Source organism: Microtus oregoni, unplaced genomic scaffold (genome assembly GCF_018167655.1).
Source record: "Microtus oregoni isolate MIOR12 unplaced genomic scaffold, Mior012 000023F_ref0000262, whole genome shotgun sequence".
NCBI classification, from domain to species: Eukaryota; Metazoa; Chordata; class Mammalia; order Rodentia; family Cricetidae; genus Microtus; species Microtus oregoni.
Genome location: NW_024543082.1, coordinates 29,128,920 through 29,273,098, shown reverse-complemented (window position 1 = coordinate 29,273,098; position 144,179 = coordinate 29,128,920). Strand labels below are relative to the sequence as shown.

The window sequence follows — 144,179 nt, the reverse complement described above, 5'->3', positions numbered from 1 at the left end:
AGTGAACTCATAGCTTTGTATATGCTAGGCAGGCACTCTGGAGCATATTCATTGAAACTAGGTCAAATGACTGTTTCCTATATTAATGAACAGTTTCTACTTCTCCCCTCCTTCTGGGATGTGACTCAGTCAATCTGGCATCAGGTCTCATGTCTCTGATATGTCTGAAATAACTTCTAAAAATAGGTGAAAGCCCCTTTCCCACTTAGCTCCTGAGACAGGCTAATAGGCACGAATGTCCCTGCACTTTGGAAATTGTTAGGAAGAAATTCCTGGCAAACGGAAACCACAGTGACATCATCTGTGGTTCTGCAAAGTCTGTGTGTTGAATTCATTTGACACACTCTTGGCTAGAAGAAGTCTAGAATATCCTAATATTACAAGAAATATTCTCAAGATTTTTTCCCCATACAAAAATCAGCTAGGGTTTTACAGTGAGATGATGTAAGCACGTGCCAAAGCTGCAGAAGGATCAAGACTTGGCCTCTTGACAAAACCTGCTTTCCTGTCAATGCTCAATTCTCCCCTCACCATCAGTGGACAAGAGTGATCACTTGATTCCATCATAATGGTCAAGCTGCAGGAAAAACTAACATGAATTGGTTTTCTTACCCCATTTTTACCCAATGACATGATTCTTGCCACAGTTATTGGGGCAAAGGATGTCTATCTCCCTAAAATACTCATAGAAGCTAAACTGTGGCAGTATTATGGGGGCATTCAGGGTCAGAGCCTGGATCCTGACTGCCCTAACAAGCTTGGTCACCTGTTTTCAAAATCCAATTAAAGAGGCAAGTGTAGAAAGGAAATTTATTCAGTGTCACTGTTCTGGGAGGAGGAACAAAGGTACAGCAAACACACACACACGCACACTCCTTTAGAGTCTGGACAGGCTTAGGTTTAAGTAAAAGAAGGTATGCAGGGCAGGAGAGATGGCTCAGAGGTTAAGAGCACTGACTGCTCTTCCAGATGTCCTGAGTTCAATTCCCAGTAACAACATGGTGGCTCACAGCCATCTGAAATGAGATCTGATGCCCTCTTCTGGCCAGCAAGCATATATACAGACAGAACACTATATACATAATAAATATGTTTACATGCTCATAAAAAATACGAGCAGACCTAGTCAAGGTGTAATCCTGCCTCATTTTCCCATCATTGCCTCACCCCCATTGTCTTCTGCAAGGGGGTCCGACAAGTTGTCAGAACTCTGTGAAGTCTGTTCCTTCTCTGTCTGGCCTCTGGCTTTTCCTTCTTCAGCAGGAGACTCCTGAGGAAATTCCAGTTTCTTGTGGACACCCAAAGGGTGGGACACACATCTCTTTAGAACACCAACATTTCTTCCATGATGGTTAGAGTACTAAGTACCGTCTGTAATTCTCTACTTTGAACACTATCTACCTGGGACTAGCACACGATTCCTGAGTTTAAGGGCTCTGACCCCCAAACTGTCCACCACTTTCAACCAATTACAAACTCCAGGTTCCAACCCATTCTTCTAATGGCAGGTTAGAATAGTATATTGGAGTTCCACATCCCTGTCCTAAGGTGTTACTGGTGGAATGGTTCATAAAACCCTGAGGAAGACTTATTTACATTTGCAGTTTATAGCATAGCTAAAGAGTTTTAAATACAGATGAGAGCCCAGCATCCAGTTCCCTCTGTAGGCACTTTTATATTATAGGATAAACAATAGTAACAAAGCTGGATAGGGTTTACCTTGTAGCTGATCTTAAGGCCACATTATTTTAATCCCTTTTGCTGCTGGCTGATTTTCCTTCTCCCCATTACAGAGCTGGGGCTAGTGTGCTGACTGAGGACAGAGAGTCTTAGAGGACACTTGATAGAAACATGGTTGTGTTTAAATAGGGGGAGAGGGAGCCCAACTTCCAAATTCAGCTTCTCATTGAGTTCAAACAGTATCCGACGATTACCAATATAATGTTCCTTACAAAAGGACACAGAAGAAGAGAGGGATGCGGGTGACGCATAGGGGAGGGGAGACACTTATCTAGACAATCCCCTGAGATCCCACCTTCTATGAACCTCTATTAAGTTCTCGTCTTTTGAGTTGGTATGAAGGCTTCTCACAAAGGATTGACTTACTCCAGAAGGCTTTATTGTAGATATGAGGGAAAGCACAGAGGCATTTGGAAGAGTACAGAGTGAACATGGCAAGCAGAATAGATGGGTCGTGAGGAGAGGGTAGGGGAGAAAAAGAGAGGAAGAGGAAAAAGAAGAACCAAGAGGCCAAGAGAAGGAGTAAGGACCAAGAGAATACATAGGCAAAATGGCTGCGTTATCTAGGAGAAAAGAAGCTGGAGGAAGGGAAAGCAAGCTCATGGGTTGGGGAGGTTTAGGGTAGGGGTGGGAGTGAGAAGTTCTGAGAGGAGGCAGGACTCAGGTAATGGTATCCAGCATTTGCTTTGGTATGTTAATAGGCACCTCAGTTAGCCATTTGTCCAAGGTTGGTCTTAAGCTTCAGTCCATCAGCTCCACCTGGACATTGATGCTGAAATTCCATACCCTCTGGTCCTTTCTTGGTCTTCCTGTGACCTGTCTCAACCCTCAAGCCACTTAAAGGCTGCTAGCCAGCATTCTGCTCACAGTAAACAGAAAGATGACCCTTACCACCTTGAAGAGTCTAAGAATTTAAGGAGCTATATGCCAGGAAACAGGAATAAAGACGGAAGATACATTTGAATATTAAAATCTCTTTGGCATTAAGCAATATGTGTTGTGTTATATATTTATATGTATGAATTTGTGTGCTAGATGCCAGAGTTCAACCACTTTCCATCCCCCCCCTTTAAGACAGGGCCTCACTGTGTAGATCAGGCTGGTCTTGACCTCATAGAGATCACCTGCCTCTGCTCCCCAAGTGCTGAGATCAAATATGTACATACACCACCACATTCTTCTATCTTATTTTTGAGGCAGGCCCTCTCTGGACCTAGAGCTTACTGATTCAAACTAGACTGTCTGACAAGCATGTTTTTCCTGTCTCCACCACCCCACATCTAGGTACTATGTGGGTGTTGGTACCTAAACCAGGTTGTCATGCTTTCACAGCAAGCATTTTATTGAGCCACCTTCTGGCCCTGCCATAATCTCCTAAAAGTAAACCCTACATTTTCTCTTCTGGGTTTGAAGTTAGCTCATCATAATTCAGTATTAAAATGAAGGAGGGGACACTGCAGCTTTAAGTATCTGTTGGTCAGTTCAGGGGCCTACCATCAAGTGACAAAAGAGTCCCAAGCAGCTCTAAAACAACTGCTACAATAAAGTGTCTAGGGTTTGATTGTGAACTGTTTGAGCATGTAATTCCCAGACAGTGACAGTTTTGAAAGACTGTGGAACTTTCAGGAGGCAGAGTCTTATAAGAGGTAGTTGATCATTGAGGGTGAGCCTTGATGGTTTAAATCTGGGTCTCACTTCCTATGTACTCTTTGCTTCCTGTTCTGCCAAGATGGGAGGAGATTAGGTGTCTCAGCTGGAAACTCCTGTCACCATGGAGTGTCACTGTGCCTTTTCACCACACTGGACTGTGTCCCTTCAAAATGACTAAATACACGCTCCCTTAATTCACTGCTTGTCAGGAATTTGACCACAGCAATGAAAAAGATAACTATTGAGAACACCAGTTGCTTGCTTGTTTAGTGGTGGGGACCAAATCCAGGATGCATACAGACTAAACATAAATGCATGCCCAGCCTTGGTTTTCCTAGCAGGTGAAAAGTGATGATCAGAACAGGCCAAAGCGTGGAGAACACAGACAAAACATACATGAGTATTGCATCAAGTATATAAACAAATTGTCAGAGAACAAAGATGTGTGACAATGAAGAGTGCTTATGGAACTGGAAAGGCCTCCAGGTCTAAGGACTGATACTCACTGTCCTGTAAGGAAGCTTCATTCAAAGACAGAAATTAAGGAAGAAGAACAATGAAATTAGCTTTGTTAGGCACAAGTACTGTGCCTGAGATACAGACACACAAATGTATAGTTTACATCAAAAGGCAGAATACACCATGTTGGTGTTGGGTTAGTAGCCTCAAATGCCAGCTCTTCAGCATAGCAACTGGGTGACCCTGGAAAGTGTGAGAACCTACACGGTGTCATCATCAGTGAGAGGGGAAATTGGCAGTCTGCCTCTTAGCTTGTGAATGAGGAGTGAGTGAGACGACAAGGGCCAAGTGCCTAGTACAGAGCAAGCACTGAACCGGAGGCAGTGCTAAGCCATCACAACCTCTACCTTAGAGTGTGACTTGATACGGAAAGACAGTTTAAAAAGTGGTCAGATCTGAAATAAGTTACCATCAAGGTGGATATGATTGTGGTGCACATGGTAAGAGTGGCAGGGTGTGTGTGAGTGTGTGTGTGTGTTGGGGGAGATGAATCTGTACAAGCTCATTCCAGGGAGATGATTCTGATATTTGATTAGAAAATGGTGACTACATTAATTAACTCATGACTGTGTGAAATCACTTGTGAGGAGATAACGCTGTAAGGAGATAAAACATGTTCACTTTCAGGAATGTAGTGCTTACAGAAAAATTCAAAGAAATTCCATACTAACATATAATATTTTAAAGTTGGATGCTAGAAAAGTGTGATGGTTGTTTTCACTGTTAAGTTGATGAGGTTTAGAATTATTGAGGAAATATCCTGCCGTGTCTGCGTTTCTAAAAATGGGTTAACTGAGGTGGGAAGACCACCTGGAATATGAGTGCCATCATCCCATGGACAGGGGCCTGATGGAATGGGATGGAGAAAGTGAGATGAGCACCAGCATTTGTCTCTCTGCTTTCTGACTACAGGACAGCATGACCAGCTACCTCAGGTATCCTGCTGCCATCCCTTTCCTGCCACGATGGACTGTGAACTAAAGCAAACCCCTTCCAAGTTCTCCCATCAGGTGTTTTGTCACAGCACGAGAAAAGTAAGTGATATAGTAGGGATGATAAATTGGAATAAAATTTGGTCAGGTTGAATAGTTTCTTAACAATTACAAGAGGCCATTGTCTTAGACTGGGCTCCTGCTCTGGACCTCAGCAAATTGGCTAAAAAAATCAAAATAGAGTCACTCATGCTATAATTCCAGGTCACTGAGCTGAAACTGGCAGTTAGCATTAGTTAGAGAGATAACATTCTTCCCCAAAGAGGCCTCTTCAGGGGTATGATAATAAAGTTCCCTCTTCCTTAGCCCTTACACCCAAAGTAACTCAGTGTCAATTTGGTCTCCTTCTACTGCTCTTTTCCCTGTTGCTGCCAGACATGGAAATGAGTTTGAAATGAGACATGCACCTTTTGTTTTGTGTTTTTGCTGTTTTCTACCCTTCTCTGTTGGCTCAGTGGGATGCTCCATGTCTCCTATGGGATGAGGATTAGCCTCATTGTAGGATTGGAGTCAGTTAAGATCTGTAAGACAAATTGCTGTGGTTTTCACTTTTGACAGAATTCCCAAATTGACTAGATGTTTGTGATAAAGGAAATAACAGAGAGATTATCAGAGATGCTCAGTTTCCTCTCCTAGGGCTATCCAAGAACTATCCTTCTGTAGTTTACATTAACTAGAACTGGCTTTTCCTTTCTCCCTTGGGGTACATGATCTGTATGTGGAATGTTGTCCTGTTCAGAACAGGAGAGCTGGAAACCTTTGTTCTCCTCCAGAGTGTTGAAGAGGCAGATGTGCTGTGTGACAGGCTTCACTGGCCTCCCTGCCAGAGCAACATCTCCAGGACTTCCAACACGCAGATCAGATACAAAGAGGTCCGAGAACAAGGCAGTGACACTTGTTTGTCTGCAGCTTTTCTTCTTGAGTGAGTTGTGTTGATGCTGCTGCTGCCGCCATGGCCATCATCCTCCATTAACATCAGATTCCAGCTTCTTCAGTCTTCCCACATGGACTGAACACCAGGGACTCTCCAGAGAGTTTGCAGGTTTTCAGAATGGACCAAGCTGTTGAAATAAGAGCGGCAGGCTGCGTCCCCGGCACCCGGCCGCCCCCACAGCTAACTTTACCCGAAATAATTACACGGAAACTGTATTCTTTTAAACACCGCTTGGCCCATTTCTATCTAGCCTCTTCTAGGCTAGCTCTCGCACCTGGACTAGCCCATTTCTAATAATCTGCTGTAGCCCACGAGCTGGCTTACCAGGAATGATCTTAACCTGCGTCTGTCTGGAGTGAGAGAATCATGGCGACTCACTGACTCAGCTTCTTTCTCCCAGCCTTCTGTTCTGTTTACTCTTCCCACCTATGTTTTAACCTATGAGGGCCAAGCAGTTTCTTTATTGCTTAACCAATGAAATCAACAGATTGATATGACACTCCTACATCACCAAGCCCTCAGTAGTGGATGGAGACTGCTGATGTATTTGTCTTCATGAACTGGGTTTCTCAGCCTCTCTGGCATGAATGGCTATTGATGGGCTAGCCAGTTTCTATAGCATATATGTACTCATTGGTTCTGTTTCTTTAAAGAACCTTGCCTAAAACAATGTCCAATGGAAGAGAACACCAATACCAAATGGATGGCCCTGAAAACATACATACAAGTAAAATTATACAGCCTGACCAGGTTGTATTTAGAAAAGAATATATATATATATATATATATATATATATATATATATATATATACACATATACATGGAGGGGTATATGAGACTATTTGGATGAAGGAAAGAAAGAGGAAATGATGTAATTATAATATAAAATAAATAATAACAAAAAGGAAAATAATAGAGATGCAGAAAAGTAGGAATGAGATTTATGATAGGGTCTCAATTTGTAGCCCAGGCTGCCCTCAAACTCACATTAACACTACTGCCTCAGCCTAGTGACTACTGAGATTACAATCATGAGCCACCATACCCAGCAAAAGATTATCTTTTGAACAGAATAAAAAGTACCTGTGGTAGAGATCACCAGTGCCCACTTGGTTTTATTTGGGATGGCAATGTGCTTCACTAAAGAACTGTTCTTTCTAACCTCTTGGCTTCTATTTGATGTTTTGTCTAAGAGATGGCCACAGAAACATGCTGCAGGAAATTGTGGGATGCCCTGCCCTATTTATCTTAGACCCGTTTGGTGTAGGAGGTCCTTCTTTCTATGTGTTGCTTGTATTGGTTAATGAATAAAGAAACTGCCTTGGCCTAAAAGGGCAGAACTTAGGTAGGCAGGGAAGACAGAACTGAATTCTGGGAGGAAGAAAGCAGAGTCAGAGGACCGCCATGGAGCTGTCCAAGGCAGACATGCTGAATCTTTCCTGGTAAGCCACTGCCATGTGGCGATATATAATATATAATAGAAATGTGTTGAATCAAGATGTGAGAGTTAGCCAATTAGAGGATAGAACTAATGGGCCAAGCAGTGATTTAATTAATACAATTTCTGTGTGGTTATTTCTGAGCTAAGCTAGCTGGGCAGCTGGCATGAACAAGTGGGCCCTCCTTCAACACTGGTTGCCTTCAGATAGTTTTCCTACATTCAGTGATAGTTCAATCCCCGTATTCCCCTGAACTGATTCCTAACATGTACCATGATTTAAGGTGGAATGAAGACATCTTAGTCCATAGGAGTTATTTTAAAAGTATATGAACACACCCAGTGCCCAGATATATTTCTATTCTCTATGTGTGTTTCATTCATTATATTAATCACAACACCTAACATTTGTTAGGGAGGGGTCTGGTTAGGTTTTTCTCAACTGAGGAGATGCCTCCATCAGATTGGCCTGTGGGCAAGTCAGTCAGATAATTTTTTTATTGATGTGGGAGGGCCCAGGACACTATGAGCAGTGCTACCTATGGTCACATGGTTCTGGATTGTGTAGGATGCAATCTGGGAAAGTCAGTAAACAATATTCCTTTATGGCCTCAGCTTCAGTTCCCTCCTCTAGGTTCTTGCCTTTGCTTCCTGTTCTGACAGGCTTGAACAATGAACTACAAGGTGTAAATCAAGTAAATCCTTTCCTTTCCAGGTTACTGTTAGGGTCTGAGAGAAGCCCCCAAAGAAGACCAACAGCCATGCAATAGCAAAAGCACTTTATTAATTCCATCATTGGAGTGGCACTTGGTGACTCCCAAAGAAGGTCACAAGCTCCTTCTAAGCGAAGTTAGGGGAATTCCAGAGAGGAGGGATTAATCTGAGGCTGATTGGTGGAGGGAAGATTAGTATGGGGACTGATTGGTGGAAGGTGCTCTGGTTAGTTATTAGGAGACTGGGAGGTGCCTGCTGAGCCAGCAAAGAGGCTTTGAGGGTCTGATGAGCCAGCAGAAGGGGCTCTGGGGTGGCTGCTGAGCTAGCAGAAGGCTGTGGTTTTTCTGAGGACTGTCTGTTTAACTCTGTCCCATTTTAGTGAACCAAAACTAAGGCTTAGATTTCTGTCTGGCTACTAGGAGAGCCTGGTCTGCCCCTTCCCAGTTCACTCAGTTACATTTGGTCATTGTGTTAATAGTTTTATGTCAACGTGACAGAAACAACTGTCATCTGAGAGGAGGCAAGCACAATTTTAAAAATGCCACCAGGCGCTGGAGAGATGTCTTGGCTGTTAAGAGCACTGGCTGCTCTTCTAGAAGACCTGATTTCAACTCCCAGCACCCACATTTCCCATCACAACTGTATGTAACTCCAGTTCCAGGGACTCTGACACCTTGACACTGATGCACTTAAAATAAATTTAAATACATTATTTTAAAAAATAAAGCACCTCTGAAAGATCAGGCCGTGGGCAAGTCTGGAGGCCATGTTCTTAATTAGTGACTGGTGGGGGAAGCCAGGCCCACATGGGTGGTGCCATCCCTGAGCCAAAGCCCTTGGGTTCTATAAGAAAACTGACTGAGCAAACCACTAAGTATCACTCTTCCATGACTTCTGTGTCAGTTCCTGCCTCCAGTTTCTGCCCTGTTTGAGTTCCTGTTCTGACTTCCTTCATTGATGGACTATGATGTGGAGATGACTTCCCTCAGTGATGGGTTGTTACCTGGAAGTGTAAGTGAGATAAACCCCTTTCTCCCCAGGTTACTTTTGATCATGGTGTTTTGTCACAGCAGTAGTAACACCAACTAGGGCAGAAGTTAGTAACAGGATGGGGTAGACCACTATCTGACCATGTCATTTTGGGGAGGATTGTGAAAGTTCTTTGGAACTTTGGACTAGAGAACTGTTCTGTAGGAGCTTGGAAGATAAGAATGTTGAGAACAGTACAGATGATGGAGGTTGGGCTTGTGAAGTTTCAGAGGGAAGCAAAGACTCTACTGGGACTTTTTTTGGGAAGAATCTGTGGTGTCTGCTCATCGGTAGCAGAAGAATCAGCCATGATTAACATCAGACCAGAAACATTAAAATAAAACCTTTGCTTTGTTAGAATAATGAATGCTGGTTAGCTGGGGATGAAGAATTAGCTGTAATTAAAAAGAGACAGCATCACTGAAGTCTTCTGTGAAGTGTTTTCTTAGTGTCAGCACACAGAAGATGTGTTCCAGAAGTGACCATAATTGTATCTTGTCCTGGAGCTGAACTTGTTAATATGAGTATCACAGGTGATACTGGTTTTGAAAGCATGAAGGGATCATAGAAGCTTGGCTATGTGAGGGGTCATTGGTGATGGTGGAGTTAGCAGTGGAAGCCCTAGAATTGTAGTAATAAGAGCGGCGGGCTGCATCCCCAGCACCCGGCCGGCCTCATGGCTAGCTCTAGCTTATGCCCCGAAATAATTACATGGAAACTGTATTCTTTTAAACACTGCTTGGCCCATTTCTATCTAGCCTCTTCTAGGCTAGCTCTCGCACCTGGACTAGCCCATTTCTAATAATCTGCTGTAGCCCACGAGCTGGCTTACCAGGAATGATCTTAACCTGCGTTTGTCTGGAGTGGGAGAATCATGGCGACTCACTGACTCAGCTTCTTTCTCCCAGCCTTCTGTTCTGTTTACTCCTCACACCTATGTTTTAACCTATGAGGGCCAAGCAGTTTCTTTATTGCTTAACCAATGAAATCAACAGATTGATATATGACACTCCCACATCACTAGAATTATTGAAAGGGGCATGGAAAAAAGCTGAGGCTTTGAACTAGAACCAGAACACAGAACCAGAAACAGTATTGGTGCAACTACTTGTGGAAGTGCAATCCAGCTGCCACAGAAGACCCGGGCATTTTGGAGAAGCCAATATCATGAGATGTCTGCCAAGAATAGCAGCAGCCATAGAGTGGAACCTGCCTATGTCTAGAAGACAAGCTTTGTGTATTGCAGAGGGTGGGGCCTGCGAAGTGCCCAGGCCCTTTGGAGGTACCCAGAAGATCTGAGTGAATCCCTGATTTTAAAAATTGAATGCTACACACTGTTTGGTTTTGTTTTGATGTGATTGTGATTATGCCCTGTTTCTTCCCTCTTCAAATGAGAAAGTATTTAACTTTTTTTTTATATTATTGAAACCCAAAATTGATATTTTGATTCTAATAGGGACTTTGGATTAACAACCATGCATTTTGAAAAAAGTGGGACTTAACAAAATTTGTAAAACATTTATATGTAATGTTTCTATTCATGTGTGATTTGGGGGATGGTTGTGGCATTACAGTGATGTTTATGTGTCAAGTTGACAAGGGGTCAATTGTGCTGAGCAGTTTTATGTCAACTTGACACAATAAAGGGATCCTCAGTAAAAAAAAATGCCTCCATAATATCAGGCTGTAGGCAAGCCTGAAGGTCATTTTCTTAATTAGTGATTGATTGGGGAGGGCCACACCTATTGTGAGTGGTGGCATTCCTGAGCTGGATGCCCTAGGCTCTATAAGAAAGCAGATAAAAAAGCTGGCTAAGCAAGTGACTAAGCAGCACTGTTCATGGCTTCTGCATGAGCTCCTGCCTCCAGGTTTCTGCCCTGTTTGAGTTCCTGTCCTTGACTTCCTTCATTAATCACTATGATGTATAAATTAAACAACCCCCCTTTTCCCTCCCACAACTTGCTTTTGATCATGTGTTTCATCACAGCAATAGTAAGCCTAACTAGGACAGTCATGGAACTTTATAGCAGCAATAGAAAGTCATTTTCTAGAGCAAGAGAATCCTCAGTCAAGTTCCTGTGAAAAATAAGAAACTGCAAACACATCTCAGTAGAATTTGTTTCAAGTAAAGACAGCATAAGCAAGAATGCACATTTCCCTGCAGTGGAAGGACTGGTCCTTAATATTTTGAGTAGTCTTGTATGGGAAGTTCTCCAGGTCATGCACACCTTCATGTTTGGTTGATGGTTATGAAAGCTGATGTTCGTATCAGAAACACCAACTCTATGTGGTGTTGAGTATGGAACCTAAGATTTAACCTTATTCTTTAGTTGTTGTTGAGCACTGGCCACATGGATGAGGCGGAGTTGGTGGCTAGTGGGGAGAGGCTTGATACAGGAAGAGTAGGTTGGGTTTCCCTATTTTCCAGCCTAGCAGACCTGATCCAGTCAGGTGCCCAGACCAAGAGTGCTGAGCAGCTGGTGTGCTCTCAGCTACTTTCCTCCTAACACTGAGTGGGTGTACAAGGACCCAGACCTGAAATGGGTGGCAGGCCATGCGTGTTAGCCCCATATTGGGTGCCAATTTGTAGGATGAAACTGCTTGTTCATTCTTGGCCACCCAGACCAACACAGAAACTGTATTAATCACAACATGTCTTGGCCTATTAGCTTATGCATATTTCTAGCTAGCTCTTATATCTTAAATTAACCCATCTCTATTAATCTGTGCATCACCATGAGGTTGTGTCCTACTGACAAAGTTCTGGCAGGTATCTTTCTCCTTTGACAGCCATGTGGTGTCTCCTTGATCCTGCTTTCTTTCTCCAAGCATTTAGCTTAGTTTTTCTGCCTAGCTCTGTTCTGCCCTTCTGTAGGACAAAGCAGTTTTATTCATTAACCAATAAAAGCAACACATATACAGAAGAATTTCCCACACCACTGGGTATGGTTTTAAGAATCACATAATGGAAGCCCACATACAGAAGCATCTAGCAGTTTACTTGGATTGTGACAGGTACCTAGGGGAAAGGATAGATTACTATATAGGGGGAAAACAGGGCACAGGAAGCTGTATGCAGCTCTGTGCTTTAGGCAGCAGCTAGATATTGCAGGCTTTATTCTTCTGTTAGTCACCTCTAAACCCCTGTCTACTGGCCATGGTCTCCTATCTTCTGTGCATACTACTTCATCACTCTTCCTGACAGAAACTCATTATGTGATGGAGGAAGGTCATTGGCTAATAAAGGAACTGCCCTGGCCCATTTTATTGGTTAGAGGATAGGTGGGAGGAGTAAACAGAACAGAACGCTGGGAGGAAGAGGAAGTGAGCAAAAAGACTCGACAGCTCTGCTCTGGAGCAGACTCCTGATAGAGACGCCATGCCCCGCTCCCAGCATGAAGCTCCGACCCAGGATGGACATAGGCTAGAATCTCCCCAGTAAGCGCACCTTGGGGTGCTACACACAGATGATTAGAAATGGGCTAAATTAATATGTGAGAATTAGCCTAGAAGAGAATGGGCCAAGCAGTGATTAAATGAATACAGTTTCCGTGTAATTATTTCGGGCATAAGCTAGCCGAGCAGACAGCTGGGGTGTTGGGGACGCAGCCCCGCCGCCCTTATTACTACAATTATGTAGCCCTGGATGGTCTCAAACTCATAGATATCCTTCTGCGTCTGCTCCTAAGCACTGGTATCAGAGCTGTGTGTCATAACATACTGCCATTTCCATCACTCTCACCATCCGTCAGGTTGACATTTGCAGGCCCTGCTTTCTCTCCCTTTTCTTGTGTTTCTTGTCCCAAAGGCTTTCCCAGTAATGCATCTATGGGCAAAGAATCTTGGAAGGCCTGAGCACTACTCAGCAGGGGGCACAGGGAGCATGGTGTCCTATTCTTTTCTACACCTGGCCTCCTCTGGGGGTCCTCATGTGGATGTTAGCCTTTGGACACTTTCAAGTGTCACAACTGTGACTGCTGTTGCTACCCTCTTACAAAACTCCCTTTCCACTTTGGATATATTCTTGTTTCCCTCTGGGGCCTTCTAATTTTGAATGCTTCAGCAGCTGAGAAGTTTGTTGCTCCATGATACTATTGCTGCTCAGCTGTACCTATGAGAATGTTTTCCTGATTTGAAGATGGAATGAGACAGGAAGAATAAAAAAGTGAATTAAGACAAAGACCTTGAACAGGGGTAAGAGGAGCAGGAGAAACTCCCCCCAACACAGTGGAGTAGAATTTCTCTGGCAAACTGCTCATTAGAAAGCATTCCATTGGCCAAGTGTACAACCCCAAATATTTCTGCAGCAGGTAGTCAATGCAGGTCTCTGGTACTTGGGCCATTCTGTGTGATGAATGCTGGATGGGGTCAAGCAGGCTAGTGGGAAAGGCCTCTGCTCTCCTTCCTTGAGTTGCTGAAGTATCTGTCTGGCAAGGGGTGTCATTTTTAAGGTTTATAAGGCAAGAGGGCAAAGCCACAGTCATTCTTTGCAGAAACATCTGGAGACACAAGACCCACAGCTGGACTCACAGTTAAAGGCAGTTTGAGTTCTGAAGTGGAATGGATGTGCAAAAAGATAGTTTGACCTCCATATATCTTCCCTAATTCTCTACTCCTTAATCTTGTTTTCCATCCCATCTTTCCTTTCTTCCCCTTCTCCTTTCTGTTCTAGGAAGTGCACTGCATTACCATCAGATAAATTGGATCCTTATGAGTGATTTTATTTCCACCTCATAACATTAACAAAATGGAAGAACTCAAATCAATTCATATCTTGTGTTGCTAGGTTTCTACTCTGGAAGGCCCTTAGACCACAAACTTGACTCCTCCCTTGGCTGAGTAGACTGAAGGTCACCATGGTTACATGATTACAACACTGGTGCTTGTTCCTCAAGGCAGACCTGGTTGACCACTTAGGTCATGCCTCCCAATCTGGCAGTTTTTTCTTTTTTTTTTTTTTTTTGGTTTTTCGAGACAGGGTTTCTCTGTGATTTTGGAGCCTGTCCTGGAACTAGCTCTGTAGACCAGGCTGGTCTCGAACTCACAGAGATCCGCCTGCCTCTGCCTCCCGAGTGCTGGGATTAAAGGCGTGCGCCACCATCGCCCGGCGTTCCTGGCAGTTTTTTCTTGAATGGAGTTCGTACTGGCTGACAGATTCAAGAAGTGAGGCTGAAGGGGGATGAAGCTTGGAAGTAAGGGTGGGGATGCAGAGGCCTGAGCGGTGTTCATACCCGTTCAAGTGTGACTAGCAGATTGTTTCTCATCTAATTTTTCTCATAACATCTAGCAGATTTTTGTTTATTTTTTGAGATAGTGTCTCTTGCTCAGGCCAGCATGGAACTCAGCTCTTCTGCCTCAGAGTAGGAGTAGCATGCTAGGATTGCAGGCATACACCATCATGCTTAGCTTAAGCAAGACCTTTGAACTATTTGTGCCAGTGCTGGTGTCCTTTTCTATGGACAGGTGGATCTTGATCATATGTAAGTAAGATCCCCCTTGTGCTTGGTGGCCCCCAGTATTCATTAGTCTCTTCTGTGTCTCCCTGCTTGCTGCTAGCATTCCTTTACTCCAGGCTAAGTAACATACTTTGCTCCTGTTTGTCCTTTCTTGTGTCTTATCTCCAATGCAGATCAACTTCATCCACTTCCTTGTCTTAGTCACCTCTGCTAAGACTCTTTCCAAATAGGAAAATTGCAGCCTGAGATCTTGAGTGGTTGTGAATTTTGAAGGGACACTGTTTAAATAGTCCAACTACAGTCCTTGTTTGACAGCTCTTCCTTCTTAGAATGCTCCCTCTTCCCTTCTATTCAAACACTTTGTGGAAATTCCTGCTGAGGACAGATCTGAGTCTGCACTTATTCCTAGTTGGCAAGCCTAACAGGTCATACTATAAGCTGGGGTATAGATATTTTTATGCTGATATATAGATATTTCTCTCACTGATATGACAAAAGACCTAACAAAAACAATGTATGGAAGGAAAAGCTCATCCTTTAAGGGTGTTGTCCACGATGGAGGGGAAGGTGTGGCTGTAGGAACGTAAGACAGATGGTTGCACTGTAGCTACAATTAGGAAGCACTGAGAGATGCATATTGATACTCACCTCACTTTCTCCTTTTTATCCAGAAGTCCAGCCTATGAAATGGTACCACCCACATTCAAGATGGGTCTCCCACCACAGTTAATCCTTACTGAAGTCCCTTCCACCTACTGCTCAGAGGCATATCTAGGTAATTCTAACTGTGTCAGACTGACAAGACTAACCTCAGCTGGTTGACTTTTTGTCTTTGGTGATGAAAAAAGTGAAATGAGCCTAACCAGCACAGAATACACCAAGTTATCAGCACAAAGGAGATTTATTTAGCCTAGAGGAAGAAAGGGCAGGGAATAAGGGACAAAGACAGGAGACAGAGGATGAGGTAGAAGGGATATTTGCCCTGTAAGGACAAAAGATTGCCTCTGACAGGGAGGAGACAGATTTGGCATGTAAGCAAATGGCAGTTTATAAAGGAAAAGGCAGAAACCCTGTGCTAGGGTGACATCTTAGCTAGGGCTTTGTTGTGAAGAGATACCATGACCTCAGCAATGTTTATAAAGAAAAATTCTTATTTGGATCTGCCTTACAGTTTCAGAGGTTTAGTTCATTATTGTCACTGTGGGAAATACTATGGGACAATGGTCTTGTACCCTGTAAAAGATTTGTTGCTTGTATTGGTTTAATAAAACACTGATTCGTCAGTAGCCAGGCAGGAAGTATAGGCAGGGCAACCAGACTAGGAGAATTCTGGGAAGAGAAAAGGCTCAGTCTGTAGTCATCACCCAGACCCAGGGGAAGCAAGATGGTAAAAGGTACCAATGCTAACACAGACAGACAAGAATTACGGTTTAATTTAAGATGTAAGAGTTAGTTATAAAAAAGCCTGAGATAATAAGCTAACCAGTTTATAACTAATGTAAGCCTCTGTGTGTTTCTTTGGGACTGAATGGCTGCAGGACATGATGGGACAGAAACCTCTGTCTACAGGGAACCATACTGTCCAGGCAGACATGGTGCTGGAGAAGGAGCTGAAATTTCATCTAAATTTGCAGACAGCAGGAACAGGCTGTCACACTGGGCATGGCTTGAACATCTGAGACCTCAAAGCTTGCCCTCTAGTCACTTCATTTACAAAGTTACACCTGCTCCAACAAGGCTACATCTCCTAATGGTGCTGCTCCCTAGGAACCTATGAGGGCCATTTTATCTCAAACCACCACAGAGGAGTTGGCTAATTTTGATTGGGCATGTTAGTTAGGGTAGCCAAAAGGGAACTTTTGATACTTTGAAATCTCGGCCTTGGTGGTCAGCCCCAGGAGAAGAAATGGCCAAATAGAGGAATATGCCTTGGTGGTTTTAGGAATGTAATCTAATAGTTTTAACAAGGGAAATGCTTGCTATGCTCAGGCTTGCTAGAGTCCTTCAATAGGGTTCTTTGTGACTCCATGCATCACTGAGATGTCTTGGATTAGTCTGTATTTGGGCTTTCTTGTCTATCTTTCTTGTTTATACAAGTTCCAAACCACTGAACCCTCTTGGTTAACAACTGATTGCAGCCTCAATGCCCCATGCTGTTGCCTCTTCCTCAGCAGAGCTTTAAGGACTCAACTCACATACTTTATAGTTTAGATAAATGGTCTGTTTGCCATAAAAATTATAACAATATACTTAAGTGTAAATATATTTCTTAACAAAAACCTCCAAGATTTTGGGAAATAGAAGGAAATTCTTAATTTTAAAAACCTGTGACTAGGCCTGTCAGTGTGAGTGTCTCCCCTATGGCTGAGCAACTATGATGCGGGAGGTATACACTTATTTCCATTCTGGTCCAGGGGCTTTCCATGGGATCTTCTTTCCTTTCAGAAAGGACCTGTGAGTCAGCCCAGCTCTGCATCCAGCTTCTTTTGTTGCTGCATTTTCCCACTGCCTGGAAATTCACAGGGGGATGAGCAAGAGGGCCACTCCAGCTCTCCAGTGAGTCACCATTTGGCTTCCTGACACAATGACTAGTGTCTTCCTCTGCTAGTGATTTTTAAAGTAGCCAGCTCTAGAGGGAAGGGGCACTGTTGGGCGTCTATTTCTAGCTGGGAATAACAACCGCTCTCACTGGATTTTCTTGTCAGAAAGTAGGAGAAGAAAGCTTCAGAGAGTTACTTTCTCTGTGAACTCTTTAGGAAAGGTCATACTGGGTGAGCCTTAGGGCTAGAGTTAGGGTTAAGGGGGTTAGGCTTAGGGATTAGGGTTTTCCTCCTCCCTGTCTTCCCTCCTGCCTCTCCATGGTGCACTCTCTAGTATCCCTTCTATTTCTTCCCTCACTCTCAAGTTGATAGCTTCTTTTTTATCATTATTGTTGCATACATATATGCATATATGAATCTATTATGCACTTACAGAAATATATTGAAATACAAATTGCTGAATGAATCCATTTTTGATTTTGGTGTGTATATGGTTTGAAGGCTGATATTCTGCATTGAACAATCAGTAAAAGTGTTTAGTGTGCCAGAACAGGATGTGAGGAAAGACCCTCCTTACAGCAAATGGAGACCTTCAAAGAAAACCACAACCGTCCAACCGTGTAGGCAGACTTTTCTTTCCCACCTGCCAGTTACCAAATACCCAACACAGGGACTTAATATTAATTGTAAATGCTTAGCGAATATCTCAGGCTGGTTACTAGCTAGTGCTTACATTTTAATTAACTCATGTTTTTATCTACCCTCTGCCACATGGCTGTACTTTTTTTAAATACAGAATGTTCTTCTTGCTTCTCTATGTATCTCTCATGACTCTCTGATTATGCCTTTTTTCTTCCCAGAATTCTCTGTTTTACTCTCCCCCTAACCTTATCCTGTCCAGCTATTGTCCAGTCAGCTTCTTTATTAAACTAAGCACAGTGACATATATTCACACAGTGTAAAGGAATATTCCACACAACTGGATCCAATTCAGAGATCAACATGGGAATGTTCTCTTTGTCAATATTATTAGTATTGATAATAATCATTCTGCCTGGGGAGAGATGGAATGTTCAAGTTGTTTAAACTGCATGGATCCCACATGGCCTCTGGTGACAGCAGACCATGGACATCAACACCATCATTTGCCCTACACAGATATCACTAAAGTTCCTGGTGGCAGCACAGGCCAAGGACACCACCATGGCCTCAGATGGCAGTGCTGGCCACTCACATCAGTATGGCGTCAGGTGCCAGCACAGACCATGGGCATCCATGAGGCCTTTGGTGGTAACACAGGTCACAGACATCAACATGGCCCCTGGCTACAGCAGGACCATGGGCGCAAACATGGTCCTTGGGGACAACATGGACCACAGACATCAACACGGCCTCAGATGCTGACAAGTCACTCACATCAACATGGTCCCTGACCAGGTGATGATTCTTTACACAATTAACTTTCATCATTAGAGGAACATTCCATGTTTTATGAGCTGAAGCTAAAAAAGTTAGAATTTTGAGACTTTTAGTTCAAACAAATTTCCTTTCTTCTCATTCAACCAATCTTACTTTTCAATTATGTGTCTTTAAATTTAATTGCTAAAGAATTTTCTGTACTTAGCCTGAGTTTCTACAATATTTGCTGTGGCCATCAACATCAGGAATGGTGATATTTTCAGTTGGGTGCTATACATAAGAAATCAGGTTTGGAGTTTCAATATTTTCTAAGTACAGCGGAGAAACATCAGTTTTCATCCTTAATAAGCTATGCTCCAACAAATCTAATATAGTTTAATTGAATCAGAGAATTTACAGTCTTTTAGGTCAGTGGGAACTCATATAAAAGTCTTGAAGATACCAGTATAAATTGTTACACTACAGGAAAGTAGTAGTGACTGATCCAGGTGACTCCCAGCACCAAGTGCTCAGGGATTTTATCCATTCCTTGATTTCTATATTGAACCATAAGTAATCTGCCATCTACTTAAGTAATATCACTGAAAAATAATCAGGCTGCATTTATCATGAATTTTCAACTGTGGATTTCAACGTGGAAACATACCTCCTTATCTTGATTCTTGGTCCTATCATGGGCATAATGTATGAAGGAAACACACACATAAACACACAGACACAAGCACATACACAGGCATAGAATAATTATATAATTATTCTAGTTTGCTTTCTGTTACTTCAATAATCACAGTGACCAAAAGCAACTTTGGAAATGTTTATTTCATCTTACAGGTTATAGCCCATCATCAAGGGAAACTAAGGCAGGATCTCAGGCAGAGCTTGAAATAGAATCAATAGGATCATGGCTCACTGACTTGCTCTTAGTCTCAGGATCAGCTTTTTACTACAGCCCAGGCACAAAAGTTGGAGGACGGCATGGTCCTCAGTGGGCTGGACCCTTCTGCACCAATAGGAACCAAGAAAATGTCCCACAGAAAGGCCCAAACACCTGTCTATTGGAAGCACTTCCTAAGTTGAATTCCTTAGGTGTGTCAAGTTGAAATCCAAAATTAACTATCATATTACATAACTATGCCTTACAGTATCTTAGATGCTTTTAAAATACTCATTAATGCTTCTTTGGATTTCATTCGACTCTTTTAAGATCCTGCCCTTGGGTTTTGTCATGAATTAGATGATGCTGATACACAGTGAAGTTTGAGAATCACTGGGTGATACAAATGAGTGCCCTCTGATTTGTGAGGCTCCTTAATTTAAAAAGATTTGCATATTAATTCTTTGTGAAGGAGAGCTCTGTCTGCATGTAAGCCCTTTTACCAGAAGAGGGCACTAGATCCCATCATGTGGTTGCTGAAAATTCCAGAGGGAAGAGTGCTCTTAAGGGCTGAGTCATCTCTCCAGGCCTGATTTTTCTCCTACATGCATCATTGGTGGAAGAGTGGGCACCTTTATATGTGTGTATGATACTGCAGGCATGCCGTAGGGGTGGGGACAGGTGACATCCAAGCCATGTGTGCATGTGGGTCCAGCAATGCATTCAGGTCCCTTTTATTTTATTTTACTTATTAAAAAAGAAAAGGAGAGAAAGAAAGACTAGCTTTGCAATCAACATCCAAGCTTCTCATGCTACCCAAGGTCCCAACAACCACCAGAACTGCTTTGTTCTGTGTACTGTAGTGTACCCTATTGTAGGCACATACTGCTGTGATCAGAGCCCTAGACTAGCTCAGCTTTGCAACCGAACACCCGAAGCTTCATCACATTCCCAGCCCAGATCCCCTTTGCTTTTATTCATTTATCAATGCCAGGTTAATTATTTAGTTTTAATTGTGTAGGGAGGCCAGTGGCTTTGGATTCTCTGGAGTAGGCAGACATAATAGAGAAAGAAAATATTAAAAAAATAAAGAAGGAAGGGTAAAATAAAATTAACCAGGCAGTGATGATGTACTCTTTTAATAATCCTAGCACTGGGAAGGCAGTGGAAGGTTGATCTCTGTGAGTTGGAGGCCACCCTGGTGTACAGAGCTAGTTCCAGGATAGCCAGGATGACACAGACCCTGTTTCCCAAAAAACAAAACAAAAGAACAACAAAAAGGTAAAATCAAATAAATAGTAATAAACACAAATATAATTAATTTGGAATACAAACAAACAAACAAGGAGCATCAGTGCAGGGGATCTGATTTATGAGGGAAGAGGTCAGCCCTGGGCTCCAGGCAACTCCATGCCATTCACATCTCTTTTTATTTTATTTCATTTGAGATTGTGTTTTCAATGTGTGGAACTTACTGTCTGGAAATTCTTTCTGTATGTCAGGCCAAATTTGAACTCAGAGATCCAGCAGCCTTTACTTCCTGAGTGCTGAGGTTAAAGGCATGCACCAGCACACCTGGCTTCCTTCTATTTCTTTAACTTGAGGAATATTCAAAACAAACATAGTGTAGGCTCTGGGCCTACACACACACACACACACACACACACACACACACACACACACAGAGAGAGAGAGAGAGAGAGACAGAGAGAGAGAGAGAGAGAGAGAGAGAGAGAGAGAGAGAGAGAAAGCAATGTAGAAGTGTTCCCTTTTTCCCACAACCTCTCCAGCATAAGTTGTCATCAGTGTTTTTGATTTTGGCCATTCTTGCAGGTGTAAGATGGAATCTCAGAGTTGTTTTGATTTGCATTCCTCTGATGACTAAGGATGTTGAACATTTCCATATGTGTCTTTCAGCTATTTTAGATTTCTCTGTTGAGAGTTCTCTGTTTAAGTCTGTACTCCATTTTTATTGGATTATTTGTTCTTTTGATGACCAATTTCTTGAGTTGTTTGTATATTTTGGAGATCAGACCTCTGTCTGATGTGGGGTTGGTGAAGATCTTTTCCCATTCTGTAGACTGTTGTTTTGTCTTATTGACTGTATCCTTTACTTTACAGGAGCTTTTCAGTTTCAGGAGGTCCCATTTATTGTTTCTCTCAGTGTCTGTGCTGCTGGGGTTATATTTAGGAAGTGGTCTCCTGTGCTAATGCATTCAAGTGTACTTCCCACTTTCTCTTCTATAAGGTTCAGTGTGGCTGGCTTTATGTTGAGTTCTTTGATCCATTTGGACCTGAGTTTTGTGCATGGTGATAGATACGGGTCTATTTTCATTCTTCTACATGTTTATATCCAGTTATACTAGCATCACTTGTTAAATATGCTTTTTTCCCATTTGATGTTTTTTGCTTCTTTGTCAAAACTTAGGTGTTCAAAGGTGTGTGGATTAATATCCGGGTCTTCTATTCAGATCCATTGGTCCTCCTGTCTGTTCTTATGCCAATACCAGGCTGTTTTCCGTACTGTAGCTCTGTAGTAGAGTTTGAAGTCAGGGATTGTGATGTCTCTAGAAGTTCTTTTATTGTACAGGATTGTTTGGGCTACCCTGGGTTTTTTTGCTTTTCCATATGAAGTTGAGTACTGTTCTTTCAAGGTCTGTGAAGAATTTTGCTGGGATTTTGATGGGCACTGCATTGAATCTGTAGATTGCTTTTGGTAAGATTGCCATTTTTACTATGTTAATTCAGCCTACCCAAGAACATGAGAGATCTTTCCACTTTCTGATATTTTCAATTTCTTTCTTCAAAGATTTAAAATTCTTGTCATACAACTCTTCCACTTATTTGGTTAGAGTTACTCTGAGATATTTTATGCTATTTGTGGCTACTGTGAAGGGTGTTGTTTCTCTGATTTCTTCCCCAGCCCTTTTATCATCTATGCACAGGAGGGCTACTTTTTTTTTGAGTTATCTTGTATCCTGCTACATTACTGAAAGTGTTTATTGTTGAAGGAGCTGCGGGCCGTGTTCCTGCCACCCCAGCTCCTGGCTGCCTGGCTAGCTTATGCCCAGAAATAATTACACGAAAACTGTATTCTTTTAAACACTGCCTGGCCCATTAGTTCCAGCCTCTTATTGGCTAGCTCTTGCATATTGATCTAACCCATTTCTAATATTCTGTGTAGTGCCATGAGCTGGTGGCTTAACCAGGGAGATCTTAACCTGTGTCTGTGTCCGGTGGGAGAATCATGGCGACTGACTGACTCGGCTTCTTTCTCCCAGCATTCTTTTCTGTTTACTCCACCTAATTTTCTGTCCTATCAGGGCCAAGGCAGCCTCTTTATTTAACCAATGAAATTAACACAAAACAGAAGACTCTCCGCCATCAGTTTATGAGTTGTAGAAGTTCCTTGGTAGAATTTGGGATCACTTATGTAAACTATCAAGTCATCAGCAAACAGTGAGAATTTGACTTCTTCTTTTCCTCCTTGTATCCCCTTGATCTCCTTTTGGTGTCTTATTGCTCTAACTAGGACCTCAAGAACAATATTGAACAGATATGGAAAGAGTGGACAACCTTGTCTTGTTCCAGATCAGTGGGATTGCTGTAAGTTTCTCTCCATTTAGATTGATGTTGGCTGTTGACTTGCTGTATATTGCCTTTATTATGTTTATGTAAGTTCCTTGTATCCCTGCTGTCTCAAAGACCTTTATCATAAAGAGCTGTTATATTTTGTTGAAAGCTTTTTTGGCACTTAAAGAGGTGATCATGTGGTTTTGATTTTTCAGTTTGTTTATATGGTAGATTATGTTGACATATTTTTGTATGTTGAACCATCCTTGCATCTCTGGGATGAAGCCTACTTGATCATGTTGGATAGTTCTGATGTGTTTTTGGATTTGATTTGCCAGTATTTTATTTAGTATTTTTGCATCAATGTTCATGACTGAGATTGGTCTGTAATTCTCCTTTTAGTAATGTATTTCTGTGGTTTGGGTATCAGGGTAACTATAGCCTCATAAAAAGAGTTAGTCATTGTTCCTTCTGTTTCAATTGTGTGGAACAATTTGAGGAGTATTGGTATTAGTTCTTAGAAAGTCTTGTAGATTTCTGAGCTGAAACCATCTGGTCCTGAGCTTTTTTTGATTGGGAGACTTTTGATGATTGTTTCTATTTCGTCAGCAGTTATAGGTCTGTTTAATTTGCTTTTCTGGTCTTGATTTAATTTTGGTAAGTGATATTTATTCAGAAAGTTTTTCATTTCCTTTAAGTTTTTCAATTTTGTGGAGTACAGGTTTTCAAAATATGACCTGATGATTCTCTGTATTTCCTCCATGTCTGCTGTTATGGCTCCATTTTCATTTCTGATTTTGTTAATTTGAGTATTTGTTCTCTGCCTTTTGGTTATTTTGTATAAAGGTTTGTCTATTTTGTTGATTTTCTCAAAGAACCAACTCTTTGTCTTATTGATTATTTGTATTGTTTTCTTTGTTTCTATTTTGTTGATTTCAGCTATCAATTTGATTATTTCCTGTCATCTAGTTTTCTTAGGTGAATTTGCTTCTTTTTATTCTATAGCTTTCAAATGTTCTCTTAATTCACTAGTGTGGGAATTTTCCAGCTTCTTAATGTAGGCATTTAGTGCTATAAATTTTCCTCTCAACAGTGTTTTCATTGTGTCCCATAAATTTGAGTATGCTGTGTAGTCATTTTCATTGAATTTTAGGAAGTCTTTAATTTCTCCCTTTATTTCTTCCTTCACCCATTGATCATTCAGGTGAGCATTGTTTAATTTCCATGTGTTTGTGTTTTCTGACGTCTAGTTTTAAACCATGGTTATCTGATAAGATACATTGGGTTATTCCAATTTTTTTTGTATTTGTTGGTTTCTTTTGTTACTGAGTATGTGGTCAATTTTTGAAGAGGTTCCTTGAGGTGCTGAGAAGAAGGTATATTCTTTTCTGTTTGGATGGAATATTCTATAGATGTCTGTTAAGTCCATTTGAGTCATAACATGTTAGTTCTCTTATTTCTCTGTTCATTTTTTGTCTGACTGACCTGTCCAGTGGTGAGAGGAGAGTGTTGAAGTCTCCCACTATTAGTGTGTGGAGTTTGATGTATGATTTAAGCTTTAGAAGTATTTCTTTTACATATGAGAGTGCCCTTGTATTTGGGACATAGATGTTCAGTATCGAGAATTCCTCTTGATGGATTTTTCCAGTGACTAATATGAAATATCCTTCTTTGTTTCTTTTGACTGATTTTAACTTGAAGTCTATTTTGTTAAATATTAGGATAGCCACACCCACTTGTTTCTTAGGTCCATTTGATTGGTATATTTTTTCCAACCCTTTATTCTGAGACAATGTCTGTCTTTGAGGTTGAGATGTGTTTCTTGTATGCAGAAAGATGGAATCTGTTTTTGTATACAGTCTGTTAGCCTGTGCCTTTTTATAGGTGAGTTGAGTCCATTTACATTAATAGATATTAATGACCAGTGATTGCTATCTCCTGTTAATTTAGTTTTCATTGTTGATGTTAATTTATGCATTTTTCCCTTCTTTGGGATTTGCTGCTGTGAGACCATCAATTGTCTGTGTTTTTGTTGGTGTGGCCAACTTCCTTGGGTTGGAGTTTTCCTTTTAGTATTTTGTCTAGGGTTGGGTTTGTGGCTAGGTATTGGTGAAATCACTAGTTTTGTCATGGAATATCTTGTTTTGTCCTTCTATAGTGACTGAAAGTTTTGATGGATATAATAGTCTGGGCTGGCATTCATGGTCTCTTAATATCTGCATAATGCTTGACCATGACCTTCTGGCTTTCATTGTCTCCAATGAGAAATCAGGTGTAATTCTGATAGGTCTATCTTTATATTTTACTTGGTCTTTTTCCTTTGCAGCTCTTAATAATCTTTCTTTACTCTGTATGTTTAGTGTTTTATTAAGTGGTGAGAGAATTTTTTTTTTTTTTTGGATCCAGTCTATTTGATGTTCTGTAAGCTTCTTGTATCTTCATAGGCATATCTTTCTTTAGGTTGGAAAAGTTTTCGTCTATGATTTTGTTAAATATATTTTCTGTTCTTTTGAATTGAATTTCTTCTTTTATACCTATTATTCTAAGATTTGGTCTTTTCATGGTGTCCCATATTTCATGGATGTTTTGGGTTAAGGTTTTGTTAGATTTAATGTTTTCTTTAACTGATGAGTCTATTTTCTCTACTGTATCTTCGGCGCTTAAGATTCACTCTTCCATTTCTTGTATTCTGCTGTTTCATGCTTGTGCTTGTGGTTCCTAACCGTTTTCTCATGATTTCTGTTTCTATAATTCCTTCAGTTTGTGTTTCCTTTATTGTTCCTATTTCAGTTTTCAAGTCTAGAATAGTTTCCTTCGTATGTTTGATTTCTTTTTCTTGGGTTTTCTTTCTTTTTTTTTTTATGGATTTGCTTATGTCTTCCAATTTTTTGTTTGTCTTTTCTTCCATTTCTTTAATGGAATTTCTCATTTTCTCTTTAAGAGTTTCAAAAATTCTCTTGAAGTCATTTTTTAGGTAATTTTTTTCTGCTTCATCTATAGTTGGTTGTTCAGGTCTTGCAGTTGTAGGGTCTTTAAGTTTTACTGGTGTTGTGTTGCTCTTTGTGGTGTTGCATGCATTCTTATTTTTTCTACTCATCTTTTCCTCTAATAGGTATGGTTGGTGCTGTCTGAGATTCTGTTGAGTAATTTTCTAGGTGCCAGTGAATCCAAAGCTCAAATGGTTGTTCTTTGTAGGACAATCAGTGACACAGTTCTAGTTACCCTGTTGGTCACTCTGTGTTCATGGAGATAGCTCAGGGCTCCAGTGCTTTGCTCTGTTCCCTTGGAGTTTGCTGTCTCTGGCCTACTTTGGTCTAGGTTCCTGCTTTGACCTGTTTCTTTAAATCCTGGTCTGGATTCCATCCTGCAGAAGTCCCTGGCTTGGAGTTGGCCCTGCAAAGGTTTCTGGCTCTGGTCTACTGCCTCAGAGTTCTCAGGCTAGATTGCACCCAGAACCACAGAGGACCTGGCTCAGGCTTACTCCCTTAGAGGTCCCAGACTCATGCTCGAACCTGCAGACATTCTAGGTTCCCGCCTATTCCCTTTGTTGTCCCAGACCTACTCTGAGGTCCCAGACTCACCCCTTGCCCCACAGAGATCTCTGGTTCCTGCCTATTCCCTCAGAAGTCCCAGATTCACACCCAGACTAGCAGAGGTCCTGGCTCGGGCCTAGTTCCTGGGAGGTCCTAGACTCATGCCCAGACCCACAGGGGTCCTGGCTTAGGTCTACTCCCTTGAAGGTCCCAGATTCATGTCTGGGCCCTCAGAAGTCTCTGTCTCCAGCTCACTTACTCCAATTTTTTTAATTTTTGAATTTTAATAGGTTTAATTCATAAATAGCTATAAAATTAAATTAATAAATAAGTAGTTTTTCATTAAGTAGCAAGTACCTATCAACTTGATCAAAACAAATAGCAAAATATTTCCATGTATCTAATGGCTCATACTGTTTTATAAAATTTTCACCAGAAATAGCACCCAACCCTTACACGACTAGTTCCCATATTCTTTAGCTTTAGTCAATAGAAAAGATTATTTTCTACAAAAGTATGTAATGTGGTGTTGAAGTATTTGCTAAAAATGTTCCAGATGTGTAGCTATGGTATAAATCAAAAAATTAGGATCTAAAAGTATAGAAATGTAATTGACTGGAAATTCCAGTGTATTCGTCAAGGTTCTCAAGAGTCACAGAATTTATGGAATCTCTCTCTCTCTCTCTCTCTCTCTCTCTCTCTCTCTCTCTCTCTGTGTGTGTGTGTGTGTGTGTGTGTGTGTGTATGTATATATATGTACACACACACATATATGGGAATTTATTGGAATGACTTACAGGCTGCTGTCAAAAACGGCTAGCTGGTGAATGGAAAGTCCAAGAATCTAGTAGTTGCTCAATCCCAGGAGGCTGGGCATCTCAGCTGGGTTTTCGTATGCACTGGAATTCCAAAGAAGTAGGCTTCAATGTCCATGAAAAAATGGATGTGAAGAACTAACACATTACCTTTCTTTTCTATTGTCCTTCCAGCAGAATGTGTAACCCAAATTAAAGGTGTGCCTTTTAGCCTCAAGGTCCGAATTAAAGGTGTGTGTCATCCAGTCTCGGGATCTGTATCAAATGTATGTTGCCTTCGTGCCTTAAGGTGCAGATCACAACTGTGACCTCCATTTCTGAATTATCTGGAATGAACTATAATTCAGAAATGGAGGTCACAGTTGACAAAGAATAGCCATCACAATCCACCCCTTGTCAACTTTGCTTTCAATCACACTGCCCATGATTAACTTCCAAATGAAAAGCAATAACAAGGTAATAATTATACCTTAACATACCATAAATATACCACATAAATCACAAATGCATTATATATTTAGAATAGTGTCAAAATCCTTTGGGGGACATCTTTCTAGTATTTCAAACTTACCTCTGAAAACCACTGATATTCTCTTAATTGATGTTGCAACACATGAAAAGGAAATGGAAAGAACTACAAATATCTGTAAAATACATTATTAACAAAATGCAGTAAGAGCACCTATGTCAGTTTTAATCCTCATTTCTTCAACTGGTCATGTGGCCTTAGAAGGTATTTAGAACTATCTTCTTCTACTACCCAGTCTGTATTTCTTCCATCCTCTGCAAGGATCCCTACGGAAGACACTATCCACTGCTCACTAAACCCATTTAAGCCTGTTCAAAAATCCCAGACCTGCACACAATTCCCCACCCTAACCCTTGGCTCCATATCCTGGCCTATAACTTTGGAAGAACCTCTGCTTTAAATCAGTTTCTCACAGGCCAGGGATGTCACACTGACCAGCCAATGAGCAACCATGACAATGTGTGGTTGTGCAGGTGGGAGGCATGTAGCCTGAGAGACATCATGGAGAGTGACACTGAAATACAGGACCTAAACAATAAACAGTTTCTGAACCTTGAGTGGTTAGGAATGCATGCAGAGAGTCAATTGCTGAGAGAATTATGTCTACTAAAGTTGGTTTGTGCCTGAACTTGATTCAACAAAAAGACACTTGGGAACTTGTCCTTGTGTAATTCATCTCCAAAGGGCAACTAGTTTACTTTGAATTGCTTTTGAGGTCTTAAATCAGGTAATGGTGTAAAAAGTTGTCTTTGTAACTGAGAATATTGCTATTTTCCTATTAGTCTGAGCTATGAAAAATATCCTAGTTGTTATGTCCATTCATCAAAATTATACAGCTTAAGAAGAAATCATCTTTCTAACCATTCACAGATATATGTATGCCCAATAGATGGAATATATTTATGAGATAAACACACAGACATTGGGGAAAATATTCATAACTGTTTTTAGGGAAGAAACGTAATGGCACGACAGAAACAGATTCACTGTCAGTGGCCCATGGTCTTTGCTAAGTGGGGCTACCCATCATAGAGTTATTCATATGGTGGGCTGACTTTTTGAATATTAGTTCTCATCTTCTGTATATTCCCATGGCCTCTGGCAGGGAATGGCATTCATATTATTTCACCATGCCGCTTTGTGCAATGTTATCTGCTGAGATCCTGACACACACAACTACAGCTAAGAGATGGAACCATGACAAGTAGGATTGAACATATCTGAGTTCCCTTGTTAGAAATTCAGTATTCATTGGCTCAAGCTAACTTTCCCAAATTGTACATCCAAAATCTGGCCTGCCTTTATTCACATGACATGGATCTATCTATCTATGCTAGGAAATTACAAAATCACTGATCCTGCCACTATCAGATCCTATTTTATAACAGTGACTTCAGCAGCTGTCTGCCTACCCTGCTTCCCTCTACAGTGTACACAATAAACTATTCCTCCTATTCTGGTTTGAAGGCAGAAGCCATATCCACACACAAATTCTTTTCCTGCTACTGAAATGGACAGTTGACTATATGACTCAAATTTGTAATTTTAAAACTTAGTGGTGGCTGAGGTCTTTAATCTAAGAATTTAGTTGTTTTAATCACAACACGATCCTTATGTGGGAACAAGGCTACCTGATCCTACATAAGAAATATTGTCTTGCTGGGTGGTGGTGGCACATGCCTTTAATTCCAGCACTTAGGAAACAGAGGTAGGCAGATCTAAGTTTGAGACCAGCCTGGTCTATAAGAGCTAGTTCCAGGACTGCTAGGGCTTTTACAGAGAAACTCTGCCTCAAAAAAACAAAAAATCAGAAATAAAAAAGTCTCATAAACATTGTTCTATAAGGCTAGAGGTACTATTGGTGTAGAATTAATGTGCTTTGCCATGGACAAATCATTCCACACATTTAAAAGTTTAATAAGCAAAAATCTCTTTAATAACAGTATGCATCCAGGGGTGTTTAATGCTAAAAGAGGAGGCAGCCTGGCACAGATTTTGCATTCCACATATGCTGTCATTCTTAAGCCTCTTTCAGGTTCAGGCCTGAGGTTATACTTTGAACAATTTAAAAAGGGAGAGGAGAATGCAAATCTAATCACTTAGGCAGATGGAGTGTATTTACAGAGCAAAACTCTCTTTCAGATCATGCATTATGATCTAAATATAAATGTATTGTGTATGATCTAAAAGATAAATAGATCATAATGCATGCTCTCAAAGGTATATTTGAAAGAAGTATCAGTGCTACAACCCTTACACATACAAAGGATATAGAACACAAATACAAAAAAAAAAAATGGAAGAGTCACCTTTCCACACTAAATGACATTTTTAAATGAACAGCTATTCTGCCTATTCTAACTTCAGATTAAGGCTTCTTTTGCTTCTGAGCAAGCAGGCTCAAAGGCCACAGCTGCTTCTAGGAAGGACCAGAAAGGGTTCATTTTAACCAGCCCTGACTGTTGTTTGCTCAAGCTGTGACATTACTGTACAGAATTTCATTTTTAAGCTTTATTTTATGTATATGGGTGTTTGCCTGTACATGTCTGTCTATGTGCAGTACCTGCAGAGGCCAGAAGAGGAAATCATATTCTTGGAACTGGAGTTATAGGAGATGATTAACAACCATGGTCTCTGGTAATATAACCTGAGTCCAGTGCTCTTAATTGCTAACTCTCAAGCCATGCTTTTTATTTAAAACTTATTTTTGTAGATTTTAATTAAAATATATTATATCACTTTCCCCCTTCTTTGTCCTCTCCATCCCTTCCCAAATTTCCTCATCTAATTGTTCTAATTTTAAACCACCCATTGTGTAATCATACAGAGACCTAACTCTCCATTGTAATAGTGTTTCCTAATTTTTAAAGTGGGGGAAAAACTTTTACCTGATTCCTCCCTTTAAGAATTCCCAATTTTCTCACCAAATGTGCCAACAATAACAATTATGACATGAGGCTGAGTGCTGCTGTGTACAACAGTAAAGGCCTGACCAAATTTCAAGGCAGCTACCTAGTTTGGCAGCATCCCAAAAAGGGGTTTCAGGAAAAGCCCAACAGGAGAGAAGAAAGGAAACAGCTGGTAGGGTAGTGACTCCGATTGTATGTGCTTCGACCTATACTGGTGGCTGCAAAGCCACAGGCAAATGGCTGTACCCCAAAAGTTGGGCGCCAGATTTAACACAAATTCTAGTCATTATTAATAAAAACCCAGAGACAGATACTGGGGTAAAGCTGAAGATGACAAAAGCACAGCCGCCGCCACCAGAGAGTTCTCACCTCTACCAATGCTCAGATGGAAGCGGTGATCTTGTCCTGACTGCAACGCACCTCAGACTCCACTGAGCTCCTGTCTCCTCCCACCTTATATTCCTCTCTCTGCCCAATCATATCACTCCTGTCTTCAACTCCCTAGTGTGGAATCCCAAATGCTGAGATTACCTTTGTGTGAGCTTTGTTTTTCTTTTAGACTGGATCAATTTCATGTAGCTCAGGATGGCTTTGAGCCAACAGAGATCCATCTGCCTCTGTCTGGGATTAAACATATAAACCACCACTGCCTGGCCTCTATGGCTAACTAGTGTGGCTAGTTTTGCACCCTGATCTTCAGGCAAGTTTTATTTGTTAGATCATAAACAAAATATTGCTACAGTTACCCATTTAAACTCATAGGGCTTTTGTTCCATGGAGTTGGCAAACAAAATAGAGACAGACATAATAATGCTTGAATAGGTTGGTGACACTGTCAAAATCTCTTTTCCAGAATACTCTTATGTAACTGAATATACATGAGTTGGCTGAAGATCTTACCAAATACTTTATAGCAACAAGATTTTCAGTATTAGTTTTTTTCATATGATTACTGCAATATGCAAAGGCTTTAAGAGATTGATTGCACACAAAACTTTTACTCCTGAATAAAGTGCAAAACTTTACCACATTGACAACATTTATATGGTTTCTCTGCAGTATGATTTTTTCTCATGATTTTGAAGACTACTGATACATGCAAAGGCTTTACCACACTGGTTACATTTATAGGGTTTCTCTCCAGTATGGGTTCTTTTATGCATTTGAAGATGACCGTGCTGTGCGAAGGCTTTACCACACTGATTACATTCATAGGGTTTCTCTCCTGTATGTGTTCTGTCATGCATTTGAAGATGACTGGGACGTGCGAAGGCTTTACCACACTGATTACATTCATAGGGTTTCTCTCCAGTATGTGCTCTTTTATGTATCTGAAGAGTACTGAGATGTGCAAAGGCTTTCCCACACTGAATACATTCATAGGGTTTCTCACCAGTATGTGTTCTTTCATGCCTTTGAAGACTTTTGTGACATGCAAAGGCTTTACCACATTGATTACATTCATAGGGTTTTTCTCCAGAATGTGTCCTTATATGTATTCGGAAATAACTCTGACTTGTAAAAGCTTTACCACACTGATTACATTCATAGGGTTTCTCTCCAGTATGTGTTCTTTCATGCATTTGAAGACTACTAAGATGTGCATAGGATTTACCACATAGATTACATTCATAGGGTTTCTCTCCAGTATGTGTTCTTTTATGCAGTAGAAGTTGACTATGCTGTGCGAAGGCTTTACCACACTGATCACATTCATAGGGTTTCTCTCCAGTATGTGCTCTTTTATGCATTTGAAGAGTATTGAGATGTGCAAAGGCTTTCCCACACTGAATACATTCATAGGGTTTCTCTCCAGTATGTATTCTTTCATGCCGTTGAAGATGACCAAGATGAGCAAAAGCCTTACCACACTGGTTACATTCATAAGGTTTCTCTCCAGTGTGTGTTCTTTCATGCATTTGAAGATTACTGAGTTGTGAAAATGCTTTACCACATTGAATACATCCATAGGGTTTCTCTCCAGTATGTGTTCTTTCATGCCGTTGAAGAGAACTGTGAAATGTAAAGGCTGTACCACATTGAGTACATTCATAGGGTTTCTCTCCAGTATGTATTCTTTCATGCATTAGAAGATGACTGTATCGTGCAAAGGCTTTACCACACTGATCGCATTTATATGGTTTCTCTCCAGTATGTGTTCTTTTATGCATTAGAAGATTACTGTAACGTGCAAAGGCTTTACCACACTGGTCACATGCATAGGGTTTCTCTCCAGTATGTATTCTTTTATGTCTTTGGAGAGTACTGAGATCTACAAAGCCTTTTCCACACTGATTACACTCAGAGGGTTTCTTTCCAGTATATGCTCTTTCATTCCATTGAAAATGACTGTCATAGGCAAAGGCTTTAACATATTTAGTATATATAGAAGGTTTTTCTCCAGTTTGACTTCTTTCAAGCCTGCAAGAATAATTGGCACAGGTAAACACTTTAACACATTTAATACACTGTTCAATAGTTATATCTGTATGATTTAATTTTACAATTTGGTCCAATTGTAAAGAGGAGGCAGATCTTAAAGTTTTATTACTCATGTTGTTCTTCATTAAGGGTTGTTTTGCCTCTTTAAGACACCTGTGATGGTAAGATCCTTTCTTACATAGTTTACAATTATAGCATTTTCTTATATGAGATTTTTCACATATTTGAAGAGAACTGAAAAACTGAGAGCTTTACCACCCTTACTGCATTCACGAATTTTCCTATACTGCGAGTCACACTACATTTGCCAAGTGAACTAGGACATCTGTTGTGTGAGAATTTAATGATCATTAATGCACTTTAAACTGTGCTTATTTACATTGCTGCTTTTGTTTAAAACTTTCAGGATATACAATTTCTTCAGAGACACATTTTGTATCAGCTTGCACATGAAAATTACCTTGAATGTTTTCTTGAACTTTGACAATGTTCTTCATTATTATGGTCTTCCCAACTGTATCCTGAAATACAGTAGCAAAAATGTATGTTATATTATTGTGTAAAATTTATGTTACTATCTTCAGTAAACATTAGAACCATGCCTGATTTATTCACCTCATTCTTCTTTTTTCTCAGTCAGAGCATCAATAACCAAAGAATAGTTGTCCCCTTATTTTAAAACATGAAGAAAAATGCAGACTTACCAATAGTACTGAGGTTTCTGTAGATCTCCAGCATCACGTCTTTGTAGAGATTCTTCTGGGAAGGATCCAGCAAACTCCATTCTTCCCAAGTGAAGTTGACATGCACATCATCATAGGTCACAGCATTCTAAAACATCCCATACATGTTTACAACAGAAAGTATGATACTGACAACATTGTAAATGAATATTCTTTAACAGTATAGTCATATAATTGTGGTGCTCCCAACACTAATTCCATGACATAGATATTATAATGTAATTACCAAGTCACTTTAGAAGTAAACTGGAGGGTCACCTCTGTCATTTCTGTACCCTTAAATGGGATATCACCTTGGAAGAGAAATATCTATTAACAAACACAAAGAGAAAAGTAAACAGATCAACAGTACAGAATACATGTAAAAGAAATTGTATGAAAAACTAACTATACCTTTAATCCCAGCACTCAGAAGGCAGAGGCAAGTATTACCTGCCTCTGAGTTGAATGCCAGCCTGGATTATGCAGTCAGGACCAAGATAGCTAGAAGTACATATTAAGACCCTGTCTCCCATGCAAAAATCAGTCAAACAAAAAAAAAGATAGAAAGAACTCACAGGTGTTTACTGAAGCTTCTAGAAAGAGTTAAGAATATAAATGTTGTCTATAGCTAATCAACACAGGGCAGGAGAAATGGCTCAGTAGTAAAGAACTCTTGTTGGTCTTGCATACAAGTGGCCTCAATTGTCAGTACTTATATGGGGGATCACAACTATCCATTATTTCCAGTTTAGAGTTTCTGAGACCATCTTTTGATCACTATGAGGACAAAGTACCCATGTGATGCATATCCAGACATACAGGTAAAATACTCATATTCACTAAAAATTCAAAACAAACATAACAGGCAGGAAGAAGGTAATACACCTGTAATCCAATGACTCAGAAGGCTCAGCCAGTATTAATGGCATGAATACATACCATCTTGGAAAACAGAATGATACCCTCTACAAATTATAAAATTCAAGATAAGGAGTGAAGCTGAGCACAACAGTATGTGCTTGACATGTACAAAAACCTACATTCCAGGTTCATCACCCAATGACATAAAAACAAAAATTCCAAGAATGTTGCCCCACCTTTAATCCCAGGACTTGGGAGCCAGAGTCAGGGGGAGCTCTGAGTTAGAGACCAGCCTAGTGTACAGGGCTACTTTCAGGATAGCCAGGGCTACACAGACAAACCTAGTCTTCAAAACCAACCAAACAAACCAAGAAATTAAAACAAGTTACCAAAGTGTCCTAGCACTGAACAGCATTGCTTGTCCTGTATCTTATGTGACTGAGAGAGAGTCAATAATGGTGGTAAAGGCATGATAACAAAAGCAGGAAGCTGGCTGATTAGTTTTAACCACAACCTGGTGGAGGTGGGTCTTGTATCTTACCTTTTGCTTTCATTGGTTAACTAATAAAGAAAACTGCTTGGCCTGATAGGACAGAAAATTAGGTAGGTGGAGTAGACAGAACAGAATGCTGGGAGAAAGAAGCCGAGTCAGTGAGTCGCCATGATTCTCCCACTCCAGACAGACGCAGGTTAAGATCTTTCCTGATAAGCCAGCTCGTAGTGCTACACAGAATATTAGAAATGGGTTAGATCAATCTGTAAGAGCTAGCCAATAAGAGGCTGGAATTAATGGGCCAAGCAGTATTTAAAAGAATACAGTTTCCGTGTAATTATTTTGGGGCGGCCGGGTGCCTGGGACGCAGCCCTGCCGCTCTTATCACAACAACAACCCAGTCGACACAAAAAACAGGAAATGGGTTGAGGCTACAGAGACTCCTATCAAACCCCCAATGATGAATTTTATCCAGAAAGGCTCCTCTTACTAAAGGTTTCACAAGCAATCAAAAGAAAGTCACCAAGGAGAGATACATGTTCAAATACATCATCCTATCGGGTAGGTTTTACAATCAATCAATCAGTTACATTCTGACCCAAGTCACGATAGGCTCATGGTCATCCATGAAGAATATGCACTGAGTCATTTCAGTGATCTTCATAGTCTGCAACAGTCTATACACTGTTCAAACATCCAAAGTCTCTTCAGACAGTGATATCTTGTAATTTCAGAAAACAAGTTACATCTTTCCAACCTACAATGGCACGGAATACCATTCATATACCAAGAACAGAAATGGAGACAGTGAGGGACGATTGGATCAAGCAAAGACTGAAGCACAGCAGGACAAACATCAAATCCTGTAGCTCTGTTTCCGATGCATGGGGCTTCAGGTTGAAAGGGCTTAGATGGCCCTATCCCTGCAACTTCTCATACATCTCTCTCTTTGGTTACTTCTACCCCCTATATGTAGCCACCTCTCCATGGAAGATGTCTCATAGCTTAGGTATCTAAATATGGTCTCAAAATGCAACCCAGGCTGCTGTGGAATATTATTATAAGATGTGCTATATTTGTTTACGCTGTGGAACATTTGCTTTACTCTTGCAAAGATGTATTCTCTTCTTCTGTGTTGCATTTGTTTAACTCTGTGAAGCTGTGAAACTTTGCCTGTATAAAATATGTTATTGGTCTAATAAATAGCTGAATGGACAAAACCTTGATGTGAAATGATAGGCAGGTCTGGTAGGCAGAGAGAAGAAATGGGAGGAAAAATCTGGGAGAAAAGAAAAATAAGAAAGGGGAGTAAGAAAAGGAGAGGGCGCCATGGGCTACCCACCCAGCTACACAGCAAACCATGGAAGAAGAAGTAAAGACATTGCCTGGATGGCTAGGAACCAGAACTTGGATGGCTTAGAGAACTAATGTAAAGCCAAATACATCTGACCAAGAAAAAAAAATCAATGAAATGATTCATAATTATATTCTCCTATAATCAGTGACTGGTGCCTGGTCCAGTTGCCATCAGAGTTTTCTTTTTGCAACTGATGGAAGCATATGCAGAGATCCCTACCTAAACATTAGTTGTACTCTAGAAATCCTGCGGAATGAGGGGGTGAGAATTGTAGAATCCAGAGGGGTTTAGAAAACCCAGAGAACAAGGCCCACAAAGTTAACTAAATAGGGTTAACGGGGCTCAGAGAAACTGAGGTCGCAATCATGGAGTGCTGATAACAAAAACTTCATCAGAGGTGCAGCTGATGGTAATTGAAGTTCAGGTGTCAGTCCACCAAAGGATTATCTCTCTGATGGATATGTCTCATTCAAGCAAGGCTTACAAGAATGCAGTTTCCAGAATGTATTTTGCTTCTGCTGTCTCCCTGCATGCCACTGCTACTATGAATATGGTATGGAAATTCCCTCACTGCCTGTGTGTTTATCTCATAAATGTATTCCAACTACTGGGCACATGTATATCTGTGTTATGGTTGGGAAGGCGATGTCTTCTTAAGTTGTATAATTTTTATGAACAGAAATAAAACTTGGAAAATTTTCAAAGCTATGCCTGTTGTTATAAACAAGGCCTGTGAGTCATACCTGAGAGCTGTTTTATATCATAGCTTAAGCTGAAAGAAGAAAATAGTTGCACACCCAAGCTCTAAGACAACTGTATATCATTAGCTGATTTAATACTTCAAAGTAACTTTAAATTAAGACCAGATATCTTGCTAACGAATTTTAAGATATACATTCCCAGAAATAGAAGTCTAGTTCACAAGGGCATACTGAGCTATCTGGATAGGTCATAAATATTAAAAAAAGGGCCAATTATTGCTAGCTGGCAAATGATTTAGTCCTTGCACCCATTCCTGACCTCAATTTATAAAAATATATTCTGACTAGTCAAAGCTATAGAAAATAATTCGACTCTGTAATTCCTAATGAGGGCTGCTGGTATTCTTAGGTAACCAGAAGTTACACAAAGAATAGGAAAATATATTTCAAGATTTAAAAATGTTCTTATCGTCACTGTGCTATTGGAGAATGCCCTAGCGTGCTAATATTAAGAAAATTAAGGCAAACCTAAGTCCCTACCAAAGCATTTATGTCACAACTCTCTTTCTGTAAACACTGCTAGAAAGCCAGCATTTCGGCTAATCACAAAATGTTAGATAACATAATGACTGATTGTTGATGTGCAGCTACACTTTACAACCAATGAAGAAGTTGAGCTTTGCTACTTGTATGTATCAGGGTATCTCTGCCTCTTATCAAATGATGACCTTAAAGTGTAGCTCCTACATCCAGCACTGAACTTCCCTGAATCAAGTCAAGACTGGTATTAGAAATTTTAAAGCATTCTAATCACATATCACTGAAGGATAATTCCCAACACTTCTTTCTAACAGTTTCTAAATTATTTGTAATACTTGTAAGACAAATCTGAAAGTGGAGAGCAATGTTCAGAACTCCAAGAAACCAGGCCTTCAGTTTTCCAATCTATCTTCCTGCCTCCCACTAAACCAATGCATGTGTATACACACTGGACACATACAGCCTTCCATAGCCAGTGAAGCAGTCTTCCCCTCCCTACAGAGTCTACACCCAGGAAGTCTCAGTGAAGAAGGACTACTGCCCAGGTCATCACATGGATCAATGGAACCACAGTCTGGCTCATGGTCTATCCAAGTCACAGAAGCTCTGACAGCTCAGCAGAACTGCTCCTCTTGGTCTGAGTATCAGAGATCCCCACTCTCACTCTATCATGGCTTGTGGTCTCCCTCACAGCAGAACCAGAGGAGAATCTTGGAAAGAACTTGAAACCTACCTCCCTCTGGTGCTCCTAATTGCTAAGCCTTCCCAGGCTCCCACATTAGCTAAGGCCACCCAGCTGGGACTCAGAACAAGAGCAGCGCCCCTAGTGGGTAACCAGAGATCAAACGACACAGACAGCAGAGTCTTCCCAGCTCCGCCCTTCCAACATAAGGGCAGACAGGTTAACCGGGGAAATATGTATTTTAGTAAAAATTCTTCCAGTCTTCTAGAGCACTTTCTGTTCCTCTTCCAAAGCAATACACACTGACTGTGTAGTGCACTCAAATCTTTGCTTCACAGCTGAGAAGGCCTGCAGCCAAACACAGGTTACATTCAAATATTAACTGTTATTACTGTGTAACTATTGTTAAAGAAAAACAGGCCATGGATTAGAAAACAATGGGCAGCTAATGGTAGTGCTCGTAGACAGGAAAGAGATGGTGGGCATGATGCAGTCATAATCTCAAAGTTAAAACAGAATTTATGGTCATGTTTTCCAGAGACTAGCAATTTGTATCAGAGCAAACCAAGGATTACTCACATCTTTTTATCTGAGGCTATTCATCTTAAACAGGAAAATAACAGTCCTGTTAAGCAGGGCCACACAATTTTCCCAGATCTTCTATATTGGTTGAACTAATGTAACTAATTTGGCTTCATGATAAGATCAGTCCATTATCCAGATTGCTGAATGCTCTAGTCTGTGAACCCCAAGAAATGGCCAATCAGGACACTTATAGAACGTCTCAAAATGATTACATGACTCCACATTGCTAATCTTAACTACTGTTGGAGCAGGAAAGTGCAAACGGAGACTACTCATTCACAATCACACAGAAACCATATTAATTACAACACTGTTTGGCCAATAGCTCATACATTCCTAGCTAACCGTTTATTGTTTAGGTCCTGAATTTCAATGTCAATATCCATGATGTCTCTCAGGTTATATGCCTCCCTGCATTGATTACTCACTTCCAGCCACCCAGTGTGACATCCTGAGAGAAACTGTGTGATTTCTCATGTCTCTGTTTTGCTGCTTACTCAAGAAACAGTATGTAATCCTGAAAACGTAATTCATATATTATCCAGGGTTTGTTCTGTGGAGAGATGTAAAAGAGAGGCATGTGGAGAGGCGAGAGCTATCTGTTGAGGAGAGATGTGTGGATAGAAGAGAGAACTCTACAGATGAGATGGATAGGTGTATGGACATTATAGCTGTGTGAAGACAGATTTTCAGAGAGGATTTTTCAAGATGAAGTAAAAGAGAAAGTTATCATCCGAATATGCGTGTTTTTCCTTATCACCCTTCAGACAGAAAAGCCTAGCGTTTCCTGCATTCTTGCATTTTCTTGCATGCCCTGGTGCTTCTGGGAGGCTGGTCCACCAGGGACTTCAAGCAACCAGGAGAGAAAAGCATGAATCAGACCACAAACAAGATGATAGGTCCTTTTCCCACCAGAAGGCCAGATGGCTGGATGATGCTTCATTGCTTTAGGAGTTTTCTCCTGAAATCCATTTCAATCTCACGAAAATTTAACAATAAAAAGTGTAGTCTTCACAATAAGCTGAATACTCAGAGAGAAACGGAGCAAGGACGAATACCTCTGTGAGCACTATTGTTAGCTAGCATATCTTACTCAGTGGGATTTTCCTTAGAAAGTCTGGACATGTTCATGTAGAATTCTCCCTCTTCCTAAGCATATTTAGTTATCAGATACACTTCTGAACATGATCACAATGTAAAAGCAGAGAAGTTTAGGGAAATTATCAACTCAAAGTCTTGCAGGAACATATATAAATTATAAAAGTGATGGAAAGGGGGCTGGAGAGATGGCTCAGACGTTAAGAGCATTGCCTGCTCTTCCAAAGGTCCTGAGTTCAATTCCCAGCAAACACATGGTGGCTCACAACCATCTATAATGGGGTCTGGTGCCCTCTTCTAGCCTGCAGGTATACACACAGACAGAATATTGTATACATAATAAATAAATAAATAAATAAATATTTTTAAAAAAGTGATGGAAAGAACTGCCTCATGGTCTTAGCTAAAAATCAAGGAAATAGCACTGTAAAATTAGATTGCTTTGGAGCCTGCGATACCTGTCAATCATGATGATTCATCTAAAAGGTAGATGTATCAATAAAGGACTGAGAATACAAATTCAGAACACATCAAGGAACAGTCAGACCTATCAGGACTGTCTGTGGTCACTGCTTAGTTGGATGGCTCTGTTGAGTGATTGTGAGCTCAGAACAAGGCTGCTTTTTTCTCTGTGAAGGCTGGCTTGGAAGAAGGCCACAACTCCTTCCATGCAGGACACAGGACAACAGAGAATTTTTTTTTTTTTTTTTTGGTTTTTCGAGACAGGGTTTCTCTGTGGTTTTGGAGCCTGTCCTGGAACTAGCTCTTGTAGACCAGGCTGGTCTCGAACTCACAGAGATCCGCCTGCCTCTGCCTCCCAAGTGCTGGGATTAAAGGCGTGCGCCACCACTGCCCGGCTCAGAAGCTCATTTTTAACTATCCCTGGCTGCTGTCTGTCTCGATCCTGTGATATCACTGTACGGAATTCAATTCATTTATTTTCTTTCTTTTTTTTTAAATCTCTTTTTACTTTCAGTTATGTGTGTGTTTTGCTACATGTATCTGTGCACATACATACTGAGGCCGGAAGAAGGCAGGAGATGCCTGGGATTGGAGTTACAGCAAATGGTTAGTTACCATGTGGATTCTGAGAATGGGGACTGGTTCTTCTATGACAACATCTAGTGCTATTAATTGCTGAGCCATCTCTCTATTCCTACTTTTAATTTAAAATTTATTTCTATATATTTTATTTAAAAGATATTATATCCCTTTCTCCTTTTTTCTCTCAACTCCACTCCATCTCAAATACTTCACTGAAATATATGAAGACAACCTGCTGAGTCTGATTTTTTTTTAGTTTTATGTATAATGGTTGCAGGGCTGAAGACAACCCTTTCCCAGGGGAATAAGGCTAAGGAGGCCTGGCAAGAGAACAGTAAGGAAATTATACATTAGTGACACAGAGGACTCAGGGTTCTCTGTCGAAGATCACTCTTAAAAGTGTGTTTCAGTAGGAGGCCTTGCAGATGTCTATGAGTTGATATCCAGGTTCGTTTCATTTTGAGCAGCAAACAGGGTGGTGGAGTAGTCTCATTTCTCCTAGTCAGATAAAATAACCCGACTCAAAGTATCTTTGGGGGAAAATATTCACTTGACTTAAAATTTTATGATACATCCCTATCAAACAAGACATTTCCTTGTCCATGGTCCCTATAATCTCAGGCTAATCATAGATGTCAGGAATATTCCTAACGTGAGCTCTCTGCCGACACAAAAATCCCAATCAAGCCAAATGACAGGAGCCGAATTAAAGAATATCCAGATTTAATGGGATTTCTGCGCTCTCAGGTGGGCTTGAGGGGAACCAGGAAGTTGTGAATGACACAACAGATGTGAACAAATACCCTCAGTCTCTGTATCCTATGTTATACAGCTCTCATTAGCTAAACCATGTTCCTTTCTAACTCTAAAAGAAGCAGTAAACCTAGTTTTTCCAATCTAACACTATCTTTTAACTATTCAGATGACTGCATGGCATATAACCCCAGCACTCAGAAGCTGGGAGGAAAGTTGCCATGAATAAGTTGCCACCTTGGGCTAGATAACAAAACAACAACAACAAAATTCCATTCAGGATATAAGAGCAGGCCTAAGAATTTCAAGTCACCAACAAATTCTTAAACTTTAGACTGGCAAGAACTGAGTAACAATTTAACTACATCACTCTGGTTCCTGTACAGGAAATAACTTTTACACACTTACACAGCTACTATGGAAATCAAAATGGCAGTTCCTTGGAAAATTGGGAAAAGATCTACCCCAAGATGCTGCTATACCACTCTTGGTCATATACCCAAAGGATGTTCCATCCCATAGTTGTTTTTATTACTCTTTGGTTCTTTTAGCAGCCTACCACCCAGCAGTCAGATAAATCACATGGAACTTATTCTTACCTATGAATGCCCAGCCTTAGCTTGGCTTGTTTCTAGCCAGCTTTTCTTACATTATCCCATCTACTTTTGCCTCTCAGCTTTTACTTTTATTCTATATACCTTTGTTTACTTCTTAGTCTATGGCTGCCCCCATATCCTCCTCTCCTCTTCTAGCTCCTTCTCTCTTTCTTCTGTTTACTGTCTCTGTCTGGCAGCCCTACCTATCTATCTCCTGCCTAGTTACTGACTATTCAGATTTCTATTAAATCAATCAGGTGTTTTAGGCAGGCAAAGTAATACGGCTTCACAGAGTTAAATAAACAAATGCAACATAAAAGAATGCAATACATCTTTGTATCAGTAAACAAACATTTCACAGCATAAATATTTCACTACATTTGCCCTTTTTGTCTAAACAAAATGAAAGGTTTTAACTTTAACCTAGTAAAACTACATAAAACAAAAATAGTTATCAAGAATTATATTTACAATATTTGGTCCATTTGTATTTAGCCAATTCAGAGAAAATATTCCATTATCTATTCTAACTTTGTGATCCAAAGTAAATATACCCATTTACTTTCTATCATAAGTAAGGAAAATTATAGCTCTTAATTATTTAGTCTTTAGTCCCATCAGACCCCAGAAGGATGTAATGTCACCTAATAACAGAGACTTCTAACACCCAAAGTGACTTGGACAGTCACCCAAAGTTCCTCTGTAACATTGGGGGATTCACCTTTGGCCTAAAGGCCTAGAGTATCTGGCAGACTTTTCAGTGAAGCAGGAAATTTGAAGAACTGTTGTGTCTTGTATTCATAAAGTTCAGTCACTTTCCTCTGTGTCCTGTAGACTCTTCTGTGAAGCAGGAACTCTGAACAACTGACCCATCTTGTTTTGGCAAAGGTCAGCAGCCCTTTCCTGTGAGTCCTGCATGTCTAGAGACTGGAACGGCAATCATGACCTTGATGACCCTGTACGGGTCTGCGCTAAGTCCTTTGCATATATGCTATGATTTCATACTTTGGTGTTTTGTGAAACGAAGAGTGGGGGTGTGTACAGGAGGGGGTGACTCTGACTAATCTAACAGCTCTTGGGAACCTTTTCCTCATACTGGGTTGCCATATCCAGCCTTAATGTGATGGTTTCTGCCTAGTCTTATTGAAACTTCTTGCACAATGTGTACGGGTTGGTTTTAAGTATATACTCGACACCAAGCTGGAGATATCAGAGCAGGGAGCCTCAGGAAAAGAAATGCCTCTATGAGATTCAGCAGTGAGACATTCTCTCAATTCTTGATCAGTAGGGGAGGGCATAGGCTATTGAGTGTGGTACCATCCCTGGGCTGGTGGTCCTGGGTTCTACAAGGAAGGAGGCTGAGCATGCCATATGAAGTTAGCCAGTACTCCTCCATGGCATTTGAATCAGGTCCTGCCTCCAGGATATTGCCCTGTTTGAGTTCCTGCCCTGACATCCTTTAATAGTGAACAGCAATATGGAAGTGTAAGCCAAATAAATCCTTTTCTCCCCCATTTTGCTTTTTGGTCATGGTGTTTTATCACAACAACAGAAACCCTAATTAAGATACCATATTTGGTTGATATCTATGAAAGACCTGCTCCTTTCTAAAGGTAAATGGAAGAAGAAAAAATTTGGGGAAGATGTGAAGGACTGATAGGAGTGGAGGGAGGAGACACTGTAAGTAAAGATGAAAGAAGAATAAATAAAAAATAGAAAGTAAACGAAAGAGAGGAATGTGGACAAGTGAGAGAAGATGAAACTGAAAACTCAGCAAGGCAAATGTCAAACTCCCGAGGCTCTGTCTCAGACACATGGGGCTTCATTTTCAAAGGGTTTAGATAGCTCTATCCCTACTGAAGCACTGATCTAGCTAACCTTTATCAATAAAAAATTGGGAGTCAGATTTTGGGGTAAGAACCTGAAAGATCAGAGAAGCAGCAGGGCAGCCACCAGTGACTTCTACCTCTTCAGTTCCTCCAACCAACAAATGCCCAGATCCTCTCTCAGCCCTGTCTTACTAATCCTGTCTCCTATCTGTCCATAGTCTTCCAAACTTCTATTGTATTTTTTGATCATCTAATGGCTAGCTCTGCTCTCAGACTTCAAGCAAGCTTTATTATCATCATCAGAACAAATGATGATCAAAATATCACATTTCCCCTTTTGCCTAAATAAAAAAGGAAGGTTTTAACCAGCATAGTGAAATTATATACAATAAGTATAATAACCATATATAAGTATATACAGGCAAGAATTATATTAACAATATCCAGTCCATTTGTATTTGGTAAATTTAGAGAAAATATTTTACTGTCTTGGTGAGTCCAAGGTGTGATGGGGAAGCTCTGTCAACCAATCACATCTAGTTAAGGCGTGGCTACCTGGAGCGCAGGAAGAAAAACTGGGAGGACTCAGATGCACGTGCTCTCTCTCTCTCTGTGCGGGCCCCCACTGGACAGATGGGAAGTCAGACCTCCCACTCTTGTAGCGTGAGTTTCCCCTTATAACCATTAAAATATAATTGTTATCCTAGAGCTGGCCTGGTTATTTATCGTACAGACCTAATTCGCAACAAGGGTGTTGTGCTTAAATTACTTTTTATTCTAACTTGTATCACCAACCCAAGATTATCTCATGTCTCTTAACCTTATATACTTTACACCTTTTTTGTGAGCTTCTATTTTCAATTTGGTAACAAGAAAGACTATAACTATCTAGTTAATCAGAGATCTGAGAAGGATATAATATTACCTGAGTAAACAGGAAATGCAGAGCAAACAGCTGGCTGCCCGGACAGTCACCCAAGGTTCCTCCGTACCATTGGGGCATCTCCTGCCTTGTCTCGAAAAAGTTCAGCAGTCACTTTCTTCTGTGTCCTGTTTGTCTAATTTGGACAGCATACAGTCAGTAGTAAAGGCAAGGGCAGTTTTTTGTCCAATGGTGAACTTTTGTCACCAAGAAAGAAAACTCCATATGGAGTTTTGCTGATGTCCATCATCTTTTCTGAAGTAGATTGGTGTTGTCAGGAGCCAACATGTCTCATTGTGATAAAAAAGCCTTATATTATTAAAACATCTTAAATGCCATATTTTATAGATCTCTGAAGTGTTTGAAGACCACCTGTCTATTTAAAATGTATTTTGTTTGACCTTGAAAACATCCCTAACGAAGGATAAGAGGTTGTGGTGTATTAGAGAAAGTGTATCACTATGATTGGCTTTGAGGTTTCTAAAGCTAATTGTCATATCCTGTGAGTTCTCTCTGTCTCCTACTTGAGAATCAAGATGTGAACACTCAGCTCTATTTCAGCCATTATGCCTTTGCTCCACCATCATATACTCTAAAACTTTGAAAATATGAACCCAATTGTCATTGTATTTCTGAAGTAGGTTTGGTAAATAAAATTTGTATTTTAACAATATAGTAGAATCACAAAGTCATATTGATTTAAATAAGTCAAAACATCACAGATCATCTTGTTACATCTTATAATCACAGTAATGTATCAAACTCGGAAACTTATGAAACTAACACCTCTTAAAATAAAATAAAAAAGTAAAACTAAAAAAAAAAAAAGAAAACATCCCTAACATGTTTGATTATAATAAGCAACTACTACCAACTTGTATTTCTTTATTATCTTAAATAGTTTGCAGTAATAACTTTTAAGAACTAGAAATTTACATTATATTGTTAAATGAATTGTATGGGAACAATAAACAAAAGTAGAAATGCACATACAGTATGTAATCTGACATTTGTATAAACATACAAAATACGTTGAACATATATGTAGAAATATATATAGTGTAAGAAAAATAACCTCAAATTTGTATCAACATGCAAAAGTTCATACCAATGTAAAATATTAAAGACTAGTAGTTTTTGTTTACAACTAGATTTAACAATCTACTCTTTTGGCTCCAAAGCCACAGAGAAACCCTGTCTCGAAAAACCAAAAAAAAAAAAAAACCAAAAACAAAAAACAAAAATCTACTCTTTTATTCTATCATTTCTATATCTCCCCTTTTTCTTTTCAGAACAAGACCACTGAATCTAATCTTCTTTGTTTAATTTTTCTTTTTCTTTTTGTCCATTACCAATAACCACTTGTAACCAAGTCCCCTAAATAATGACAAATATCATAACCTACTGAATGACCAAAAACTGCCCACCCCATCTATTGGGAATGTGGGCATTGCATTTTTAAAATTATTTTTTGTTGTCTGTGGGTGACATCATCTTTAGGGGACCTTGAAAAAAATGAGATAATAGTCAAGTTATGGGAGAGTTAGCTCTATTATTTGTTGCCCAATCTTTGTGTAATGGGAAAGTTTAGGGCTTATCGCAAATCCTGGCTAGAGTAGTGTATACGAAATTGTCCTGAGTAGTTTGTAGTTCAAAGCTGATTTTTGGGTGGTGTTTGTCAGTTTAGTGGTATCAGCACAAACTAGATGGAATCATTGTTGTGGGACCCTATGCTCCTTGTGAAGACTTTAAAGGTTGCTGTTAAGAATGATCAATTTACTGTAGAAAATTTAAAGACTTTTAAATGCTATATGTAGTAAATCTCAAAGAGGATAAAGAGCCATAATTTGTTATGTACATCCAGAGCATAAACACTTAATTATTAGTTACCTGATAGACTCTTAACCTGAAATCACGGATAGGAAGTTAGAAGAACTCTTTTATTAGAATTAGTTGTATTCTATATGACCATTAATATAATGACAGAAAGTTTAATATATATATATTAATTTATAAATTTTGAGACAATATTTATACCTTGAGAAAAGTTTTAAAGTTAAAAATAAAACCAAAGAATTATGAGATTAGAGGCAATAGAATAGTCTCTTAATTTTGGTTTTACTTCTGTCCCATATCAAGTGGCTCTTTTTTGGTATGAGACAGAGATTTGGGATTTTCTTTTAACAACCATGTTTGAGTTTAGAGAAGGAGAGAGCCATGCTCCAACTCTAACGCCAGCTTTTGTTTTTTAATGTAACTGGGACTGTAAAATGACCATTTGTCTTATATATCTGTAGAGAACAGCAGAAACAAACATTTGGGAAGATTTGTGAAATTTTATCCCACTGGAAATGGGATATATCAATAGGCCAATTTACTCTTTTGGGGGAGAACTTTTTTTTTTTAGGGCATGATTTGATTTTTTTGTTTGTTTGTTTTTTAGAAGTCTCATTTGTCCACTGGTCTTTAGATTACTTGGTTGGATATCTTTATTTTTTGTAAAAAACAAACAAAATCCTGCCCCAACCCTAACTTTGGGGAGTTTTATTTTTGGCAAGCTATATTTGATCAAATGTAAAGCATCTGTCAATCTTGTAAGTTAGTTTAGATTTAATGATCATGTTGTTTAATGAACTATTGTCTCTTTTAATCAAGAGATCTTTTATGTTTAAATCTAATCTTTATCAATTTTGATGGTATCTATAAATCCCCCCCCCCATGGAAACAAAAACAAAACCTCTTCCCCAACATAACACATATCCTGGTTTTTATTCTGATGTCAACATATTTTTCAAGTATACAGGTTGATTTAATTTAGCAGTTTTTTTTATTATCTTATGTTTCTTTGTAACTGCCATTTCCTTTTCATTAGCATTTAAAATATTAAAGTTAATAAACTATTATGTAATCTATCTCTGGGGATCTTAATTATCCCTTCTGTTTATTAAGTATATCTTTTAATGTATCAGGTGAAGTGTTAATCTGCTTAACCTTTATCAATAAAAAAATCAGGAGTCAGATTTTGGGGTGAAAACATGAAAGATCAGTGAAGCAATGGAGCAGCCACCAGCAACTCCTACCTCTTTAGTTTTTCCATCCAAAAAAGTGAAAGATCCTCTCTCCGCCCAATTTACTACTTCCTGTCTCCTATCTGTCCACTGTCTTCCAAACTTCTATAGTACTTTTTGGTCTGCTAATGGCTAGCTCTGCTCTGACTCCAAACAAGCCTTATTTTCAAAATATGATTAAGAGATCACATAACACCCTTCAGTTTCTCATATATCTTGCTCTTTTGCTATTTCCATTTCCCGTATCTGCAGCTCTCCATGGCAGATGTCTCATAGCTTCGACATCTCAACATCCTGTGTTGTCAAATGCAAACCAACTTCATCTTCACTGCTTCACTCAATGAACTCTCACAATCTTTTCACTGGGGCTGACTCTGCCAAACAGAGATGGGTACTATAATGATGAGCTGACAACAGATGAAGAATTTATAACCTTTACATTTTTTATCTTTCTTGTTTCCAGAATCGTCACAGATGATCCTACCAAGACTGGACCAAATTTGCTGCAGGTTCTGTGTGATCTTGCTCCTGGGACAAGGAATTACTTTGCATACTCCTTTCATAAATTGAGGGCTTACATGGATGAAGTCTTATACTTCGGCACCCTCCTAGGCTTCAAATGCAGAGCAAGGGCCTTCCCCTTAATGGTGCTAAAGTCCTTGAAAATTCCTACCACTTTTTCACCACTGGACTGTCATCTGAAACTACCTCATGCTGTTTTTCTCAACAAGACACAGACTTTTAATTTCTTTCTACATGTTTCTTTTTCACCATAGACTTGAATGAGTCAATAGAAATGACCATCCAATAGATGCAATATTTTGTCTAAGAAATATTATATCAGTCCATTACTTTTTAATTTTGCCTTACTTTTTTTTTTGGGAAATGGAGAAAATAAGAAAGATTTGGAGCCAAAATATCATAGAAATAAAATCTTGCTAAATTTTTCATGAAAGTTTCTAAGCACCTGTGCTTACTAATCAGACATTTAATATCTTTATCAGAAATAGAAGATGACAACAATTCCCAGGATCAATACAGTTGTAGCTGTCAGCATACAATGAAGTTTGCAAGCTATACAGGGTACACAAGATTAATGTCTAAGACCAATTGTCCTGTTCAGTTTCCATGCTTCCTTAACTACTAAAGGAGCAAACAGAGAAACACAAATCAGCTTGAATGTTGCACTGCCTGAGGGAGTGCATCAGTCTGTCAGGAACTGAAAGGTACATTATATCCCAGGAGCCATGGACTCTAACAAGAAAAACCTAAGTCACATGTCTCTCAAGGTAGGTAGGCCACGACAACTCCATGGTTCCTGTCAGAGCCTATAACTAAAATCCCATGACCTTGACCTCTACTGTCTGACAAGGAGAACCCATCTTCCAAGTTCTATAAGAACAGCTGATTACACTTTGTATCTAGCTTTCTATGGCTTTTCCTATCTTAAGTCCTGATATCTTCAACATTCTTCCAAAAGTCAATATTCCCAGGTCCTTTATAGCAACAAAATCACTTTTGGGGTACCATTTTTTTTTGTCCCAACTTTCTTCTCCATTATTGTGATCAAATTATCTAACCAAAAGTAACTAGATAATGGACAGGTTTATTTGGCGGATACCACTAGGTCACAGTCCCTACTTGTGGGAGTTTGGGATAGAAACTCAAGATAATAACTGAAGGCAAAGCATGTGTAATTATTGTTTCCTGGCTTCATCTCTTGCTTTATTATGCTCAGCTAGCTCTCTTATCCACCAGGCCCACTTGCTCAGAGATATTGCCAACTCAGTGGAAGAGCCTTCCCACATCAATCAAAATCAACACAATCTCTCTCAGACACAGTAACCACATACTCTGATCTAGGCACACCTTCAATTCAGGTTCCCTCAGATGAATATAGGCTATGTCATGTTGACAGCTGAGACCAATTAGGAAAAAGAGACAAGAATATACAAGAAGGTTTTAAAGATCCAAAGCCAATGTATCAATCCTATCAACCACTTAAGCAGCAAAAACACAAATATGAAGATAGCAACAACTGGAAAACACAGATATGCCAGGAAATGGGAAGAGGCTAGTGTCTAAGCTCAAGAAAATTAAAAATGTCTTTCCCCAGAAATTTCCCAAACCAACAAAACTCAAGGAACTCATAAGAAAGTTTCTTTTTTTAAAATATTTATTTATTTATTATGTATACAATATTCTGTCTGTGTGTATGCCTTCAGGCCAGAAGAGGGCACCAGACCCCATTACAGATGGTTGTGAGCCACCATGTGGTTGCTGGGAATTGAACTCAGGACCTTTGGAAGAGCAGACAATGCTCTTAACCTCTGGGCCATCTCTCCAGCCCCAAGAAAGTTTCTGAATACAAAATTGGTGAAGGTCCAGATTACAATCAATGAAATCAACAACATAGATGGCACCACTGACAAAAGAAGACACAAAGACAGATCTACAAATATATAGTAGGGTTCCTTAAACAAGAACTACGAGTTTCTAATCAAAATCAAAATCCAAGAAATCATTGACCAGCACTTATCCTGGACACTCCGATTTTCTCCATTACTAATAACAGAAAATGGGTTAGGTGAGGAGATTCACTTGAAGCCTTCTGATATTTTAGCTTTTAGAAAATAGTTTGACTACTGAAAGGATCTCATTCTCCTATGATAAAGAAAAGGATGTCTTTCAGGATCACTTAGACATCATTTTGTTTTCTATGACTGCCTGTAAGTCTGCATCAGAATGAGGAAACAAAACATTTTATAACAAAATGCAAGATAACAGATTTTGAAAGAACCAGTACACACCTAAAGCAAGATGTTTTACTCTAATTGCTTTATAACTATTGTTAGTTTTTCTTGTGTATGTTTGTGCATGAGAAAGAATGTCTTCCATATGTATACAGGTGACACACAAAGGAGGGTGTCAGTTCACCTGGATCTGGAATAGTAGAGTTATGAGCCTCCAAACTTGAGTGTATGAAGGCGTAAGTCACAAACAATGCCACACCAGTTTGGAATTATGATTAAAAGGGTGGTATTTATTTAAAGGGGGAAAAACTTACAGATCACGGTCCCAGACAACAGCCCTCTGCGCAATCAGGAAGGAGTCTAGTCGCTGGAAACAGAGCAGGAAGCGAAGAGAGCGAGAAGGGAAGTAGCCGCTTTTTTAAAGAGAGACCACGCCCCAATGGGCTGGTATCTCAGCTGCTATAGGCTGGAGGAGTGGAAGGACCTCCCACAACAAGTGTAGGTATCAGAACTCAGGTCATGCCCCAAAATAATATGTGCAGAGCTACCTGCCAAGACCCATAATACCTTTTATCCAATAAAACAAAATTCTTTCACAGATTAATAACAACAACAAAACCTAAATAAATAAAGAAGTAATTTTGATACATCAAAATTAAAATGTTGTGTATGGTAAATGTGTATCATAAAATGAATATAATTCAATAACAATGCCCAACAATTAAAACAGAAAATTTGATTACAAAGCTATATTCACAGTGGAAACACTCAAGAATGTGTACAATATTTGTGAAAGAATAAAGGGGACGGAGAGAAAAAGACAAGAACAAAGGCAGGAAAATATAGTCAATTTTTAATCAAAAGATTACAGGAAACATAGCCAGGAAAAATGTAATCTTGACCAATGTTATCCAGCTACCTATGGTTCAATGTGGATAAAAATTAAATAAGCATAGATTTCACAACTTTCACAAAATTAACTCAAAGTGATCCTTAAACTATTGTTTCTGACCCTCCAGCTACTAATATTTCATTCAAAGACAAAGTCCAATGACCTAGAGCTCTCTCTGCCAATGGAGGTGATTTCTTGCAATGACTCTGCAGTCCCTTATGCCTCCTTGTGGTTTTAGGTAAATCCAGCCCCATTGATGCCCAATCCCAGAACAACAAAGAAGAATAAAAGCTGCTTCCTGCTACATACATTATGGCATGAAATGTGGATTCTGCCCCATCTACCTGCCCCAAACCATGCACACTTGAGAAATCTCTGAGATCAGAAACTCCCTTTGTCTCCTGAACAAAATTTCACTGAATCACATCATTGTAGATGGTGGTAGCAGAAATTTAAAAGCATTCTAATTGTATTACTGAAAGGTGATCCACATCACCATCTTCCTACCAGTTTCTAAATCATTTTATGACATTATTAAGACAAACCTGAAAGTGGAATGCAACATTCAAAACTTCTAGAAACCACACCTCCTTCAGTTTTCAATCTGTCTTCCCACTACATACCAAAAGCAGTGCCCGCGTGTGGGCACTGGACAGTGATACTACAAGCATCATATCCTCCTCCCATGTCAGGGCTGCAGAGTCTCCCCTCCTCAGGAAATCCATACACAGGGAGGCAGAGAGGACAAGGGCCACTGCCGACGTCACCATATAGACCAAGAAAACCACAGTCTGGCTCATGGTCCATCCAAATCCCAGTAGATTACAGCTCAGCAGACCTGCTCTGAACACCCTATACCCACCATGGCATGGCTTGTGATCTTCCTTACAACTCCCTACAGCAGAAGCGGAGGAAAATCCTGGAAAGAATGCACAAGCTACCTGTCACTATTACTCCTGATTGCTAGGCTTTTTCCCAGAATCCCTCATGGGCTACTGGCACCCAGTTGGGCCTCAGAATATTAACAGCCCCTTTCCTGGGTGACCAGAGATTAAATGATTTAGAGAGTACAGTCCTTCCAGCTCTGCCCTCCTAGGCCAGCAGACAGGGCCCTAGTCTAGAAAGTTTGTACTTTAACAGACATTCTTCCACTTTCCTAGAGCACATCCTGTTCCTCATCCAAAACGCAAAGTTATTTGTGTGCAAAATCCATTACACACTCAATCTCCAGTGTAGTGAAGCAATTGCTGGGAAGTCCCGCAGACAAACAAAAGTCACATTCACACAGTAACTGTTGTTAAAGAAAGACAGGCCATGAATTAGAAAAAAATTGAGGGATCATGCTAGAGCTTGGAGGCAGGAAAGAGAATGTGGATATGATGTAGTTATAATCTCAAAAATTATTTTGAAAAGTTGAAACAAGCTTTGTGGCCATGTGCTCCAGAGACTAGAGATTTCTCACACCCTTTCTCTAAGGATGAACATCGTAAACCAGAAAAATAACAGTACTGTTAGACAGGGCCATAACATTCTACTCAGGTCTTCAATTTTGGTTGAAATACTTTAATTATAGGAAGTTGGTTTCATGATAAGGTCAATACTTTACCCAGATTTTTGATTACCCTGGCCAGTAGACCATATGAAATGACCAATCAGGACATTTACGGAGCATCTAAAATTGACTACTTAATTCTACATTTCTAATTTCATCTAATTTCCTGTTGAGGCAGGAAAGCTCTCACCCTCTGACCTGCCTCTCCCTTTCTTCACTAAGACTCATAGTTGGTCAATGAACTCAATTCTTACACAGATCTCTCTTCATTTTTAAGCCCCCAATAAAAGTCAAAGTGATTTGAGGACACTCATTAACTGGTCCATTTTTCCTACTTACTGAGGCAGGATTAGGGTTTCAAAGCAATTCTCAGTTACATAGCATGAGGCAAGCCTAAGCTATAGGAGACATTGCTCTACACAGAAATCAATAATCAACATCACTTGAGAGAAAAGGAATAAGACTATTAATTACCTAGAACACTAGAGAACAGAAACAAATGGAGATAAGAGCATAATGCACTTAAAGAAAATATTTTAAAATGATACCAATAAGCCGGGCGGTGGTGGCGCATGCCTTTAATCCCAGCACTCGGCAGGCGGATCTCTGTGAGTTCGAGACCAGCCTGGTCTACAGAGCTAGTTCCAGGACAGGCTCCAAAGCCACAGAGAAACCCTGTCTCGAAAAACCAAAAAAAAAAAAAAAAAAAAAAAATGATACCAATAAGTGATTTTAAAATGATAAAAATAATGTATTTTAAGAACTAAAAAACTTAGATATATTGATGTTGAAAAAGAGTAGGTTCTTCCCTAGTAGAGGGAGTATCATTAATAAGATTGACTGATATTGCCCATATGTATATGTTGGCTGCTGAGGTCTGTAACCTGACACATAGACTTATAGTCAATGGCCGGTTTCTCAAACCTTTGAGCTGACATAACTGTGTCAAGCAGGACTGAACATATTTATCTGCATCAAAGAGCTGCCTAATTAGAGATTCAATATTTATTGGCTCAAGATAACCTTCCCAAACTGCACACTCACACAATCTGGTCTGTTTTCATTTACATGACATAAAACATGCCGGGAAATTACAAAATCACCACTCCCCACCCAGTACCACAGTCAGGTCCTATTTCATAAAGGTGACTCCAGCAGCTGATTTCCTAGCCTGTTTCCCCTACAGAGAACATAGTAAACTATTTCTCCTATTTTGGTCTGAAGACAGAAGCAATGTTCCACATGTGAATCCTTGTGACGGCATTGGACAGTCAACTACATGACTCAAATAGATAATTTTAAAACTCTGAGGTGGTACAGTCATTTAACTTAAAAATTTTGAAGGTGTAATATAGAGGACAGCAAGGTCACTGCCCTAGAGAGCAACAGACTGGAATCAAACCAACCTGAGTCAACATAGGAGAGCTTTTCTCAGAAACATTTTTTTTCTAATGGGATGGAAATGCAGCTATTCTAGAATCAATATGCCTGCCCAGGATAAATCACTTTGCACACTTAAGAGATTAATAAAGAAAAATCTAATCTAATGATGGTATGCATCCATCTTTAAATGATGCTCAAAGAGAAGCCATCTTAGACAGACTTTTCATTCCATATATGCCATCATCCTTAGGTGTCTTTTAGGTTCACACTCCAGGTTACACTCTGAACAATTTAAATAGAGACAGGCAAGTTGCCAGTTTAGGAACTTAGGCAAATGGGAGAGTTGCACAGCAAAGATACTCTCAGAGATCTGGAACAGCAGATCATTCTTCAGTGGCAGGGTCCTAAGGTGAGGGTCACAGGGTATGAGAAAGAGAAGACAAGTGGAAAGATAAAAGCTGGACTGGGAAGGTCTTGCACAAGCTATGTCCCATGCCAAGTTAGCTTCTTAAGAAAAACAGAATCTTTACTAGTTCCAGTAGGGAAATGGAAGGAAATGGGAGGCTTCTATGAAGTCAGTAGTGGGACAAATTCAGGAGGAAGCTAATCAGGCAATGCTACACAAATAGAGCAGAGTATTTCAAAACATTAATTACTAAGCCCACAGTAGCCTTGGGACTGATAACCATAGCTCCATCTGGTGGAAAGAGCTGGATTCTCAGGATCTGAAGCAACCTGTCTAGCTCTCCCAACGTATTCCAGGTTTCAGAGGAGCTCTGTTATATTGTCAATACCTCAGGCCCTAGGAAAAGCTTTCAAGGCCTAAAACCTTGCTTGACAGTGTTCTACTTTTCAAATACTTGTACCTCGTGTCTTATTGTGGATCTGTTAGAACCGATTTTCTCTAGAAGAAAACTGCAACTTTATGGCACACCAGGCCTTAAGTTTAGTTGTGACCCTGTAATGCCTCCTTGAGCAGCTTAGAGGCCTGTTCTTTGATATGGCGATGGGTCTAGAGGTTGGTTGTAAAACAGGGGTGGGGGGCTTCTTTGTAATGATTTGGAGTCAAATGTTGGGAAAATCCTGGTGAACAAATGTGTATTCTAGCATCTCTAATAGGCTTGGTCAGCATACACTTTTGGGTCCTCCCCCAGATAAATTCTATTTTGTGAGACTCGCAGTAGTTGAGATGCCTTTTACAACCTTCACAAAATTAATCAAATGGATCTTACAGGTAGAGGTTAAATGCAAAGTGTTGAAGGTCTAGAAGATATTGGAGAATCTAGGCCTCTCCGAGTTTGGCAACCTCCTTTCCATGGAAGCACCAAAAAGCATTCCAAAAGCATGCAGGCCTTGAATAGAAAGATGTTTCTACACACAGCTCCTTACTGCTAATGCTCTGAGCAAATTCAGCCCACGGAGCTGTTATTCAAAGGCCTGCCTCTTGGTCCAAGGACTTGTAAGGGCTGCAGGAGACCTCACAGGGCAGGGAATCTGGCTGCAGGTTCCCACCCAGATCCGGGGAGGACCCACCATACTGACTCCCGCACCTCTTCATCTGCTCCGCCCCATCTGGGGACAGCAGCCCCGCTCTCACCATGTCGTGGCTTTTCAGCTTTCCCAAACTCTCCGCGCAGCTCCCTGCAGCAGCGAACACACTGCAGCCCCAAAATCGCTGTCGCCAGCTCCTCTTCAAAGCCAATCCTTCTGCCTGTGGCCGGAAGGGTCCTGTACCACTTCTGACTGGCAGGTCGCCTGGAAAGCCTGATTGGCTAGTGAGGTCTGAATGACAAGAGCGCCTCCCTTAGTGGTACAGTATACTTAAAGACACAGCACAATGATTCCTGGTCGTAACTTCCAGCCAGACACAGAACTTTTCCAGATCTGCAGAGGTATACATTCGAATAGCTCTTGCCACTGTCTCCAATAGCAGACCCTGCTATCTTCCTGCACTCCACAGGCACTCCCCCTTCCTTCTCCTGGACGCGTTGTGGCTAGCTAGCTTGTAGAACCCCTGTCCCAGAGATGGAAGGAAGCCCAGAATATTAACGATTAAAGAGAGATTTAAGAACACAAAAGGAGATGTTTGTTCTGTGGTTCCATGCAGAGTCAGGTGAACTGAAGGTACTTTTCACCAGGTTGCCTCAAGGACTTCAGACAACCAGGAAAGAAAAGCAGGAACCAGATCTCAAACAAGATAATAGTTCTTTCTTCCACCAGAAGGCTGGATGATGGTTCTATTCTTTTAGAAATCTATCCCTAAAATTCAGAGCAAACTCATGACAAATGAATAATAGTAACAAGTAGTTTTCCTGGGAAGTTGAATACTTAGAGAATAATGGAGCTAGGAAGAATGTCTTTATGAAATATTCCTTCCTCAGTGGGCAGGTGAAAAATAAACACAATTGTGTTATTCAAGGTTTTCTACAAGAACAGAACTGGTAGAATGGTAGAATGAATCCGATCACGTATACAGAAAGTGATTTATTAGAATGTCTCACAAGCTGTGATCCAGGTAGTCCAACAATGGCTAATTACCAATGGAAATTTGAAGAATCCAATGGTTAGTTGATCTGACCATGAGGCTGGGTGCCTCAGCTGGTCTCCAGTATATACCAAAATCCAGAAAAGTGGGCTATAATGCTAATAAAAAAAAATCAGCTTAGTAGCCAGAGCTAGGGCAAGCAGGCCAAAAAAAAAAAAGAGCTTTTTTCTTCAATATCCTTTATATATGTTATATATGTCAGCTGCCAGCAGAAGGTGTGATCCATTTTAGAAGTGGATTGTATTCTTTATTTGATTGGGTTTTTTTTGTTTGTTTGTTTGGTATTTTTGTTTTGGTATTTTCGAGACAGGTTTTATCCATGTAGCCATGGAATTCATTCTGTAGACTATGCTGGTCTCAAACTCAGAAAATCCAACTGCCTCTGCCTCTTCAGTGCTGGGCTTAGAGCAGTGCACTGCCACCAGGCAGCTAACGGTGGATCTTATCACCTTAAATGACCCATATTAAGATTTAAGAAAAGTCCCTCCCAGGTCCACCTCACTCTTTGGATTTTAGGTAATTCTAGAGGTAGTCAACTTGACTACCAATAATAACTATCACAACAGCCAAGACAGAAGAAATGAAAAAGATTTCTTACTTGCAAGAGGCAAGGAGAGCATGGGAGTTATTTCCAAAACAATGTTTTTTCTAAACAAAGGAAACATGGATTTTACTAAGGGATCTGGCCATGTTCGTGACCATCCCTAAGGCGAGTTCCGCCTATCCCTAAGCATGTCCAGCTAACAAATTCACTTCTGAACTTGATCGTAATGTAAAAGCAGAAACATTTAGGGACACTCTTACCTCAAAGTCATGCAGGGACATATAATAATTTTTAAAATGATGGAAAGAAATGCCTCTCCCATATTCATCTTGTATGACAGGTTTTAGCTGAAAATCAAGTATATGACACTGTGAAAAAATGATTGTTTGGAGCCTATGTGACCTGTCAATCTTGATGTTTGATCTAAAGGATAACCGTACCAGTGCCACGATTCTCACAGATACAAAAGATAGAGAACATAAACAGAAAACTTCAAGGAAAACTCACTTAAGATCACTGTTTCCTCTGCTCCTAGATGAACGGTTATGATGATCTCTATTAAGTTCAGAACACAGCTGCTTTTGCCTCTGAGCAGGCTGGCTCTGCAGAAAGCCACAACTGCTTCCATGAAAGACCAAAAGGATTTCATTTTAACTAGCCCTGGCATGCTGTCTGTCCCAGACCTGCGACATCACTGTAGAGAATTTCACTCTTTCCTTTTTCTAACTATCAAAAAGTTACAGTAAATGGTTAGCTACCATGTGTGTTCTGGGAATGGAAACTGGGTCCTCTGTAACAAAACCCTGTGCTCTTAATTGTTGAGGCCTTTCTCTAGCCCCTCTTTTTTTCAGCTAAAATGTATTTATTATGTATACAGTGTTCTGCATACACGTATCCCTGAAGGCCAGAAAAGGGCACCGGATCTCATTACAGATGATGGTGAGCCACCATGTGGTTGCTGGGAATTGAACTCAGGCTCTCTGGAAGAACTGTCAGTGCTCTTAACTTCTGAGCCTTCTCTCTAGCCCCATAGCCACACTTTTTTAATTTAAAATTTATTTCAATAAATTGTTAATTAAAAGTTATTATATTACCTTTTATCTCTTCATTCCATCCCTTCCCAATTCCCTTCCTAATACTCCTTTCTTTGTTAAGCATGGGTGAATAAGTATGCTGAAATACATGAATACAACCTGCCATATCCATATTTGTTGGATATATGTGGCTAATGGGCTGACCATGTTGTACAGAGAAAACAATTAGGGATCTCATTCCTGCCTGAGGCTGATTCTCTTAAATGGAGGGGAAATCTACTTTTTAATCAGCATCAGGTGTCTGACCCTGACTAGCCTGTGTTGGACAGGAAACATAATCAAGAATAGAATGCTTAAGGTGGAAATACCTTAGCAATTAGGAGCACTAAAGATTCTTTCGAGTATCCAGCTTCACTACTGTCTGTAACTCCAGTATCAGGGGTTCTGACACCATCTCCTGCCTTTCCTGGCCACCATAAGAAGAGGAGACTTGCACGATAAAAGTTACTTTTCCTACCTGGGCCAGTTCACTTCTCATGAGGCAACTTGGTGGTCCCCTGCTCCCAGTCACCATATTGATGCTGAGCTTAGTGCAGACACCCGATATGCATGGCACATTGCAATTCAGAACTCCTGGACTCAAGCAATCCTCCTGTCTCAGCCTAATGAGTAGCTGGAAATACAGGCATGCTTCACCTCACAGGGCAGTGGTGGCACACGCCTTCATCCCAGCACCTGTGAGGCAGAGATGGGTGGATCTCTGTGAATTTGAGGCCAGCCTGGTCTACAAAGTGAGTTCCAGGACAGTCCCCAAAGCTACAGAGAAACCCTCTCTCAAAAAAGGGAATTATTTTTCAAGTACCAGCAATTGGACACAAATACAGGAAGATTACTGCGAGTTTTAAAACCTGTGCTATATAGTCAACACACACACACAACACACACTCACAATGGAAAAGAAGAAAACTGAGTAACATATTGTTGATTGCCTTTGGGTGGATTACTTAGTCTAGGGGTTGTAACCCACCCTGCAGTCAGTTATTCCAAGGTCCCGAAGAGGCACTGTCTGTAAGATATGGGCTGAGAGAGAAGAAGGAGGCCATGCTAGGTTTGTCAGAGCTTCCGTTTATTAGAGACGGGGTACAGCTTATATAGGGTAAGGAGTTGGGGGGTGGGCACAGGGGCCTGGGCTCTTGTCGCGTGGTTCACATTGGTCACGTGGTCCAGGAGGTTACCTTCGGTCAGGTAACGTAGGCCAGGAAGTCACAACTAGGAGCTGACACACCTAGTTCTCTAGACAGTTTGGAATGTGGGGCGGGTTCCACTAACAGATAGCTCTCCAATAACAGCCAATTTGGGTGTGGGGTAGGCTCTGTCATTAGAATGATTCTTAACACAATTATGGGTGTGGGATTCTCTGCAGACTCCCCAGAGTGATGGTTCCTGTAATGATTTTAGGAGGAAATTGGCTCCTGACAACATATAAGAAAAGAAGTATTGGAGAATTGGGACAATGTAATACCTCTTAATTTCAAGTGTCTTCCACTGGTGCTCATAGAATGAATTTCTTTTTTTTTTAAAGATTTATTTATTTTATTATATATACAGTGTTCAGCCTCCATGTATGCCTGCAGGCCAGAAGAGGGCACCAAATCTCATTACAGATGGTTGTGAGCCACCATGTGGTTGCTGGGAATTGAACTCAGGACCTCCGGAAGAGCAGTCAGTGCTCTTAACCTCTGAGCCATCTCTCCATCCCCTAGAATGAATTTCAAAAATAAATACAACCAAGCATGTGAGCACATGCCAGTATTCCCAGTCTCTAGGAAAAATTGAACACTTGACAGTGGGCCACCATCTTAACTTGCAACCTGAACTACCCATCACGAGCTGGGAGTTATTTGACCCACCAAGTCATGAAGTAGGACATGCATAGCAACAATCTGTTATCCAATGGAAGTGGGATATAAAAGATCAGCCCCAAGCAGGTTCAGAAGTCACAAGCAAGCTACATGAAGTTTCCCAAATGCCTATGGTTTCTACTCCTGTTACAATGCCTTCTGTTGCCAAACATACACCTATAGCCTCATGTTTTCCCTAATATTGGTTGACTGAGAAAGGGAAGACTTGGGTTAAGTGTACTGGTGGTTCTGTACATCACGCAGGCACCCCCCAGAAGTGGACACCTGCAGCATTAAAACCACATTCTTTGACATTCTGAAAGATACTGGTGAAGGGAAATCTTCAAATCTTCACAGTGGGAAGAAGGAAGTTCAGACAGTGCACATTGTTATACAGTTTGTTCAGAAGGAGAAATGGCCTAATATGCAACTATTCACTCACTGATAGATGGGCGATAGCCAATGGATTGTCTGGATGGTCAGGGACTTGGAAAGAGCATGATTGGAAAATTGTTGAGAAACACATCTGGGGAAGAAGTATATGGATAGAGTTCTCTAAATGGACCAAGTGTGCGAAGATACTTGTATCCCATGTAAATGCTCAACAAAAGGTGTCTTTAGCTGAGGAGGGATTAAATAATCAAGTAGAGAGAATGACTCTTTCTGTGGACAGACAGACTCTTTTCACAATCATAAAGGTCATCGCCCAATGGACCCATGAACAAAGAGGTCATGGTGGCAGAGATGGGAGCTAGGCATGGGGTCAACAACATGGACTTCCATTCACCATGGCTGATCTGGTTATAACTATTACTGAGTGCCAGATCAACCAACAGCAGAGATCAACACTGAGCCATAGATATGGCTAGTCACTCCCCATGGTGACCAGCCAGCAACCTAGTGGCAAGTTGAGTACACTGGACCACTTCCTCCCTGGAAAGGACAACTCTTTGTCCTTACTGGAGTAGATACTTATTCTGGTTATGGATTTGCATTTTATACACGTAATGTTTCAGCCAAAACAGCCATCAATGGACTTACAGAATGTCTTATCTACCGATATGATGTTCCACCCAGTATTGCTTCTGATAAGAGAACTCACTTCACAGCCAGAGAAACATGACTGGGGCCCACAGTCATGAAATCCACTTATCTTACCATGTTTCCCAACATCTTGAAGAAGCTGACCTGATAGAAAGTGGAACGACCTTTGGTCTTTTGAAGAAATAGTTACAACACCAATTAGGTGGCAGCATCTTGAGGGCTGAGGTACGGTTCTCCAGAAGGCAGTATATGCTCCGAATCAGCATCCAGTATGTGGTATAGTTTCTCCTATAGCTAGGATCCATGGGTCCAGGAATCAAGGGGTAGAAAGGGGAATAACTCTACTCAGTATCACTCCTAGTGAACTACTAAGAAAGTTTTTGCCTCTTGTTTCTACAACCTAAGTTCGCCTGGCTTAGAACTTTTGGGAGCCACAGCAAACATTTATTGAACTGGAAAGTCAAACATCCCCCCCCCCCCCCCCCCGGTAATTTTGTACTTCAAATATCCTTAAACCAACAGACTAAGAAAGGAATAACACCATTAGGAGGGGTGATATATCACAATTATCATGGGGAAATTGGATTGCCTTTCCACAATGGAGGTAAAAGAAGGATTATGTCTGGAGTGAAGACATAATTTAGTGCATCTCTTGTTGCTCCATTTAAATTTATCGATGGCCAGAGTCCCAGGTGTAAATGGTTGGAGGTAAAGAACTTCCTTTGGATAACCTGCCCATACTTAGCTTTCATGGCTGGCCCCCACAGGGTGAGGGTCTCATAATAACAAATATCTCCTTTTGTATCTTTAAATCTCCCTTTAGCTGTTAATATTCTGGGCATCCTCCCACCTGTGGGACAGGGACATAGTATATTGTAATGGCCTGTATAAGCTAGATAGCCACACTGTGTCAAGGAGAAGAATGGGAAGTGCCTGTGGAGAGTAGGAAGGTAGTAGGGTCTGCTATTGGAGCCAGGGGCACATGCTATGGAAACACATCTCTGGCTAATCTAGAAAAGGTCTTTGGGATGAAAGGCAGGGTCAGGAACCATTGAGCTGTGTCCTTAATTTTCATTTTTTAAATTTTTATTTAATTAGTTAATAATTAATTTTTTGTTTTTCATGACAGCGTTTCTCTGCACCTTTGGAGCCTATTCTTGTAGATTGATCTATCTATCTATCTATCTATCTATCTATCTATCTATCTATCTATCATCTATCTCTATTGTCTTTCAAGGCAGGATTTCTCTGTAGCTTTGGAGCCTTTCCTGTAACTAGCTCTTGTAGACCAGGCTGGTATAGATTTGCCTACCCCTGCTTCCCAAGTGCTGGGGTTAAAGGCATGCACTGCCACTGTCACCACCTGGCTGAGCTGTGTCTTTAAGCACAGTATAACTCTATGGGAGGAGCTCTTGTCACTCGGGCCTCACTAGCCTATCAGGCCCCCTAGGTGACCTACCAGTCAGAAGTAGTGCAGGATTCTTCCGCAGCGCGGCCATTTTCAAGCTTGACTTTGAAGAGAAGATGGCGTCAGCGTTTTTGTGTGCTGTGCTGTGAGTGCAGGAAGCTGAGCAAGGAGCATGGACCAGCTGGAAAACCGCGACTTGGTGAGCTTGGGGTTATCCTCAGACCGGGAGGAGCGGCTAGTTGAGCCATGGGAGACAGTGTGGTTCATCCTCCCCTGGCCAGGTGGGAGCCGGTGACCAGATGCAGAGTTTGTCATGTTTCTGCCTGGTCCTTCTCTTCCTGCATGCCCCAGCAGGGTCTGCGTGATCCTGCGTGATTCTGCATGTTTTTTGAAATTCCCAAGCTGTCTGGCAGCCTCTGAGTAACTTCACTATCCTTACTGCGCCTGTTCAGATATTTGGGAATGGGACTATGTTTTGAAATACTCTTGTTGTTGACTTCACTGTGAAATGTGGGCTCCCTTAGTGTTTGTATTGCCATAATGGAACACAGATTTGGCAAAGTCAGATAGCCCTGGTCCCTTTAGTATCTTCCAGAAGTTCTTCACTTTGAACATTTAATATTTATTTTTTGGATCCATCCGGAGTTAGTTCTGTGGAGCTTGTAAACAGTATTTCCTGTATAGAGTAGCACTCCACTGCTAAACTGTGGTGTAGATGAGTAGAATTGATGGTAATTAAGGAATTACCAGTTCTTGGAAAACATATAAGTCACAACGTAGAATTTAGGTGAGGGAGAGCTGCACCCCAAATACCCCAAAGGTAATGATATTCTAACCTGTTAGAGATTAGTATGATAAAATATAAAAGTTTGTTCCTCAGGATTAACCAGCTACATTCCCATCACAAAGGAGACAAGCCTGATTTACAACCAGCACAAATGCCCATCCCTCCATTAAAAAAACTGGCTTCTAAATGCTGTTCAAGGGGCCATTACAGGATCACAACTAACATTAAGTCCTCTTGTGCCATGGGGGTATATTAATTCTAGAATTAATTTCCAGTCATTTTGAAAAGTGATTTTGAGTCAAGGTCTCCTAGTTTGATTGAGATGTGCTTGAACCCTGTCAGTAGCCCCACAAGGCATTGTCCTTGTTCTCTTGACTAAACTTACTAGACCTTGTTTAGACTAGTTCTAAAATTGTGTTTGAGTCACTTAGTGGACTGTCCATTGCAGACTAGGGAAAGGATTTGTGTGTGGAGCGTGGCTTCTCCTTTTCTGTGTTCACTGCAGGAGGAAACAGACTAGATAATGGCAGGCTGCACTGCAGGGGTCTCCATTATAAAGAAGGGCTGATGGGGCATGGTGATTGACTTTCTTCGTAATTTCCCTGCAGGTATTAATTCCTTCCATGTGAATGAAGACAGACAGAATTGGTGGGTGTACAATTTAGGGAGGATAGCTTGAACTACTAAGTATTCAGTTTCCAATTAGAGAACTCTCCTATGCAGATATATGTACAATCTTAATTGACATAGTTAAGTCAGATGAAAGGTTTGAGAAACAGGCAATTGACTGTAACACCATCACATTGCAGCACTCAGTAGCTAACATTTTACGTGGAACAAAGTCATACAATCTCTTATTAATGGCATTCTCTCTATCAGGGAAGGGCCTACTCCATTTCAGATTTAGTATAGATCAGCGTTCTACTGTTTTTTTTTTCATCATTTTAAAGCATCAATTATTGGTATCATTTTTAACATTCATTTTCTTTAAATGCATTACTGCTATATTTTTCAATGTTTCCTACTTTACTAATTTCATTCCATTTTTTTTCTTAAGTGCTGTTTATTTATTTCTATCAGTTTAGAGCAGGGTTTCTTAACCTTGGTGCTCACAGCTCCCTTGGGGGATCAAGGATGACCCTATCACAGAACTGGCCTAAGACCATCAGAAAGCACAGATATTTTATATTATAATTCATAACAGTAGCAAAAATATAGTTATGAAGTAGCAGTGAAAATAATTTAATAGTTGGGGGTTCAACACATCAGGAGGAACTGTTTTAAAGGATCACAACATTAGGAAGATTGAGAACAACTGGTTTATATCAATGTCTCCTATAGCTCAGGCTTCCCTCACACTATGTAACTGAGAATTGCTTTGTTGCTTTGAACACCTAATTCTGCCTCTGCTACCCAGTGCTGAAAAGACAATCCTGCAACTCCAACCAGGCTGGACCTTGACTGGTCTGTGGGAAGGAGAAATAGATCAGTGAATGAGTATCCTCCAACTTCTCTAGATTTTATTGTGAATTTATAAGTGAAGTAGGACCGGTGTAAGAACTTAGTTCACTGACCAACCGTAAAGCAAGCATAGTCACAACAGAAAAAGGAATGGACAAGAAAGAGGGCGAAAGCTTTCCTGCTGTGACAGTAGTTGACATTAGCAATGAGTAGTGACTCACCACAGACCATGCATTCAAGAATCGGTATAAAAACTGAACTTATTATTAAACCAAATTACTGTAGTTACAGTAGTTCAAGCAAACTAGAAGAACTGGGTAAAAGGGTGTGGTCCTGCCTAACATGACTGTATCTCCTAAGAGAAATGATGCGAGTTGTACTTGGTATGCTCTAATACAGATCCCTAGTCTCTGGAGCACATGACCATGAAGCTTATTTCTACTTTTTAACCATATTTTTTCGATATTGTAATTACATTATTTTCACTATCTCTCTCTTGCTTCCAACTGTTCCCATGGACCTTTTATTATATTCTAATCCATTGGCTCTTTTTGTTTAACTATTACTGTTTGAATGTGTCCTGTGTTTGGTTGCAGGACCTCCCAACTATGAAGTAAAGGGTTGCTACACTGGACATTGAGTGTGTAATGGAATGTGCACACATAGGACTGTGTGCCTTGGAGGAGGAACAGGAAGTGCTCTGGGAGAATGGAGGGTTTTACTAAACTCCAGATTAGGGTCCTATCTCACCATCGTGTGGAAGGGCAAACCTGGAGGGTTTTTGCTCTCTGAGACATTTGATCTTTATTCACCCAGTAGGGTAATTGCTAATGTCTTAAAGCCCAGATGGGTGATCCTAGCTAATGAAGGATTCTCCTAGGCAATCAGGAGCACCAATAGGAGGTAGTTAACAGGTTCTTTACAGGATTCTCTTGTTCTGCTGAAGGGAGCTGTAAGGAGGACCACAAAGCCATGGTGAATGTAGGAGCCACTGTCCCCAGACCAGGAAGAGCAGGTTGGCTGAGCTATTACCTGCTTGGAAAGGAATGGATCATGAGCCAGACAGGTTCTGTTAATTTGTGTGGTGACCTGGGTAGTGGCCCTCGGCCTCTGAGCTTTGTTGAGTGTGGATTCCTCGGGGGAGGGAAAGGCTCTGCCATACTGATGTGGGAGACTATGAGCTTATAATATTGTTGCCTCATGCTATGTAATTGAAAATTGCTTTAAACAACCAATCCTGCCTCTGCTGCCCAGTGCTGGATAGACAGTCCTGCAACTCCTTCAGGATTGGGCCTTGACTGGTCTGTGAGAAGGAAAAATAGACTAGCTAATGAGTGACCTCCAGTATCTTTGTCTTTTAGTACTTGCTTATAAATGAAGAGGGATCTGTGCAAGAATTGAGTATATAGGTCAAGCTTGAAGCTGGTAGATTCACAGTGCAGAAAGAAAGAGACAGGACAGTGGTTGAGAACTTTCCTACTTCAACAGTAGTTGAGATTGGCAATGTTTAACTATGTATTGATTGCCTAATTAGGAATTAGGTAATCAATTTTAGGTGCTCCATAAATGTCCTGGTGGCCATTTCTTGTTGTCCACAGGCCAGGGCAATCAAGAATATGGATAAGGAACTGACCTCATGAAACCAAATTGCTATAGTTGCAGAAGTTCAACCAAAATAGATCTGAGTAAAATGTGGCCCTGCCCAACAGGACTGTTATTTTACTGGTTTTAAATATACACCCTGAGATAAAAGGTTTGAGAAATCTTTGATGTGCTCTAATATAAATTCCTAGTTTCTGAAGCACATGGCCATAAATACTGTTGAACTATTTTCAAAATAAAATTTTGAGATTATAACTATATCATATCCACATTCTCTTTCCTGTCTCCAAGCATTACTATGACCCCTTATTATCTTCTAATTCATGGCTCATTTTTCTTTAACAACAGTTGTGAATGTGACTTGTATTTGGTTGCAGGATTTCCCAGGTATGAGGCAATGAGTTGGCTGCACTGCACATTGAGTGTGTAATGGAATGGAATGTGCACACAAAGGACCCTGTGCATTGGATGAGGAACAGGGTATGCCCTAGGAAAGTGGATGAATGTCTACTAAATTACAAACTTTGTGGACTAGGGCCCTGTCTACTGGGCTGGAAGGGTATAACAGGAAGTACTGTGCTATCTGAGTAATTTGATCTCTGATCACCCGTTAGGAGAGCTTAGATAATATTCTAAGGCCCAGCAGGGTGGCCTTAGCTAATGAGGGACTCTGGAAAGTCTTAGCAATCAGGAATAATAGTGGCAGGTAGGTTTCACATTCTTTCCAGGATTCTTCTCCACTTTTGTTGTGATGAATTGTAAGGAAGACCATAAGCTATGCCATGGTGAGTGTAGGGTGTTCAGGGAGCTGTCATTTCTGCTGGGATTTGGATGGACCATGAGCCAGGCTATGGTTCTGTTTCTCTATGAAATGACCTGCACAGTGCTCCTTGTCCTATGAGCCTTCCTGTGTATGGATTTCCTGGGGAGAGGGAGACTGCAGCCCAACAATGGTCTGGTAGGATATTATGCTTGTAATACCACTGTCCAGTGTATAAACAGAGTCATGCTTTTGGTGTACAGTGGGAAGACAGATTTTGAAAACTGATAATCTGGTTTCTAGAAGTTCTGAATATGCAGTCTACTTTCAAGTTTGTCTTATAAATGTTTTAAATAGTTTAAAAGCTGGTAGAACTATGGTGATTTTGATTGTCATTTAGCAATGCATGATTAAAATGCTTCTAACTTTCTGCTACCACCAGCTGCAATGGTGTGATTCAGTGATGTTTAGTTCCAAGGGACAAAGGGAGTTTCTGAGCTGCAGAGGTATCTTAGGTGTGTATGGTGTTGGGCAGGTAGATAGACCAAAATCTGTACCTTGTGCTATAATCCATTTGACAGGAAGTAGAAACTATTCTATATTGTTTTGGGATTGGGCATCATTGGGGCTGGGTTTACCTGAAAATACCAGGAAGTCTAAAGGGCTGCAGAACCATAGTAGTAGATCATCTCTTTTTGCAGAGAGGGCTCTAGAGCATGGGACCTCTCTGGAAGAAATACCAGTAGCTGGAAGGTCAGAAACAACAGTTTAAGGGTCACTTTGAGGTAATTTTGTGAAAATTGTGAAGTCTTTATTTAATTTCTATACACATAGAATCATAGGTAGCTGGGTTACATTGGTCAAGACCACATGTTTCCTGACTAAGTTTCCTTTGGTCTTTTGATTAATAGCTGACTATGTTTTCCTGCTTTTATTCTTGGCTTTTTCTCTCCATCCTCTTTATTCTTTCCCAAGTATCATACACATTCTTGATTGATCAACTTTGTGGTTTTTTTTCCCCCTAGATAGGGTTTCTCTGTAGCTTTGAAGCCTGTCCTGGAACTTGCTCTGTAGAACAGGCCGGCTTCAAACTCACAGAGATCCTCCTATCTTTGCCTCCTGAGTGCTGAGATTAAAGTTATGTACCACCACCGCCCAGAAAGAAGTCATATTATGTCAGTCTGTGTACTATTTTTTCATAATCCCATTGATTACTCTGAGTGCTTCCAATATGAATGTAGCTTTGTAATCAGCTTTCCTGTTATAAATTGTTGGGAATTGTCATTGTACCGTATTCATTTATGGTGCAAATTTACCATACACGTCATCTTAATTTTGATGCATCATGTTTCCAAGGATCATTTATTTACTTCTTTCTTTATTTAGGTTTTATTGCTCTTGTTGCTAATCTCTGAGAAACTTTTGGTTTATTGGATAAAAGGTATTATGGATGTTGGCAGGTGGCTCAACACTTATTCATTTTGGAGGTGACCAGGGTTCAGATAACTACACTCAAGTTGTGAGGCTCATAACTCTACCATTTCAGATCCAGGGCATCTGAACCCCTCTTTTTTGTATGTTACTTGTATACATATGGAAGACATTCTCACTCATGCACAAACACAGCAAAAAATAGCAATAAACTTGTTTTTAAAAGTGCTTGTGACTTATAAAGCAATTAGAGTAAAACAAGTTGCGTTAGGTGCCCACTGATTCTTTAAAAATCTGGAGCTGATCTATCGGGAGCTTACCAAGGCCAGCTGGACTGTGACTGAAAAAGCATGGGATAAAACCGGAATCTCTGAACATGGCGAACAATGAGGGCTGATGAGATGCAAAGGATAATGGCACAGGGTTTTGATCCTACTTAATGTGCTGGCTTTGTGGGAGCCTAGCCAGTTTGGATGTTCACCTTCCTAGATATGGACGGAGGGGGGAGGACCTAGGAATTACCACAGGGCAGAAAACCCTGACTGCTCTTTGGACTGGAGAGGGAGGGGGAAAGGAGTGGGGGGAGTGGGAGAAAGGTGGGGGGAGGGGGAGAAGGGTGGGAGGAGGGGGAGGGAAATGGGAGGCTTGGAGGAGGTGGAAACTTGTTTTTTTTTTCTCCTTTTCTCAATAAAAAAAAATAAAAAAAAATAAATAAAAAAATAAAAAAAATAAAATGATGCTTGGCCCATTAAAAAAAAAATCTGTTATCTTGCATTTTGTTTTAAAATGTTTTCATTTCCTCACTCTGATTGCAGACTTACAGGCAATCATCAATCAGGGGGAGCAAAATGGTATCTAAGTGATCCTAACGGACATCCTTTTCTTTACTATAAGATAATGAGATTTTTTTTTTTTAGTAGTCAAAACTATTTTTTACGAAGGCAAGACGTGAGAAGCTTTCATGTGAATCCAGTTTTGGTGGACCAGCTCTCCTCACCCAAGACATTTCTACTTTTGGTAAAGGATAAAGAACCGAAGTGTCTAGGATGACTGCTCGTCAGTGACTTCTTAGAGTTTGATTTTGGTTAGAATCTTGTCGTTTTTATTTAAAGGAGCATAATATGTTTCTGTTTGTCAGTGCTACCCATCTATGTTGATTTTATTCATTGTTTTCTAAGTATATTGTTTATTTTCTGGAAAATAATGGTCTCACCAATTTTGTATTCAGATTTCTCATGTTATGAGTTCTTTGAGTTTTTGTTGGTTTGGGAAGTTTCTGTGGAGAGACAGTTTTCGTTTTTTCTTCTTTATCTTAGATGTTTGCCTCTTTCCATTTCCTGGTATATCTATCTTTGTGTTTTTGCTGCTTAAGTGATTGATATGATTAGTACATTGCCTTTGGGTCTTTAAAACCTTCTTGTATATTATTGTCTCTTTCTTCTAATTAGCCTCAGCTATCAACATGGCATAGCTTAGAGTGATGTGAGAAAATACCAATTGAGAGTATGCCTAGATCAGAATACCTGATTAAGGTATCTGAGAGAGATTGTGTTTATTTTGATTGATATAGGAAGGCTCTTCCACTGAGTTGGCAATATCTCTGAACAAACAGCCCTGGGATAGATAGGAGAACTAGCTGAGCACAAGACAGTGACAAAGCAAGAGGGAAAACCAGAAAACAATGGTTCCACATGTTTTGCCTTTAGTTATTTGCTTGAGTATCTATCCTAAGCTGTCATAAGGAAGAATTGTGAAATAGGGTTAACAACCAAATAAACATGTTCATTACCTGAGTTGCTTTTGATTGCATAATTTAATAAGAGCAACAGAGAAGAAAGTTGGAAAAAAAATGGAACTCAAAGGGGATTTTGTTGCTGTAAAAGACCTGGGAATGTTGACTCTGAGAATGCTCAAGATATCCAAAAATTAGACAAAGAGCTTAATCAGCTGTTCTTGTAGGACTTAGAAGATGGGAATGTTGAGAGTAATGGCAGACAGTGGAGGTCAAGGTCATAGGATTTTACTGGGCAGTGGGCTCTTCAGGGAACAATGGAGTTGTCCCGACCTAACAGCCTTGAGAGACATGTGTCATAGAATTTTCAGGGTAAAGTTCATGGTTCCTGGGTCACAATATACCTCCCAGTTCCTGACAGACTGTTGCATTCCCTCAGGCAGTGAAGCAGTCAGGCTGATTTGTGCTTCTTTTTTTTTTAATATTTATTTATTCATTATGTATACAATATTCTGTCTGTGTGTATGTCTGCAGGCCAGAAGAGGGCACCAGACCTCATTACAGATGGTTGTGAGCCACCATGTGGTTGCTGGGAATTGAACTCAGGACCTTTGGAAGAGCAGGCAATGCTCTTAACCACTGAGCCATCTCTCCAGCCCTGATTTGTGCTTCTTTATATGATCCCTTAGTAGTCAAGTAATCATGAATGCTTAACATGACAATTGAACTTAGACATTAATCTTGTGTATGCTGTATAGCTTGTAAGCTTCATTATAGCCTGGTATAGACAGAGGTTGCTTGGTCATTTCCCCACTGCCCAGAACTGTAATAATTATACAGAAATTGTATTAATTATAAGCCTGCATATCCAGTAGCTCAGGGTTCTTATTAAGTACCTTTTACATCTTAAATTACCCATTTTTTATTAATCTGTGTATTGCCACATGGTTGTGGCCTACTAGTAAGGTTCCATCCAGCATCTATCTCCTTCAGTGGCTACATGGCATCTCCCTGATTCTGCCTTCTTTTCTCCTCTATCTCTGCTTGGAATTCCCACCTTATTCTATTCTGTGCTGCCATAGGTTCAAAGCAGTTTCTTAACCAGTGAGAATAAAACATATTCACAGCATACAGAGGGGAATCCCACATCACCTCCCTTTTCTGTCTAAATAAGAAGGAAGGTTTTAACTTTGATATAGCAAGATTACACATAACAAAACAATTATCAAGCAAGAATTATGGTTGTAATATTTAATCCATTTATATTTGGCAAATTAAGGAAAATACTCTATCATCTATTCTATCTTTGTGAGTCTAAAGTTTTCTATCTAATCTATCTTTTATAATTATAAAACTATCTTTTTCCACTCCATCAAAGCCTCCCGAAGGATATATATTACCTAATTAATTATAAGTACTTCCAAAACTATAGAATTGACAAAGACAGCTTGCTGCTTGGACAGTCACTCAAAGATCTTCTGTAACATTGGAGCATCCCTTTTCAGTCTACAGACCCATAGTATCTGGCAGACTTTTTCATGAAGCAGAAAATTTCAAAGACAGTTCCACCTACATTGGCAGTTTCTCAGTCACCTTTTTTTCTGTGTCTTGCAGAATGTCTAGCAGATTCTTTCATGAAGCAGGAACTGTCTCACCTTCTTTAGGTAACTTTAGCAGTCACTTTTTGTAGGTCCTGCATGTCCAGTTTATACAACATACAATCAAGCAATCCAGCCAAGAGCAGTTTCTTGCCCAAATGGCTAGCTTTGTCACATTTAATGCAAATTCCATAATGAGTTTCTTCAATGCCCATCAACCTCTCTGAAATAATTGGTGCTACCAGAAGGAAACATGTCTCACTGTCATGAAAAGGCCTAAGTTTTAAAGATATTTAAAATGCCATATTCTGTTTGTCTTTGAAAGATTTGAAGAATACCTATCCATGTGAAATATATCTCTGAACATCTAGAAAACCTGACTACAAGTTTGACTATTATAAATGACTATGAATTTGTATTTCTTAATATTTATTATGTATCCAATATTCTGTGTGTGTATGTCTGCAGGCCAGAAGAGGGCACCAGACCTCATTACAGATGGTTGTGAGCCACCAAGTGGTTGCCGGGAATTGAACTCAGGACCTTTGGAAGAGCAGGCAATGCTCTTAACCACTGAGTCATCTCTCCAGCCCCTAATTTGTATTTCTTAACTATACATTGCATCTTTAAATGAACTGAACAAATATAATACCTTAAACAACAGCAGAGATTCATTTAACAAAATTGTCCTTAAATTTGTATCAATGGACTAAGATCTATACAAATGCAAAGTATTATCTCTATATCACATTCCCTTTAAATGTAAACAAACTTTTATAAACAATATTTGGGAATTTTGGAATACTCTCCAAACTGCTTTCTGCTTTTTGTTGGGTGAAGTGATAGTGATTTATCAGGGGATCTTAGTCCATCAAACCACCTTATTCTAGAAGGAATCCACGGGTTCTCATCCTTTGTGGAAACAAAAGCAGACCCTCTTTTCCAAAGCCACATATCCTTAGGCCCAAATTTTGAAGTCAAGATACCTTTAAAATATATATGTTGTGTTGGCTTAGCAGCCCATACAGTGAAATGTCTCTCTGTACTTAGTTCATTCACAAAAAAACCTCAAAGAAAACACAATAATCTACATAATCTAGAATCTCTGCATTTCCCATCTTTACATGGCTTATTTTTCTTTACTACTACTTTAATCTATGACTGTCTTCCCTCTCCCAAGCTTACATACATTTATACACTGTGACCCATTTACAGGTCTTTTTATCTGAATCTGTTTTTTTTTGCATATTTGTAATTATTTTCTGACCAGAAGCACTTTTTAAAAAATGCTAAACAGGCATGGCTAGGATCATCTCCTCAGGCCTGCCTTCTCGCTCTACTTAGTCCATCATGGCAGAGGTACATTTTCTGCCAGCTCTGTGAGCCATTCTCTCTGCTCCAGCTCCAGGGACATGGCACGTCTATGTCTCCATTAAGCAATTTGTAACATGCTGCACATAGCAGTACCTCCCAAAAGAGTCAGAGCACAAACCAGAAAGCCCTTCCCTAAAGAAGCTTTGCATACTTTGTTGCCAATGCTGAGTCAGGAAGACCTCTCTTATAGGAGCTGTGCCACCCTTGCTTGCTGCCAGCTAACAAAGCCCATCTGTAAAAATATGTGGCTACTGATGTGGGAGTGATTTCTTATTAATAAAGAAACTGCCTAGACCCATTTGATAGGCCAACCCTTAGGTAGGCGGAGTAAACAGAACAGAATGCTGGGAGAAAGAAGCTGAGTCAGGGAGTCGCCATGGTTCTCCCACTCCAGACAGACACAGGTTAAGATCATTCCTGGTAAGCCAGCTCGTGGGCTACACAGATTAATAGAAATGGGTTAGATCAATATGTAAAAGCTAGCCAATAAGAAACTGAAACTAATGGGTCAGGCAGTGTTTGAAAGAATACAGTTTCCGTGTAATTATTTCGGGTAAAGCTAGCCGGGTGGCAGGACACAGCCCACTGCTTGTATTTCAACAGAGTGGCACCCAACGTGCTAATGAACTCCATGTAAAACCTGAGAGGGCTTAAAAAGGAGAGAGAGACAATTTAAGACAGCTTTTTGCTGTTTGTGGGTTGCGTGCCACAAAGAAATTGTCCTGACTGAGCAACAGGAAAAAACTGGCTGTTTTAAAATGCCAGCTTTCTGGGCTGTGCCGCCATTGCGATCTCTGTCTGGCTCCTGTGGGAGACAGAGCTTTTGAATGGAGCATTTGGAGTAAAGCTCTACGGCTTGCTTGATGGCAGTGTGGCCTGCTGTGTACCTGGAACTGTGTGTGGCTCAGGGGCACCAAATGGCTCTGAGGCAGGAGCTGCTAGGCTCCGCCATGCTGAACTGTGCTGGTCTCAGGCAGGAACTACCGTAATTACCATAAAAACAGCGCAGTTAAGGTTTCGACTGGGCAGGAAACAGGCAGTACCGTATTACCTGTACATGGTGCAACTTAAGTTTTTAAGAAGTGCTTAACATTTTAAGAAATGCTCCTGGATAGTAAAAAAAATGTTACAGATTCACAATAAAACAGATTCAGACATAAAAGACCACACTGTTGGATGAATGTACGTAGGCTTGAGAGAGAGAAGAAAAAGAATATAGAGAATAAAATTAATGGTTAAAAAAAAAGGTAAAGTCTTTAAAGAGACAGATTACAGATAATTATAGATTAAGAGAAATAAAGTAAAAATAAGCCACGTAACAATGAAAAATTCACAGAGAGTCTGGATTATGTACATTGTGTTTTCTTTAAAATTTTTGACTGTAAAGGAGCTAAATACAGAGAGACATTTCATTACATGGGCTGCCAAGCTAAACCAAAATGGATATCATGAGGGTATGACTTCAGAATTTGGGTCTAAGGATATGATGCTTTGGAAAGGGTCTTCTTTTGTTTTCACAGAGGACCAGACCCTGTGGATTTCTTCTATCCCAATTTGGTATGCTAGACCACGACCTCCCGAAAAGTTGCTGTGAACATCTTCAGAAAATTGCTCCGCTCAACTGCCTACTGTGATGAAACTAGCACACAGGTTACACCATGAAAGACCTAATTAACAATGCCCCCATTCAGCAGGAAGCAGTTTGGAGAGAAAAAACTGCGCCCATGTTCCCAAAATATTGTTTATAAATGTTCTTTTACATTTAAAGGGGGATATGATATAGATATGAATAATTTGCATTAGTATAGATTTTGCTTTATTGATAGAGATTTAAGGTCAATTTTATTATATGTATATGTATTTCTGATCTTGAATAAGGTTGATTGTGTAGTTCATTTTTAAAATGTAATGTATAATTAGGAAATATAGGTTGTTGATGGATAATCATAAATAATAGTCAAGTTTGTAGTCATGTTACTTAGATTTTCTAGATATATAGAGATATATTTCAGATAGGCATTCTTCATATCTCTCAAAGGCTACAGAATATGGCATTTAAAATATTTTAATAACTTAGGACTTTTCATGACAATGAGACATATCTGCTCCTGGCGGCACCAATCTACTTCGAGAGGAAGATGGGCATCAAAAAGGATCCTTATGGAGTTTGATAGCCATTTGGGCAAGAAACTGCTCTTGCCTGGACTGTTGCACAGAGAACCTGCAGAGAGAGGACTGCTGAACTTGCCTAAAGGTGAGATGGTCTTTCGGGGTTCCTGACTCATGAAAGAGTCTGTGAGACATTCTGCAGGATACAGCAGAAAGTGACTGAACTGTCTTTGGAATTTCCTGCTTCATGAAAATGTCTGCTGGATACTATGGGCCTGAAGGTTGAAGATGGATGCCCCAACGGTACAAAAGAACTTTGGGTGACTGTCCAGGCAGCGAGATGTCTCTGTCATTTCTACAGTTTTCTTATTTCTTGTTTACTTAGGTAGTATTATATCCTTCTGGAGTCTTTGATGGAGTTGAAGAATGAATAGATAGTTATAGTTTTCCTTAGTTATGATAAAAGATAAAATAGATATAAATATTGTAACTGTAATTCTTGCTTGATAACTGTTTTGCTATATGTAATTTTACTATGTTAAAGTTAAAGCCTTTCTTTTTTGTTTAAACAGAAAAAGGGGAAATGATGTGGGAGTGATTTCTTATTAATAAAGAAACTGCCTAGACCCATTTGATAGGCCAACCCTTAGGTAGGCGGAGTAAACAGAACAGAATGTTGGGAGAAAGAAGCTGAGTCAGGGAGTCGCCATGGTTCCCCCACTCCAGACAGACGCAGGTTAAGATCGTTCCTGGTAAGCCAGCTCGTGGGCTACACAGATTAATAGAAATGGGTTAGATCAATATGTAAAAGCTAGCCAATAAGAAACTGAAACTAATGGGTCAGGCAGTGTTTGAAAGAATCCAGTTTCCGTGTAATTATTTCGGGTAAAGCTAGCCGGGTGACAGGACACAGCCCACTGCTTGTATTTCAACAGGCTACCAAGAATTCTTGCTGAACTCTTTTGAGTCTAGATTTTTTTAAAACTCTGTTTTATGTTGATATAGTTGCCTCATTTTGGCGCCATTTTGTTGATTGAGGCTGTTCGCTTGTCTCCTGGCTGCCCAGAAATAATTACACAGAAGCTATATTGATTACAACACTGCTTGGCCAATAACTTTGGCTTCTTCTTTTTTTTTTTTTTTTTGAGACAGGGTTTCTCTGTGGTTTTGGAGCCTGTCCTGGAATTAGCTCTTGTAGACCAGGCTGGTCTCGAACTCACAGAGATCCGCCTGCCTCTGCCTCCCAAGTGCTGGGATTAAAGGCGTGCGCCACCACCGCCCGGCTTAACTTCATTTGACTTTGGCTTCTTATTAAGTAACACTTACATCTTAAATGAACCCATTTCTATTAATCTGTGTATCACCATATGGCTACCAGTAAGGTTTCATCTGGTGTCTGTCTCCTTTGGCAGTTACATGGTGTCTCCCTGACTCCTTTCTTTTCTCCTCTATCTTTGCTTGGAATTCCCACCCTGCTCTATTATGTGCTGCCATAAGCTCAAAGCAGTTTTTTGTATTAAACAATGGGAATAACACATATTCACATCTTACAGAGGGGAATCCCACATCATCCTGTAAATTACAACTGTATTGATCCTAGAAATTGCCATTATTGGGGCTGGAGAGATGGCTCAGAGGTTATTATTAACTACAACAATGTTTGGCCTATTAGCTCAGGCTTCTTATTAACTAGCTCTTTCATCTTAACCCATGTCTATTAATCTCTGTATGGCCATGAGGCTGTAGCCTATTGATAAGGTTCTGGGGTGTCTCTCTGCTTTGGCAGCTTCATGGCATTTCTTAGACTCTGCCTAATCTCTCTCTATATCTTTTCCAGCCTGGCTATATTCTGCCTTGCCATAGGCCAAATCAGTTTTAGTGATTAACCAATAAAAGCAACATTTATACAGAAGGACATCACACATCACTTTTCTTATAATATATCCCAACTGCAGTTTCCCCTCCCTCCCTTCCTCATAGTCTTCTCCACTACTCCCTTCTCCACCAGATCCATTCAATCTTTATTTCCCTTTAAAATAGAACAGATATTGTAGAGATATCAATAAAGCTCTACATAGCAAATTGGAATAAGACTAGGCATATATCAAAGGCTAGATGAGTCAAACTAGTAGGAGGAAGAGGGTTCCGAGAGCTGGCAAAAGAGTCAAAGACATCCCCCACTTCCACTGTTAGGAGTTGCACAACAACATCAAGCTATACAATGATAACATATATACAGAGGGCCTGGTGCAAACTCCTGCAGGCTCCATGATTGCTATTTAAGTCTCTATGAGGTCCTATGAGCCCTACTTAGTTGATTCTGTGATCTGCTTTCTCCTGTGTCATTTTAATTAGGAATGATTTTGACTATGAATTTTTTTGAAAAAATTTTTTCTGTGCCTTTGGGGTGAGATTCTTCTCCTCCATTTACTATTGTTCTTAGAATTGGTCTTTTCCTAGTGTTTCAGATTTCCTGGATGTTATGTTTTGGGAAATTTTAGGTTTAACATTTTCTTTGATCAATATATCCATTTCTTTGATCATGCTTTTAAAGTGTGAAATTCTCTGTTCAATGTTTTTTGGTCTTTTGGTGAAGCATGCCTGTAGGTCTTATTTGGTTTCTTAGACTTTCAGTTTCATAATTCCTTCAGTTCACATTTTTAATTGCTCCTATTTATTTTTTATTTTTTATTTTTTCATTAAAAAAATTTCCGCTTCCTCCCAGCCTCCCATTTCCCTCCACCTGCTCCCACTCCTCTCCCCCTCCCTCTCCAGTCCAAAGAGCAGTCAGGGTTCCCTGCCCTGTGGAAAGTCCAAAGGCCTCCCTCCTCCATCCATGTCTAGGAAGGTGAACATCCAAACTGACTAGGCTCCCACAAAGCCAGAACATGAAGTAGGATCAAAACCCAGTGCCATTGTCCTTGGCTTCTCATCAGCCCTCATTGTTCGCCATATTCAGAGAGTCCGGTTTTATCCCATGCTTTTTCAGTCACAGTCCAGCTGGCCTTGGTGAGCTCCCAATAGATCAGTCTCACTGTCTCCGTGGGTGGGTGCACCCCTTGTGGTCCTGACTTCTTTGCTCATGTTCTCCCTCCTTCTGCTCCTCATTGGCACATTGGGAGCTCAGTCCAGTGCTCCAGTGTGGGTCTCTGTCTCTATCTCCATCCATTGCCAGATGAAGGTTCTATGGTGATATGCAAGATATTCATCAGTATGGCTATAGGATAAGGTCATTTTAGGTTCCCTATCCTCAGCTGCCCAAGGAACTAACTGGGGACATCGCCCTGGGCACCTGGGAGCCCCTCTAGGTCCAAGTCTCTTGCCAACTCTAAGATGGCTCCCTTAATTAAGATATGGGCTTCCCTGCTCCCCTATCCAACCTTCCTTTATCCCAATCATCCCGTTTCCCCAAGTTCCCCCCATCCTCCCCTTCTCACTTTTCTCTCCCTATCTCCCCTTACCCCCCTCCCACCCCACTCCCAAGATCCCAATTTTTTTTGGCCGGCAATCTTGTCTACTTCCCATAACCAGGAGGATACCTATATGTTTTTCTTTGGGTTCACCTTTTTATTTAGCTTCTTTAGGATATCAAATTATAGACTCACTGACCTTTATTTATGGCTAGAAATCAATTATGAGTGAGTACATCCCATGTTCATCTTTTTGGGTCTGGGTTACCTCACTCAGGATAGTGTTTTCTATTTCCATCCATTTGCATGCAAAATTCGAGAAGTCATTGTTTTTTTACCACTGAGTAGTACTCTAATGTGTATATATTCCACACTTTCTTCATCCATTCTTCCATTGAAGGATATCTAGGTTGTTTCCAGGTTCTGGCTATTACAAATAATGCTGCTATGAACACAGTTGAACAAATGCCCTTGTCATATGATCGGGCATCTCTTGGATATATTCCCAAGAGTGGCATTGCTGGGTCCAGGGGTAGGTTGATCCCAAATTTCCTGAGAAACCGCCACACTGCTTTCCAAAGTGGTTGCACAAGATTGCATTCCCACCAGCAATGGATGAGGGAACCCCTTCCTCCACAACCTCTCCAGCAAAGGCTATCGTTGGTGTTTTTGATTTTAGCCACTCTGACAGGTGTAAGATGATATCTCAAAGTTGTTTTGATTTGCATTTCCCTGATCGCTAAGGAGGTTGAGCATGACCTTAAGTGTCTTTTGGCCATTTGAACTTCTTCTGTTGAGAATTTTCTGTTCAGATCAGTGCCCCATTTTTTAATTGGGTTAATTAGCATTTTAAAGTCTAGTTTCTTGAGTTCTTTATATATTTTGGAGATCAGACCTTTGTCTGTTGCGGGGTTGGTGAAGATCTTGTCCCAGTCAGTGGGTTGCCTTTTTGTCTTAGTGACAGTGTCCTTTGCTTTACAGAAGCTTCTCAGTTTCAGTAGGTCCCATTTATTCAATGTTGCCCTTAATGTCTGTGCTGCTGGGGTTATACTTAGGAAGCAATCGCCTGTGCCCATATGTTGTAGGGTACTTCCCACTTTCTCTTCTATCAGGTTCAGTGTGTTCAGATTGATATTGAGGTCTTTGATTCATTTGGACTTGAGTTTTGTGCACGGTGATAGATATGGGTCTATTTTCATTCTTCTACAGGTTGACATCCAGTTGTGCCAGCACCATTTGTTGAAGATGCTTTCTTTCTTCCATTGTATACTTTTAGCTCCTTTATTGAAAATGAGGTGTTCTTAGGTTTGTGCGTTAAATCCGGGACTTCTATATGATTCCATTGGTCGACTTCTCTATTTTTATGCCAATACGACACTGTTTTCATTACTGTAGCTCTGAAATAGAGTTGGAAGTCAGGGATGGTAATGCCTCCAGAAGTTCCTTTTTGTATCAGATTGTTTTGACTATCCGGGGTTTTTTGTTTTTCCATATAAAGTTGATTATTATCTTCTCCAGATCTGTGAAGAATTTTGATGGGACCTTGATGGGGATTGCATTGAATCTATAAATTGCCTTTGGTAGAATTGCCATTTTTACTATGTTAATCCTCCCAATCCAAGAGCAAGGGAGATCCTTCCATTTTCTGGTATAGGAGGGTGACTAATTTTTTTGGAGTTGATCTTGTATCCTGCCACATTACTAAAGGTGTTTATCAACTATAGGAGTTCTTTGGTGGAGTTTTTGGGTTTGCTTATGTACACTATCATATCATCTACAAATAATGAAAGTTTAACCTCTTCCTTTCCAATTCGAATCCCCTTGATCCCCTTATGCTGTCTTATTGCTATTGCGAATACTTCAAGCACTATATTGAAGAGGTATGGAGAGAGTGGACAGCCTTGTCGTGTTCCTGATTTTAGTGGGATGGCTTTGAGTTTCTCTCCATTTAATTTGATGTTAGCCGTTGGTTTGCTGTAAATAGCTTTTATTATATTTAGGTATGACCCTTGTATCCCTAATCTCTCCAAGTCTTTTATCGTAAAGGGATGTTGAATTTTGTCAAAAGCTTTTTCTAATGAAATGACCATATGGTTTTTTTCTTTCAGTTTATTTATATGATGGATTACATTGATAGATTTTTGTATGTTGAACCAGCCCTGCATCTCTGGGATGAAGCCTACTTGATCATAATGGATAATTTTTCTAATGTGTTCTTGGATACGGTTTGCCAGTATTTTGTTGAGGATTTTTGCGTCGATGCTCATGAGTGAGTTTGGCCTGTAATTCTCTTTCTTGGTTGAGTCTTTGTGTGGTTTTGGTATCAGAGTAACTGTAGCTTCACAAAAGGAGTTTGGCAATGACTCTTCTGTTTCTATATTGTGAAATACATTAAGGAGTATATTTATTAGCTCTTCTTGGAAGTTCTGGTAGAATTCCACATTCAAACCAATGGTTTTTTTGGTAGGGAGGTTTTTGAAAACCACTTCTAATTCTTTTCGACTAACAGGTCTATTTAGATTGTTCGCCTGGTCCTGGTTTAACTTTGGTATATGGTATTTATCTATAAAGTGTTCATTTCGTTTACATTTTCCAGTTTTGTGGCATACAGGCTTTTGTAGTAAGATCTAAAGATTCTTTGAATTTCTCTGTGTCTGTGGTTATGTCCCCCTTTTCATTTCTGATCTTATTAATTTGCATATTCTCTCTCTGCCGTATGACTAGTTTGGATAGGGGTGTATCAATCTTGTTGATTTTCTCTAGGAACCAGCTTTTTGTTTCATTGATTCTTTGGATTGTTTTCTGTGTTTCTATTTTGTTGATTTCCGCCCTCAGCTTGATTATTTCCAGTCTTCTACTCCTCCTAGGTGAGTCTGCTTCTTTTTTTTCTAGAGCTTTCAGGTGGGCTGTTAAGTCTCCAATGTGTGCTTTCTCTGTTTTCTTTAAGTGGGTACTTAGTGCTATGAACTTTCCTCTTAGGACTGCTTTCATAGTGTCCCATAAGTTAAGTAGGTTGTTTCTTTATTTTCATTGAATTCAAGGAAGACTTTAATTTCTTTCTTTATTTCTTCCTTGATCCAGGTGTGGTTCAGTAGTTGACTGTTTAGTTTCCATGAGTTTGTAGGCTTTCTGGGGGTAGCATTGTTGTTGAATTCTAACTTTAATCCATGGTGATCTGATAAGACACAGGTGGTTACTAATATTTTTTTGTAACTGTGTAAGTTAGCTTTGTTACCGAGTATGTGGTCAATTTTCGAGAAGGTTCCATGAGCTGCAGATAAGAAGGTATATTCTTTCCTATTTGGGTGGAATGTTCTATAGATGTCTGTTAAGTCCATTTGATTCATTACCTCCATTAATTCTCTTATTTCTCTTTTAGTTTTCTGTCTGATTGACCTGTCCATTGGTGAGAGAGGAGTGTTGAAGTCTCCTACTATTAGTGTGTGTGGTTTGATGGCTGCCTTGAGTTTTAGTAATGTTTCTTTTACGTACGTGGGTGCTTTTATATTAGGAGCAAAGATATTCAGGATTGAGACTTCATCCTGATGAATTGTTCCTGTTATGAGTATAAAATGTCCCTCTCCATCTCTTCTGATTGATTTAAGTTTGAAGTCAACTTTGTTAGAAATTAGCATGGCCACACCTGCTTGTTTCTTAGGTCCATTTGCTTGATTAACCTTTTCCCAGCCCTTTACTCTGAGTAGGTGTCTGTCTTTGTGGTTGAGGTGTGTTTCTTGTAAACAACAGAATGTTGGATCCTGTTTTCTTATTTAATCTCTTAGCCTGTGCCTTTTTATAGGTGAGTTGAGACCATTGACATTAAGTGATAATAATGACCAGTGGTTGTTAACTCCGGTCACTTTTTTAGTAGTAGAGTTTGTGTGTTTCCCTTCTTTGAGTTGTGCTGGTGAAGGGTCTCTAGATATTTGAGTTATTGTGGTCATTGTTGGACTTATTTGTTTGTGATTTTCCTTCTATTACTTTCTGTAAGGCTGGATTTGTTTCTACGTATTGCTTAATTTTTTTAACCTGGAAAATTTTGTTTTCTCCATTTGTAGTGAACGAAAGCTTGGCTGGGTGTAGTAGTCTGGTCTTGCATCCATGGTCTCTTAGTTTTTGCAGTACATCTATCCAGGACCTTCTGGCTTTCATGTTTTCCATTGAGACGTCAGGTGTAAGTCTGATAGGTTTACCTTTATAAGTAACTTGACCTTTTTCCTTTGCAGCTCTTAATATTCTTTCTTTATTCTGTATGTTTTGTGTTTTGATTATTATATGGAAAAATATGGAACGCTTTATGAATTTGTGTGTCATCCTTGCGCAGGGGCCATGCTAATCTTCTCTGTATCATTCCAATTTTAGTATATGTGCTGCCGAAGCGAGCACTAATTCCTCCTATTTGTATTTTAAGGTCTTGAACAGATTCATTCATTTCTCTCAACTGGTTCTTTATTTACTTTTTGGCTTTCTCTAAGTGATTTTTTAGTTTTCTCCAATACTTCATTTATTCTTTCTCTTCTTTAGGGGATTTGTTTACTTCCTCTTTAAGGACTTCTGTCATCTTTATAAGTTGGCCTTAACTTAATTGTGCTTAAATTGTGTTGGGATAATCAGGTCTTGCAGTAGTAGGATAGTTGGAATCTGGTAGTGACTTATTGCTCTGGCTGTTGTTGTGTTTTTATGCTGGTGTCCAGGTATCTGGGTTTTAGGTATTTGCGGGTCTAGGTACCAATTTTTCAGTTTGTCTTTGTTGCATGGGTGTTTTGTTTCTTGGTTTCTATTTGCTCTCTAGGTTTTTTCTTTATGTGGCCTATGGCTGAACAGGGGCTCTCATCCCAAGTTGGGGCTGGAAATCTTACAGGTGGTGTCGGCTTTGCTCCAGCAGGGAGTGTCTGTCCATTTTTGGGCCTGAAAAGGGTGGAGAGGGTAGGGAACTTGGGGATAGTGTTGAGGGCAGACTCAGAGAATGAGGAAGGTCAGTTGTAAGATGGCCTATATAGACTTCTTGCAGATAGTGCGTGGGTTGCCACACAAGTTGAAGGCTACAACACAGAGAAGAGGATGGAAGTGGGATTGGGGATAGTGTTGTAGGATTATTCCAAGAATGGAGGCGGTACACAGACAAACCTCTGTGAATTTCTGTTGACTGGCATAGGTTCTGGTCTAGCAGAGACTCTTTACCTCAGTTTTCCTACTTGCTTTTTGGCTGATGTGGCCTGCACTTGAGTAGAGGCTATACATCTGATATAGGGGTAGGTACATGGTTTGGGGGTAGCAGCTATAGGGTTGCTGGAGGATTTTGTCTGTGGGAACATAGGGAGTGTGGAAATTTCATGGGCTTGTGTTCTGCCTCTCTGTTCTTCTGACTGGTGTAACATACATATGAATCTGCCTAAGTTAGGAGCTGTAATACAGTCATATTCCCGTTTTTATGAATCGGAATATGTCCTGTGCCATTATATGTTGTAAATATTTAATTTTTTTATTCTACAACATGTGACAGTCAGGAGATTGTCTTAAGTGTCAGAAGAGACTTAGAACATTTGCAATGTTTGGACTGCTACAGATTATTAGGATCATTGAACTTAGACTAAATGCATTTTTATTTTTATTTGTATTTCTTCTTCTCTCATACTCTATATCCTGATTGAATTCTCCCCTTCCTCTACTCATTCCAGTCCATTCCACACCAAATCCACATTGTCCCAGCTCCACTGCTTCCTTTTCCATTAAAAAAAAAAGAGCAGATCTCCCAGGGATATCAACCAAATAAATCATACCAAGGTGCAATAAGACTAGGCACAAACGTATTTAAAGGCTAGATAAGGCAATGCAATAGAAGGGAAAGGGTCCAAAGAACAGACAAAACAGTCAGAGACACCATGACTCCTACAGTTAGGAGTTTCACAAACACCCCAAACTAAACAACCATGGCATGTATGCAGAGAACCTGGCACAGAGCCATGAAGACTCTGTGATTGCTACATCAGTTTCTTTGAGCCACTATTTGGTTGTGTGGGCCATGTTCTCCTGATTTCCTCAACCACTCAATGCTGCAATACTCACAACCCCCCTTCTTTAAGATTCCTAGAGCTCTAACTAATGTTTGGGTTGGGATTTCTGCATGGGCTTCCATCAGCCCCTGGAAGAAGCCTCTTTAGTAACAAATAGGCCAAGTATCAACCTATGATTATAGCAGGAAATAGTTATGAATCACTTTATTTATATTTTTCTTGGTCAGCTGTATTTGGTTCTACCCCTGTTCTCTGAGCCATTCAAGTTCTGGTTCCTGGCCATCTAGGCAGTGTCAGTTATGGGCTTCCTCTCACAGCATGGGCTTCAAGTTAGAGCAGTCATTTATTGGCCACTAAGAAAGCTCTGAGTCACTAGTGCCCCAGCATATCTTGCAAGTAGTACAAATGTAGGTTGAATGTTTTGTGGCTGGCTTGGTGTCCCAGTCACACTGGGTGCTTTACAGGAGATGGCTAGTTCAGCCTCCATATTCTTGATTACTAGGAGTCCTCACTAGGATCACCTTTATAGTTTTCAGAAAGTTTCCACATCCCCTGTTAAAAGCTCCCATATTCCAGTCATCTCTCCCTGTCTTCTCCCCATATGTCCCTTCCTCACTCACCTAATCCTTCCTCATCCCATCCCCACCTGCCTCCAGTATACCCACAGGATCTATTATATTTCTGCTTACCAGGGAGATCCATGCATCTCCCCTAGAGCTGTTCTTGTTACTTAGCCTCTCTGTGTCTATGGATTATACTGTGATTAATTGTGATTACTGTGATTATACTTTACTTAACTGCTAATGTCCACCTTTAAGTGAGTAAATACCATATTTTTCTATGTGATTCTGGGTTTCCTCACCTAGGATATTAAAGACTTCAAGAAACTAGACAACAACAAATCAAATAATCAAATTATAATGTGAAACACCTCTAAACAGAATTCTCAATAAAAGAATCTAAAGTGACTGAGAAACACTTGAAGACATGTTCAACATTTTTAGCCATCAGGGAAATTAATATCAAAACCAGTTTGAGATTTCATCTTATACCTGTTAGAATTGTTAAGATCCATAATACAAGTGACAGCTAATGCTGGCAAGGACATGTAGCAAGGGAATCCATTGTTATTGCAAGTGCAAATTTATACAGCCAGTGTGGAAATCAACATTCAGTCTTCAGGAAATTGTGAGCCAATCTACCTCAAGACCCACCTATACCACTCTTGGACATATACCCAAAAGATCCTACCACAAGGACATTTACTATTTACTCAACTGTGTTCATAGTGGCTTTGTTCATAAAAGCCATAGACGGCTGTATCTGGGAGAGATTGTGTTGATGATTGATGTGGGAAGGCTCCTCTACTGAGGATGGCAATATCCCCAAGAAAATGGGCTTGGGCTACAAAAGATAGCTATCTTAGCATGAGTGAGACAGTGACTAGGCAAGAGAAAAAGCCAGGAAACAATCTTTGTCCATGGATTTTTACTGTCAACCATTATTAGCTTGATTTTCTTTCCTAAACTCTGAAAATGATGAAGTCAAATTATCCCACTTGTTGTCTGAGCTTCTTTTGGTTAGAGGATTTAATCAGAGCAACATAAATGCAAGTTAGAACAAAAAATGGAAAACCAAAAGTAATATTGTTACTAGGCAGAACCTGGGAATGATGTCTCTTGAAAGAGAGTAGAAGATTTCTAGACTTTTGGTGGCAAAAAATATAGAAAATAGTACACAGAACTAAATTGGCTGTTCTTGAAGGACCAGGAAGATGGAAATGTTAAGAGGAATGCCAGAAAGTAGAGATGAGTGTAGGAGGTCCTTTTGTCTTTGTGTTGCTTTCATTGGTTAATAAAGAAACTGCTTTGGACCCTTGATAGGTTGGAACTTAGGTAGGTAGAGAAGACAGAACTGAATTGTGGGAGGAAGAAAGCAGAGTCAGGGAACCACCATGGAGCCACTAGAGTCAGACATGCTGAATCTTTCCTGGTAAGCCATTGTCATGTTGCAAAACATAGATTAAGAGAAATGGGTTAAATCAAGATGTGAGGGTTAGCCAATGAGAGGCTAGAGATAATGGGCTAGGCAGTGATTTAATTAATACAATTTCTGTGTGGTTATTTCAGGCATAAGCTAGCTGGGCAGCTGGGACAACAAGCCAACCCCATCCTCCTACAAGAGATTGAGATTATAGGATTTCAATTGGAAATGATAGACTCCATAGCAGATTAAGTTGAGGTCATTTATATGATATTTTGGCTCCAAAATCTTTCTTTTTCTGCCTATGATCTTGAAATTTAGTAAAGCACAATTAAAAAATAATGGGTTGATTCCTTAAATGAAATATTGGATCTATTGGATGGTTATTCCTAATGATTCGTTCAGGTCTACAGTAAAAAGAAAACAAGTGGGGCTGAAATAAATGAAAATGAAAATCTAGTTTCAGGTGGCAGCCAATTACTGGAAGAAGTGGGGATTTTTAAAGGAGTTTATTACTATTATAGAGAAGGCCCTTGCCATGGAATGGATGTCTAGCAAGGTGCTCCAGGAGTAACACTCCATCCACATAAACCTTCAATTTATGTAGGGAGTAAGCAAAGTGATTCCTAGTCCTAGGAAGCAACTTCATACAAAACCTGCTGTGCCTGTGGTCCGAGTGTGTTAGTGTCTTTCAATTAAGAAGTTAAACTTTTCAGGCACTCATCCTGTGCTGCTCCTGGAAATAAGAAAGAATCAAAATTTAAGGTAATGGGTTCTTAGTTTGTAGTTACAACTCAGCATTGTTACTGGCTTCCATGTTTGGCAAAGTCAGAAACCCAGTGAAGAGATTGTGAGAATTCATTTCATGAAGCTGTGAGGATGAAACCTGTTTTTTGTTGTTGTTTTTACTCTTTTGGGGGCCTGCCACCCAGGTCTCAAAAAATGACATACACTGAGGCTTATTATTTCTTATTAATTCCTGGTCTTATGTTGTCTTGTTTCTAGCCAGCTTTTTTTTTTTTTTAAAACTAATTGTCCCATCTACCTTTGCCTCTGGGCTTTTATCTTTCTCTATTCTGTATACATTTTTTTTTACTTCTTACTCTGTGGCTTGCTGTGTAGCTGAGTGGCTGGCCCATGCTTTTCTCTCCTTTTCTCTGTCATCCTTCCTTTTTCCCTCCAAAATCTCTCCTCCCATTTATTCTCTCTGCCTGCCAACCCATCTTATACTTTCCTACCAAGCTACTGACTGTTCATTTTAGACCATCCCAGTATCACAGCTTCACAGAATTAAACAAATGCAACATAAAAGAATGTAACACATATTTCTATCATTGAAACAATTGTTTCACAACATAAACAAATATAACACATCTTACAATAATATTCCACAACAACCAGGGTTGTATTTTGATACCACAAGATATTGAGATGCCTAAACTATAAGACATCTTCTATGGAGAACTAAGTGAATATAGTGAGTGGAAGTAACCAGAGAGATGTATGAGAAGATGCAGGGATAGGGCCATCTAAGCCCTCTGAAACTGAAGCCTTGTGCATCTAAGAAAGAGCTTCAGGATTTGATGTTTGTCCTGCTATTCTTCAGTCTTGCCTTGGTTCAATCTTCCCCCACTATGCCTCCATTTCTCTGTTTTGAAGTGTGAATGGTATTCTGTACCATTATATGTTGGAAAGATGTAACTTGTTTTCTGATTTTTATAAGATGTTTCTTATTGTGGGGCAATGGTCTTATACCTTATAAAGATTTGTCACTTGTGTTGGTTTACTGATTGACCAGTAACCAGGCAGGAAGGATAGGTGGGATAACCAGAACAGGAGAATTCTGGGAAGAGGAAAGGCTCTGAGCAGTCATCACCCAGATGCAGAGGAAACAAGATGAGAATGCCTCACTCATAAAAGGTACCAAACCATGTGGCTAACACAGACACAGGAAGTATGTACTAACGTTAAGATGTAAGAATTAGTTAATAAGAAGCCTGAGCTAATAGGCCAACCAGTTTATAATTAATGTAGACCTTTGTGTGTTTCTTTGGGACTGAATGATTGTGGGACCAAGTGGGACAGAAATCTCTGTCAAAAAGTCATTGTCAAGTGATTGTCTTGAGCTTCAGAAGAGACTTTGAACAGTTGAACAGTGTAGAGGCTATTGCAGACTATGAGTATCATTGAAGTGACTAAATTAATTTTCTTCATGGATCACCATGAGCCTATAGTAACCCAGGTCAAAATGTAATTGAGTGAATGAAAAACCTCCCAGAGAGGAGGATATATTTTAACATGTGCCTCTTCTTGGTAACTTTCATTTGATTGCTTGTGAAACCATTAGTAGAAGGAGCCTTTCTGGATGTAATTTCTCATTGGTGATGTGATATGATATAGTAAGGAGGGCTGCTTGTTTGTTCCCAACTGCTCAGCCCCAAAATAATCACACAGGAACTATATTAATTAAATCACTGCTTAACCCATTAGCTCTAGCTTCTTACTGGCTAACTCTTACATATTAACATAACCAATTTCTCTTAATCTGTGTATCGCCATGTGGCTGTGGCTTACCAGATAAAGTTCTTAGCATCTGTCTCCAGCAGAGCTACATGACTTCTCTCTGACTCCGCCTTCTTCCTCCCAGCATTCAGTTTAGTTTTCACTACCTACCTAAGTTCTGTCCTATAGCTCTGCTATAGGCCCAAAGCAGTTTCTTTATTAACCAATGATAATCACAGCATACAGAGGGGACTCCTATAATATGAGTTTCTATAGCCTCAACCCATTTCCTGTTCTTTGTGCCTACTGTGTTTGAAACTAATCAGTCACCATTTTTCTTTTGCTGTCATAACTTCCCACCATCATAAACTCTATCACTAAGTCATATAAGATTCAGTAGAATTAACTGCTGTTTGGTGCTAAGCTGGTTTGGTAACCTACTGTTTTCATTTTTTTTTTTGATGACAAGGTTTGTCTGTGTAGCCCTAGCTGTCCTGAATGTAGCTCTCTCTCTCTATATATATACCAGGCTGTCTTCAAACTCAGAGATCCTCTGACTCTGACTCCCACGTGCTGGGATGAAAGGTGGGCCAGTATTTCTGGCTTTTTTCTTTTTATATTGTTGTATGATGGTTTTGTTCCTATCAAGCATATGCTGTTGTACTGAGCTTCACTCATATCTTGAATTTTAAAATTTGACAGAGGGTATCATTATGTTTCCCAGGATGGCAAGTATTCATGGCATTAATACTGCCTGTGCCTTCTGAGTCATTGGATTGCAGGTGCTTAACCTTCTTCATGCTTGTTTTATTTGTTTTGAATTTTTATTTTAAAAAGAGTATTTTACCTGTATGCATGGATATGCACCATGTGAGTGCCTGGTCCTTACATTGATCAAAAGATGGTATTAGAAACCCTGAACTTGGGGCTGGAGAGATGGCTCAGAGGTTAAGAGCATTGCTTGCTCTTCCAAAGGTTCTGAGTTCAATTCCCAGCAACCACATGGTGGCTCACAACCATCTGTAATGGGGTCTGGTGCCCTCTTCTGGCCTGCAGGCATACACACAGACAGAATATTGTATATGTAATAAATAAATAAATAAATAAAAAAAGAAACCCTGAACTTGGAATCATGGATAGTTATGATCCCCCATGTAAGTCCTTGAAACCAACTATATGCAAGATCAGGAGGACTCTTTGCTGTTGAGCCATCTTTCCTGCTCTGTGTTGATTATTTGTAATCAGCATATTAATTGCTATTGTTTTTATTTGTCCATTTGTAACTTTTTAAACACACAGTGTCTTTTAGTAAAATCTTATTTATGTTGCATTTTAATTGGGGCACTTCAGGTTTCTTGTAGATAGTTGAAGTGAATGCATAACTCTTTGTAGAAACTTCAGTTAAAACCTATGACTTATTTTCATCTATATCTATTTTTATGTTTGGTTGACTGATTTTTTTCATGTGAAATGGGTATTTAATATGTATTTCTGGCTGTTCTAAAAGTGATTGCATGGACTAGGCTGGTATTCAATTCAGAGTCAGATAGACATACATGCCTCTCTACCTTCTGAGTGCAAGGATTAGAGGCATTATTCAGTGCAGTACATCCAGCTTTTTCATCTTATTTTCCTTTTTTGTAGTTAGGAATTAATCCTTCATACAATTTCTCTTATCTGTACTCTGTACTGTTGATCTGTTTACGTATCTTTCATTGTTGGTTAGTAGGCATTTCTCTTGCAAGGTGATATCCCATTCATAGGGTTCAGAAATGACAATGGTGAACTTTGGATTCAGTTTGCTTCTAAAGTGACTTGGTGATTAAATTATGATGTCATGAAATAAGTATGGGGAGCACGAGAATTATATGACTATACTGTCAAAGAAGTATACATTTACAGTGTTGTCAAAATCATGCTTTCTGTTGTAAACATGTATGGGATGTTTTAGAATGCAGTGACCTATGATGATGTGCATATCAACTTTACTTGGGAAGAATGGACTTTGCTGGATCCTTCCCAGAAGAATCTCTACAAAGATGTGATGCTGGAGACCTACAGAAACCTCACTACTATAGGTAAGACTGAATTATCTTTCATGTTTCATATAAGGGGACAACTGTTCATTGGTTAATGATGCTCCTTTGTAATATGATTGAGAAAGAAGAATGGGGTAAATAATCAGGCATGGCTGTAAGGTTTGCTTCAAATGGTAAGTATTTTTTTTTTTTACAATTTTTAATATATAACACACATTTTTTGGGACTATATTTTAGGATACAGTTGGGAAGACCATAATATTGAAGAACATTGTCAAAGTTCTAGAAGACATGAAAGGTAATTTTCATGTATAAGCTGATGCAAATGTACCTCTGAAGAATTTGTAATGTATCCTATACATTTTAAACAAAAGCAACAGTGATGTGGGAAGGTCATTTGTCTATCTGTTGCTTTCATTGGTTAACTAATAAAGAAACTGCTTGGCCTGATAGGTCAGAACATAGGTGGGTGGAGTAGACAGAATAGAATGCTGGGAAGAAGAGAGGTGAGGTCAGACGTGATGGAGCCAGCCGCCAGGTCAGACATGCTGAATCTTTCCCAGTAAGCCACCACCTCATGATGCTACACAGATTATTAGAAATGGGTTAATCAAGATGTGAGAACTATCCAATAAGAGGCTAGAACTAATGGGCCAAGCAGTGTTTAAAAGAATATAATTTATGTGTTATTATTTCAGGGCATAAACTAGCCAGGCAGCCGGGAGCTGGGTTACAGGAACACCAGCCCACTGCTCCTTCTACACAACAGTGTAAATAATAAAGTGCTTTAATGATCATTAAATTCTCACAAAATCATAGACCTTAATTTCAGATAGATGAACTGCATTTGCAAGTCATTCTTTTAAGAAAGAAGTCAAGGAAACAATGTCTTAACCTATATTACCTTTTGACTCATAATACAATGAGAGTTATGCTGTAAAATTGTCAATCTATTTATTTTATATTATTCATATTATAAAAGATATACATATTGAAAAGGTGATAAGTATATCTCTGAAATTCTCTATTACACTAATAGTTCATAGAAAGGGTAGTTTAATCCATATACTTGGGACTGTGTTAAGTTTAGTTAGGGGTATTTAGAGTCACAAATTAAGGGGCAGCTGTTGTGGAGAGGCCTTAATCCAGATACCACAAGTCTATGAGGACAGAAAGTCAAACTGTGTGAACTCAATGTGGAAACCTTATATTTGTTATTCTTCCTTTACTAGGTATATCATATGTTACTCTGGATACAAGCCACATGAACATAGGGATGTGAAAAGATCTAACATACCTCTCTCTCAGAACAAATTGAAGATATGTAGCAGTCCCCATGTTGAGTATACTTGTTGAATTTGATGTACAAGTATACAAGTAATTGGTTTTCTAGCCTCATTGTTAATATACCAACAAGCTCACATTTCAGAAATGCACCATGGGTACTAGGACTGTATAAATATTTCTGTTGTCCTAGTTCACTTAGCAAATGTAGTATCACTCACAGTATAGGAAACTTTATGAATACAATAAGAGTTTTAAAGCTCTGAGTTTTTTCAGTTCTCTTCAATATATAAAAATTCTCATACAGAAAAAAAGATTCTATAAATGTGAACCATGTAATAAAGGCTGTTATCAGTTATCTTCAAAGATAAAAAGCAAGCCTTAATAAAAGGGAAAAACAAGATTGTAAACATGGTGATAAAACCTTAACATAAATTTCCTCTTTAAAATAGGACTAAATTGTAAAACTAATTTTTACAGATAAAAATATTCAACAATGTATTAAATGTAGTAATGCTTTCACATGTACCATTATCATTGTAGGCATGAAAAAAGTCAAAATGGAGAGAAAACTTCTGTATATACTCAATGTGTTGAAGCCTTTGCATGTGATAGTCATCTTCACAGGCATGAAAAAACACATACTAGATTGAAACCCTATGAAGGAAATGAGTGTGGTAAAGCCTTTTCACATCACTGTCATCTTCAAATGCATAAAAAAACATACACTGGAGAGAAACCCTATGAATGTAATCAGTGTGGAAAAGCCTTTCCTTATCACAGTCATCTTCAAAGTCATGAAAGAACCCATACTGGAGAGAAACCCTATGAATGTAATCAGTGTGGAAAAGCCTTTACATGTCACAGTAATCTACAATGTCATAAAAGAACCCATACTGGAGAGAAACCCTATGCATGTAATCAGTGTGGTAAAGCCTTTACATGTCACAGTAATCTACAAAGTCATAAAAGAACCCATACTGGAGAAAAACCCTATGAATGTAATCAGTGTGGAAAAGCCTTTCCTTATCACAATAATCTTCAACGTCATAAAAGAACCCATACTGGAGAGAAACCCTATGAATGTAATCAGTGTGGCAAAGCCTTTACAGGTCACAGTGTTCTACAAAGTCATAAAAGAATCCATACTGGAGAAAAACCCTATGAATGTAATCAGTGTGGTAAAGCCTTTGCATGTCACAGTAAGCTCCAAAGACATGAAAGAACACATACTGGAGAGAAACCCTATGAATGTAATCAGTGTGGTAAAGCCTTTGCATATCGCAGTAATCTACATTGTCATAAAAGAATCCATACTGGAGAAAAACCCTATGAATGTAATCAGTGTGGCAAAGCCTTTGCACAGTACAGTCATCTACAAAGTCATAAAAGAACCCATACTGGAGAAAAACCCTATGATTGTAATCAGTGTGGTAAAGCCTTTGCATGTCACAGTAATCTTCAATGGCATGAAAGAACACACACTGGAGAGAAACCCTATGAATGTAATCAGTGTGGTAAAGCCTTTACAGGTCACAGTGTTCTACAAAGTCATAAAAGAATCCATACTGGAGAAAAACCCTATGAATGTAATCAGTGTGGTAAAGCCTTTGCATATCGCAGTAATCTACATAGTCATAAAAGAATCCATACTGGAGAAAGACCCTATGAATGTAATCAGTGTGATAAAGCCTTTACACAGTACAGTCATCTACAAAGTCATAAAAGAACCCATACTGGAGAAAAACCCTATGAATGTAGTCAGTGTGGTAAAGCCTTTGCATGTCACCGTAGTCTCCAAGCACATGAAAGAACACATACTGGAGATAAACCCTATGAATGTAATCAATGTGGTAAAGCCTTTGCATATCGCAGGAGTCTCCGAATACATAAAAGAACCCATACTGGAGAAAAACATTAGGTATGCAATTAGTGTGGCAAAGTCTTTGTTTATCATAGTCATCTTCAAAGATATGAACTAACACATGCTGGAGAGAAGCCCTATGAATGTAATGAATGTGGTAAAGCCATTGTACCTCACAGTACTCTTCCAGTGTATAAAAGATCACACACTGGAGATAAACTCTATGAATGTAATCAGTTTGGTAAAGCATTTGTATGTATGAATAATCTAAATCATGAGGAAAAAATAATACTGTAGAGAAACCCTATAAATGTATTCAGTGTGATAAAGTTTTGTACTTTTATATAAGAGTAAAACTGTGTGCAACAATCTGTTAAAATCTTTGCATATTACAATAGACATTGACTACCTGAAAAAGATACTGAGTACTTCTTATTATAAAGTATTTGGTAAGATCTTTAGCCAAAACACTTATAATCAGCTACACAATGATTTGGGATTCCCCTCTGTATGCTGTGAATGTATTTTGTTACCATTTTTAAATAAAGAAGCTGCTTTGGGCCTATGGCAGGGCCGAATAGTGCAAGGCAGGAATTCCAAGCAGAGATGGAGGAGAAAAGAAAGTGGGGTCAGACTGCATGAATTGGCTGAAGAAGTCAGATATCTTGGAACCTTACTGGTAAATCACAAGTCCTGTGATAAAATACAAAATAATAGGAATGGGTTAATATAAGATGTCAGAGTTAGTTAATAAGAATCCTGAGCTAGTAGGCCAAACAGTGTTTTAATTAATATAGTTTTTGTGTGATGATTTCAGGTCTGGGCAGCCAGGAATGAACAAGAATCCTCTGCCTACAACACAAGACTATTTCTTCCGTAGAAATAAATTTGACAGTGTTAACAATCTTTTCAAGCATTATGATGTCCTTTTATACTGTTTGTACTTACAAACTCATGGTAAAATGAATTTGTGAATTTATGAAGCCCTATGTGTAGAGTAAATGGGCCAGCCAAAGAAACACATCCTGACCCTAAATCCAGAGCCAGTGAAATATATAATTTTGACTCTGAAACTGGAGCCAAAGAAATGCATCCTGACTCTAAAAACAAGACAAGGAAACACACTTTGTTCCTGAATCCAGAGCCAATGAAAGAAACACCTGACCCTGAAACAAGACTCAAAAGGTTATAGGGGGCTAGTGAAAGAACACACTTTGTCCCTGAAACAAGAGCTAAAGGAACACACTCTACTCTTGACCAAAACCAGCTAATTCCTATGCTCGAGATCTACCAATCCCTGAGCATGAAATCCAGCCAATCTCTGCATTATTCGAGATCAGGGGTTGACATCTAACCAATTCCCACCCTGAGAATCTTCTTGCTGGGAAAACTCTGCCCCTAAGAAGTCCTATATAAGTTGTGTATCTGCCCATCTTTGCCCTGGAAGAGGCAGCCCCTCTCCTGGATTCTTCCCTTCTAAATAAATTTTTTGAATGAGTTTTGGGTTAAGACCTTTCACTGGACTGATAAGAAATGTTGTAGTGGATTGGTACAGAGAAGCTTTGGTCACCTCTGCTGGCAAACTCCCTTAAAGTGGCAGGGCAGAAGTAGCAACTCTTCACTAGAGACTGCAACATTTCTTTAACATTTTCCAATTAACTCCACTGAAGCAAAGAAGTAACAATTTTGGCTGGAGCTGAGAAAAAATTAACATCTTTTTAAGGAAACTCCATAGTGGGGTGGAACAGAGAAGCATTGGACACCTCTGCTAGGGAAGTGGAGCAGAACAGCAATGGACATCCCTGCTTTGAAGCTCTCTTAACAGAATGAAGCAGGGCCCAGCTGTGATGGCTCTTTTGGAGAGGAGCAGTATTGCTACATCCTGTATGGAGAACATCTCCCACTGGAACACAGCCTCGGGTATAGCCAGACTTACTAATAGTCAGTATATGTCATGGACAAGTTTTGAGAAGTATACCACTTACCAGGGTAGGGACATGGGCATTACAAAAATAAGAGAATGAAGACACAAGTGAAAATAATAAAACAAAAGCATAGGATAGTACTGGGAGGTGTTGTAAAAGGAGGAGCAGGCTGCGTCCTCGGCTAGCTTATACCCGAAATAACAACACACAAATTGTATTCATTTAAACATTGCCTGGCCCATTATTTCTAGCCTCTTACTTGCTAACTCTCACATATTAGTTTAACCCATTTCTAATAATCTTTATCGCCACTTGACTGTGGCTTACCAGCATGAGTCTAACCAGCTTCCATCTCAGAGAGGAGAGTCATGGCAACTGCCTGACTCTTCTTTCTCCCAGCATTCTGTTCTGTCTACTCTGCCTATCTAAACTGATGTCCTATCAAAAGGCCAAGGTAGTCTCTTTATTTAACCAATGAAAGCAACACACAGAAAGAAGATCCTCCTATACTATTTCCCCTTTTTCTGTTTAAACAAAAGAGAAAGGCTTTCATTTTAACATAGTAAAGTTACATATAACAAAACAGTTATCAAACAAGAACTACAGTCACAATAAAACCCTCCTACCCCAGGGAGGGAGTTCCAGTGAATACTGTAAATCTGCCTGCATTTAATTTTCCATATACTTTTATACCCCAATACAACAGGGGGAAGCAGGCAAACGACAGCTTTAACATGATGCAAAGGACAGCCAGAACAGTTACTTGCTTCAATACTTTGAGCCATCAAGTCCTTAATTACTGAGAAAAACATTCTGTTATTCAGGCAGTGAACCCACCCTAAACCAGGTATTGTAAAGGCAGTCATTCCCTAGGTCAAACCTCTTAATTCAAAAGAAGGAGCCGAAGTGTTTGAATTCTCTCACCTTTGCTCAAGGGGGAGTGGATTTACCTGCCTGGGCCCTCTTAAAGTCCAAAATACAAAACAACCACACCTTAGGTCAGGGTGTGTAGCCACACCTGTTAACAGCTTTGAGCAACCTCAAACTCTGACCTTCAGACAAGGTGGAAATAGGCTCGCGGTTTTGGGCCTCTACAAGGATACCTTTTCTCGTGATAGTTGTAGGTATCCAGTACACTTTCCCTTCACAACTGTAGGTATGGCCTGACTTCTAACAATCAGGGTGCCTTTTTCTTTAGAGCCCCAGGTATCAGGCTACCTTCCCTTCACAGCTTCAGTTATAGTCAGACTTCTCAACAGTCAGTATTCCTTTCTCTTTATAGCTATAGGTATCCAGTATAATTTCCCTTCACAGCTGTAGGTGTGTCCTGACATGACAGTGAGGGTACCTTTCTTTTTAGGGCTATCAGTGTTCAGAATGCCTTTTCTCAGTATTCCTCATTGTCTGTTATGTTCAGCTAGTCCGGATTTATCCCATGCTTTTTCAGACCTAGGCCTCAAGAACAATTGCAGTGGGTTTTTGACCCTACTGCACGTACTGGCTTTGTGGGAGCCTAGGCAGTTTGAATGCACACCTTACGAGACCTGGATAGAGGTGGGCAGTCCTTGGGCTTCCCACAGGTCAGGGAACCCTGATTGCTCTTCGAGCAGATGAGGGAGGGGGACTTGATTGGGGGAGGGGGAGGGAAATGGGAAGCGGTTGTGGGGACGAGGCAGAAATCCTTAATAAATAAATAAATTTTAAAAAAGGGGTAAATATGGTCATGATGTAATGTATGAAAGAAGAATAAAAAACGAAAGCAGAATGCAAAAAAAAAAAAAAGAATGCCTTTTCTCCAGTTTCAGGGATAGCCTGACTTAATAACAGTCAGGGTAGCTTTCCTATCAAATCCTTAACCTACATGGAAGCAGAGAGTTTAAACTAGAAAAGCCTACTCCCAGTGACTCATTTCTTCCAGCTGGACAGCATTTCATACGTCTTCCCAAATACTTCCATCAACTTAGAAGTATTGATTTCTCAGACTTCAAGCTTACCTGATTTCTTCATGGTGAAGAAAAACTCTGTAAGCTATTAGGTGCCTTAACACCTGTATTATAGGAATGAATTCTTACAAGAGAAAAACGTTCATGAGTGTTTCAAGAGTTTGTTTTAATTGTGATTATGCGATATCAGTGTACTTTGTGTGGGTATGTGGATGTGTATGCTGGTTTCTGATAATGTTAGACCCTAGGATTTTCTAGCAGAAATTAGAGGAAGTTGTCAAAAATCAGCCCTTGGTCCTGGGAGCGAACATTTCTTAACTGCCCAGCCATTTTTCTAGTGCTCTAAATATTTGAAAGCCGATTTGTATCAATTCAAAGTCAGGAAATAGGGATAAACTCACACAAAAGAAAACTCTATTCCTGAAAATGATTTTGTAAAGACTTTAGACATTACAGTTGTCTTCAGCTTCAAGAAAAAAAAAGTAGTGTTTCATTTATTTTTCATCATAGCCTTGAAGGAAGTAAATTACTATTGTGTTTTTACTTAGTGATAGGTATTTTTCTGCTATAATGTGTAGAATAGTAACCCCATCATCTAAGTGGTCCTGATTTATTTAAGTATCAGGCAGTGTGTGATCATACTTTTCAAGTAAGAGTGTCTATGAAATGGTGGTGGGTTGTTGCTCCTGATTTTGTTTTTCATGTTTCCACAAATTCCCAAATTTCCTTGAGAGTTTCTTGTTGGTTACTCAGTTTTGCTTAGATGTTAGTAATGACTCAGGGATACATTTGAACTTATGATCCTTATGTGTCTACCTCCTGAGTACAAGTCTAAGGGTAGATGATGTACTCCCAACATTTGCTGTTTTGTCAACACAGTTTAACAATGTTAATGTTAAAATGCTTAATAGAAGAGAATACAAGAAATATTAATGATCTCATGTGTGTATTCAAAATAGTATTTTCATTTATCTGGTATAGATGTAATAAAGTAGCATAATCAACATTCAATTGTGTATCTCATACCGTAGCTTGATGTTTTATACGTATAAATATAAATATATTAGAATATATACATATATATTGATGTTCCATGCTTCCCCTGTCCCCATTAGTTAACCATTGGCATTTTATCTTAAAGAATTGCCTTCTAAGGAAATTATCCAGAGATGCCAGATAATGTAATGGCACTAAGATTTATTTCATAACAAAGATTTATGGTGTGTGTGTGTAATATGATTATGGGTTTGTAGGACCAATGCAGATATATGGAGACCAGAAGACAACATTGCAGTTTCTACTTTTGGTCCTCTTAATATGGTGATCAAGGTCAGTTTTCAATCCTTGCACACCACAGACCTTTCCCATGGAGCCATTTCACTGGTTCTTAAATAAGATTATTAGGAATTTTATAATACTAAGCTATTGTCTTCTTTTCAGATTGTAAACTTAATTTCATACAAGAATAGAGGAACACAGTATAATTTGAAGAATAAATCTTCTCTGCATAGGAAAATATTACTATGATCATATATCTTTTTAATTTGTTTATCCTGAAGACTAAACATTTGTTTTCTAGCTAAACATTTGTTTCTAAACCAACACTTTCTCAAAAACAATGATTGAATGCCATAGAATTGCCTCATTCATTAAAATTGGTTGCTGATAAGCCTGATGACCTGTGTTCTATTCTCTGGGTGATCTATATTGCTCCTACAGGTTTTTTCTTCCATTTTTAAACTTGGGCAGTGGCATATGCACACCTCTACATACATAAATAATTTTTAATTCTGAATAAGTGCAATTGAGGTCAATTTTAGTCAAATGAATCCCTGTTTCATCACTAAAACTCACATAGGGGAAGAAAATAGTAGACACCTGTAAGTTGTCTTCTCAATGCGACATACACATCATGGCACAAGTGTATACATGCAAACACAGTTCAAACATTTTTACATGGATAAAGTTAAAGCTAAGACAATAATCCAATTATTGAGCACATATTAAATGGTTGCACATTTAAATTATAGTATTTCAAGAAATATTACTGTTCATCAGAACAATGATGGTAGGTAGCTTATAGGTGTTCTTTCCAGGATTCTTCTCTGCTTCTGTTGTAATGAGTTGTAAGGGAGACCACTAGCTATGCCATGGTGAGTGCAGGGTATTCAGAGATGATCAGTCGAACTGTCATTTCTGCTGGAATTTGATGGACCATGAGCTAGGCTATGGTTCTGTTGGTTTACGTAATGACCTGGGCAGTGCTTCTTGTCCTCTGAGCCTCTCTGAGTATGGATTTCCTGGGAAGAGGGAGACTCTGCAGCTGTAGTATGCTATGATACTATGCTTGCAATATCAATGTCTAGTGTACACATAGGAGTGTGCTTTTGGTGTGCAGTGGGAAGACAGATTGGAAAACTCAATATTGCATTCCACTTTCAAATTTGTAATATAAATGTTTCAAATATTTAAAAGGTGATAGAACTATGGTGATGTTGATTGTCTTTTGGCAATACATGATTAGAATGCTACTTTCTGTTCTCACCAGTCACAATGATATGATTCAGTGATGTTTATTTCTGGTTACAAAAGGAGCACCAAGGTTTCTCAGGTATGCATGGTGTTGGGCAGGTAGATAGGGCAGAATCTATATTTTGCAATACAATCCTTGTGATAGGAAGAAGATGTTAAATTATGCTATTTTTCTAAATATTTATCTTAAGTATTGTTCACATTCCTCATTGTTGTAGCTTTGTTGTAATTTTTTTGTATTTTGGGTTTCTCTGTCTTTGAACTCACAGAGATCTGCTTGTGTCTGCCTCCCAAATGCTGGGATTAGAGATGTACACCACGACTTTCCAGTAAGAAGTCATATTATGTCAATCTGTATACTAATTTTTTATAATCTTATTGTTCACTCTGTGTGTTTCCACTATGACTGTAGCTTTGTAATCAGCTTTTCTGTTATAAATTGTTGGAAATTGTCATTGAATTGTATTCATTTCATGCTACAAGTTTACTATACACAGCATCTTAGTTTTGAGGTATCAAGTTCCCAAAAATTAATTATATGCTTCTTTATTTACTTAGGTTTTATTTTTCTTCTTGCTCTTAATCTGTGAAATACTTTTGGTTTATTGGATACAATGTCTTTGTAGGTGGGTTTTGCTAATGTGAGGTCATCTGTTGCTTGAGTTTTTGTGGGTGAAGTTAGCTTTCTTGGTTTGAGTTTTCCTTCTAGTGCTTTCTGTAAGGCTGGGTTTGTGCCTATGTGTTGTTTAAATCTGGTTTTGTCATGGAATATCTTGTTTCCTCCATTGATGGTGATTGAAAGGTTTGCTGGGTATAGATATCTTTGCTTGCATCTGTGGTATTTTATTGTCTGCAGAACATCTGTCCAGGACCTTCTGGCTTTCTTGGTTTCCATTGAGAAGTCGGGTGTAATTCTGATACGTTTACCTATATATGTTACTTGACCTTTTTCCTTTGCAGCTCTTAATATTCTTTCTTTATTCTTTATGTTTTGTGTTTTGATTGTTATATGGCGAGGGGATTTTTTTTTTATCCAGTCTATTTGGTGTTCTTTAAGCTTCTTGTACCTTCATAAGGATATCCTTCTTTAAGTTGGGAAAGTTTTCTTCTATAATTTTCTTGAATATGTTTTATGTGCCTTTTGTCCCTATTATTCTTAGGTTTGGCCTTTTGATGTTTTCCCAGATTTCCTGGATGTTTTGTTTTAAGAATTTGTTAGATTTAATGTTTTCTTTGCCTGATGAATTTATTTTATCTAGCTATCTTCAACTCCTGAGATTCTCTCTTCCATCTTTTCTATTCTGTTGGTTATACTTTCCTTTGTAGTTTCTATTCATTTACCCAGATTTTCCATATCCAAAGTTTCCTTGGTTTGTGTATTGCCTCTATTTCAGTCTTTAAGTCTTGAACCATTTTCTTCAACTTTCTTCAAAATCCAGTTTGATTGTTTTTTCTTTGTTTTCTTGAGTTTCTTTGAGGGATTTATTAATTTCTTTCAATTTTTTGTTGTTTTTTTCTCCCCTTTTAAGGGAGTGTTTCATTTCATTTTAAAGGTCTCTATCCTCTTCATGAAGTTATGTTTCAAATCATTTTCTTCTGCTTTTTCTTGGTTAGGATGGTCAAATCTGCCTGATCTGTGATCACTAGGTTTTGATGTTACCATATGGTTTATTATGTTGTTGGACAAATTCTTGCATTGGAGCCTACCCATCTCTTTCTTTCAATTGATGCTGGCAGTGTCTTTGCAGCTTGGTCCAATTTATACAGTGGCTGAGTCTTTGGGAACTGTCCTTGGTCTGCTCTGTTTCTCAGGAAGTCATTGAGGTCTCCTTTAGCATGCTCTCTTGCTCTGTTCTCCTGGGTTGCTCTCCCAGATTGTGCTTTAGAATTCTTCTCGTGGTCCTCTCAGCAGGAATCTCTCTGGCTGGCTGTCTAGATAACCTGAGTCAGGCTGGTGAGGACCCTTGCTAAGTTGCTGGTCACTCACCTCTTGGTCCTCTCAGTATTCTAGCAAGCTGTATTTCTGAGTTCCACTGAAGTTGCAGGATAGGTGAATTTGGGTACAGGATGGTGTTTCTTGCTTGTGGAGTTCCAGTGGAAGGGAGTCGGTATTGGTCTGGCCTACCTGTAGGAAACTCTCCTGTTGACTGCCTAGAGAAACTGAGGCAGTCGTGGTAGAGTTCCAGGGTTTTGCCTCACTATGGGTGGCCTAGAAACTGTGGTGTCATACTGGGTGGCTTGTCACTCACCTCTTGGTTCTCTCTATATTAGAGCAAGCTACGTTCAGAGGTTAGGGTTAGGCTTAGGGGCCCAAAAACTCCATAAAATGAGGGTGAAGTACAAAAATAATTAGGAGGGAAACTGACAATAAAATTCTTTAAAAGTTGGTTGACAATTTAACCAAAGTCAAAATAATGTCTCCAATTTCATAAATAGGCATCTATTTGAACCCATAAGCTCACATATCAGATGAACCCCATAAATTAATCATAAATTAATATAAATTAATCACCTTATATGTTCATCAATGTTTCAAATTAGTCACAACAAAAATATCATGTTTATTACTTTTATTAATAATTTGTTCTTTTTTCTTTTCTATTTTTTAATCTTAATTAATGGCCTCATTATGAATGTCTGGCTGTCTTGGAATCAGTGTATAGACTAGGATCTTGTCTAAAATCAGAGTGATTTGGTCACTTTGTCTCCAATGTACCTGAAATATAGTTGGGCACATCCCAGACAATTAAATCAATATATTTTTGTTGTTCAAGACAGGGTTTCTTTGTGTATGTTTGGCTGTCCTGCAACTAGCTTTATAGACCAGGCTGACCTTGAATTTATAGAGATCTACCTTTCTCACACTATGCAGTTTAGAATTGTTTTGAACACCTAATCCTGCTTCTGTTGCTCAGTGCTGGAAGGAAAGTCTTGCAACTGTTTCAAGTCTGGGCCTTAAGTGGTCAGTGAGAAGGAAAATAGATGAGTGTCCTCCAACTAATCTTTATTTTATTGTGAACATTCAAATAAATAGGGACTCGTGTAAGAATTGAGTTCACTGACAAATTGTAAATCATGTATAGTCCCAGCACAGAGAGGTATGGGCAAGAAGGAGCATGAAAGCTTTCCCCCTTAGACCATAGCTCACATAAGAAATACGTAGTGATTCAATCAATTTTAGATGATTGCTAAATGTTCTGACTAGAATCAAGAACTGGGATAAAAACCAAACTCATGAAACCAAATTACAGTAGTTGCACTAGTCTGACTAAAATAGAACTGGGTAAAATGGTGTTCCCCTGCCTAAAATAACTGCTATTTTACATATTTAAGATGTACAGCCTGAGATAAAATGCGTTCCTAATTCTTGGTGTGCTCTAATATAAATCACCAAACTTTGGAGCACATGACCATAAACCTGTTTCACCTTTTTAGATTAATTTTTGTGGATTTTAATTACATCATTTACTTCATCACTTTCTTGCCACTAAACTTTCCAGACATTAGAAAAATCATGAATTTTTCTTTATCAAGGGTTGCTGTTTGAATGTGACCTAGGTTTGGCTTCAGAATATCTGAGCTATGAGGGAAAGAGTTGATTACACTGGTCAGTGACTCTGTAATGGAAAACACAAGGGACACCATACTTTGGAAGGGGAACAGGAAGTGCTCTGAGAGACTGGAAGAGTTTCTACTAAAATTCCAACATTCCAGACTAGAGCCCTGTGTTCCTCTAGGGTGGAATGGCAGAGCTGGGAAGGGCTGTGCTGGCTTAGTCATTTGATTTCTTCTCATCTAGTAGGGGAACTGCTATTGTCTTGAGGCTCAGCTGGGCAATTCTAGCTATAGAGAGATTCTGGGCAAGCCTAACAATAAAGAGCACCAGTGGGAAGGAGATTGTGAGCCACGAGGGAGCCAATAGAGAGCCATGGAAGTTGTTTTTTTTTTTCTTCCCTAAATTGTATAGTTGATTTCTACCTCCATTTCTTATCCCACTTTCCTCTGAAGAGGTAACACTAACTACCATTATGGGATTGGGGCAATGACTGATCTGGTTTGTTTCAGCTGAATTTGGGGCATCAGGTGGTAGTATTAAGATACCCTTTATAAGTGTTTTCCTTTATAAGTGTTGCTGTGGTCATGGTGTCCTTCACAGCAATAGAAGCTCTAACTAAGATACCCAAAAGCAGCCACACAGGCATGTCTCCATCCAGTATGTACAATAGCTCTCCCATAGCTTCATATGTGGAGCCTACCTTCTCTCTACTCTTTCACTGCCCATATACTCTCCATTACAATACATTTTTCAGTGGACATAGGAAGTAAGCCTGATAGCACTCAAGGTCAATTCCCACTTTTAAAGTTGGCTTTCTCATGGGTGCGTACACAGAATCTACATCTTCCCAAGTCTTTTCCAGGCTAATGTACTCTAGCTCATTCCTAAGACCACAAGGTCACATGTCATTAGGGATGAATTGCATACAGTTGCCTGGAAAAGAGGCTGTGTACTCAGATGGAGGGGATACCTTCTTTCATGATAGAATATCAACAGTCAGCAACCTGATGGTAGTCATCCTTTATAAGCAGTCACGGGTGATCACAGGAAGGTACCAATTGTTTGTCTTAAGATAGTGCTGAGCAACAACAAATAAAAGAAAACTGAATAGAAACTGTATATGATAATGTAATTAATTAGTATTTCCTAGGTACAAACTCTTCAACTAAACCTTAGATAAAACACAAGACATTATTCATATGGTACATGACATCACTACTATAACCATGCTTTTGGATTTTAATGTAAGTATGTAGTTAATACCAAGAAACAGCAAATACATAACAAAATATCATGGAATTGATGTTTACAGCATCCAGTTCAACACAACTAAGAAATCCCTCTCAAAACTATGATGCTCCATCTTGCTCTAGAGAGTTACACAGGCAGACTCTCTATCCTTTCTATTGGTGAGGATCTCATTTGCAGTTTTCACTACAGACATGTATACACAAAAGGTAAATAAACATTTACATCTTAGCATCCAAATCTCTAATAGTCCTGACTAACATACTACTTGTCTCTGGGTGTATTTCAGAGGCAGCCCTCCCTCAGCTAAATTCTACTTGGTGTGGCTTACTCTCCCCTAAGCATTGGTCAATCCTTTATGTCACCAATTCTACTCTTCTATATTGCGACTTAGTAGTGGAGTACTACACAGTACGTGACATGCCATTTACAACTTCCACAAATTAACTCCAAATGGACCTTACACCTAAATGTCAAATGCTAAGTGCAGAACTTCTAGAAAATCCTTGAAACTAGGCCTCTCTGAGTTTTGCAACCTTCCTAGGCTTTGGGAGGTTTCTCTAAGGCCCTGATGTATAGAGTAACAACAGAGCTCTGTGTCTAATCTCGGGAATATGCTTGGGAGAGCTAGTAAAGATGTGGGGCAGAGTCTTTTGGAAAGGGTTGTTTCAGATCCTCAGAACATAGGACTTTACACAGAAGGGCAGAAACTGTGGTTATCAGTTCCAATACCACTGTGGACTTTGTTTATAATGTTCTTGATTTACCCAATGTTCCTCTTCTGCAACATTGTCTGGTTAGCCTCTCTCTGAATTTGTATACTTCCTTCTTAATCTGAACCCATTGATTTACATTAGCAAGAGACTTGCTGTTGAATTTGACGTAAATCTCCAGTCAATCTGGGATATGTCTGTCTTTAGATTAGCAGCCAGTGCTGAGAATGCTGTGTCCCTTCTGCTTACCCGGTTCTGACATTCAGACCTCATTAGCCAATCAGAGCCTCCAGCAGACCCATCAGTCAAATGGGAGGGTTCTTCCGGGAGCAAGGCTTCTGGTTTAGAGCTTCCTGAGGAAATTGCAGTCTTTCTCAAGCACTGCGCCTTGGGCTCCCTGGTGGGGAGTTTGTCAGCTAGGCAGCTGCACCATGGTGAGTGAGTGGTTGTTCTCCACAGATGGGAGGAGAGGTGGGCCAAGGTGAGTAAGGGGCCAATGTCCCCAGGTGGGGAGGAGTGGCCAGCCTTGGTGCACGGGGCGCTCTCCCCACGTGCAGAGTAGTGGCTGGGCTTGGCGGGTCAGGGGCCATTGTCCCCAAATCAGGTGGAGTGGCCTGCTGAGGAGTGCGGCTGGTCTGTTGCATCCTCCCCTCATTGGGTGGGAGCTAGTGGACAGACACAGAGTTTAGTGTGTTCCTGCCTCATCCTAAGTAGTCCTAAGTGTTCCCTGCTGGCAGTCTCTGAATAACTTCACTGCCTGGGCTGTGTCTGCACAGAGCAGAGTGTTGGAGGTGCAAATGGTGGCACCTGTAGTGCTTATATTGTCGCATGTGGAGGGATATCTCCAAATTTTCCAAACTCAGAGACTAATGGTCTGTCCAGTATCTTCAGAAGTTCTGCACTTTTTTTTTTTTTTTTTTTTTTTTTTTTTTTTTTTTTTTTTTTTTTTTTTTGGTTTTTCGAGTCAGGGTTTCTCTGTGGTTTTGGAGCCTGTCCTGGAACTAGCTCTTGTAGACCAGGCTGGTCTCGAACTCACAGAGATCCGCCTGCCTCTGCCTCCCGAGTGCTGGGATTAAAGGCGTGCGCCACCACCGCCCGGCAAGTTCTGCACTTTTAACATTTAGGTGTAAGATCCGTCTGTAGTTAATTTTGTGGAGCTCGTAAATGGTTTCTCCTGTGTAGAGTAGTACTCCACTGCTAAACTGTGAGGTAGGAAAGCATAATTGATAATAGAATTAATGGTACATGAACCAGTTCTTAGGAGACATTAAGTCACACAAAGTAGAATTTAAGTAAGGGAGGACTGCATCCCAAATTCCCCAAATATAAGTAATATGCTAACCATGCCTGTTAGAGATTAGTATCATGAGATGCAAATGTTTGTTCAGCAGGATTAATCAGCCATTAAGGTACATTCCTATAACAAATGAGACAACCATGATTTACAACCAGCCAGAAGACCCATTTCCCCATCAGAGGCCTCTAACCTGCTGCTTGGGGACCATTAAAGGGTCACAACCTTGTGTGCCATGAAAGTATAATGATTCTATTACAGCTGTATTTTTCAGTTTTTAGAAAAGCAGTTTACAGTCAATGTCCCCTATACTGATTGAGGTGGATTTGAATCCTGTCTGTAGCCCCACAGAGCATTGCTGGCCTCTTGGCTAACCACCATAAAGTTTTTGGATTACAAGTATGCTGCACCACAGAGTTCTAAAATTACCAGTTTGAGTCATATCTTGAGGTGTACATTTCAATAACAATAAAAGGATTTGTGTGGAACGTGGCTGCTCCCTTTAGACCAGAAGAGTAGGAACAATATACTGTGTAGACTGGAAGGGGGAAAAAGATTGGACAATAACTAGATCACAGAATGAAGTTTAGGGAGTGAGCTTCAGGGGTATCATTACAAAGAAGGACCTGATGGGGCACAGTGTGTGACTTTCCCATTATACATTAATTCCTTGCATGTGAACGAAGACAGACACTGGTGGGTGTACAGTTAGGGAGGATAACTTGAACTACTACATATTTAGTTTCCAATTAGTGAACTCTCCCATGCAGATATGTTCAATCCTGCTTGACACAGTTAAGTCAGCTCAGATGTTTGAGACACAGGCCATTGACTGTAACTCAATGTTTCAGCATACAGCACTCAGCAGCTAACATTTTACATGGAACAAAGACATACATTCTCTTCTTAATGGCATTCTCCATACCAGGGAAGTGCCTACTCTGTTTCAAAGTCAGTATAACTAAGTGTTCAATTACTTTTATCATTTTAAGAAGTCCATTATTGATTATCATATTTTAGATTTCAATTTCTTCAAAGGCATTACTGATATAATCTCTTTGTTTCTATTTTCCAATGTTTCCCAGGTTTTGAATTTCATTCCATTTTTAAGTGCTGTTTATTTATTCTTTTTTTTATTTATATCAGTTTAGAGCAGTTATTCTCAACCTGGTGGGTCATGACTCATTTTGGGGGATCAAATGAACCTATCACAGGACTGGCCTAAGACCATCCTACACATAGGTTAATTTCTCACATAGGCAAGGTTCAAGAATTCAGAACTGCATGTAGTGAAAATGGGAATTTTATAACTCAGGGGTAGTAGTTTTCCAAATGGGGGACTTGGCAGACAAATAGGTGAGGTTACAAAACCTAACAAGTTACTCATAACAACTTCTGTGAAACAGAGATGTGTTTGCAAGGTGTTCAAAACAAGGTAGTCATAACAACAGATGGTCATAGAAATAGGTGGTAATAAAAAATTTGGTCATAATAACCCTTTGAAACAAAAGTATGGTTGCCATTTCTTGAAACAGACAGGATACAATCATTTGTACTTCAGGTTATAGCTGGGGCATAGGACAATAATTGAAAAACTGATTTAATCATAACAGGAATAAATCTAATTTTTCTTTACTATAAGATGACTTTTAATCCAAAAATGGAGGCAGGCTGGTGTATCAGACTATGCTTATCAAAATAATGGGCTCATACATGAACTGAACTATATGTAAAGGTCTCCTGGATAAAACACTTACTTCCTATTCTTAGAATAGGCATCGCTTTTGGCATATGGGGGTAGGGGAGAAGCGCATCCTTATCAGTTATGCTGATGCCCATAATGTATTATCTTCACAAATAAAGTGGGTGATAGATCTGAGGAATTTAAAAGGGCATGTAATTTAGGTTTGCAAAGTGTTAAAACATTCGAAGACAATATAATACAGGGGAAAAGCATAAAATAGTTTTTTTTCTGGGTCACTCAAAGATAACTTTAGCAGTCCTTGTTGGTGTCACTTTCAGTGATGGAATTGTTAAAAAATAGCTCACAAAAGAGGTGAATGACAGTGATAAATCTGTAATTTCTGAGAGAAAATAGACAGAGAATATTAAGGGAACATGAGAAGCATAGGAGCTTTCCACCTTGGTGTCTGTTTTAACTGACTTACATCTAAAATCTGAAGATTGTGACACTAATGTTGGAATTCAGGGTGAACTTTGCCTGTATGTGTATAATATTCTTCTTCCAATGAGTCCTTAAGAAAGATGGTAAAGAGCCAGGCAGTGGTGGTGTACGCTTTTAATCCCAGCACTCAGGAGTCAGAGGCAGGCAGATCTCTGTGAGTTTGAGGCCAGCCTGGGCTACAACAGCTAGTTCTAGGACAGGTTCCAAAGGTACAGAGTAACCTTGTCTTGAAAAACCAAAAGAAAAAAAAAAAGAAGAAAGACAGAAAGAAAAAAAAAGAAAGAAAGATGGTAAATCAGTATGACTACAAGCAGTGCATCTGTTGCCTTTGAGTCAAACTTATTCCTAGCTGTAAGCCTGTCTTTTCTGAGCACCTCAAAACTATGATAAAGAACTTAGAGTCACAGGACTCCCAACTTTCTTTTAGTTTGTTTTTTGTAAGTATTAGTGACTAAGCAAGACAGGGCAGGGACATTCATGGCATAAAATCTGATAATAATGTTACCTCACTCAGAAAGATTTTTTTCTAGTTCCATCCATTTGCCTGCAAATTTTGTGGTCATTTTTTTTTTTTTTTTTTTTTTTTTTTACAGCTGAGTAACACTCTATTGTGTAATTGTACCACATTTTCCTAATGCATTCTTTGTTTGAGGGGCATCTAGATTGTTTCCATGTTCTAGCTATTATGAATAATGATGCTACAAACATAGTCAAGCAAGCGTTCCTGTGGTATGACTGAGCATCCTTTGGGCATATGCATAAGGAGTAGTATTTCTGGGTCTTGAAATAGATTGATTCCCATTTTTCTCAGAAACAACCGTATTTGATGGGGAAAGTCTTCTGTTTTGTGTTAATTTCATTTGTTAAATAAAGAGACTGCCTTGGCCCTTTAATAGGACAGAAAATTAAGAAGGTGGAGTAGACAGAACAGAATGCTGGGAGAAAGAAGCCAAGTCAGGCAGTCGCCATGATTCCCCACCCGACACAGACGCAGGTTGAGATCTTTCCTGGTAAGCCACACCTCGTGGTGCTACACATAATTGAGTTTCAAAGTGACTATACCAGCTTGCTTTCCCACCAGCAGTGGGGGAGTGTTCCTGTTACACCATACCCTCTCCAACATAAGCTGTCATCAGTGTTTTCCATCTTAGCCTTTCTGACAAATATTAGATGGTATCTCAGAGTCATTTTGATTTGCATTTCCCTAATGGCAAAGTGTGGTGAGTCCACATGTATTATATAGTAAATGTACAGTTGATAGACAACTAGACAATTTCACGAAAAATATAATATTGTGAAGAACACATTTTGCAGAGCTGCAGGAATACCTTTCTTTTAGATAAGTCACTGTGAGTTCTGTAGAAACCTTGTGAAATCATGATAATTCTCCTTTTATAGTATCCCAACAGTGTATAAACCTGACTTTTCCTGTAGTCCAATCAAGATACTTCCATCCACACTATGAAGCCATGGTGTTAAAGAATTCACTCACTCAAACTACTGTTCTAGCCCAAATCTACATAAAACTCATCCCCCACAACTTTATTTACAGAACTGAAATAGCAGACTCAGAAAGGTATAATCTACTGTTTTTCTGCTCTAAATTAACTACTAATATTCTGTATTTTCCTTCACCTTAGTTTCAGTTAACAAAAGATCATAGTCCAGGAAATTAACTGTTTATGTACACAAAAGGCCAGAATCAGTGAAACTAGCTTTAGAGAGAAAAATTTTCACTTGGGGACCCTGCTGGAGTCAAAAGCAAAGCCTCAACCAACATGATGCTAATGCAAATTAAGCACCTTGCCTCCCTCCTCAGCCCTAGCTATAACTACCAAGGCTGTGTTCCCAGGCACTAGGGAACTTCACAGTCAAGCTCCCTCTGAGTTGTAAGGCACCTCCTAATCAGGTCCACTGTTTTTGTTTGTTTTTGTTTTTGTTTTTGTTTTTTTGGGATTCTGTGAAATGAATGTTTGGTACTACTGTTATTGTCTGTGGAATTGCTAACTTGTCTGTATTCCCTATATAAAATAAAAGTTTTGAGGAAAACAGCCCTTCTTTTCCCTCTCCCTTCTCCTTTTCTTCTTCTTTCCCCAAGGAATAAAGAAAAAAACATATGCTAAAAAATAAAACAAATGAAATATCATTTTTCTCAATTTTTAAAGTTTAAAAATTACATCCCAATTTAGTAACTCTAAATATAATTGCATGCCATCTCATCTAGCAACACCACTCATGCATATGGAAATCATTCATTTATTCAAGGGGATAAAAATCAGTATGTTGAAATTTGGGCACTTTCTTGATTGTTGTAGGATTATTCTTATGAATGGCAATAAAATAACAAATATGGATAGTATATGACTTTCATGTTTAACTTTTAGTTTCCTCCATGAATACCTCTAATTATAAGTATATGCCATCAGCTTTTCCATAGTATGTGAAGATTAATAGAAAAAAATTAATGTATCTCTCTCATATTTCTTAACTGAGAGGAAGAGGACACATTCCCTAGACTCCTGCATATAGCATCATTAGTGTTAAATACTCCTGGGAGTGCAAATGAAAAACTCACACTCTCAAAATCCTGTGTGAAAATGGATTTTGTAACACACATGATGAATCTGGACCAAGGTACGTGACTTTCCAATATTCTAGTGAGAATCTAATGGAAGTCACTGAAATGCATATCTGCTATAAATTCTCTGAATTCTTATTTCAATTTACAGCCAGGTGAGTTAAGCTCCTACCTTTATCAACATGTGAAATAGAGTAAAATGCATATGAAAGTTTCCTTCTCAGTTTGTAATATTCTAATAAAGGTCTTTCATTTATAATGAATTAAAATTACATATAGTTTTGAGTTAGATGATGCTATGATGGATGTAAGAAAAAGATGATAAATGTTCATATAGATACTTAGATACATAAAAAGCAAGATGATAGTTATGACTAAACTAAAATGATTGATTCATCACTTCACGTATTTTGTGGGAACTATTTAAAATGTGCTTTAACAATTTTGAAATGCAGTATGTTACTTTTATTATCTATATGTAACATTTGTATGATAAATCTCAAGTCAGGTCTATGCTTGTCTCCTGACCAATAGCTGTCTGCTACATCTTAGTGTTTTAGAAACCACCATTGTGCTGTGAATCTGTCTTAGATTTTAGTACAAATGAGATTTTGCTTATTATGTTTTGTGTCCAGTTCATTTAACCTATGATATTGTCTCTCAACTTTGTCCATGCTGTTGTACATGCCAGAAATTCCTTCTATTTTATGGCTGAATATCATTTCTTAGCCTGTTTATGCTATACTTTCTTTATACAATCATCTATTGGTGATGCAAAACTTGGATGTCAATTTTAGTGGATCCAGAGTCAGTTAAAATCCAAGCTAGGAATCTGCATTCCTGCTCACGTTTTTTTTCCCTCATTTCCTGTCTCCAGTGGCTGTCTTAGCTTCTCTCAGTGATGAACTATAATATATAAGTCAAGCAAACTCTTTTCTCCCAGATTTCTTTTATTCATTTTTTTTTTTTTTACTCCAATGGCAAACTACAACACTGTTGATGGAACTTATGGTTGGTTCCTTATCTTGGGTGTTGTTATTAAGGATACAATAATCATAGTAATGTTATGAATTAAGAAATACTGATTTCTTTTCCTACGCATATGTTAAATCATAGGCATTTCTGTTTTTCATTTTTTAGAAAATTCCAAAATGTTCTCCATAATGTCTAAATTTATTTGCATTATAAAAATGTGCTACAAGTGTTGACATGTCTTTAAATTCTAAACAAGATTTGGTTATATCTGTCATTATTGATAGAAGCCTTTGTGGATTTGGTATGAAATACCAAATTATCCAAGTGTCATTTTTATCATGTCTGATGTATATGTATGTTACAATATGCATTAACATGGCTCTTGTAAATGTTTATCACTTGACAAATTAAGTATTTATCCTATTCATCCTCTGAAAGAACTCTGTCTGTCTTTCCCACACTGTATCTGTGGGGTAAGGCTCTTTAACCAGCTTACTTGAGTAAGGTAGATAATTATGCTTAAATTATTGGAGGACACAATGCATAAATCATTCAAAAATTGTGTCCAGTGGAGCTTTCTCTATTATCCCCAATTTGTTCAGTTACTTATTAGATTATCTGTGATTATGAGAAATCTGATTCATATACTCTAAAATTAGATGCAATCCAACATTGTGGTATTTTGTTCTTCATAATCTTTAATCTCACATAATATTTTACCAAACAGGTAATATATGTATTTAATTAATCATGTTTCATGCCCGCAGCATATTAGTTATACTAATGTCATGACCAGTGTCTGACATATACTAGGAACTTTTGAAGAATAAGATATTTAGGAGCTTTATTGAAGGAGTACTTTGCAATATAAATTGATAAAATAAAATTAAAAAATATATGATATCTCTCATTGGAACGGGGCACTGTTAAGTAAGTTTAGACAGATGATATTAGAATATTAAATGTATTAAAGTAATAAATATTTTATAATTTACTTAAAATTCTTTATGAAAGGTGATGATTTTAGCATGAATGTAGTATGATAGAAATGTATTTTTTCTCAATGGTAGCTAAATATAAAATTCTGTAGAACATGATTAATTTATGTTTATAGAGAATTAGTCTATCCTATGAAATTTCTATGTCTGCATATATCACACCCTCTGTACTTGTTATTCTTTTCAAAAGTATCATGTTCAGCAAAGATTGACTTCAAATTTGCATCCATTTTCCAAGGCATTATAAGTGCTAGAATTACAAGTAGGTATCACTTTATTTAGCCTATAGAGAATCCATATGCCTGTAGTCCAAATGAATAAATATTTTAATAAATATGTATGTTGTGCAAATATGCAGATTTGTCTATAATATTTATCTTACTTAATTCAACCCCAAAATGTTTTCGTTGTCTAAGGCAATTCATAAAGAGTGATATTGGAATACATCCAACAAATTGATACTTCAGTTAATGTCCACGTGGTAATTGTGTATGAAGTATTTAAAGTATACTCAATTTCAGAACTATCTTTACAGATCACTCATGTAATTATATTTCCAGAGATTCATTTCATCTTCAAAATGCCAAAATGCTTCATATTTGCAACTGAATTTCTGTGATGGCTCAGTGACATACTGATGTGACCAAAAATATCCTAATATAAGTCTTCATAGATTTATTTTAATTCAGTGATAATTTTATGAGATTCAAGTTCTTTCTGACCCTCGCAGCCATAGAAAGGCTGCACATATTTTCATTTCCAGTGAGTGGTTATGCCTAGGGTAAACACCTTTTCTGTGTAACTGTGCAGGTATTGTACCTTCTTTACACATTAAAAACATGACATTTGACCTCACATCACTAACAAATGTAACTTTGACTTTCTTACATATTTGTAAGCAACATTGCTTAAAAGATAGTTATTAAAGCATTGTTATATGAAGTTTCCCAGCTGGAATCGGAGCATATAACTCAATGAAACGAACTGCACATTTCATGTATTTAATTTCAACAGGACAAAGTATCTCTTTTAAAATTAGTTTATATGTGTATATCTGATAAATACTACTTTGGTAAATTTTTGATTTTGACTTGATATATATTATATAAAATTAAAACAATTACAAAGTAAATAAACATATGTATATGTAAGCACATGTATATACATATATATGTGTGTATCAGTGTATGAAATATTCTATAATAAACATAGTTTGAATTCTATCAAAGTTTCAGTAATTAACTGGAATACCAATGTCTCTTTAAACATGGAAATTAAGAAAAGTTCTGATTTATTTCAGATATTTTCTTTTCTTTCCTGCATTTTCAATTCACATTAGTGTTTCTGATAAAAATTCCTTGTAATTCTAACAGCTTCAAGATTTTGAGACCTATTTAAATGGAATATATTGAATTGGAGAATGTAATTAAGTCATTCTTACTGTGGGATAAATAGACAGGGTTGTTATTCAAATATAAAGTTTTATGATCATTGTTTCTCTTTTGTTAGGCTCACATATTTAAATGATCATTACCTGAATGTTCAAAATATATAGCATATAAGTTTCTTTTTTATAAAACTATGGGGTTCAAATAAAATAAAAGCATATTAAATTGAAGATGCAAAATATTTTGAATGTTTTCAACATACTAATCATAAACAGATCTCGTATAAACTAATAAGGGGTATTTAATCTGAAAGTTAACTACTCAAATTTTACCTCCAAAATTAATGCTTCTATCCAAAAATCTATGGCTCCTTCATTATTTGAATGTGCGGTTTATTTAATAATGACTGAACTGATATTTTCAGATACATGAAAAGAGAATAATAAGTCATTGGATGGACCCTATATAACTTCCAAATTTAGCATGCATTTTATACTTTTCATTTCTCTTTTTCAGATTATTTCTGACCTGTGATTTCCTCTCATGGACTGACACAATGAAGCAGAACAGCAGTGTAACCGAGTTTATACTGTTAGCCTTGACACAGGATCCCCTGAAGCAGAAAATGGTGTTTGTAATCTTCTTAATTTTCTACATGGGTACTGTGGTGGGGAATACACTCATTATTGTAACAATCAAGTTCAGCCGGACTCTTGGGAGTCCCATGTACTTTTTCCTGTTTTATTTGTCCTTCGCTGACTCATGCTTTTCAACATCCACAGCCCCAAGACTCATTGTGGATGCCATCTCTAAAAAGAGCATCATTTCCTACAATGAATGTATCACACAAGTCTTTGCTCTCCATCTATTTGGCTGCATGGAGATCTTTGTCCTTATTCTCATGGCTGTTGACCGTTATGTGGCCATCTGCAAACCCTTGCGTTACCCAGTCATCATGAGCCATCAGGTCTGTGTCATCCTGATTGCTCTCGCCTGGATAGGGTCTTTTATACATTCCACTGCTCAAATTGTTCTGGCCTTGAGACTGCCCTTCTGTGGGCCCAATTTGATTGACCATTACTGCTGTGACTTGCAGCCCTTGTTGAAACTTGCCTGCATGGACACATACATGATAAACCTGCTCTTAGTGTCAAACAGTGGTGCAATCTGCTCAAGCAGTTTTGTTCTTTTGATGATCTCATATTTTCTCATCTTACACTCTCTGCGAAACCATAGTGCAGAAGGGAGGAAAAGGGCTCTCTCTACTTGCACTTCTCATATCATAGTAGTTATCCTATTCTTTGGTCCCTGCATATTCATATATGCACGACCACCCACGACTTTTCCTATGGACAAGATGGTAGCAGTATTTTATACAATTGGAACACCCTTTCTCAACCCACTCATCTATACGCTAAGGAATGCAGAAGTAAAAAATGCTATGAAAAAGTTATGGCATGTTAAAATGATGACTGAATGAATCCAGATATCAAATATTACCATTTCTGAATATTGTAGCTATATGTTATAGCATATTGCTTTCTGTGTTCTTACTGCTCCTGATTAAATAAAGAAAAAGAAAAAAATCAGAAAAAATATATTACTCTTTTATGTACTAAATACAAATTAAAAAATGAAGATGGCAATAATTAGCCAGAGAATGAACATAGAGTTTTAAATTAACTAAAAGCAATCAGACAGTTATTCCACTACTGCCACTAGTCAGGAAAGGGACAATTTTAAAAGATTAGTTCGTGGTATATGGAAAATACATAACAAAAGAAAAATTTGGTGGCACTGATAATCAATTACCAGGAATATAGAAAAAGTATTAAAATTCAAATAGTCATTTCCTTCCATGTTCTATGTAACTACACAGGACAGAATAATACTAGTTAGGTATATATCCAATAAAATTTATATTTAAAAATTACATATTCTAAAATAATGTTCCTAATCAATGGCTATAATAAATTCCTAGGCTATTGTGTGCCATTACTAGACAGAGTGTAGGTTATCTCATAAAACTTGTGTATCATTAGTCTTTCTACTTTATTCTTCCTTCTAAGCAGGTAGTCCCCAATTTTTAAAAGTGGCCAGACTCTGCACAAAATCTAGTATATTAGATTTCCTTTCTGCTTCCTTTGTTTATCTGTCTGTTTTGCTTATTTTCTGGTAATATCCTGACAGCTTTTCTCAAATCTTATGCCTGGGTCTTCTTTTCCATGAATGTTTAAATTTGGCAACATTTCTATAAATTATACAGTAGCCATATGCTAACATGCATGTTCAATAAGAAGAAAGATATTTCTCACAACTGTTAAAACTCCTGTAAAACAGTTTTCCATTTTTTCATCTTTTAATGTTCATTTCTAGTGAAGTAGTCACTTGTCTTCTCATTTACCAGGCATAGTGACTGAGTCAGTGTATCAAGCCAGCACTCCACATTTTTTCTCTAGTTTCTGTTTGAAGAGATCCTTCAAACAAGATGCTATTCTTTTCATTTTTAGTTATATTCTGTCTGCTGAAAGTAATTGTAATTACTGCAGGTACTCGTAAAATACCAATGTTTTCTTAATAGCAAATTGATGAGAACTCACTGTTCCTACTGTGAGTCATGTTCCCTATTTCCTTTGATTCAATATGGAATATGGGTAGATTCACTGGTCAGAATTGCTAATAAAATCTCCATACCCAAAACATGCAGAAAAAATAAGTTTGTGCACAGCATCAGGATAGCATTGAATTATAATATGAATGTTTAGTATGCTTATTTTGTTGCATTGAATTGCATGCCAACTTAATTAGTACCAGACATCATTTTCTCTGAAACTTGTTACTCATTAGCCAATAGAAAGTGTTACTAAGGGGCTGGAGAGATGGCTCAGAGGTTAAGAACACTGACTGCTCTTCCAGAGGTCCTGAGTTCAATTCCCAGCATCCACATGGTGGCTCACAGCCATCTATAATGAGATCTGGTGCCCTCTTCTGGCCTGCAAGCATACATGGATGGAATGTTGTATACATAATAAATAAATATAAAAAAAATTATCTATAAAAAAAGTGTTACTAATTCCAACCAGGTCTCCCATAAAAGATGATATGGTATTCATACATTCATTTCTTTTCACTTCCTGAAATATGAAAAGTTCATTGTTTGGATTGTTTTCTAAAAGTTGATGTGTCTGTCATAAAGGGGGTCGTCCTTGTAGATTTCTTGGAATTTCTATAGCGCCAGATTTCTTGCTAGCCCCATAAATATTAACGTTTAATATTTGACACCTTTATTGAAGAATTTTAAGGGTAAAATATGAATTACTAAAATGATAGTAATTGTAATCAGTATTATGTCAATTAAAGCTAAGTTGATTATTCCTTCATTTATTTTTTCCATTTTCATGCTATATATTGTAGCACTACAGAGTTCTAACTCCTTAAATTTTGATATTTCTCATTCTGAACATGGGAAATTTTCTTTTAAAAATTTCTTAACTCTTTCTTTAAGAATTTCCCAGGTTTTTCATCAAATCATTGATTTTTCAATTTGTCTGAAGCAGTGACATCAACATTGAGGTGAGGGTCCCTTCCATAATTCCTGAGTCCTTATGTAGAGTCCCCCATAAGCGGTGGCTGTGGCTTGGAGAGATCCTTGTAAGAAAAATAGCAGAGGGCTGGAGAGATGGCTCAGTGGTTAAGAGCATTGCCTGCTCTTCCAAAGGTCATGGGTTCAATTCCCAGCAACCACATGGTGGCTCACAATCATCTGTAATGAGGTCTGCTCTGCTGCCCTCTTCTGGTCTACAAACACACAGAGACAGAATATTGCATACAAAATAAATAAAATAAATAAATATTTAAAAAAAAAAAGAAAAATAGCAGACCGTTGGTGTGGCTTCTTTGTTTGTGTGGTCCTGTCCATTTTAGAATGACAAATATAGTTTTTCTGTTGGCTTAGTGGCTGTACCTGAATCTACACATGTTTTAACTATGGTCTGCACTGTTTGGCCCCACAGTCAACAATCCACCACTAAGACAGGATTTCTAGTTCCCCTGAATTCAGCCAGGCAACCAAATGTAGGCTTTAACTAAGTCTTTAAGGTTCTATTTACCAATGAACACTAGGGAGTAATGTGTTGCAGTGGAAAAAAAAAGATGTTGGATCAGAGAATCCAACAAGCAACCAGCTGACCTTTATTTAAGACAGGAGACCGAGCAAGAGAAGAGTCTCTCCACTTGTTCTAAACCAAAAAGATTGAATCTCTATGTCCTTCCCTATTCCTTCCTATGCCTTGCTGTCTGCATTCCTGTCTCCTCCATTCTCTCTAAGGCTAATTCCTGTCAATTAGCTGCTGGCACCGACAAGGTTAATTTTCTTAGGACAGTCTCAGATTTCACATTGCAATCAAATATCTCACAACAAAAATGTGTGAGTCAGTATTCTCTCATGTGAAACAGCATTGCTAATACAACATTTAAAGGATAATTAAATGAATTATAGATAAACCTTATATTTATGTGTCAGATACAGAAACATACTAGTATGTTTTACTGAAAAATTTCTATAATGTATTCTGATCACAGTTTTCTCATCCCCTAATTCCTTCCAGCGTCTCCCCACTGCCACATATTCTAACTCCACTTTTTCCTTCCCATTCTCATTGAAAAACAAACAACAAAAGAAACAAAAACCACAATGCACTCCATAAAAACAAAATCTAAAACAAATTATATAAACAAAAGTCAATAAAACAAAAATTGTCAAAGCAAAGCAATATAAGACAAAAAGTCTACAAAAATAGCATTGAGTATATTTTATATTGGCCAATTAGTTTTTGGCATGGTACATACTCTGAACTGTGACTTGTATACCTAATAACTCCCCATTGAAGAAAGCTAAAATTTATTTTTCAAGCAGATATAGTCGTAGATAGCTTTTGGTGTGAGAGCCTATGCCTGCTTTCCTATCTTAGCACTGATCCCAATCAGGCTTGAAATTGTTGCAGACCTTCTGCTTGCTGTCGGTCTTCATGAGTTCATATGTGTAACACATACACACACACATGTATATATATATACATATACTTGCATGTGTGTATATACATATGTGAGTGCATATATATGTTGTGTACTTACAATATGCTAGTACATATAGTAAAAAATACATTTTTAGTGAAATAAAATAATTTCATTAAAATGTATTCCTTCAGACTAGGAAAAAGACTTAGGAAAGTGCTTGTCACATGACTATGGAAACCTGAATTCAAACTCTCAAAAGCATGCTTTTAAAAAGGTAGACACCGCCGAGTAATACTCTAATGCGTACATATTCCACACTTTCTTTATCTGTTCTTTCATTGAGGGACATCTAGGTTGTTTCCAGGTTCTGGCTATTACAAATAATGCTGCTATGAACATAGTTGAACAAATGCTTTTGTAGTATGATAGAGCATCTCTTGGGTATATTCCCAAGAGTGGTATTGCTGGATCCTGGGGTAGGTTGATCCCGAATTTCCTAAGAAACCGCCACACTGATTTCTAAAGTGGTTGCACAAGTTTGCATTCCCACGAGCAATGGATGAGTGTGCCCCTTACTCCATATCCTCTCCAGCAGAAGCTATCATTGGTGTTTTTGGTTTTAGCCATTCTGACAGGTGTAAGATGGTATCTTAAAGTTGTTTTGATTTGCATTTCCCTGATTGCTAAGGATGTTGAGCATGACCTTAAGTGTCTTTTGACCATTTGAACTTCTTCTGTTGAGAATTCTCTGTTCACTTCAGTGCCCCATTTTTTAATTGGGTTAATTAGCATTTTAAAGTCTAATTTCTTGAGTTCTTTATATATTTTGGAGATCAGACCTTTGTCTGTTGCGGGGTTGGTGAAGATCTTCTCCCAGTCAGAAGGTTGCTTTTTTGTCTTAATGACAGTGTTCTTTGCTTTACAAAAGCTTCTCAGTTTAAGTAGGTCCCATTTATTCAATGTTGTCCTTATTGTCCTTGCTACTGGGGTTATACGTAGGAAGTGGTCTCCTGTGCCCATGTGTTGTTGAGTATTTCCCACTTTCTCTTCTGTCAGGTTCAGTGTGTTCAGATTGATATTGAGGTCTTTAATCCATTTGGACTTGAGTTTTGTGCATGGTGATAGATATGGATCTATTTTCATTCTTTTATGGGTTGACATCCAGTTATGCCAACTCAGTGGTTAAAAAACAATGACATCTTGAATTTTGCATGCAAATGGATGGAAATAGAAAACACTATCCTGAGTGAGGTAACCCAGACCCAAAAAGATGAATGTGGTATGTACTCACTCATAAGTGGATTCAAGCCACAAATAAAGGACATTGAGCCTATAATTCGTGATCCTAGAGAAGCTAAATAAGAAGGTGAACCCAAAGAAAAACATATAGTTATCCTCCTGGGTATTGGAAGGAGACAAGATTGCCAGGAAAAATTGGAAACTTGGGGGTGGGGGGGGGGTAAGGGGATATGGGGAGAAAAAAGTGAGAAGAGGGGATGGAGAGAGCTTGGAGAATGGGATGGTTGGGTTGGAGGAAGGGTGGATATGGGAGCAGGGAAGTAGATATCTTAATTAAGGGAGTCATTTTAGGGTTGGCAAGAGACTTGACTCTAGAGGTATCCCTAGGTGTCCATGGAGATGTCCCCAGCTAGATCCTTGGACAGCTGAGGAGAGGGAGCCTGAAATGGCCCTATCCTATAGCCATACTGATGAATATCTTGCATATCACCATAGAACCTTCATCTGGCAATGGATGAAGCTAGAGACAGAGACCCACATTGGAGCACTGGACTGAGCTCTCAAGGTCCAAATGAGGAGCAGAAGGAGCGAGAACATGAGCAAGGAAGTCAGGACCGCAAGGGGTGCGCCCACCCACTGAGATGGTGGGGATGATCTAATGGGAGCTCACCAAAGCAAACTGGACTGGGACTGATGGAGCATATGCAACCCGGACTCTCTGAACATGTCGGACAAGGAGGGCTGACTGAGAAGCCAAGGACAATGGCACTGGGTTTTGATCCTACTGCATGTACTGGCCTTGTCGGAGCCTAGTCTGTTTGGATGCTCACCTTCCTAGACCTGGATGGAGGGGGGAGGACCTTGGACTTCCCACAGGGCAGGGAACCTTGACTGCTCTTTGAACTGGAGAGGAAGGGGGAAGGGAATGGGGGGAGGAAAATGGGAGGAGGTGGAAATATTTAAGTAAAAAGAAAAAAAAAAAAGGTAGACACAGTGGCCCATAACTTTAATGTAAGAGCTACAGAAATGGAGATAGCAGGATCCCTGACACTATGGGTACAAAGAAAACTTTGGAAGTTTTCTGGGGGCGATATGATCAAATACCTATATGTCCCAAGTAGGGAGCAACAGAACAAAATAATTCTTTCAATAACATTCATCGGGATCCTGAGATAACGTACAGCAGTATGGATAAGGGGTTATTCACAGGTGACTCAAGTGTATCTTTATCACTGGAGAGCACACCTGTTGGAGGGTTTATCTAGGAGAGTTGCGAGTCTGGACTTCTTATAAAGACTTTCAGGCAACCCAATGTTTGGGTAGTCTCTTGCAGGCAGCATGACTTGTCAAAATGTTTTCTCCTTCAGTAATCATTTACTGTTCACAGAATTTTTTGGAGAGCATTTTATGAACGTTGTTAAGTTAAAGGAGTTCCAGAGACCTGTGTGTTGTTCATTTTCTGAATCTCGGGGTCATCCCTTCTCTGTCCTGGAGGGAATGTTTCAAATCACACAGCTGGTACACTACAGTTGCCAGCCAGTCTAGCAGGAAAGGCAAATTGGCTAAAGTAACTGAGCAGGTAGAGGATGGCTCCTTTATCACATCTTAAATAATCATTAAGCAGAAATGGGGAGTGTTTAGGTATGAATATGGACCAGGCTATAATTGATAACCAATGCCCTATGACCATAAATAGACCAGCTAAGCCAGTGAACAGAATTTCCCACGACATTCCAAAAATAGTACCACTAGTCAGGGACTAATTTTCAAAAACAAAAGCCTGTGTGAGACATTTTATATTCATACCACAGCAAATTATAAAGTTTCCTTTCATGAACTTGAGTTATCAAAGCAAATAAATGTTTATTTTTAAAAAATTAAAGAAATGAATTCTTTGTAATGCAATGACTGGAAGTGTTTAGTAATGTTTATAATACTTGCTATAACTTTTTGGTCTTTAATGATAATATCTGTGCTCTAGACAGAAATTCTTACTTGAAAGCATAAATTCTCTTTTCTGTATTCTCCAAAATCTTGCAATTGTGCTATGAGATTGACATTACATTTTACCTCAATGTTAACAAACATACTTCTAGAATAAGAAGAGACCAGAAAATCCTCTCCTCTATTGTCTTAGGAAGACCTGTAATAATTATTTTTTGCTAATAATAAATAATTGCACAATTTTATTAAAATATATTCATGGTTCTAAATTGTTTCTTTCTCATTTGATAGGACAGCTTCAACATTTGTCCTGAAGTATAACAGTTATAGTAAATTGTGTGTAATATATAGGCATGAGAGTCACCAGATGGCTTTACTATAGAGTGGAATGTTTGCATGGATTATATAGACTAAATATTAAAGCTACTACCAATTAGTGTGGATAAATTTTAGAATGTTAATAGTGTAAGATACAGAATGATATAATCCAGAGCAGAAATTTAAGGCTTAAATATGAATTATTCTTTGAAAATAGGATTACTAGAGGTCTGAAGTGGTGGCTCAGTAGTTAATACTACTATTGCAGAAAAGTTGAGTTCAGCTTCAAGAATCAAAACAGGTGGTTCACTGTGTTTTACTCTATCTCTAGGGGACTTGACATCACATATCTATATGCACACCCATACATATTTGAATAAATTAAATTAATAAAAATGTCATTAAAAATGAAAAGAAAATGACCTAGGGCATTGAAAAAGAAAGCTGGGTTGACACAGGTACAAGACGAATTTTTTAAAAAAATGTTAAAAAGATGAATCACAAGGTACTTTCAGAAGCATGAAATTATACTTTCTGTTTCTCTAATGGATGATTCATGACACAGTGTATCCATAAAAAGGCATGGCCCTTTAGAAAATAAATACTGTTGCAGACTGTAACAATTCAAGAAGCCCTGCTCTGAGTAGCCTTGATCACTGTCATTCAGAAAGGCACCACCCAATTTGCATCTGTACTCACTGTGGTCAGCTTGTGGGACTGGGATGGTAGATATCTACCCTGTGTCTCAGCATGCTACTGGTTATTGGCAGAAGAAAGAAGTATACAATTGAGGATTATGACTGGTGTATTTGGAAATCATGGACACACACACACATACAGAGATACACACACACACACACCACAAGGAGAGGGAGATAGATAGAGACAGAAAGACGGGGAGAGGGAGAGAGGGAGAGAAGGAGAGAGGGAGAGAGAGAGAGAGAGAGAGAGAGAGAGAAAGAGAGAGAGGGAGAGAGGGAGGAGAGGGGGGAGAATAGACTGCTTGGTGGAACTGGAAGCTGGGCTTAAACATACTGTTCTCCCTTCTGAACTGTGTAAGGAGACCGAATTTAATGAGGTTCTAATAAAGGCTTCTGAAAGACCTTTTATTGCGTATTATGAGTTTTATAAAAAAAAACTTTCTAAAACTAAGGCTCAGGGTTCAATCATCAAGTTACAGCTCTGGTCAGAAAGATAGTAAGTATCACAAGATCATGGAGTTTGCTGTAAGACTGTGTCTCCTAGTAATGTCAGAATGGATACCCATAAGCCTCAGCAATGACTGACTCAACATGAGCTAATAAGAACAACAATAATAGACAGGATACATATGCTAACTTGGACAGGGGAGTCCCCAAATTTCAGGAGGCCCCAATTCTACAAAAGAGTTATAGGTAACTAAGAAATGCTGAGAATGGGAGAAATAATCTTCCCCATGGAATGGGAATTAGTTACCCCATGGTCAACCCTGAAAACAGTATACAGATTGAGAAGGTTATATTTATGTACATAAGGAGATATATATATATATATATATATATATATATATATATATATATATCAACAATTAATTTAAAATGAGCAATGACCAAGTAGTAATCCATTAACTCTCAATGGGACATGATGCCAACACTAAAAAAAAAATCTTGACTAATTTGTGACTGTTTCTAACTAGAGAGAAAAAGGTCACACCAACCTTCCATTTTTGATATCTTGTCTAGCACTACAGATGGCTGAGAAGCTCAGTCTATACATTATATCCTATATAATATATATAGCCCTAGAGTCTGGGCAAGTTCAAAGGAAATGTACTGGTTACTAGGACTGGTGGTCAATCCTGGTGATTGGATGAGACTAAAGACTAGTTAGATCAAATATGGTGGAAGCATTTTTGGTACCAGAGAAATCTTAGAGCACACTCTATGAGCACAAGCACACAGCTAAACACTTTTTCTTGCTTTACTCTGTTTGGGAGCTGAGTTAGCAATTGTTCTATTTTTATCTATATCTATATTTATGAAGTTTTCTATATAATGTATAATATGCTACATAATATAAATATATATCTATATATAATATATACTAGTGTATTATAAGGAAGAGCACTTATTTGGGCTCTTAGTTTCAGAGGCATTTGTCTGTGGTCATTTGACTCAGTATTTAAAGCTGTGGTGAGTCAGAATATCCAGGTATAAAATGAATAGTATATCAATGATGATCACTTCATGATAACAAAGAATCAAAATGAAAGGAGTTGTAAATCTCAGCATATGTTTCACAAGCATACTTCAATGTTCTATTTTTTCCATTTTGAACCTCCTAATAGTATCAGTGGTTGAGGAACAATATGTAACTTATGAGCCTGTGAGGAACCTTATGGATCCAAACTAAAAGAGAAGTTGAATTAGTAGTTCTAGCCCTATGACAAGGGCAGTGAATCCCGGGGCTCATTTAATGCACAGAGTAAAGCCAACCATCATGATTTTCATACTGTTAAATATTACTGCTCCAAGGTGAAATAGTGTGCTTACCTCTGTCACCTACAGACACTAGCAGGTGCCTTTCTCTGTGCCAAGGTTAGGAAAAGGATGATAAAGACAACATGGAATTTGTCTTAATTTTAGCTATACTTATTTTTGTATGTGTGTGCTAAACTCATAGGTAAGATAGGCAATTATTTTCCATCTACTTTCATTGTTCTCATGAAGGCAGATTGGTATATACACTGATAGTCTTTCAAATTCACGTTTTATTATAGGGGGATGAATGTTAGAAATTCCTATTTCATTAATTTACCAATAAGCAATAAATAAATAGGATGCAATCATTCTTAATATGGAAGTTCTAACTAAAATAGTACATTAGGATTCTAAGTATTAAATACAGTAATGGACATAATAATTAAAAATAATAGTATGCTTTCACTACACTGAATGATTTTAGAAACAATTGTTTAAGGAGTCTAAGTGTATAAATACAGGGCTTAATAAGTTTATATTATATTTCTCTCTTGTACTTTCTCTTTCCAAAACTCTCATATCCTCCTTCCTGGTTTTCTTCAAATTCATTACCTCTTTGACATTAATTGTTATTGCACACACACACACATACATACACACATACATATATTCATATTGTTATATATATGAAATGAAGAATATAGAGGAAAGATTGTGAGAACCAGAGTAGCAAGGAGTTTTCTGTAAGATTCCATCTCCAAATAACTTCATAAACTAAGTCCATAAAGTTTCACCAACATGATTACGAAACATGAGGTATATGAGGATAACACCAATTGACATTCCAAATACAGTGTTGTGGTTCAATTCCCACATTTATTTTGTTAACTGTAGTGGGAACATGAAAAGGGATATGATTAAGTTATAACTTTATGACAGTTATCTCAACAACCATAAGTACCCCAAAGTAGAGTGAAAATTGCTAAATTATATAATTATTCTATATAATAAGACAAAATAAGTTCTATTGAAATTAAATAGAAAAGACTTGAAATTGATTCACCCATATATACAGTCTCTGTGGCTGGATATCTTATCTCTTCATGGCTTCCAACTTTTGAAGGTCACTATCTATCTAACTTTTTTTTTTGTTTTGCTCACATTAATTCTATACATAGAGCAAAACTGAGAAAAAGGCTCCACCAGAAGAGAATTCACTTTCCTTCGGACAGTTTTTCTTGGCACCACACCTTCCTCATGGCATTCTTCATATCTGTATTTCTCAGTGTGTAGATCAGAGGGTTGAACAAAGGGGCAATCACAGTGTAAAATAGAGCAAACACCTTGTCATCCCCAACAGGATCACCCACTGGGACATAGGTAAAGATGAGTGGCAAGAAGAACATGAATACAACTGTAATATGTGAGCCACATGTAGAAAGAGCTTTCCGGCGGCCCTTGGATGAGCGCATCCTCAGTGTAGACAAAATGATGATGTAAGAAATGACCAAGGCAACAAAGGTCAAAATGGACTGCACCCCTGTGGTAGTAATGATTATAATAATGATGAGTCTTGTATCAGCGCAGGCCAGTTTCAGCAGGGGGAATATGTCACAGAAGTAGTGGTCTATCTCATTGGCACCACAGAAGGGAAGTCTGATAACAATCAGTACATGCACAAGTGAGTGTACAAAAGCTCCAATAACTGAGACCACCACAAGAACATAGCACACTGCTCTGTTCATGGTGATCATATAGTAAAGGGGTCTGCAAATGGCTACATAGCGATCATAGGCCATAACCACCAAGATAAATATCTCAGTGGCACCAAAGAAGTGGGCAAAAAACATCTGGGCTATGCAGCCATTGTAGGATATAGCATTACACTGTACCAATAGGTCTATAATCAATTTAGGGGCCACTGTGGAAGTGAAACACACATCCATGAGGGAGAGGTAGCTCAGAAAAAAGTACATTGGATGCTCACTAAGTTGGCTGCCCCTGATGGTGAGAAGAACCACCAGGTTTCCACAGAGAATTGCAAGATAACAAAGCAAGAACAACACAGAACACATGGTCTTGACATCCTCATTATGGAAAAGTCCCAGTAAGATAAATTCTGTGATGTTTACATATCCCATTGCTTTTATGTGTTTGATTATTTAGATGGCACAAATAGTGTGCTGAAGACTTCGTCTTTCAAGAACTTTTGTTTATTTTCAAAGTCATTTTAAACCAATAAGTCTATGCATTGAATATTTAAGATAATTGAATTGCAATTTTTTTACTCTATATAGAACAATGATAAAGATAAATAGAACACTTTGAAGTATAGTACAGTTCATTGATGAGAACAGATGCATAGATTGATACTCCTAATAATAAATTAATTCTAATTGTTGGAAGAATTTAAAAATCTTAAAATTATTAGAAAGAACTAAGAAGATATTTTGAAAATTAAACACATATTCTAAGTTCAAAATCAAGTTCACTCTACTAGTTTATGAATAAATGTTTATGTTAAAGGTGTATACTTTGACAGTCATGGAATTATCTGTTTTTATTTGAAAATAAGGTTTTTGTTATTATCAACTCTTCATAATTATTAAAATTGTTGAATTTTGAAAATGTCTGCTAGCACTCCACTTTAGTGGATTCCCTATGTCACATTAGTGAACCTCTTCACAGCAATATCAAGAGTGCTACTGAAACTTATGGTAAATATTAGTAATGACAGTGATAAAGAGTGGTTATGAAAATTTTGGAGAAGAGGGTAGATTCTTTACAGGTTCCAGAATGACTCTGATTTCATAGTTGTCACCTCATTTCCCAGTTTAGTTTCAAGTCTGTTCAGGAGACTGTTGTTGTCGTCATCAACTTCTCATATTCGGGCATCACCTTGGATGTTAACACCTGCAGGGAAACAGAGTATATCCAAAGAACTGTCCTTCTGCCACATTTTTCAACAACTTGCCTTTCTAAATTAAACTACATGATTTACTTTAGAAGACACTATGCCTGTGCAAAATAACAAATCCTAAAGTTTCTCAGGGAAAAAGGAAACTGCAAAATATTTTCTTTGTTTTATTTATTTTTGTAACTATAGTAACATGCACTAAAATGTGTCACATAAATGCTCAATTCAGTACAGCTTTATAAAAGTATATAAATTATTCATCCTTATTCATAAATGACATACCACTATACTACAAAGAATTAGAATAGGAAGAAATCCATTTCTTTTGCACTGTACAACTTCTAAGGTAAAGCTTCGGGAAAAGTACGTTTGACACTGAAAGAGGTTGTGAATAACATTTTATACATTGACTCAATTTCTACCCATTGATCTCAATTTAAGATCTGCTTGTATAATTAGTTATCCCCAAAATCTCTGAAAATGTCACATGACAAAAAGTGCAGTTACAAATCCAAAATCAGGGAAATGCAAATTAAGCAGCAATGCTTTATTATTCCAAATTGTCAGCATTATGTATGTATAACAACATATTTTTAAGTGAAAAATTCAATGATTTATAAGGGAAAAAGCTTAACTTACCTTAAAAAACACTGGAAAAATATTCATTACAATTTAGTGAAAATTTGAAAATGGGAAAAGGTTTAAATACATAGTAGTAACAAGGCAAAAGTAGAATATGTTACTTTCTTACCATGGAATACAAAGCAGAAGCTTCAATAGATTAACTGGTTCAGTATGAGAGTAAGGAGAACTACATCGTAGGCATAAGACTACAAAGATGGCACAGAAGTAATGAGTATGTGAAAAACACAACAAATAATTTCCAAGAGTACCCGAGTGCTAACAAATGAATTAAGAAAGGAGTGAAGTGGCATGGTTATATTTGAAGAATAAAGAAGATGATTATCAAAAGATATAATAATCAAACTATATGTTAATTTTCTTACAAAAGATATTTTTCTTACTTCTTTAATTGACAACTTAAGCCCATTATATTAATATGATTTTTGAAAAATTCACTATATGGAATTTGGATCAATACAGAAGAAATCATAATTTCTCATTATAATCCTGCAAAAAATAATTTATTATTTAATACTTCATTTTTTTCTTTTACTAAGGTAAGGTAGAGAAAAAACATAAACATTAGAATCCACATATTGTCACACATGATGTGACAATAAATACACTCCTGTCTGGGGTATGAACATCCAAAGAAATAGTCCACATAAGGAAATAAGGAACACATTGAGTCAGCACATTCATTTACATAAATATCCTTAATTTCACATTTGCTCTCAGAATGAAGAAACCTAAATTCCCTTGTCCTATTAAATCCTTCATAAGAATTAAATAGAACAATGAGGAATACTGAGAATTCAAGAACAATTGCAGTGGGTTTTTGATCCTACTGCACGTACTGGCTTTGTGGGAGCCTAGGCAGTTTGAATGCTCACCTTACGAGACCTGGATAGAGGTGGGCAGTCCTTGGGCTTCCCACAGGTCAGGGAACCCTGATTGCTCTTCGAGCAGATGAGGGGGGGGACTTGATCGGGGGAGGGGGAGGGAAATGGGAAGCGGTTGTGGGGACGAGGCAGAAATCCTTAATAAATAAATAAATTTAAAAAAAAATAAAATTCTGGAGAAGCAAAAAAAAAAAAAAAGAATTAAATAGAACTCTTGATCTCTTAGATCTAAAGCAGATATTGTGGATGCCAAAAATTATGGGAAGGAGGAAATTTCTCAACTTCAGAGTTTCAAATATGTTGGATTTTTTTTCTCTTACATAAAGTATTCTATTAGAAAATAGGTATTGCCAATTATCTAAGATGCAATCTCAATCTTTTGTTGTGTCCACAAGGAAGGCAGTCCATCACTGTGGTTGTCTTGGTCAATTTGTAGAAAATTGGCTTTGGTCATCTCTTAATCTTTGCATATTTTTTGTATCTCTGAGCTTTGATTTTACTCATGTAAAATAATACTATCTAATATTTTCTACTGCAGGGGATTTTTATGAAAAACAATTTTATCCACATTAAACAGTGAAATATACACATATCTTGTCATTATTTTCTTTTCATAAAACTGTATTTTTAATTGCCTTATTTTGAAAATGAAAAAAATGAACATTTATGAGACATTTGTAAGATAAGGAAAGCCCTGAGGCTATATTTTCTTTTGTGACTTTAATACTTCCAAAAATATGGATTTCTATAGAAGTTGTAAACTATTTTGACCAATACTTTTTAGTAAAAGCATTATATAAATATGAACACAAAGAACATAAGAACAACTGATGTCATGGATGAAAGGACTGAAATCCGGGAAAATATAATTTATACAAGAAACACTAATCTATTGCCTGCAAAAAAAAAAAACACCCTTATACTGTGGAATAATCAGACCAAATAATTATAGAAAAATGACAGTCTTTTTTTGTATTAAGATTATTTATTTGATTGTTTAAAGATTTCTGGGATTTATTTTATATATTTGCTTATTTTTCTTTGATTTCATTATATATACTAAGTGTTTTAGTTTATCATAATTTTTTATTTCAAGTAATTAAAAGCTTATTTTCTCTTCATTTCATATCCTATTCCAGCCTTTATCAGTCCCAAATTTAAAATTAAGACTTCAATAACATACTCCAATGATGAATTTTCTGTTGGAATACATCCTCCAAAATTTTCTAGCCAACGATTGAAATATGAAGCTATCATACAAACGAAAGTCATTTAAGGTTATCAAAAGCAGCTGACACACAGTTCTTTTTTTCAGAATGTAAAGTTAAAAAAGATTACAATTCTACTGGAAAACAAGAAAATAAGAATAGATTATCCTATGACTTTCTTTTAGACTCAGGGATTTTTAAAAAGCGAAGGAAAGATGAAAGGGTGAAAAATAGAAAGCAAAATAGCAATGATTACACTTTTGGTGTTGACCAGTTCCTATCAGCGTTTGAAATAATATCTATGATTCACAAATTCGTGACAATGTATTTGAGTGTCATTAAAACTTACCCTGTTGGGACTCAGAACAAGAATGAGAAGCACATCAGATTTATGTGAAAATTTTTGATACATTTGGACTCTGTGCCCCCTTGTCTTCCTTCCTTCTCCGTGGTGATGAAATTCCAAGTCCGGCCCTGCAAGGCTCAAAGCTTTTAGAGAAGCTGCAGTTCAGTAGAGGAGAACTGAAGGGCACTGGAGGGATTTGGACACCACCCCACTGGTAATCCCTAAGGAAATTCCTGGAGCAATCTGTCAAAAACAAACTCATGTAATTTTAACAACCTGTGTTTAGGTTTACAACTGTATCTTTAACAATATTTTAAATTGTTTAGATATCTGATGCACCATAACACATGATTTATGTTAAGGGAGAAAGAGTCATTTCTCATTTGCTCTTTTTATATGTTTTTATTGCACTATACATTTTTCTCCATTCCCCTTCTTCCCTTCCCTCTCCCTTCTACCCTTTCCCATCACCCTCACGCTCCAAATTTACTCAGGAGATCTCGTCTTTTTCTCCTTCCTATTTTGATCCATGTATGTTTCTGTTATGGTCCTCATCATTGTCTAGGTTACCTGAAGTTGTGGTTTGTAGGCTGGTTTTTCTTTGCTTTGTGTCTTAAGAGCCACTTATGAGTGAGTACATGCTATATTTGTATTTCTGAGTCTGGGTTAACCTCACTCAATAAGTTTTTTTTTTCTAGATCCATCCATTTACCTGAGAATTTCAATATGTCATTATTATTATTATTTTTTTTTACCACTGAGTAGTACTCCATTCCTAAGGATCTCAAAATAATATCTATGATGAGTCTCCTTGGGTGGCCTTAAGTACCATGAAATTAAGTAATAGTAGTTTTTATTTTTTTCTTACAGTCCGTAGGCTAAAGTTTGAGATCATACTAGCAATTGAATAGGTTACTGCACAGAACTCTGAGGAGAATCCAGATCATGCATCTCCTAGAGTTGGGGAGCTTATTGGCACACGTGGAAGTTCTTTGGTTTTAAAAGAATTATTTAAATCTGTCATCATTTGCATTCCTTTCTATGTGCTTATCTTTATTCCTTACTTTCCCTTTATATAAGGGTTCACCTTAAGACTGTTTTAGCATTGTTATTTCTGTAAGTATACTATCTCTAAATAAAGTTGGACAAGGTACAGGGAATCAGAACTCATCCTATTTTTTTTTTGGAGCAAGCAGCCAAATCACAATACTCTCTGGATTTGTATTCTGATACCCATTATCAAAACCTTCAGATCTTACTCTAATGGTGAAGTTCTCACCAAGTCCACTTTATTATTATTTTTTTTAGAGTTTTAAAGGGTCATTTTATTTTTTGAATCTCACCAAGTATTTTATTTTATTATTTTTTTTAATTAAAAATTTCCTCCTCCCCGCCTCCCTTTTTCCTCCCCCTCCCCCCACTCCCCAAGCCCCACTCCCCTCCTCTTCCCTCTCCAGTCTGAAGAGCAGTCAGGGTTCCCTGTCCTGTGGGCAGTCCAAGGTCCTCCCCCCTCCATCCAGATCTAGGAAGGTGTGCATCCAAACAGGCTAGGCTCCCACAAAGCCAGTACATACAGTAGGATCAAAACCCAGTGCCATTGTCCTTGGCTTCTCAGCAGCCCTCATTGTCCACCATATTCAGTGAGTCCGGTTTTATCCCATGCTTTTTCAGTCCCAGTCCAGCTGGCCTTGGTGAGCTCCCAATAGATCAGCCCCACCTCTTACACCTGTCAGAATGGCTAAAATCAAAAACACCAATGATAGCCTTTGCTGGAGAGGATGTGGGGTAAGGGATACACTCATCCATTGCTGGTGGGAATGCAAACTTGTGCAACCACTATGGAAAGCAGTGTGGTGGTTTCTCAGGATATTTGGGATCAACCTACCCCGGGACCCAGCAATACCACTCTTGGGAATATACCCAAGAGATGCCCTATCATACTACAAAAGTATTTGTTCAGCTATGTTCATAGCAGCATTATTTGTAATAGCCAGAACCTGGAAACAACCCAGATGCCCTTCCATGGAAGAATGAATGAAGAAAGTGTGGAATATATACATATTAGAGTACTACTCAGCGGTTAAAAACAATGACTTCTTGAATTTTGCATGCAAGTGGATGGAAATAGAAAACACTATCCTGAGTGAGGTAACCCAGAACCAAGTCCACTTTAGCACCTACTAGCTAACTCCTATTATTTCCTGACATATTATTATATGTCGCAAATCTTAAGGTACGTCTGTACTTTCCTAGCCGGGATTTCTAAGACGTTTCACTGAGTTGTTGTTGGAGGTAAAAAGTGGTGTAGGAAGATCCTTGTGTGGATAGCCAGCACTACTTAATGGCAGGTTCTTCTTATATGCAACAGCCCTGTCTAGATGTGAAAAAAAAATTTTTCTTTCCAAGTAGAAGGAGCTGTTAATGACAACACAGGAGATGTAAAATAGTTCATTAGGTTATAATGCTCATTTCCTCTCACCAATATTTTCATTTACTACACAGATTTCCATCTTTTCCTCATAAAAGTGTTTTCTTCAATCAAAATGCCTATTGGAGTGGCACATTCAGTTTATTTGCATCTTTATTGCAAAATCCTTCAAATGGTATAGTGTAGGGTATAGTCTGCAGCAGGTATGTGGCAGCAAGCATGGGGACTCTTGGTTCACTGTATGTACAGAACTTATGTTAGATAGGCTATAAAGCAGGTCCTTATAGTGGGGGAAAGATGACTCAATGATTAAGAGCTGTTCTTGAAGAAGACGCAGTTCTAATTCCCAGGACCCATGTTGAAGTTCACAACCTATTGTAGAGTATTAATTTAACTGGTCAAAAATATGTTACTTTTGTTTATGCTGAAGAATATTATACTGTAACTATGTAAACAAGAGTTACTTTTATTTATGCTGAATTTTTTAAATTATGTGAACCTGTGTAGGGTTAAGACAGCCCCTTTAGGGGGTGGGGTTTGCCTTGGGCGAATGCCTGCCAATAAATGGGCGCTCAGAGAGGCGGCTAGGCCTTTTTTCCTTCCTACCTCCTGTGCCATGAGGGAACTTCGGTTCTGTAAGTTTATCACTAAAGTGTGAATATTGTTTAGTATCTGCATTGCATTTATTTACGCCGATACAAACCTGTGTTGCATTTGTTTCACTTTGTCTACTCAAGTCACTTGATTGAACTAATAAAAACCTGAGCAGTATATAGCTAGGCAGAGAGAATGAATAGGTAGGGCTGACAGGAAGATAGAATGCCACTGTCAACGACACCGGAATTTATCCCTACTGCCTGTAATGGCTTCTTGAGAACCTATTCTCTTTAGATGGATACCTTGCTCAGTCTGGATATAGTAGGAAGTGCCTTGGACATTCCCCAAAGCAATGTGCCTTACCTTCTCTGTAGAGTATATAGGAGGCGGGGTGGGGAGTAAGTGGAGGAATGGGAGGAGGGGAGGGAGTTGGAACTGGAATTGGTATGTAAAATGCAAAAAGATAGTTTGCTCTCTTAAAAAAAATAAAATAAAACAAAAGAGGAGGAAGAGAGATGAAGTGAGGCACCCAAGGCCAGAAACCAGGTAGACACCAGTCAGCAGACATAAGAAGCAGTAAAAGTAAAATATACAAACGAAAGAAAAGTAAAAAAAAATCCTGATGCAAAGGGTAGATAAAAAGTAACAGGTTAATTTAAGTTAAAAGAGCTAGCCAGAATGAGCCTAAGCTAAGCCAATTATTCAATTTTAGTAAGTCTCTGAGTTATGATTTGAGACATGACCATTGGCCCAAAAGAAAAAGTCTGGTACAACCATTTACAACTTTAATTCCAAGGTATCCAATTTTCTCTTTTGCTGTTTGTGAACACCAAGCACATACATGCTGCAAAGACACACATGAAATCTACACTCATAATATAAATGAAAAGGATGCATTCACATTCAATATACAATATTTTGCTTTTATTTTTTCTCATATATTATATATTAGTTGCAGTTTCTCTTCCATCCTTTCTTCTCAGTCCCTCTTCCTACCTTCCTCTCCTCCAGATCCACATTTCATCCATTTCCCTTCAGAAAAGAGCAGGCCTTTCAGGGATATTAACCAAACAAGATATATTGTGTTGCATTAAGTGTATGCAAATACCCTGAAGGCTGGATGGAGGCAACACATTAGGATGAAAAAGATCCCCAAAACAGGTAAGAGCTTACCTGCTTTCCACTGTTAGATGTCCACATATCATAAAGCTACACAACCACAACATTTATGCAGAGAACTGAGGTCAGAGCCATGCAGGCTCCCTGACGGTTCATTCTCTCTCAGTCTCTATGAACCTGGCCAGGTTAGTTGATTCTGTGAGTTTTCTTATGGTGTCCCTGACCCCTCTGGCTCTTATAATCCCTCCTCATCCTCTTGCAGAGGATTCTTCCAGCTCCTTCTAATGTTTGACTGTGGGTCTCTGCATCTGCTCCCATCAGTTGCAGAATGAACCCTTTGTAAGAATGATTTTGGTAGGCTCCTGTCTATTAGAAGAACTGAGTATCATTGGGAATTGTTTCATTGATTTTTTTCCCAATTGTGTTTGGTTCTATCCTAGGTCTCTTGGCTATCCATCCTCTGGTACCTGTCCCTCCAGTAAGCATCTTGCATGGGCTCCCTCTCTTGGTATGGATCTCTATCAGTAACAGTCATTGGTTTGCCACTCCACAAGTTCTGTGCCACATTTTGAGGGTAGGACAAATTGTAAGTTGATGGTTTTATGGCTGAGTTGTCACATTCTTCCACTGGGAGCTTTTTCTGGTAAGAAATCATGGCCAGTTAAGGCTCTGTAACACCCATTACTAGAAGTCTTAGCTATTGCCCCCCTAATATACTCCAAAAATTTTGGAAAATAAAGAGGAAATTTTCTTGATAGATACCAGCTGCCAAAGTTAAATAAGAATCAAATAATTTATAGACCTTTAGCTCCCAAGAAAATAGAAGCAGTCAGTAAGACTCCCAACCAGAAGAAGCCTAGGACCAGATGGTTTCAGTGTAGAATTCTATCAGAAGAGTTAATATCAATACTACTCAAATTGTTCCACACAATACTACTGGAAAGAATATTGTCAAATTATATTATGAGGCTATAGTTACCTTGATACAGAAATTATACAAAGATACAACCAAGAAGGGTAATTATGTACCACTCTTCCTCATGAACATTGATGCAAAAAAGACTCAAAAAATACTGGCAAACTAGATTAAAGAACACACAAACAAATCATCACTATGTTCAAGAAGCCCTCATCCTAGAGAGCAGACACGGTCCAACATATGAAAATCTGTCAATGTAATCCACCCTCTTAACAAACTGAAATAAAAAAACATCTAATCATCTCATTAGATGCTGAAAAACCATTTATCAAAGTCCAGCACCCTTTCATGATAAAAGTCTTGGAGAGATCAGAGACAAAATGAGCATACCTTAACATAATAAAAAGCAATATACAGGAAGCCAACAGTCATTATCAAATTAAATGTAGAGAAACTCACAGCTACTCCACTAAAATCAGGAAAAGACAAGCCTGGACACTCTCTCCATAGCTATTAAATATAGTACTTAAAGTTCTAGTTAGAGCAATAAGACAATTCTCTTTTCTTTCTTTCTGGACTTCAAAACATTTTTTAGATAAACATTTTAAGTTTTATGTCTTTCAGTCTTACATACTTTATATCTCTTTTTTAAATTCCTTCTTTGAATTTGTTAACAAAGTTACAGTTGTAAGTATGCCTATCTATAACTTCATAAGAGGAACTTTTCTTAAGAAACAGAAGTTGCCAAATATTATTCTGTCAACTGGAATTTAGAACTGAAAATGCTGGAATAACAGAGTCACAGTATGGTTATTACATAATGACAACATTTTTTAACATTGATGGGAGACTGAAACTCACAGAATATAAAAGAAGTGATGTACACTACACATACCAATATTGGAGACTCTCTTAATTTCTACTAACACTCTCAAAATATGATTATACTTTGAGATAAAGAAAATAATAAGGCAGGTCTATATCTCTGTTAGAGAGTCCATTGTTGTGGGAGCTACGGGGCTGAATTCCGCCACCCAGCTCCCGCAACCGGCTAGCTTTACTTGAAATAACAACACACAAATTATATTCATTTAAACACTGCTTGGCCCATTATATCTAGCCTCTTCTCGGCTAACTCTCGCACCTGGATTAGCCCATTTCTAATAATGTGTGTAGCACCCCAAGGTGCGCTTACTGGGAAGATTCTAGCCTACATCCATCCTGGGTCGGAGTTCATTGCATCTGCCCTGGAGAGGGGAGCATGGCCTCTGAGCTCACTTCCTCTTCCAGCATTCCGTTCTGTTTACTCCTCCCACTTATGTTTTAACCTATGAGGGCCAAGCAGTTTCTTTATTATAATTAACCAATGACCTTCCTCCATCATTTCCCCTTTTTCTGTTTAAACAAAAAAAAAAGGGAAGGCTTTAACTTAACATAGCAAAATTACATATAACAAAATGGTTATCAAGTAAAAATTACAATAATCTTTATCATAACTAAGGAAAACTATAACTATAACTAACTATTCTTCAGCTCCATCAAAGACTCCAGAAGGATATAATATTACCTAAGTAAACAAGTAAGAAACTTCCAAAACTCTAGAAGTGACAGAGACATCTCGCTGCCTGGACAGTCACCCAAAGTTCCTCTGGACCATGGGGGCATCCATCTTCAATCTACAGGCCATAGTATTCAGCAGACATTTTCATGAAGCAGGAAATTTCAAAGGCAGTTCAGTCATTATCAGCTATGTCCTGCAGAATGTCTTACAGACTCTTTCATGAGTCAGGAACACCGAAAGACCATCTCACCTTTAGGCAAGTTCAGCAGTCCTCTCTCTGTGGGTTCTTTGTGTCCAGTTTATGCAACAGTCCAGGCAAGAGCAGTTTCTTGCCCAAATGTCTATCAAACTATAAGGATCCTCTTCGATGCCCATCTTCCTCTTGAAGTAGATTGGTGCTGCCAGGAACAGAGTGTCTCATTGTCATGAAAAGTCCTAAATTATTAAAACATTTAAAATGCCATATTCTATAATCTTTGAAAAATATGAAGAATACCTATCTAAAATATATTTATGTACATCTAGAAAATCTTAACATGACTACAAGCTTGACTATTATTGATTATCCATTAACAACCTATATACATTACATTTTTAAGTGAACTACACAATCACAATGCCTTAATAAAGATCAGAAATACATATACATATAACAAAATTGACCTTAAATCTCTATCAATAAAGCAAAATCTATACTAATGCAAATTATTCATATCTATATCATATCCCCCTTTAAATGTAAAAGAACGTTGATAAGCCATATTTGGGAACATGGGCGCAGTTTTTTCTCTCCAAACTGCTTCCTGCTGAATGGGGGCATCGTTAATTGGGTCTTTCATGGTATAACCTGTATGCTAGTTTCATCTCAGTTGGCAGTTGAGCAAAGCAATTTTCTGAAGGTGTTCACAGCAACCCTTCAGGAGGGCGTGGTCCATCATACCATATTGGGATAGAAGCAATCCACAGACTCTCACCCTCTGTGAAAACAAAACAAGAAACTCCTTTCCAAATCATCATGTCCTTAGATCCAAATTTCAAAGTCAAGGCATTTTCAAAATATCTATGTTGGATTAGTTCAGCAGCATTTATAAACAAATATCTTTTAGCAGCTGTTGCTCCTTCCTCAGCATTCAAACAATTCAAAGAGAGCATAATAGGATACAGTATCAAAATTTTCTGTGTATTTTCCATCTTTTGTGGCTTTATTTTAACCTCTATTTGTTTATTTTTACTTTTATTTTTTGCTTTTTGAGACAGGTTCTCTGTATCTTTGACCTGGAATAACTCTGTAGACCAGGCTGTCCTTGAACTCTCAGAGATACAGGTTCTCTGTATCTTTGACCTGGAATAACTCTGTAGACCAGGCTATCCTTGAACTCTGTCTCTGCCTCCCAGGCATTGGGATTAAAGGCGTGTGCTATCACACCTAGAAGTCACAGAGGTCAATCTTCCTCTGCCTCCCAAGTGTTGGGATTAAAGGTGTGTACTACCACACCCAACAACTCTCTTCCTTTTTTTTGTTTTTTACTTTAAGAACTTCAACTTTTAGCCTGCATATCTTTTTAACACACTGTAAATCATTTAAATTTTTTTTTTGTCTTTGAATCTCTTTTTACTGTATCTCTCTCTCTTTTTCTGACCACATGAGCCTTTAAATTACTGAGCAATATGGGTAGGATTAAAGCCATGGCTTTGCTGGCTAGATCCAGCCCATTCCTTAGCTTTCAGCCTCATGGCAGAGGTACCGGCGGCTGTAGCCATGTTTATCACCACAACTCTGTGGTGTTTCAAGATCCTTTGCCAGCAAACAAGCTACAACACTCAAATGCTCTCTCTGTAGCTGACCTCCTGCCTCAAAGAGTCAGAGTTTGTCCTGGCAGGACGACCCACAAAGCCAGCATTTTTAAACGGCGGAGCTTTATTCCTGCTACGGCTAAAAACCGAAAAGCTTGCATTCAGCTTTTCACCAACACCGTTTAAGTGTTTCGTGGCAGGACTGCTTAATGAGCTGCAGGGTTTTGCAGCTAAAGCTGAATCAGGAAGCCTCTCTTAAATGAGAGTGCTTGCTTGCCTCTAGCAAGCAGAGCAGACCTGAGAAATTGCTGCTACCAAGAAAACATGCTTTACTCTTTCCCAAGCTTTCTCAGGCTTTCAGTGGATTCAGTTGTCCACACGTCTGGGCGCCATTCTGTTGTGGGAGCTACGTGGCTGTATTCTGCCACCCAGCTCCTGCCACTGGCTAGCTTTACCCGAAATAACAACACACAAATTATATTCATTTAAACACTGCTTGGCCCATTATATCTAGCCTCTTCTCAGCTAACTCTCCCACCTGGACTTGCCCATTTCTAATAATTTGTGTAGCACCCCAAGGTGCGCTTACCGGGAAGATTCTAGCCTACATCCATCCTGGATCGGAGTTCATTGCGTCTGCCCCGGAGAGGGGAGCATGGCCTCTGAGCTCGCTTCCTCTTCCTCCCAGCATTCTGTTCTGTTTAATCCTCCCACCTATGTTTTAACCTATGAGGGCCAAGCAGTTTCTTTTTTATAATTAACCAATGACCTTCCTCCATCAGTCCATGACCTACCTGCATGAGCAAGGACCAACATTTAATCTAAAGGATTCAAAAAATAAATAAAAGGAATATACAATAAAACAAAGAAATTTTATGATTTTTGATATAAGAAAGTTGATAAAAATTTTGCTATACAATTTACTGGATTATAAAAGTATGGAAATCTTAAGTAAAAAATAATCCTTCTTTAAATATTCTATGAATAAAAACACAAAAAAATCATTGACGTTCGACATATTATAAGCATTAATAATGTTCAGTCTTGGAAATTAATTATGATAATTTAATACTGTTCTCTAATATAAAAATATTATTCAAAGGTCTGGTTTCCTTTGTTAATATTATTTTTTTCTGGATTTGATTAAAAATTAACTAAAATAATTTATATTCGTTAAATTAAACTTCTGTTTCAAAACCTGAAATATTTCCTTGAGTCTTCTTGTTTTTATTTAATCTGCTAATATATCCAAATACCCTACATTGAAGTGAGTTTTCTCTTGGTGCTAGCCTGTATAGACTTCTCTACGTTAAACTACTACAAATATGCTGCAATAAATCTTACGCTTCACAATAAATAACATACTATACATAGTATGTCCAAGGGAAATCTTAGTTGTTCAAATAAAATAAATCCAGTCAGAAGAAGGGAATAGGGGTTACAAAGGAATCGTTGTGACTGCAACCCCAACATTGAGAGCAGAGCATCAGAGATTCTGAAAAATGATTTTTTGTCTGTGTGTTCTGTTAGTCTTCTAGAACAATTAAATAAACACATGATAAGAGTTTTGAGTCAATCCCCAAATAGAATAGGGATTCCTTCAAGTCAACACATTTCACCTCTACTCACACTTGCTACAATTATTTGAATCTGGCATAATTTCACCTATACTCACAATTGCTATAATTATTTGAACGGCATAATTTCTTCAGTCCAGAAAAGAAGTTAAGTTGTTGATAAGAACGAAGTTCTTTATAAAAAGTAAGTCACTAGACTATATATGCATATACATATACACACATGCTTGCAATAGCAAATATTGGGGAAAGAAAGAGGTTACAATTTTGAAGTAGAGCAGGTATTTATATATGAGTGGGTTTTGAGAGAGGGAAAATAAGGGAGAACTACTGTAATTGTATTAAATCTCACAAACAAAATACAAAAAGTAAGAAATAAGTATTTGTAAGAGGTTAAACCTTAACAGGCTTTGAATAGAAAAATGTGATTACATAGATACAAAAAAATTAGGAGAAAATTTCAGAAATCAACAGAAAGAGGGTAGAAAATTCCAAAAAAAAATGGCCAC

At 38.8% G+C, this 144,179-nt stretch overlaps 3 protein-coding genes, 1 non-coding gene and 1 pseudogene across 7 annotated transcripts; 2 read left to right on the top strand and 3 right to left on the bottom strand.

Annotated features, from left to right (window-relative positions):
- Positions 1 to 31,277: 31,277 nt before the first annotated feature.
- On the bottom strand, positions 31,278 to 56,643 carry LOC121461882 (zinc finger protein 431-like). 4 transcript variants are annotated; one of them, XM_041673221.1, is made up of 5 exons: positions 56,539 to 56,624; positions 34,077 to 34,143; positions 33,812 to 33,938; positions 33,568 to 33,628; positions 31,278 to 33,086 (listed from the first exon to the last, which is right to left on the bottom strand). In XM_041673221.1, exons 3-5 carry the CDS (start codon positions 33,843 to 33,845, stop codon positions 31,706 to 31,708), a joined length of 1,476 nt encoding a protein of 491 aa, XP_041529155.1. In that variant the 5' UTR covers positions 33,846 to 33,938; positions 34,077 to 34,143; positions 56,539 to 56,624; the 3' UTR covers positions 31,278 to 31,705. The 4 variants fall into 4 exon arrangements, with proteins under 4 accessions (XP_041529155.1, XP_041529156.1, XP_041529154.1 ...); XM_041673222.1 differs by having other exon boundaries at positions 31,278 to 33,114; positions 34,077 to 34,159; positions 56,539 to 56,621; XM_041673220.1 differs by having other exon boundaries at positions 34,077 to 34,159; positions 56,539 to 56,617.
- A 6,943-nt stretch (positions 56,644 to 63,586) lies between these two features.
- Positions 63,587 to 95,424, top strand: LOC121461958 (annotated as a pseudogene).
- LOC121462078 lies at positions 83,961 to 84,067 on the bottom strand. The gene has a single exon (XR_005976254.1). It is a non-coding gene; the product is annotated as a U6 spliceosomal RNA (small nuclear RNA).
- LOC121461959 (olfactory receptor 4C11) lies at positions 92,465 to 118,182 on the top strand. Its single transcript, XM_041673344.1, has 2 exons — positions 92,465 to 92,517; positions 117,219 to 118,182. The coding sequence occupies exon 2, from the start codon at positions 117,259 to 117,261 to the stop codon at positions 118,180 to 118,182; it is 924 nt and encodes a 307-aa protein (XP_041529278.1). The 5' UTR covers positions 92,465 to 92,517; positions 117,219 to 117,258.
- A 10,710-nt stretch (positions 118,183 to 128,892) lies between these two features.
- LOC121461690 (olfactory receptor 4P4-like) lies at positions 128,893 to 129,819 on the bottom strand. Its single transcript, XM_041672830.1, has one exon. The coding sequence runs from the start codon at positions 129,817 to 129,819 to the stop codon at positions 128,893 to 128,895; it is 927 nt and encodes a 308-aa protein (XP_041528764.1).
- Positions 129,820 to 144,179: the final 14,360 nt, after the last annotated feature.

What these genes read in the sequence shown, in the direction of transcription:
- LOC121461882 (XM_041673219.1), bottom strand. An exon ending in CAGAAACCTCAGTACTATTG is followed by an intron (nt 33,629 to 33,811) that starts GTAAGTCTGCAT and finishes ACTGTATTTCAG; the next exon opens with GATACAGTTGGGAAGACCAT. An exon ending in AGTTCAAGAAAACATTCAAG is followed by an intron (nt 33,087 to 33,567) that starts GTAATTTTCATG and finishes TTATTCTTGCAG; the next exon opens with GCTTGAAAGAAGTCAAACTG.
- LOC121461959 (XM_041673344.1), top strand. Translation starts at nt 117,259, where the DNA reads ATGAAGCAGAACAGCAGTGTAACCGAGTTTATACTGTTAGCCTTGACA.
- LOC121461690 (XM_041672830.1), bottom strand. Translation starts at nt 129,819, where the DNA reads ATGGGATATGTAAACATCACAGAATTTATCTTACTGGGACTTTTCCAT.